The sequence below is a fragment of the Maylandia zebra genome, linkage group LG6 (assembly GCF_041146795.1).
Source record: "Maylandia zebra isolate NMK-2024a linkage group LG6, Mzebra_GT3a, whole genome shotgun sequence".
In the NCBI taxonomy this organism is placed as follows: domain Eukaryota; kingdom Metazoa; phylum Chordata; class Actinopteri; order Cichliformes; family Cichlidae; genus Maylandia; species Maylandia zebra.
Window position 1 is genome coordinate 22040510 of NC_135172.1, and position 122233 is coordinate 22162742.

General features: G+C 41.1%; 6 protein-coding genes across 9 annotated transcripts; 2 read left to right on the plus strand and 4 right to left on the minus strand.

The window, feature by feature from the left end:
• Nucleotides 1-4506: 4506 nt before the first annotated feature.
• Nucleotides 4507-29771, minus strand: mtap (methylthioadenosine phosphorylase). Its single transcript, XM_004549442.4, has 8 exons — nt 29649-29771; nt 26418-26504; nt 26205-26263; nt 25852-26019; nt 12324-12426; nt 10475-10714; nt 6100-6222; nt 4507-5574 (listed from the first exon to the last, which is right to left on the minus strand). Exons 1-8 carry the CDS (start codon nt 29727-29729, stop codon nt 5536-5538), a joined length of 900 nt encoding a protein of 299 aa, XP_004549499.2. The 5' UTR covers nt 29730-29771; the 3' UTR covers nt 4507-5535.
• Nucleotides 29772-31864: 2093 nt separating this feature from the next.
• toporsa (topoisomerase I binding, arginine/serine-rich a) lies at nt 31865-40007 on the minus strand. Its single transcript, XM_004549440.6, has 2 exons — nt 39171-40007; nt 31865-35054 (listed from the first exon to the last, which is right to left on the minus strand). The coding sequence occupies exon 2, from the start codon at nt 35049-35051 to the stop codon at nt 32652-32654; it is 2400 nt and encodes a 799-aa protein (XP_004549497.2). The 5' UTR covers nt 35052-35054; nt 39171-40007; the 3' UTR covers nt 31865-32651.
• Nucleotides 40008-40155: 148 nt separating this feature from the next.
• ndufb6 (NADH:ubiquinone oxidoreductase subunit B) lies at nt 40156-43230 on the minus strand. The gene is made up of 4 exons (XM_014413338.2): nt 42949-43230; nt 41220-41312; nt 40449-40493; nt 40156-40299 (listed from the first exon to the last, which is right to left on the minus strand). Exons 1-4 carry the CDS (start codon nt 43126-43128, stop codon nt 40234-40236), a joined length of 384 nt encoding a protein of 127 aa, XP_014268824.1. The 5' UTR covers nt 43129-43230; the 3' UTR covers nt 40156-40233.
• Nucleotides 43231-44564: 1334 nt separating this feature from the next.
• LOC101473017 (PRELI domain-containing protein 1, mitochondrial) lies at nt 44565-59607 on the plus strand. 3 transcript variants are annotated; one of them, XM_076884861.1, is made up of 7 exons: nt 44729-44892; nt 46170-46376; nt 47074-47299; nt 48123-48236; nt 49093-49171; nt 49958-49983; nt 56899-59607. In XM_076884861.1, the coding sequence occupies exons 2-7, from the start codon at nt 46285-46287 to the stop codon at nt 56932-56934; spliced, it is 573 nt and encodes a 190-aa protein (XP_076740976.1). In that variant the 5' UTR covers nt 44729-44892; nt 46170-46284; the 3' UTR covers nt 56935-59607. The 3 variants fall into 3 exon arrangements, with proteins under 3 accessions (XP_076740975.1, XP_076740976.1, XP_014268852.2); XM_076884860.1 differs by lacking the exons at nt 44729-44892; nt 49958-49983 and adding an exon at nt 44565-44588; XM_014413366.3 differs by lacking the exon at nt 49958-49983.
• Nucleotides 59608-61179: 1572 nt separating this feature from the next.
• Nucleotides 61180-83125, minus strand: mxd4 (MAX dimerization protein 4). Its single transcript, XM_004549447.3, has 6 exons — nt 82898-83125; nt 82148-82247; nt 78785-78814; nt 65827-65941; nt 63558-63720; nt 61180-63138 (listed from the first exon to the last, which is right to left on the minus strand). Exons 1-6 carry the CDS (start codon nt 82959-82961, stop codon nt 62978-62980), a joined length of 633 nt encoding a protein of 210 aa, XP_004549504.1. The 5' UTR covers nt 82962-83125; the 3' UTR covers nt 61180-62977.
• A 16954-nt stretch (nt 83126-100079) lies between these two features.
• Nucleotides 100080-120163, plus strand: LOC101474201 (uncharacterized). 2 transcript variants are annotated; one of them, XM_004549449.3, is made up of 8 exons: nt 100080-100179; nt 100379-100462; nt 100601-100800; nt 108730-108774; nt 109094-109132; nt 109809-109923; nt 111810-111971; nt 114215-120163. In XM_004549449.3, the coding sequence occupies exons 3-8, from the start codon at nt 100690-100692 to the stop codon at nt 115330-115332; spliced, it is 1590 nt and encodes a 529-aa protein (XP_004549506.1). In that variant the 5' UTR covers nt 100080-100179; nt 100379-100462; nt 100601-100689; the 3' UTR covers nt 115333-120163. The 2 variants fall into 2 exon arrangements, with proteins under 2 accessions (XP_004549506.1, XP_012774107.1); XM_012918653.3 differs by lacking the exons at nt 100080-100179; nt 100379-100462 and having other exon boundaries at nt 100480-100800.
• Nucleotides 120164-122233: the final 2070 nt, after the last annotated feature.

Below are 122233 nucleotides of genomic sequence, written 5' to 3' on the forward strand. Positions count from 1 at the left end.
CCAGATGTGGTAAAACTGGTTTAAAAATGAAGAAACACAGCATTGCAGTTTCACTATGACACCAGTTACCATTATGAAAAAAGCAAAGTTTAAACAATTACTTTTATCTGTTTTGGCTTAGATAATCAAATATATCAGACATAAGGAAACCATTAATTATACAGTTACTGCTGCTAGTCAATTACCATCGAGCTGTGGAACCTCAAGTCTCCTTTTCTCGGAGTATTGTCATCTATTTAATGTTATCTGAACACAGATTTCTACCCTAATGAAGATAATGTGATACTGAAAACTCTGGCACAGCTATAATATATAGATGGGTGAGACTGCTTAGTCATATTCTGTTTTTAATGCTCAAATGTGAACTGCACAAAGTAAGTCACAATATTGATTGGATATATTCACAGCCAGCTAGATTGATTTGCTTCTTAACATTACCATATTATAAATGGTCACCCTGAAAAAGCAGTAATTATGCAAAATGTCATTACTGCTTTATGTTGTAACTTTACATATAACTAGCAGCATAGTAGCAGTAATAAATTAACCTGCCCACTTTGTCACTAAATAGAAAATAGAAGTTTAAAAACTGCACTGGAGTAAAAACAGTAAAAAGTACAATATTTTTACACTGAAATGCTGTGAAAATATAAAGCAGCAGAACACTTACATTTAGCTAACTCGTAGACAAAATTATAAATAGGCCTTCCTCAAAGAGGATTCTACAGCACTACTTGATAAAAATGCAGCCTACCTAGTTACTTTAATCCGCTGCGTTTTTTAATTAAATCACGAAAAACTCCCAAACAATTCTGTTTAGTCGAGGTTTGTCACATTTGTCCGTAAAAGCTCATTTCCAGCATCCCCTCACAGTAAAAACCCGGTTAAGCACCGGGAGCAGGACGTGTTCTTTCAAACGAATTTTCTGAGGCGCATGCGCACAGTCGCACCACTGCAACGGCTCTGCAGTCACAGCTAGACGGTGACGTCACTCAATTCAAGCGATAGGCAAGCCCGGACACACACCGGTAGGCGATGAGCGGCGTTGCTGATTCGACCCAGGCAACCGGGGGATCCAAAAAAACTGTTGAGCCGGGGACGGTTGAAGACCACACCGTAGACCACACCAGCGAGGAGCCGGGACTATTCGACGGGTACCGTGTTGCGTTTAAGTGCCGTTTTTTGTTCCTCGTATAAGCATCACCGGGCTACCTGTCAGAGCAGCCTGACACGGAGCTTATCGCAGCAGGTTTTTATGGACGTGACAATGACTCTCCAGGATGAACTGACCACAGCCGCGGCGAAGGGAAACACGGCAGCGGTGGAGGCTCTTCTGGAGAGAGGGGCTCAAGTTAACGGGACGAACAGTTTTGGACGAACAGCTCTGCAGGTCAGTGCCGTCAGTAACAGCCCACTTTCTCCCACTTACACGGGTCTCATCAGGCGGGGTAACTCAAAGTTTCCAAATGGCAAACGCAGGCATAAATCCTTATTATTTCTATTATTTTTTTTTACAACTATTAGCTATTAGAGATTTATACATGTCAGTAATAATAATAATAATCATTAAGAAAGAAAGAAACGACGGGTCTGAAAGTGACGCGCTTTGTTGTGTTTATGGAAGTCGCGTATTTTTATTGAGGAAAAGCAACAATCCCGGATCCCTTTGGTTTATTGTAAAAGCTGTAACGGCATCAATAGTGAAATGAAACTATAATATTGTTTCTTGCCTTTGGATTGGCCTAAAAAACTAGGCTGCATTGCAATATATGTGGCACAAAAATACTTTAACAATATAAAGCATCATAATATATTTTTACGCATTCTTTATACACACACACATACATATACACACACACACATATATATATATATATATATATATATATATATATATATATATATATATATATATATTTGAATTCATGGCCCACATGTTGCGCTGATCGGTAGTGAAATGCCTCTTCAGTTGTTGCACTACAACAACTACAATAATCCATCTTATCTACATTCTTTGGAGCTTTTTAAAAAACCTGTCGCGTCAGTCACAGCAGGCCTGTTTTGGTTGGGTGTAGAAGACTCGGGTTCAAGTAAAATGAAAGTCAACACTAAAGTCAGCCGCATGATAATAAATACATGAATAAATAAACGCACAGGGTTAAGTGTCTGTGCAAATAGTGCAAAAATAATTAACTGGCGCTGTACTTGTGCTTAATGTGCGCCTATATTAGTGAGTGACGGTGGGCTTACATGAAATAGTTTTTGTGCTTCAGAGTAAAATAATCGGATTCAGTTAAATCTGTTAATATGATTCCCGGTCATGTTTTTTTTTTTTTTTGTGTGTGTGTGTGTGTGTAGGTAATGATGATGGGGAGCACGTCGGTGGCTCAGCTGTTACTCGAGCATGGAGCGAATTCCAACGTGGGGGACTCAAGCACCGGGGCAAGCCCGCTGCACGACGCTGCTCGGACGGGCTTTCTGGACACTGTGCACCTTTTAGTGCAGCACCACGCAGACCCACAGGCCAGGGACAAGTTAAACCGTCTGCCTGTCGATTTAGCCAGACAGCACGGCCATAGAGATGTTGTTGATTTCCTGGAGAGTCTGCAAAATCCCTAACGCTGTGATGTCTTATTTTTATTTTTTTAACTCCTTGCAGCCGGTTCTGAAGGTGGACTTTGCAGAGCAGGGGCCTAAAAAGGCCTTCAGCCGAAATTACACACTTGAAGTTTTGCTGTAAAATGCAGTATTGCTCTTTATTTATTCACTTTCGGTGTGTATCATTATTTTATTTCTAACGAAATTAGGGTTGTCGATGGGTCTATGTGTAAAAATGTAGGCCACATTTTCACACAACAACATCGCAACTTTTGTTAATTTAAGAATACGTTTTATGTTTTGTTTTATTTTTGGGGGGGGGTTTTCCAAGTGTTTATTTTCACTTTTTAAACATTTTTCCTTGTAAATATAATGTACAGTTTTACCCAATTATATTGTTTGCATATCAGATATTTAACTAAATAATACAAGAGATATTTTAGAAAGAAATTGGAAACTTTGCGAAGTTTGTGAACTTTTTTTTTTTTTTTTTTTTTAAATCCAGGATGCACACTACTGAGGTCTAATCTCATTATTACCTAATACTGATATTCTGCACCTTGATGTAAACTGTAACACTGGTTTGAGGGCTGGACTGCTGTAGGATGCGTACTGGAGAATTAAAAACAAATGGAAAATACATGAAATACGTAACTCTGAACTCAGTAGTTTAATTATCCCAAAGGAGCTTTTGAATAAATTAAACTTTTCTTAAATTGGGGTAGGATTACCGTAGACAAGTTTGTAACTGCTCCGTCCCGCTTCCTTTTCCAGCGTGTAAATTGACGGGTACGGAGTTGGAGGCAACCCGCTGCGCCTGTTCTTTGTTCACCTGCTTTACTTGTGTTGCTTATTTTAATTGCTCTATTTCAAACATGAAAATAAAAATACAACCAAGCGGTTCTGAGCCGATACAGACTGCATACAGCGCATGGTAAGGATTATTATCATGCCAGTATTTGTGCAAATGTTTATTTATTCAGTGAAGAACTGACGTTTACTGAGCTCGCCTAACGGTGCTTTAGTAGCGTTTTGGGTCAGAATTACTTTTATAGTGGTACATTACTGACTCCTCATTAAAAAATAAAAATCTGAAAAGATAAAGAAAATAATAAATTGTATAAGATAAGATAACCTTTATTAGTCCCACACGTGGGAAATTTGTTTTGTCACAGCAGGAAGTGGACAGTGCAAAAGTTATGACGCAAAAATTAGAATACAATAAGAATAAATACAGTACACAGCTGTACAGAATAGAATAAAATAATATACTATATACAGTAGAATAAAATAGAATAAAAATATACAATAAGATAAAAATAGAATACGAATGCTATATACAACTGAGTAAAAATACAATGATGCCAGAAAGGATTATTGCACTTAGTGTTATTGCACATGTGTGGATGTGTGTGTTTGTTCAGTTAAAGTCTTTGTTGTGGAGTCTGACAGCAGTGGGGAGGAAAGACCTGCGAAATCTCTCCGTCCCACACCGTGGGTGCCGCAGTCTCCCACTGAAGGAGCTGCTCAGTGCTGTCACAGCTATGTATAAAGCTATGTTAAACATGAGGATGGCTTAAGTTCACCAATAACCAAAGGTGTATTCTACAACATACAGAAATCCACTCCATAGTTCTAGTGTTTGCTGCTTTTAAATTGTCATAAACTGTAACAATAGTAAACCCTTTCAAATAAGATTTAATTCATCCTGTGTCGGACAAAAGTATCTTTAAGATTAAATCAGTGATTTCCAGCACACTCCTGTTTCAAGAGCAGCAAAAAAACAAAAAACAAAAACACCACAACCCTAAATTGTTCCCCTTAGGATATGAACACATGCCGCAAACCAACTGAGAAAATATTCACTGCAAGTCCAAGTAACTCAATTAACCACAAACTCAACTTGGATTAGTCAAAGTCTAACTTTTATTGAGACAAATTATTCATACTACAGAAAAACAGGCTGCTGAAGAAGAGGCTACTAAATATGCTGTGCAATGTACAGAGTAAGTTCAAGTTAAGAAAATCTAAACAAGAAAAATCTCAAATGACTACAATATGATGCAACATGACAAAATTCCCATTTCAATCCATGCTTTGGGGGGAGAAAAACACAAACAAAAAAAAAAAACAAAACAAAAAAAACAAAAAACAAAAAAAAACTGTCAGTATAGCAAATAATTTGGGTGTTTCCCCGCCACTACCACTGTTGGTACAGGTTTACTGCCGATTTGACAGCTTTTCACTGACTTGGTTACGGTATTTGCAGGTACAGAGCAGCATGCCATTCAAAATGAGATGTTTCTCTAGTCATTAAACCGTCATAAAGAGCAAATAAAAATGAAATGATTCCGTAAAGACCACAAGAGTGGCCAGATTGAAGTAACATGTAGACGTTCAGTCATTCTCATGCTGACAATAGATTCAAGCTCGAAGAGTAGAAGCTTAAATGCAACTAAGGCAGTAATATAGTCTTTGTGTGCTAAACTTGCAAAGCTTTAAAAATCATCTTCATATAACCAGAAACTAAGACACCAGTGGCTTACAACCAGCAAACACATACACAAATGTGTCCACAAAATACTGAATACTTAAAACCTTAGAATGTTTAGACCCAAATGTGGTAACTGTAACAAACATCCATTTCCTCAACTACAGCTAGAGTGGAAGGGCCCTCCCACCTAACACTGTGTGAGAGGAAAACATGCTCCAGACATAAATGAGTGATCTCTGAATCAGAGTCAAGAGTAAACACAAAACACTGAACATCCAACTAAATAAAGACCCCCCCAAAAAAAGTGGATTATTTAATGTGAGGCACTTTGTTGTGATTCACTGATGATGATTGGACGGGCAGGGTTGAGTTTGCAGTCGGTGTTTGACTCCGTGTGGGTGGTTGTCTGGTCTCTTTATCCTTTCTAGTAGTTTCCTCTGCGTTTAGTGCTTCGGTATCATTACTGAAGACTGAGCCATCGACTGGAAGAAAGAAAATGTTATTACCAAAGTGTGTCACTGACACAGAGTGAAGGAGCCTTTTCTATATTTAGGAAAAGTCGTTGTCAACATTGTCTTTAAGAAAGTACTCATTTTTCATCAAAAGTTAGCACTGTCATAAAAGAAAGTTTTGAAGAGAAAACTAAGGAAATTCAGGCAGTCTGTGCAAAAAACACTGGGATACAGAGTGTTTTTCAAAATTTTAATTAATACATGTTTATCATGGTGCAAGTACTGCAAGAGATCCAACATAGCACAATGTGTCCTATTGTCTGAGTGAGCCCCCCCTTTTAGAAAATCATCTTGTTAATAGGCTCCCCCCCCCAAAAAAAAAAAAAAAAAAAAAAAAAAAAAAAAAAAGCCATGCACCATCAGGTTTTGTTATTCTTTAGAAATGCTGAGAGAAATAAGTGAGATCAAAGTTCACGATAACCAGATAGAAAGCAAACAGACCCTCTTTCACAACTTGCAGAATGGAAATGAATCATCATAAAGCTGACGGCTTACTTTCAATGTATTTATTGTCTGAGCCCAGTCCATCTGACTAATCTGGGGTATTGCCGTTAACAGGATACTGCTAGCTTTGTTTGCATTCTCCTTCATCGTCTTCAGTACATTGTCAACACAGACCTAGGACGAGAAGAAGAAAAGAGAAAAAAAATGTATAGCAGCCATTTAAGAGGAATCACTTGCAATGGTGCAAATTTCACTTCCTTTAAAATGTCACAGCCACGCATTTCGAAAATAACCATCTTGGTGTGTATTTTTATTTTGTCTACTTTGAGTGAAGTAAACACTCCTCTGTGAACAATTCTTGAAAGCAGAGCATGATGTAAAGACAGGCACCATCTTGTAAAATCAGAGCTATTATGAATAGATTATGTATACACTTTAAAAGAACGACGGTGTGAACTCAGTCGCTAAGATGTAACACACATAATGTGGCCTCCTCTTTACTCAAGTCACAATTGCACAAAAACGCCAATAACCAGTTCAACATAATGGTGAATAAAATCCACTCAGCTGAAAAATGACACCACCCACTCCTCCCGTAAAAGGCCAGTGCGGTTAATGTAGATGTCCGCTTTCTCAAGAAAGATACACTTTCATATTCTACATGCAACAACACATAATTTCTTTTGCAGCTATGCATTACAGGTGTAATTTTTACCAATTTGAAAACAAAAACCGATGATCTTTAGTGTGAAAATACTTTCTGCATTACTAAGGTGGTGTGTGGCTATAATTTACAAGATTATTGTGAACAGTACTCAGTCCCCCAATGTGGAACCAGTTTAGTGCATTTCCACAAATGACTGGAAGTGATGCTAAAAAGCCGGCATCAGTAGGGCAACACAAAATTGCTGAGCTAAGAACCACCAAAACCAGAGTCGTGTGTGTGAGAAATTCACAAATGTCTGGCAAATGGAGCACATGCTTGTCTTCCCTGTAATGTTATCCTTTAAAAATAAATTGATAAAACCTTCAATCTGGCACCAAGGCACAACTGACTGCACCTTCACTGTGCTGGTGGAAAAAAGGTATGTGAATATGATCTTAATAGCACTGGTTTAGTAAAACCATATTTTAAAAAAAAAAAAAAAAAAAAAAAAAAAGAATTAAAACATTCATGTACGAGTGCAGCAGAAACAAAGCTACTGGACAACACTGAGAACAGTTGATTGTGAAAGTACCGGCTTAACCAAATCAGTCACGTCAGGACCTGTGAGTGAGTCACAGCAGTAGGTGGAAAAACAATATTTTGCTCTTTGCACCTGTACTGGGATTGCTGCGTACATTTTACAACCATCACCTGTGCTCTGAAATTTAGTGACTCATTACATGGTTCAGTTTCGAGCCTACTGAACCATGTATACGACACTAGCAATCACTTTACTCACGTGGCTAATGCAATACAATGGAGGAACTAAAAATCAAAACGGTGAAATAAGCAGTTATACCGCACAAACGTGGAGTTCTCATTCCCATATTCTTGTATAAATGCAGTGAAGTATTAGTTCATAATCCATTCTGAAATTCATTCAGCCACAACTACAGTGTACATTACAGTAAGTTGCACAACATTACTTCCATCCTGTGTACCTCCTGTAACCTTCATTAACCCTTCCCTTGAGTGCTTGTTTTTATGTCACACTCAATGATTAGGTTCATGTTTTTGTGGTATTTGTCAGGATGAAGACAGTGTAGCTGATGACTCAGTGTGACTCAACCTCCTCTGGCAGGGCTTCCACCGGAGACTGGCAAACAAGCCGACTGGTTGGAGAGGGACAAGGAGGAGGGGGGAGGGGGGGGGGGGGGGGGGGGGGGGGGAGGCCAGGAGGTAGTATCAAGCTGCGAGGGAGTGAGGGGGGGGGGGGGGGGGGCGGAAGGATGTGGCGAGCATTCTCTAACAGGAGGGGGAAGAGGTCAGCTGCAGGAACTCGGAAGTGGAGTTGTGAGTTGGGCTGGATCAGTTCTACATAAGCCGGCGCTCGCCCACACGCAGTAGATCAACTGCATAATCCAGAGCGCCTGACAGAGGCCAGGTCACTCGGAAGCCATAAGAAGCCACAGATACTTTTATCTACTTATGGAGCACAGATGTTAAAAACCTCTAACCCATCATTTATAGTGAGAGTGAACGATCTGGTTTAGAAACTCGTTGTGATACAGTAAACTTTAAAACTACAGCCACTACTTAAAATACACTGCTCAAAAAAAATGAAAGCAAATTTATTAGATTTCAGTGTGGGGGAAAAAAATAATACTGGACATCTATACTGATACGGACTGGGTAGTGTGTGAGGAATGAAAGGATGCCACATAATTTGGAAATGATCAATTTGAAAAGTATCAACCTACAGAGAGCTGAATTCAAAGGCATCCTGAAGATCAAAAGCAGCGGACTAGTCCATTTTGCTGACATTTCATTACTGTAATTCACACTGGTACTCAGTTTGGCCCCCACATGCTTGCCCAGCGATGTTGGACCATGCTCCTAATGGGACAATGGATGGTGTCTTGGGGGATCTCCCAGATCACTTGGCTCATGAACAGCCTGAAATGAAACACAACTGATGCCTAATGACAGCTAGGGTGACGCTCTCTAGCTAATCAGAGGCATTCACACCAGTATCCTGCTGGAGGTCACTTTGGAGCTCTGGCAGTTCTTGTCCTGTTCTTCCCTGCACAAATGAGCAGATACTGGTCCTTCTGATGGATTTGACTTTCTACAGCCCTGTTCAGCTCTCCTTGAGCAAACCTTCTGGCAATAGCACGCATCAATGTGCCATCCTGGAGTTGGCCCACCTGTGCAACCTCTTTAGGATCCAGATATCCAGGCCTCATGCTAGCCAAATGCAAAAACAATCAGAAAAGAGGAGGTTAAAAAAAAAAAAAAAAAAAAAAAATCAGTGGCCTTCACCTGTAAAACCATTCCCCTTTTAAGAGTTGTCTCACTGTTGTCCCTCTAGTGCACCTGTTAATTTCATTAATGCCAAAGCAGCTGAGACTGATAAACAGTGCCCTCTGCTACTTAACTGGCCATATCATTTTTTTTTATTTTTTTTTTTTACTTTAATTGAATCGAATGACTAAAATTAAATGGCTTAAAACTAACCCATTAACTCCAATTACAAAAAGGCAAGACTAATTTTGTTCCCAGAGCTGAACACTGCAGACGTGACAACATGTTTCTGTACGAAACGAGTGTTTATTGCTTTGGCATCATAAACATATCAGACTTTGTTATCTCAGAGGACTGGATATATCTGGGATATATATATTATCTGGGAGGACTGGATATAATTGCACTGAAATTATTTTAGTGCGCTATTTGACGCAAGAAGTGGACGTGCGTTTAAATTGTGTTGCACAAAAGCAACTGAGGGAACTCGTGACCTGGCCAAGGCTGACCTCGCACAGCTTGCCAAGATGGCCTTTGAATGAGCTTCTGAAGAGCACCATGGAGTTAAAAGGTTGTCATTGATTCTACCTGGTCGGCCAGCCAGCAGGAAAGTTCCCAGAGCTGATGTTGTGGTATAAGGCAGTTTTCTATTTGTTGGTAAATTTTGTTTTCCATTGTAAAGAAACAAAACCATGTCTGCAATGCGTAAAAAGATGTTATGATAAGCAATACTTAGCTTGCTAGTGTCGTCTTTGTTTTGTTTTTTAAATGTATCAACACAAGTCATCAGGGCATGTGCTGGATCAGGCTGAACAGGGTGACTGTCGTTTAGGAGGGTTTGAAAGGTAAACTCCAAAACAGTCTGCTGCGCTTGTTGACATTTAGTCACAGTATTATGAATCTACATACTTTGAGGTGCGATTTGTGTCTTTAAGCTTTGGCATAGGAGAATGATATGCATATTCCTTAATCTCCCAAAAATAAGTGTATTGTTAAGAAATTAATGTTAAAAAGTGATTTATTTTTTCAAAGCCAAAAAACAGAGAACTTCACCTGCAAACTCTGCTGATCACAGCTTAGCAAAGATAAAGTAAGGGAGCCAGTTTGAGGATCGCAGAACAAACATGATGATTAGGCTGCAAATAAATGATATAAATGCAACCTAATGCCATTAGCTTTATGCTACCCTTTTCTTAAAGTTGTGCAATTATCTTCAGGCCTAATATCAAAAAGCTTACACTTAAAATCAGTCATATTCATTCAGCTCTTAAATAATGCTCTTTAATTTCGTCGTGTAAAATTAAAATGTTTAGGTTGGCGTTTGTTGTGCAGTGGGCCAGGGAAGAGGCACGATGCACCGTTAACTGACCCACTTTAACAGGGCATCATCCACTGCCACTGACTCACACGACAAATAAAAGCTTGAAACATCAAAGTAATAAAAACGACAGTTAGGACCTCTGGCCCGCCACTCACTGCTTCCTCGTGCTCCTTCCAACAGTCATAGTCTGTTGCCATGGCAATGCTGGCATAGCACAAGCCAGCCTCCTTGGCGAGGACCGCCTCTGGCACGGTGGTCATATTGATGACGTCAGCACCCCACTGGCGGAACATCAGGCTCTCTGCCCGCGAAGAAAACCGAGGCCCCTCGATAGTCAGCATGGTCCCTCGCACATGACATTTGACCCCTAGACTCCGCGCCACCTCCACCAAAACCTGCAGGGAATATCACCGTCATTCTGGAATAAATCACTAACCCCCAAGGTCGGGTGGCAACTGCTTATCTGTATGCCGTTTCAGTCTACTGCAGATAAGCAGACATTCATTCTAAACACAGACGCTACCCCCATGAAAACACTGTCTCTGAAGGTCCATTATTTTTCTTGACCAGGAGAAGTTTTTCATGTCAATATTGGAAACTTAAAGACAATTATGGTTTTATTCAACCTGGTGCATTCTGTGGCCCGAAAACAAAACAACAAACAGTAGGTAACCAGCAATCAGACAGTAAAGCCTTTCCATCAGCACACAGCAGCAGATATCCCACGTTAGTCGAGGTTCCCATTTCTGGAAATGATGCGGGGTTAATATTTGTTAGAATGGTACGTTGGTTCAGTCGAGGGTGCTGCCACAGCAGAGCCCGCAGAGGACAGGACACACAACTCACCACCAAATTACCTGTATTACTTTCCCATCCAACAGGACATCGCTTAGACTTGGTGCTAGAGAGCTGGCAGGTTAAAGACCATTTAATGTCCAGTTTGACTGCATCGGATATTTGTGCTCTCATATGCACCTCAGTCATGTAACGTCTAGAAAAGCATCACAAAAAACCTCCTTTACGTTGTCAGACAAAAAGACCCACAGTGATGTGCACTTTATGCTATCAATACTTACACTGAATAAAAATAATCACTTTAGGAGAATTTAGTATACAGTGGTCCCTCGTTTATCGCGAGAGTTGCGTTCTAAAAATAACCTGCGATAGGTGAAATCCGCAAAGTAGTCAACTTTATTTTTTTTTTACAATTATTATAGATTTTAAGGCTGTAAAACCCCTCACTACACACTTTATACACTTTTCTCAGACAGGCATGAACACTCACATTTTCTCTTGTTTAAACACTCAAAGTTCAAACCTTCGTAGAAAAATAAGTCCAGCATTATAGAATGAAACCAAAGATCAGACCCTATTCTCAGGTCCAGAACATGGGAATAGAGCAGCCGCCAGAGAATTCAACATTAATGAATCAATGGTACGGAAGTAGAGGAAGCAATAACAATGAGATGAGTAAAGTTTGACTTATCTGACTGTTTTGTTTCGCTTAATGCGCCCTATAGTCCGGTGTACCTTATGGTCCGGAAAATATGGTAACTTCTACCTTCCTTTAGCATGTCCAGAAGTCCAACTTTTTGTGCGATGATTAGCATCTTCCTCTGCCTTTTGGGTGTTATCACGGGTGCTTTTGATGGTGCAAAACGTTTTGTCGACATTGTTGTGTTTGTTGGGGAGAAAACACACAGTGCAGCACTTCAGTCACACACTGCTAGCGATCGAAGATTTATGTAAATTTGACAAGCTGAACGCATTCTGTACTGTACAGGAGACACGGCATGAAGGAGATTGACTGACAATGGTCTACAGCTGATCAGGACTCAGAACACAATGCACTATTTTGAAAAGAAAAAAAAAAAATCTGCGAAACAGCGAGGCTCTCAAAAGGTGAACCGTGTTATAGCAAGGGACCACTGTACTGAGCAAAATTACATGTCAGTTACAAAATAACAAGTTTGACGTAGGACGTGTTTAGATTTATAGACTTACCTCTCTAGTTTTGTTGCAGAAAGGCTCAGCCATGGGGATATGACAGACACCTGGGGGACTGGTGGGCTGACCATCGTAGAGTGTTTGAGACCTCTTGGTTGTCCTACCAAACAAACAAAACAGAAAAAAGAAAAAAAAAGAAAAAAAAAAAAAAAAAAAAAAAAAAAAAAAAAAAGCAGATTTGTTTCAATGACAAAAATATAAAAACACTTAAAGATGTAAGATTAATAACTTTGTTTCTTTTTAATGAGTTTATCTGACCTAAAGTTGAGAAAAAGTGTGAAAAGATATGAGGAATAACTGCAGAAATACTGGGAATGGCCATCAAAATCATTCTAGACAACATGTCGACATGAATGAGGTACAGAAATCATTCATTTCATAATCAGGACTATTTGGCTCAGAAATCTGCAAATTTTTGTGGCATGACCAGTTTCACAGCAGTCAGGACTATAAACATCAACAGAATGGAAGAAGGTCTCAAGCTTCGCTATAACAACCGACCTAAAGTTTTCCCTTCTGCTGAGTCAGTGCTGTTGCAAGAGGCAAAGTGCCAGCCTGTGTCCCCATGGTTCTTCATGGCAATAGGTCAGGATTGCACAAAAGGCTGATTCACTTATCCAAGTGACCTGAAAACATCAGGATTTCTGTGCTCCATGTAGCCTCTTAGCTTCTTTTGTATAAAGGGAATTCTGTGTGGATGCAGTTTGGACAAAGCCATGTTCTTCAATGTAGAAGAAATTTACTTCATATTACTGATTTACCAAAGTAGCCACTGTTTGCCTTCATGGCCACTTTGCACTTGTCTTGTACAGCTTGCCAGAAGTGACTTTGTGCACATTCACATGATTTCCTTTTTAACTGTATTCAAAAGCATTAGCTGCATCATGCTGAGGTTCTGCTGGTATATACCAAACAGACCCATCTGACTACTTTAGTAATCCAAAAGGTGAAAGATTACGTAAGTGAAAGAATTGTGATGATACATTGATGGTGGCTTCAAGCAGTGGTCCTGCATTATACAGCAATACACTTGCAATGAAAGATACTGACCAAATAACCAATCAAAAAGGTATGCAGCATGAAATGACGCGCTCGTCAATGGGACACCAGCACTTGTTTTTAAAATAAAGAGGGGAATTCCAGCCATGCATCAAATCTGATGATTCACGTATCAGCACACACTCCACATTGCTTTGCCTCAGTGTGCTTTGCACCTTAAGAGAAATCTCATACTTGGAAAAAAAAAAAAAAACAAATCATGAAATGGAAGACAGAGTTGCCTCGGCTGCAGATCATTGGTTTTGTTTTCAACATGCATGACTAGAGCTAATGTCAGTGCTTCCCAAGATTTAAGTAGACGCATCAATTGTTCAGAGAAGGCTGTGTGACTGTTTTAACTGTTACACGGAATAATAAGGAAAGACATGTTTGGGACAAGGAACACAATGAATAGTGGAGACCTGTATGTTGGTCAAATAAGCCATAATGTTGTTTCTAACAAAATGCAGTTAAAGGTGAAATGTTGACATCTGCAAGAGTAGTTTTAGTTGAAGTGGGTGTGATTGTTCTTTGGGCTGTGCTGGTGACATTGCTGGCAATTCATTTCAGATCTCAACACTTCAATGAACAAGTGAATGAACACTTCCATCTCGTTACTACTTCAGCAGGACATTAGCATAAAACACACCTACAGCCTGTGTAAGAACTAAAGGAGGAGAATTAGAGTGCTACACCTGACGGATCCCAATAAAGGAGTGCTTAATAGGGATCCTGAGACTTGAGCCTAATTGGACCACAGAATAAATAAAAAGCAAGAAAAAATGCTGAGCATGAAAAGTCTCTTAAATGCTCCAGGTGATGGCCTTATGAAGCCGTTTGAGAGAAGAGTGTGTGCAGAGCTTTTATGATAGCAAAAATCTGACTTTCAAGCTATGCCAAAAACTCGTCCAGCCAAAGGTTCTGATACCCCAGCACAAACAAAGAAATATATGGTGTATACACAGAGGATTGCTGTGAGTTCTACATTGCAGAAACCAAAACACCATCAGCTTTGAAGAATGAGAGGAGAAGAAAAAAAAAAAAAAAAAAAAAAAAAAAAAAAACACACAAACAAACAAACAAAAAAAAAAAAAACCCACCCACCTTTACGCCTTCTAATACTCATTTTTTACTCTGTGCATAAATCCAGATGTGGCATTTAATAGTTGTAATGTCTTTTTATATACAGCTGACTCATGGCACAGCTTATTTGTTCCTCCCCCCCCCCCTTGGGGATTACCAAATCCTAAAATAATTATCTTAGAGATCCAAAATATGAATGCTACTGTCAGAAATCTTTTAAGCTGATGCCCAACCCCATCTCTTACTCATAACCCTGGCAGTGGAAGAATAAAAATCAGTGTTTGAAAAGAGCTCCAGAAATCTGTGTCTCAGTTTAAAACCATTAAACAATGATGTGCTGGATAAACAAGGAGATTAGTACAATGCACAAGGCTACAAAAAAAATCTAGTTATTATGGTCTGGTGTTTCATTACCATTTTTCACTTCACAATTGCCGTTGTAGAAAATGGCACACACACACCCTGTAATTATCAAACAGTATAATTACTTCAAAACTATACAAAGAATGTTGTTTGATCCCTTTTCTGGGTTCATCCTCAGGTTCAAACCAAAGTCCCTACTTGAGTCAGTTTGAACAGTGATAACAATCAGGTTCCAAAGCAATTTAACCAGTTACCCTGCACCTGAATATTTCCTGTACAAACATATCTGAAGTATAAGAATGGATGAAGGGTGTAGGGGCTCTCAAACAGGGTGAGGAGCTCAGTCCTTTGGGATAGTTCTCAGTAATGGGCTCCGAACCAATGTTCCCTCTAAGCTGCGCATGTGCGCAATTGCGCACTGCTGGCACGGTCTCTGCGCACAGAAAATGTGCGTTGCGCACAAAAAAAAAAAAAAAAAAAAAAAAAAAAATATCTCTAACCCGAATTGAAATTAAAATTAATACTTTAACAATTCTGTTTTGCAGTGTTAGTCAGTGAGTGACTGTCTGCGCCCGTATGGGATTAGAACGATGCCACCTTATCCCATAGTCCAGCCAATAATGCGATTTACATTCGTATATACGCAGCTAATCAGCGTCGTTGACAGGCTATGACAGCGTCCTTATGTGCCGACACCGGTGTTTTAGCTAACAAAGCGGCGTGGCTGATGTGAAGTGAAGCCACGTTAATGACAACGTGTACAACCATTGGAGATGTGAGCAGGACAGACGGAACAACTGACAGAAAAAGTGGATTTTTTTTTTTTTTAATAAATCGTGTTGATGGGCCACGTAAAACCAGAGTTATGATAAAAAAAAAAATATCTGCAATGTTTGGTTTCCTTGCTGAATACTATCGTTGTTTATATTTACTGCGGGAAGAAACTGTAAAAACGGCGTTTTATGAGAAAAATGCTTGAAAGCGCTCTCCGCCTGTGAGCAAAAACAAACTCCACCCCTCTCTCCCTTTCCTATTCGTCCAAAAAAGTACCATGTCGACCAATCAAAAAACTGATATGGCAACGTGACATCTAGTTGTTAAGAAACGGGGGGAAGTTTTAGGAGTGACGGCGGTGCTTTGAGATGTGAGACGTTTAGCGCAAATCTTATGTAGTTAGTGTGTAGTGTAGTTTTGTTGTGTGTGTCAGAACAATGAGGCGACTGCTGAATGTTACACGTGTTACAGCAGTGATACATCTTCTGTTGTCAGGCCTGCAGGTACCAGGCTGTTGTTCTCCTTTATCTCATAGTGGACAGAAATTATTTTTTGAAGTGGCACAAATAATTTGTGTGGCATCAGATGCAGAACAGCTGATTGTTCTGTAAATAGTTTGAAATGTTTATTTAAAACTGCCTTGGCTGCATTAAACCCCCCCCCCCCCCCCAAAAAAACAACAAAAAAAAAAAAAAACAACATAGCTGCAAAAATCTTTGTTTGCCAAACTGAGTAACCTTTTTGAAGTAGTAACTATATAATTAATTGCCCAGTATTGGTCATTATTAGGGATGGGTATTGATAAGATTTTCACGATTCCGATTCCATTTTCGATTCTGTTTAACGATTCAATTCTTTATCGAGTCTCTTATCGATTCTTATTTTTAAAAAAGGAGAACACTAAGGTCGATTAGCTTAGAACTTTGTTTTATATCTTCTCTTTGAACAAGATAGAAATTTAGGAGTAACATGGCGATCGTGGCTCAAGAGTTGGGAGTTCGCCTTGTAATCGGAAGGTTGGCAGCCTCGCCTCTGTCAGTGCGCCCCAGGGCAGCTGTGGCTACAATGTAGCTTGCCATCACTAGTGTGTGAATGTGTGTGTGGATGACTGGATATGTAAAGCGCTTTGGGGTCCTTAGGGACTAGTAAAACGCTATATAACTACAGTCCATTTACAAACCCAGCAGTGAGACCTTAAGAGATCCAGCCTACGGCTCTTCAATGGGGTGTCACAGGGTCCCCAGGAAAAAACATTGTAAATGTAAAATAAAATAAATATTCTTCTGTAGCAATAAAAAGTATAACATAAATTATTCTGTAGCAATTACACAAGAATATCCAGTAATGTCCCTGCCTACAATTAAACACATTCACTTACTGAAAATCGGGGGCATCTGCTGCGGCAGCCTTTTACCACAAACTTAGTCACTGCTCGGTGACATTCGTCTATCCTGGCCTGAAAGGAGACTGCAGCGAGAACTGCCAGCATCTGAGCCAGACTCTGTCTCTCTCATCATGGTCACCTAAATGCACAGTAATGGCAGGTTTTGTAATAAGGCAGATCGCGTTAACATAATATGCACTGTTAGTTGATTATTTACCTGCCGCATTAACGGGAGAGGACGTGCAAACGTTACCGCTGCTGCTGGGTTGAGATTCACGAGTCCGGAGCGGAATTAAAAACACGACATTCATTTAAGGTCATCGCGTGTTTTGTGAGCAAATGCTTTTGCATATTCGTAGTGTTTCCTCCCTTAAATGAAATATCTACTTTGCAAGTTGCCCTCAACTGGAATCGATAAGGGAATCGTTTGCAAAAATGGCAAACAATTCCAAGGAATTGAAACAGTGGGAACCGGGTTTCGATACCCATCCCTAGTCATTATATACTATATTTTGCAGACAGAGTTACAGGACTGTCTCCCAGACCACAGACTCATAATACAAGTCAGAGCTTTATAATATAAATAAAAAATAAAAAAATTAAGTTGTGTTTTCGAAATTGGATTAGTTATTTGTACTTCCAATAGTGTTAACATACTGCACAGGTGAATGACTAGAATTTTTTACATTTTCATTGTAAGGGGGCTAAAGCAGTTAATTAAAAGAAGTCTAACATAAATGTAAATGCTGCAATTTGATTATTTTAATAAACCATGTAACTTGGATGGATTAGATGCCGGCGCGACCACAGTGCACACGTCTGATGTCGTTCAGAGTGGTCCAAGGGACCGCTCAGGGAGTTTGTGTGTTCGCTCAGACACGTGAAAAATTAGAGGGAACATTGCTCCGAACCCATCAAGAGGAACCAGTTGAGATGGTTCAGGAATCTGACTAGGATGTTGCCTGGACGCCTCCTAGATGAGGCATTTAAGGCATTTCCAACTGGAAGGAGATTCCAGGGTACAGCCAGGAACAACTGAAGAGATTCCATCTGTTTATTAGCTCAGAAATGTCCGATGGATAGAGATGGATGAGGTGGCCAGACGGAGACAGGTCTGGACATTATTGCTTAGACTGACCCTGCAACCCAAACTCATAAGTGGCCAAAGAAGAACAAAAAAATAAATAAAGCAGTAAAGGGTAATTTTAATTTCTTCAGTCATGGCACCGATCTTGTGGCCCATTATTAGGTAATGGTGCCAATGTCGGCCATAATGCAACGGAATTGTTCATGTGGCTGGGAAATCCTGCAGTTAGTTGAAACAAAAACAAAAAAAGTTGTTTGGATCAGTGATGAAACACTTATTGTGCTGAAAACACTGAATCTACATGAACTACATAAACTTTTTTCCTGGATTATTGAGCGCGCATAAAGCAATATAAGACGAGCTGCATCCAAAAGCAAAAGCATTTGTTGTAAAGGCTAAACTTAGAACCTGACAGTCCGTAGATGCATTTTAAAAGTACAATTTAGCACAGTGTTAGCCATGATTAGAATCTGACAAAGTAAGCTCTTATAGTGACCATGTGGTTTGCACACAACAAATAAGCAGAGGTGATGGCATGAAGTAAAGCCTTCAGCAGCACAGCATGCTGTCACATGCTGTGGGACAAGTCTGTGCATGTCCCAACAAGCAACTTCCTCATTTCCGATAAACAGATCTTGTTTGTTCTTGATACTAGTAGTTTATCGACTTCAACAAAACAGGCAAACCCACATGCAAACTCACTCATGTTGAAATTCATAATAGAACACACTGACATAAATTAGGGAAGGCAGACTACAACTTACCTCAATTCAGCTAGATGCATGCCAACTCATGAGTCATAAGGAATCCTTTTTACACCTCTCAATGCACATATTGTGCCATTTAATAAAATCTCTGCTGTCAGCTAACTGAGAGAACAACACTCCCACAAGGTCGTGCTCTTGGTACGCTACAGCAGAAGTATGTGTGTATGCCTTGAGGTCAGAAACAGCTGACAAGCTATTTTTTCCCCCCTCCATGAAACAGAAAGAAATTATCAAGGTTTACCAGCAAGTGTGTTTAAGCAAGAACTCAGTCGCGTGCTACAGTTTTAACCACAGCCATACAATACCAGCGATCACTTGCAAGCCATAACCCTTTTATCTACGTCCCCCTGGTTTGTTTTGTCATATATCATCGTATCTCAATGCTTGTTCTCCCTCTGCTCTTTCCCTTCACCTGAAAAATAAATAAAATACTGTAGAACATGGCTGCCCCTTCCTCCCCACCGTCACCAAGTGCTTCCTAACCAGAGGCTGTTTTCTCTCTCAAGTAGGATTTTTTCCATACAATACAAAATAATGAGCATTAAAGATGAAGCTGCAAATTCTTGTGGATTTTGAGGGATAAAACAATACTAGACTCAGTTTTTTTTTTTTTTGTTTTAGAAAGTGGTTTGACACTAAATATCAAAGTGCATATATGAGTGTATTTATTTGCATGTTTACATCTATAAAATCCTCAAAATACTGGATCTTTATTAGTTTATTACTTGGAGATGATTTCTTTTAGTCAAGTATTTTCAGTGCACGGACAGAGACACTTAAAAAGAGTCATCCTTATGTCAACAAGGTTACTCTGAGTCACACTTTGACTCTGTTGACAAGAAGGAAACTGACAGGTTATAAACCAATTCAACCTGTTCCCATGAATATTTACTGCACATACCAGTCTGTCTTTAAAAAGCCAACGATCAGTGTTCAGTCACTTGTCCTGTTACTACCGGTAATTGTTGCACGGATACTAAACGTTCCTTTCAGTCTGTCTATAGATAGAGAGATCTCTCTATGATATATGATTCCATCTAAATTCTAGTGCCATCATCACATCAATTATTTCATACCTGTAGCTCCACCAGATGAAAATGGAGACTGCTTTTTATTTGCTCACTGCCAATTTTATGAATCATGCAACTAGAGCACAATGCGGTTCTCTTCCTCCACCTCCCACACGCTTTGTTAACTAAGGATGAATTAACTGAAGAACTATCACAAAAACCCATTTATATATTCTCCATCTCATTGACAAAGTTGGAAGCAGATGGAAATCAGCTTATTTTTGTTCTAAACTTGAGTTACAGTTAACATTGAGTCTATGGGGGACTGACTCACTTTTGGAGTCAAGGCCCATTCACACGGCAGCATCCGGCATTTGCTGTGCTAACCGCTAGCTGGAGCAAATTGCCCAAAATTTGTGTTGTACTTGCTGTTGCACTCCGCCAATTTTTTTGCACCCACTCCACATGTACTAGATGCGCTTCCCGGTCATTTTAAACCCTGCATCTCTCATTTATGAAGAAGAAAGCTTTGGCACTATCCCTACCGAGTCACTCTACAACACTGCTTTCCTCCTGAGCGCCCCACACACACACACACACACACACACACACACACACACACACACTAAAGTTTGTATCTCTGATATGCACAGAATGTTTTCGTTCATTGTGGGTCTGAACTTAGAGCAGGTGTGGGCTTAATGCCTAATCACCTAATCCAGCCCTAACTATATTCTTTATCAAAAAGGAAAAAAAAAAGAAGAAAAAAAAACACAAAGGTTTTAGGGCTAATCTTAAAAGGTAGAGAGGAAGTTTATGTCCTGAATCCAAACTAGGAGCTGGTTCCCCAGAAGAGAGGCCAGAAGGAGGATAAGACAGAAGTTGTAGTGTTTGATAGTCACACCCTGCTGGAACAACTAACTGATGCATTAGGTCCCCTTGGTAGCCATCTCTCGCCCACTGTTAGAAACTTTTGTGTTTTCCTGGACAGCTCTTTCAAACCCGAGAAACAGATCTCCTCTGTCGTTGGGAAAAAATAAATTAAAAAAAACAAAACAAAAAAAAAAAAAAAAACAACCCTGTTTCTACCAGCTGCGTCAGATATTTAAGACAAAGCCATACCTCCCTTCGTAGGAAAAAAGTTTATTCACGCTCTTATCACTTTCAAGTTAGACTACTGTAATTCCCTCTACTCGGGCCTCCCATCTTCCTCTATTCACCGGCTCCAGTTTAAAACGCAGCTGCACCTCTCCTAACTGGTACTAGAAATTATGCCCACATCACACCAGTTTTAGCCAACATACATTGGCTCCCTGTAGAATATTGTATAAATTTCAAAATTCTCTTGCTTACCTTTAAAATTTTAAACAATTTGGCTTCCAGTTATCTATGCGAATGCCTCCATTTGTATATCCCTAATAAGGCACTTGGATCTTCCAATTAAATGCTCCTGACGCAACCGAGGTCTTTGCTGTCGTAGCTCCCAGACTCTGGAATAACCTCCCTCCTTATATTCGTTCCTCTGAGTCCATCCAGTCTTTTAGATTGCGTCTTAAAACTTATTTTAGCCTGGCTTTTGATTCAAACTAGTATGTTATTTCGTGGCTAGTTATGTTTTTGTTTTTTTAATCCGTGTCGTTTCCTGCCCTCCTTTTAACTGTTTCTTTTTATTCTGTCTTATGCCATTGCTCTGACCGACTGTGAAGCACTTTGGTCAACTTTGTTGTATTATTATGTGCTATAGAAATAAATTTTGATTTGGTTTTGATTTTAAGCTCTGCCTCCCATTCTACTTTTAGAAACTCTTGGAACCACAAGTAAACCTGCAGTCTGAGAGCAAAGCGCTCTGCTGGGGTAAAACAGTACTACCTGATTATTCAAGAGCTTGTTTGTTTGGAATAGGACTTCAAATGTGTTTGTTTATTTTGTTATTTAAAAAGGGACAGTGCAGTTTAACATACATCAGTTTTGTACTTGAACTAACGCCCATAGGTTTATAGCTATTGCTAATTTTCAACAATTGTCCCTTGTTGGGCTTACAATCAAAATAGGTACATTTAGCAATAAAACATACATTTTTATAAAACCAAATTACATCATAAATACAATTACAATTAATAGACAATAATTTAAAATAAAATTAAAATCATTAGTTAAAATGACTACATCTCTGATTTCCCTTTAACCAAACTTTAACCTTCAATGTAAAGGATCTGATGTCTGTAATCAATTTGATTTCGGTTGGAAGTGTGTTCCACAGATGGCAAGCCTTTATGGAAAAAGCTGACTGACCGAATGTCGATCTGCAATATAATATCTTGCAGTTGCCGTTCACCTTGCTCCTAGTAATACAATTACCATCTTGTCTCTGGATGCATCTATTGAGACACTCTGGGGCCATCGTATTTATACATTTAAAAACTAATTTAAGAAAACAAATGATTAAAACTCTTAAAACTAAGTAGATTATATTTCTTTAAAATGTGACAGTGATGCCACCGAACAGATTTTTTTATCCATTATTTTTAAAGACTGGTTATATAAGGATACCACAGACTGAATTGTAGATGGTGCTGCTTGGGTCCAAACTGTCATACAATATGACAAATGAGAGAATGTCATGGAATGCATAAATAACTGAGCTGCTGAAGTGGGTATAGTGCCGAATTAACTTAAAACAATTCAGATTAGCCTTGACCGTCTTAGAAATCTTCTTTACATGTCAAATTTAAGATGTGAATCTAAAATTATTCCTAAAAACTTAAAATCTTTGACTTCCTTTATTTCTTCGTTCCCTAACTTGATTTTAAAATCATTAGATGAACTTCATTTCCTAATAGAACAAACAGTTTTTTGTTTTTAATTCAATACAAGATGATTTTGTTCCAGCCATTTTTGGACATCATTTAGATGTACCATTAAGGTGTCTGCTGCCTCGCCAGGTGACTTAGCTGGTACGTGTATAACTGCATCAAGTTGGCAGTTAGCTTTTGGACAACTGGCAGGCAAATCATTTATAAACAAACTAAATAGCAATGGGCCAAGAACACATCCTTGGGGAATACCCAGTCTGTTTTCCAACATGAACGACTTATCTTTATCAACCCTCACACACTGCTCTCTTTTGTGAAGATAGGACTCAAACCAATCAACTGCTTGCTTTGAAAAGTCAAATTTTATCAACTTGGAAAGAAGTATGTCATGGCTGACAGTGTCAAAAGCCTTTTTTAGGTCAAGGAACACTGCACCCACAACATTACCATTATCCTACTATTATTTGATTCTGGATTTAACAGGATGCCAATAAAGAAAAGCAATATGGGAGAAATGCGGTCTCCCTTTCTAGTCCCTGTCAATACTTATTCTGTGGCATTCTTGATCAACTGAAGGCTTTACAGAGAGTTTTTAGGACAACATGATAATCCTGAGTAATAATAGTAATAGGGCCGAGTACAATTACCTGAGTTTTACCTGGATTTAGATTTAGGAAATTAGAGGTCATCCAGGGCTTCACATCTCTTTAAATGGTGGGTGTCACCTGGCTTCATGAACAGATAAAGCTGGGTTGTCATATGCATAAATGAGACTGGTGCCTGAAATATCTGATACTATAAGAATGCACATTTGTGCTTATCATGAACGCCGGTGAACTCAAACAGGAAATTTCTTTAATGACAGTTATTAGTTTTGTTTAGGCAGTGATGGGGACAGTCAAACAGTCCATTTGAGAGGCTCCCCAGGTGCTTGTCACTGTGGTCTGCAGCACTACGAGGACAGCTTCCTGTGGTAGACTTTAATGCTTTCTATTGGAAAATTGGAACATTGTGCCGTAGGTGGCCACAGCTTAGTGTGGAGACTACAGACCAAGCCAAAACAGCAAACTTCATTAATATGTCGTTAGTCATGGTTAAACAAATATGAACTCTTTATTTATTTTAATGTAATCAACTGTCTATAGGTCAGAAGTTTTAAAATTTTGTCAAAAATCACTCTTTTGATAGTAAAACAACCCTCAGCATGGATCTGCAAAACATGTGTACCTTAGAAGCCTGTATACTCATAAGTATAGGTTATTAATAAATAATTAAAATCTTTCCAACATGCTTGCTGTAGTTGCATTTTCATTACAGTGATCCAATGTTTTTGTAGCATCAATGTAATTACAGAACTATTTTTTCTATTTTTTCTTAGTTTTTATAAATTATAAAACGGTGTTGTGAGGCAGAAGAAAAATATTTTTAGGGTTAGGCCAATTACCACCATGATGCCTATTTATGTGTGCAAATAAATCAAATTTGAAATAGTCTACTTTAATAAAAAAAAAAAAAAACAACAAAACAAACAAAGTGGTCCAATTGCTTTTAAAAAAAAAAAAAAGTGTAAATAAATACATAAGATTTTGAAAAAGACCAGTTTTAAAAGGCATCAGCACGAGCACTTGTAAATTCATTAGTTTCCTCAGTGACCTATTTTTGAATTTGGAAGCCATAGCAAGCATGAGTCAATTACAGCAGTGATACATAGAAATAAAAATATTTAAATATAACAATTGTTCATTTCCATCTCCATCAAGTTTTTGCCAAAGCAACAGGCAAAAACCTCAATAGTTGCTACAGAGCCACAGGCTTGAGAACCCTGAATGGGATACTGTGGATGTGGTTGAAATATAGCATGTTATGCACTTAATTTTGTTTTAAAAAAATACAAAAAAAATAAAAAATAAAAAAAACCACTTATCTCTCCCTCTCCCTCCTAACTGCAAGCTCTAAATTGAAGAAAAACAAATTCAAACACCACTCTCACCATGCTCTAATGCATTGGTGTCAAACTCTGGCCCGCAGGCCAAATTTGGCCCGCAGCCTCATTACATTTGGCCCACGAAGCCATACCAAATTACTATTAGAGCTGGCCTACTGGTATTATACAGCTAATATATATATTGTTTAGTATTAAGCTTTGCTGTTCCATATTCAGTTTTTCAGCTAAACTTGTTTGAGTCTATAAGAAAAGATTCATTCTTATATCTGGAGGAAGATTTTTTTTTTTTTTCAATAAATATTAACGTTAGCCCGCGACCTTGTTCCATTTTGAATTTTGGCCCACTGTGTATTTGAGTTTGACACCCCTGCTCTAATGTGAACGTTATAATGAAGACGATTGTAAGACTTGTGGCAGACTAGACTAACATTTAACTAGGCTTATCCAGTAACCTGGCCAATGTGTTAATGTGAATACAATGTAAACATGGTATTCCGCAACAGAATTCTGCAAGCATGAAGTTAATTTCATAATTAGAAAACCCAATCACAGGGATTACCAGTAGCAGTAATCCCTGCGATATGTGGGAGGATGCACAACAGACTCACAGGATAACCACTAATAATGACTTCTGACAGAGTCAGTCTAGATATAGGAACAAAAATAAACATTTAGCAAAAACTGGTCTGTCTATATACTCAAAAGACAAATCTGTTCTGCTAGTTTAGTTCAATCAGTACACAGAAACTATGAATGCGCTGTCACACCATATTAATCTTTTAGACTTCCTTGAGTTATTGCATTCACAAGATTTTCAGAAACTTCACATCTGACCTGGAGCTTGAGGTCACGAGGATTCAAACTCATCTGAGAGTTTTAGTAGATACACCTAGCCATGCAAGAATGCAAGTGTTGGGTTAAGAGTTTAATCTACATGTTTGATTGAAAGTCCTGAGTGTGGTGCAGAGCTCCTTTTTCATATTTGAATAGTAGAGGTCTTTGTTTATCTAAGAAAATAAAAAAATATCAAAACAATTTTCCCTATTCTTTTTTTGCCATCCCTGTACTGAACTGTTGATCAGCTCCACACTCTATACAGGAAGTGTTCATAGGAATTATCACCAGGTTTTTACTCCACCTACAAAAACGGGACACCGCCTACACTTAATGCTCTACTTTTCCTGAAAGATAACCTAGTTTCATGATGTGTCAGAAAACGTATGTCTGAATCTTAACCTACTAATGGACTCGCAGAACTAACCTGTCAATGAACTGATCTATGATGACAATATCTCCTGGCTGGATCTCCTCCCGGAGGGAGCCACAGGCAGTGGTAACCAGCAGATGTGTACAGCCTTCTTCTCTCAGGGCCCAAATGTTGGCTCGATAGTTGACATTGGATGGCATTATGGTGTGTTGTCTCCCGTGCCTATGAATAGCACAATTCAACATTTAATACGTGTAATTTAAAAAAAAAAAAAAAAAAAAATCTATCCACACACACATGAAATAACTAGTATGTGCAAATAATACAGTTGTCCACTAGATGGAGAAAAAGGAGAGGAAATTTTCACAATTGGGGAAAAAAAAAAAAAAAAAAAAGGAACACATTACCTTGCTAGGAGGACACAGTCCACATTTTTTATTTTCCCCAATATCAGGGCATCTGATGGCTGTTTAAAGGAGGACCAGGATAATTTATATATACACACAAACTTCATTGTCAAGGCAGTACAATATTTCACAAGTAAGACAGGGCATAACCCAAATAGAGTCTAATATTTATACTACTTCACCTGGAGCACGACTTCAAAAGATACAACTAACCTTCCCATATGGTGTTTCAACATAGCGCTCAGTTCTTCCCTCCAAGATATCTGGATCATCAAGACCTGAACCCCCGATTATTCCAATCTGAAAGATATGAGAACAGTTCATAACTTCAGTCTATAGAATGAATCTCTTGAAACACGTTTCTTAAAAGACGTTTCAAAATAAAAAAACAAAACCTCAAAGCAGCTAATTACATATTTACTATCATACATGTGAAGAATGGAAGTACAGAAGATATATTGGACAAAGGATGTTGAAAGGAAGACCACAGAATTGATGCAGTAAAAAAAAAAAAAAAAAAAAAAAAAGGAAAAAGAACAAAAAAACGAAAGAAAGGAGCCGCCAACAATAGTGCCAAATTTGCCATTTATTAAATGATTTAATTTATACTTAACCTTTCACTATATTTTAATAGGAGAAAAACTCCATCCAACAGCTTATTTCGTGGCTCATTTATAATTTTTGTCTAGAAAATGTTTAAATGTAAATAAGTGAAATATTTTAAGAATGTCACTAACTACTAGGGGTGCAACAATACTCGTATCGATATTGAACCGTTCGATACAGTGCTTTCGGTTCGATATGCATATGTATCGAACAATACAACATTTTTAATTTATTTTATCAACTTTCCTTCTGACGATGCTGTCTGTGTTGAGCGCTCAGTGGATCTGTGCTCGACAGTGCAGCCTAGGCGGAGTAGTCGAACGCAGATTCACCGAGCGCAGGGCAAGCGAGCAAGACAGAAGTTAAGCTCTTGTTGGAACATGGCAAGTTGAACCTCCCCCACCCTCATTCAGATCTGGCGTTTGGAACTATTTTGGTTTTCATGTGACGTATGACCCTGAAGGTAAGCGCGTCATGGACAAAAGTAAAACAGTATGTCGATGTGCCACGCAATGCTCAATTACATTAGTGGGAACTAGTGCGTTAGCGCAGTTTGCTCGTTAACGCGTTGACGTCGTCCAGCCTGACACACAGGGCGATCCGCGGTAGCTCGTTAACGGAGAACGAGCCGTGTTGTGGCGTTAACGTCATTTTGACGAGATTAACTCTGACAGCACTAGTGGGAACACAACGAATATGACTGCACATTTACTCCGACATCATCCTAGTGCAAAGACAAGTGGAAGCAGACAAAAACAACAAGCAGGCATGCTACAAACTTTACCCGAGTTATTTAGACAGCCGTTAGCACATGATTCTCCTTATGGGGACCTGATATGTTTAATATGCTGCTGAGAATATAGCCCAGAAGAAGCGTATAGTGTAGTGAACTGTACTTTTGAGTTAAAATATATATTTATAATTTTAATAAATGACAAATCAAAAAGGCATTAACCTTTTTGTATCGAAAAAAATATCGAACCGTGACACCAAAGTATTGAACCGAACCGTGTATCGTTGCACCCCTACTAACTACATAGTCCAAAACAATCATAGGGTTGACACAACATCCCTCTATCAGTTTCAACCAAGAACTGAATATACTTCACAACTGCTTAGCACACACCAGTACACTGTCATAGCTAGTGCAGCAACTCCTGCAGCATAAATACTATTGTTGCATATTTGGTGGCTGCTCTCTGGTCATAAAGGGATAGACATGGTCATTAACATTCCATAGTTTTAAGTCATTGTGGCAGTAAGGACAGACCTGACCACATATTCGCTCTTAAATACATGTTTATTCCGGTTGTCGTTTTCCTTAAAACACGCCCGCAGCTTTCCAGCTGCGTCCTACACACAACAACAACCAACTCTTCAGGTCCCGGCGCGTTTAATAGGGAGGCGTGATGAGCTGATTGAGCTCAGGTGTGTCTATCTGCCCCACAGCTGCGCCATGAACCAAGTATGTGACTCACTACCCTACAGGGCAAAACATACCTTGTCGTGACAACCAATAGCGGACAGTTAGATGTACCGCAAGACAAGGAGGGGGGAAACACCTGTTTCTGCTTGGATCATCTATCCATGGATGAAAAACAAAGATATGAAGAGAAACTCCATATTGTGCCTCAGCAGCTCTAGTTAAATCGTTGAAAGTGGCAATGCCTCTCCCAAAGCTCCAGTTCAGTGACATCTACTTGCAACTTGTAGAGAATTGATCACCTTACACTGCTGCCAGGATCTGTGGTTTCAAAGTATGAACAGCTACAGGCACGTTGATGGGTGTGTCCCAGTACCTCCGATTTCACTTGAAAACTACGGATACTCATGTAGATTGAGGTGTTTAAACGATGCTCAGTTAAGTACTAAGCGGGCCAAAGTGTGCCAAGAAAATATCCATCACATTACACCACCAGCAGCACCTGAATCCATGCTTTTGTTGTTTACACCACATTCTATCCTATCATCTGAATGCTGGAGCAAAAATCAATACGCAGACCAGGCAACGGTTCTCCAGTTCTCTATGGTTCATTTTGGTGAGCTTGTTCCCATCACCTCGAAGTAGATTGGTCTTTTTCCTCTGACCTGTAGCATTAACAAGGCACCTTTTCCCAGAGAAATGCTGCTCACTGGATAATTTCTCTTTCTCAGACAACTCTCTGTAAACTGTGGAGGAAAATCCCAGTAGACCAGCCTGTGTGGCACCAACACAATGTCACGTTCAAAGTCACTGAAATCCCCCCAATCTTCCATATTCTGGTGCTCAGCAGGTCATCTTGAACAGCCATCTGCATGGACTTGCTTCCATTTGATTGCTAATTACACATTTGTGTTAATGAGCAGTTGAAAAGCTGCTTGCACAAACACAGCAATCAATTTCATTCCCCACTTCATCTTTCTGATAAGAAGTGTAGTTATGCAACGTTTTAACATGCTTCTTGTACTGAGCTTTTATGACCTGCACAGTTTTACACATTTTTTGATACCCTGCTGACAGCTGTAACAGTACAGCAGCCGCGTGCACTTACTCTGGCCACGTGCCATACCAGCTGTACCTGACATAATCACTCTTTAGCTTCTTTTAACAGTACGACACCTTAACAGAAATCAGTACGTTAGCACCTGAATTTTAGCTTGTATTATTAAGGCAGGGAGCGTACTTTACAGACTTGTAAAGCTTTGCTAACACTGTGCTAACGGTTAAGGGCTTCTCCTGGCATACCTAACGGCGCCCCAGCAGCCTTTAAGTTACATTTTTCATGGATGTTTCTCCTCTGTCAAAGACAAACACACAGCATTCAATCACTAAAACGATATTAAAGTAAATGTTAATACCTTAATAGGTACAGCGGATGCCATAACGACAGTTTTCTTGCTGTTAACAGTAGAGCTAGACAAATTCTGGCTTTTATACATCCGAAAGGAAGCGGGACATCAAATTCCTCTTCCTGTTTGTTTGGGGGTTTTTTTCCAAAATAAAAGCAAAGCAACGTTTGATTATTTTTATGTATAAAACATCCCTGTTATAGTAATGTTTGTTCTGGTCATGATGTTTATATATTTAAATGCACAATTAAAAAGAAAACAAGTAATGAAGTAATCGTATGATTGTATTCAGCAAAACAATTTACATCTATATATGACCACGTCAAACGTCCAGTGCAACATTAAAGAAACAAGTCAGGTATATAATGAAAAGTTGGTATGCAAGATTTTGTTCACTGAGTATACAACCATTTAGTAAAATATTATTTCCTCGCTTAACTTTCATTTTGGTTTCATATTTACATATCTTATGGTTTACCAACAGTTGCCGTCCTGTGAAAAACTAAGCACACCCTTACTGTTTCCATACGAATTAAGAGAGTAAGTAGCAGCCAGGTATTGCTAATCAAACGCAGTTGATTAACAAGTAGGCACTCGTCAGCAAATATGAGCGCCTCTGTTTTTGGTAGTTTGCTGGTCTGGACCATTCAGGCGTATGTTAAAAAAGTCCCAGTCTTCATAGGAGTGAACGTCAAAGGCTACACCCAAGCTCAGAACATGCAGTGCTCGGAGAGATTATTTTAACTTCCTAAGACCTTCCATGGCATGCATTTTTAATTTCTCTTTGATATTTGGGCATACTGAGACCTGGTGAATGTAAAAACAAAGAATTACCTGATTTTTTTTTTCTAAGAAAAATGAGAGCCATATATGAGGATATTCGTTTAAATTTTCGATAGAACAGTAGCAGTATAATGTCCTTGTAAGTGAATATCAGGGCCTTGTAGAGCAAAATTGAGTATTTTGGTCTAAATAACCCAAAATGTGATGTCCACATATGTGGACGCCAGGTCCTATGAGGTTAAAAAATCATCTACTTTTCTACAGGGACTACACTACACACTTAACTGCCATGTTAAAAGTTAAAGTTCATCAAGAGTAAAATTGGAAAAGGGATGAACAAGTATGGTTTGTTTGGAAGGGTTACCAGGAAAAAGCTTATTCTCTCTAAACCAAACATTTTAGCATAGTTTAGGTTTGCAACTTTAAAAAACACAACTTCTGAAACAACGTTTTTTGGACAGATGAGACCAAAGGGGAGATGTCTGACCATAATAATGTACAGTGACCTGTGTCGTGAAATCAAACATGGCATATGAGCACAAACACCTCATACCAAGTGTCAGTGGGGTGATGTAGGGGGTAATGATTTGGGCTTGTTCTGCAGCCACAGGACCTGGGCGCCTTGTAGTCATTGAGTTGACCATGAACTCCTCTGTTTACCAAAGTATTCTCAAGTCAAATGTGACCCCATCTGTCCAACATTTAAAGCCTGGATGAAATTTTGTTGTGAAGCAAGCCAGTGAGAACAGCAGCAAATCTACAACAGAATGGCTGGAAAAGAAAAGAATCAAGGTGTGCAAATTCCAGACCTCAACCTGACTGAAACGCTGTGGCAGACCACTAAGACACCAGTGTATAAATGAATGCATGCAAACCTCAAGGAACAAAGTGTGGGTCAAAATGATGAAGTCACACAGAAACATTACTCATTAGGTATGCTTAATATTTCCCATGACGGGAGAGTCCTGTGAAATTTTCCTTTTCACACAACTAAAAATACAAATAAACATGAATAACAAGCACCTGACAGAAATGCATAAAATAGTGTCCTGGATAAACTGTGATTTTAGAATGGTATTTATCCAACATTAGACGGTATAGTCACTATGTAAAGTAAGCTTGACTGCATAAACTAAAGTGTCATCAACAAATATATTCAATATTAACTAATGAGATGTTATCACAAAATCAAATGGTTTTATGAAGTGTTACAGTGTTACTACATATGGCAATATAGTGATGCCATAGCATCTGATAAAGAAACACAAGAAACTTCAGGGGAACAATGATGTACCTGTGTGCCAGCTCTCATTGTTGAACTCCTGATTGTGTGGGAGGAGTTTGCAGACAAACAGAGATCTCATCTATTACATAGTAGGACAATTCAGTTCACCAGAATATTGTAGTCCACTCCATTTGAAGCTTGAGATGTAATATGGGGATTTTGTGTTTGAATACTTTATTTCTGTTTTGCATTATTATTTTACAACCCTTTAAAATAACACATACCTTAAGTACCTTCATAAAGGTTTTAATTGTTATCATTTTCTGTGGTTTACTGCATGTTTTCAGATTCATTACAAACATTTCACCACCAATTTTTTTTTCTATAAATTGAATGTACTTTTACGTACATTCTCCATTCACATCTTGGATCTGCCCTGTTTTATACTGTTTGCTTGAGTTTGAAGCTATAACGTAATACAGTAAAAAAAGGGGGGAAATACTGTGACTGGTAATTATGCTCTTTTTCTCTGACACACAATGAATCTTTACAATTTATTTAGAAATAAAATTCAATACAAATGAAGTTATTTTGAAATCAAAACATTATATTCTTTTGTCTCCAGATTATAGCCGACTGATGGCAGCACAAATTGTAATCAGCATTAACCCTGAGAGACCCTCAGCACATAATACAGAGTAAGAACTGACTCTTAAAAAACAAAAAACCAACAACAACAACAAAAAGACGACACTTCCAATATTATTCCATTTGTCTTACACATAGTAGCACATAACAGATATAAAAGCATTGTTTTAAATCAGGCCATGGAGGTCTAAAAAGGTCATCTTTCTCATTGTGCATACATCATACCATCAGTTTGTCAGTGTCCAATGTAATATCACTATAGCACACATGTGATATGTGCTTTCACCCTACTGAACACTGTTGTGATTTAAAAAAAAAATGGTGGCAGCAGCTGAGGGTAAAAATCTGATATAGGATTACAACAGTGTATCTGCAGGGGTAGTGTCTACTGTGTCATCTGTCCTATCGTCTGCGGGCTTATCATTATTAGCATTAGTGGCCTGAGTGATACTGTCATTAGCAAATGAATCGCTGTCACTATCAATGGTAATGATAGTGGGTGAACGCTTCTCTGTGCGTTCGCTGCTCTTGTGCCTTTTGCTTTTCTTCTTGTGTTTCTTCTTTTTCTTATGGTGACGCCTGCCCCGCTCATGTGCCTTTTCCTCATTGAGGAGCTCCACACTGAGACTCCTGCTGGTCTTTCTAGACTTCTCTTTGGATTTTTTACGGTGCTTCTCTTTGCTTTTTTTCTTGTGTTTTCTTAATGCAGAGGAGTCACCATCTGCATGGGAGTTAAACGCTGTGGTACTGGAGGGGTCCTCTAAATGTCTTTTTTTGTACTTCCTCTTCCCACCAGGCTTGTCATAATGAGATTTCCTTCTGGCAGAAGGGGAGCGGCTGCTGGAATAAGTCCTGGATCGAGAGCGCCTCCTGTACCGTCTCCGTAAATCCTTGTCGCGGCTACTGGAGCGAGAGCGGAAACCTGAGCATCTGCGGCTGCTGTAATAGTACGAGTGCCTTTGTGTGTAATGGAGCCCGCTATCGTTTCTCTCTTGGCTGTAATGGCTATATGACTGGTAGGTGTAATCACTGTCCCTTTTATATCTGTCACACCTGGAGTAGTCTCTGCCATTTGAATAAGAATAACTTTTTTCAGTGGAATAAGTGCTCACACTGCTGTGGGAGATCACCGGGCTTCTGCTAGAGTGCCTCCGCTCTTTACTTCTTGACCTCCTCCTCCTATAGTGTCTGTCCTTTGATTTGTGCCTCTCCTTAGATCTCTCTTTGCTGTCAAATCTTCTACCCTGACCTTTTCTGTCTGACTTCTTATACGTCTTGCTTGATCTTTCTTTTGAACTTGAGTGGTGACGATCATCTGTGTCTACATTTTCTGATAGTCCAGCCCCACTACGATCACTGCTATGTAGAGTTGCAGGACTGCTACTGGTGAATCGAATGTGTTGAGGCTGAAGAGGCACTTCTTGAGTATCGTCAGCAGACCACTCAGAGTCAGAGGAAAGCTGAACCACCTGAGGAGTCCGATCTGCTGTTGGTTTAACAAAACCCACAATGACACAGTCATCACTGTCAGAGGATACACAGTCTTCATTATTGCGTTTGCCCTGAGTCAGGTCTGTTTGGTTATGAGGACTCATTTGCTGTGGTGACGCAAACTCTTGCGTCTCTTCTTCCAAACTACTGTCAGAGTCTGAGTCCAAGACTGACAGATGCTCTGTCCTGCCCTGCTCTGCTGTCGTAGAATACGACGGCCCAGGTGTCTCATCATCCCACAACGAGAGGCTCAAAGCAGATGTGGAGTCATCTGGGTTGTTCAACCCTGTAGAGTTGTCTTCATCCTCTGAGATAGCGATTATTGATGAGTTGGAGCTGCTGTCTTCATTTGAGGAAGGCGCCGGACAGTCGTAGACAGCGTGCTGATCATATGCCTCCATGTTGAAGGGGGACTTTGCGAAGCTGATGAACTCGTGCATAAAATGCTCTGCGTGACTGTGGAGGTAGTGCCTGAGCTCTTCCTGAATAGCTCCGTCTTCCATGTTATATCGTGTAATGTGTGACATGATGATATGTTGAACCATGTTGCCCAAAGAGCCATGGGTTCCATATAGCACATTCAGCTCTCTTTTCAACCAGGGGATCAGTCTGTGAAGGCAGGCTGGATTTCTTCTGTAAAACTCCGCTGAGGTGTCTCGGGAGCGGCCACCATCCTGAACATTTCGAACCCTCACCCCCCGTCGGTACAGCTCCCGTCTAAAGTTGATAATTTCTTGCTCTCGGACACTGGCCACCGCCCTGCCTTCCCTTGCAGCTCTCCTCTGGGTTGCCAGCCTCATCATCATGCGCCGCATGTAACGGTCTGGCCGCTGTTGGGAAGAATTTGTTGGGCCTTCAGATATTATACCAATGTCAGGAGCCAGAGACATCCTTCCTCTCAACTGTCGATGGGCTGCGGTGAGAGTTGTGCGGTATCTAAACCGCACTCCCTGAAAATAACCAAAAGAGCCATTGTCCACTGGCTGCAGGTCATAAGTCTTGAAGTCTTGCTCTGATTTTATACTGTGATAAATTGAATTAAACTGCTGTTTACACAGCGGACACTCTGCTTTGTTCTTGGACCACTCGAGAATGCAGCGGAAGCAGAACCTGTGCAAGCAGCGGTCAAGGCGGGAAATGTTGCTGAATGTGTCCAAGCAGATGGGGCACTTGGAGTCGGGTGACACCTCTGCAGATTTTGTTTCGGAGGACCTTTTTCTGCCATTTTTTTGGCTCAGTTGCAGGGCGAGCTTGACTGCTGACATGATCTGACATGATAACAAAAACACGTTGAAAATGAAAAATAGTTAAATACATTTACCCAAAAAAGGCATTCATGGAGCTCTAAACTTTACTAGTTTGACTTTATAATAAACACTGTTAGAGGACAAGAATGTAACTTTTATGCACTTGATTACACTGTGACTTATACAGATGTTATTGAGTGGCTCACTTTACATTATACATTGATAACATTTTCTGACACTGTGCGACTTCACTTGGTTTCTGTCAGGTTCAACATTGAAAACATTAAAGTTACAAATATATCTTCACACATATTGTAAACACCTTTTTTCAGCAGCCACAGGTGTTAGCAATGCCACTAATGAAGCTTCTGTTCTAGTCAGGCCAAAGCCTTAATCGATGTGATCAGTAACATCTGTGTTTACCTGCGGTGTTGGGGTAAAAATGGCTGCACTGAAAAAAGTTTTTTCAACATACAATTGTTAGCCACTTACGATGTCCCTAATCTTCACTTTTTCACAATATTGTCATTCATTTACATGTTTTAGAGATACCGTATTTTCACGACCATAAGGCGCACTTAAAAGTCTTAGATTTTCTTCAAAAAGTGCGGCGCGCCCTATAGCGTTGTAAGGAGGACGTAGTAGAGAACACCATGAGAACGTTAAAGGGTGAAGTGTGGGCATTGATCGTATATACCGGGACAATCGCACATACCTGTATAAAAGAACAGGTATGTGCATTATGCAGGACATCGTTGTTTTAACAACCCTGAAAATGGCAAAGAGACACGCTTACGAAGCACAGTTTAAACTGAAGGCCATCAGCTACGCGGAGGAACATGGAAATCGAGCAGCGGTGAGAGAATTTAAGATTAACGAATCGATGGTTCGCAAATGGAGGAAGCTGGAAAACAAGCTCCGGCAGGTCAAGAAAACGCAGCTGAGTTTCCGCGGACATAAGGCGAGGTGGCCCGAGTTGGAGGAAAGACTCGAGCGGTGGATCATCGAGCAAAGAGCGAGCGGGAGAAGCGTTTCGACGGTCACCATTCAGCTAAAAGCAGTTTCACTAGCTGAAGAGATGAACATTGAACATTTCCAAGGAGGTCCGTCTTGGTGCTTTCGTTTTATGAAACGGTGCCATTTTTCCATCCGGACCAGGACTACGGTAGCGCAGCAACTTCCAGCGGATTACCGGTATAAGGAAAAGCTGGCCATCTTCCGCTCCTACTGCAGCAAACACATCGGCGACAAAAAACATCCAGCCCAGCCACATCACAAACATGGACGAGGTCCCGCTCACTTTTGACATCCCGGTGAGTCACACTGTGGAGAAGAAGGGGACCAGCACGGTAGCGATACGCACAACGGGGTATGAAAAGTCTTCTTTTACTGTTGTGCTTGGCTGCCATGCTAATGGACAGAAACTGCCGCCTATGGTGATTTTTAAGCGAAAGACTTTGCCTAAAGAGAAGTTTCCAGCAGGAATCATCATTAAGGCAAATGAAAAGGGCTGGATGGATGAGGAAATGATGAAAGAGTGGCTGAGGGAGGTGTATGTAAGGAGACCAGGTGGTTTTTTCCACGCGTCACCATCGCTGTTGATCTGTGACTCTATGCGTGCCCATCTCACAGCCGATGTGAAAAAACTTGTGAAGCAAATGAACTGTGAGCTTGCTGTCATTCCGGGAGGCCTGACAAAGGAACTCCAACCGCTGGGCATCGGTGTGAACCGCCCGTTCAAAGTAAGGCTGCGAGCGGCCTGGGAGCGATGGATGACCGGTGGAGACCACAGTTTCACTAAGAGTGGAAGGCAGCGCCGGGCGAGTTACGCCACAATTTGCCAATGGATTGTAGATGCTTGGGCTAACATGTCTGCTGGCACTGTTGTTCGAGCTTTCGCAAAAGCCGGCATCGTTTCCGAGGAGCCGCACGGCACGGAAAGGGACTCTGACGGTGAAGACAGTGAACCTGGCATGTTTGATGGAGATTTAGCGCAGCTGTTCAATTCAGACACAGAGGATGAGGACTTCGATGGGTTTGATTGATGATAAAAATGTGAGTACCAAACTTTGTTTTGCTCCTGCTTTATTTTTAAATACGCACACTTGTATGCTTGTGTGTTGATGATGATGACGATTATTGGTAATAAAAATGTGAGTACCAAACTCAGTTTTGCTCCTGCTTTATTTTTAAATATGCACACTTGTATGCTTGTGTGTTGTTGATGATGACGATTACCGACAATAGAAATGTGAGTAAGGTACCGAATTCAGGTTTGCTCCCGCTTTATTTTTAAATACGCATACGGTACTTGTATGCGCCCTATGGTCCAGTGCGCCTTATGTGTGTGTTAAATACAGTAAGGGCACACATAACTGAGACTGCGCCTTTTAGCACAGTGCGCCTTATGGTCGTGAAAATACGGTAAAAGAGGTGGGGTGTTGTACTGGTCAGCATTATTTGTTTTCTCCTGTTCTATACGGTGTGGGACGGAGAGATTTCGCAGGTCTTTCCTCCCCACTGCTGTCAGACTCCATAATAAAGACTTTAACTGATCAAGCACACACATCCATACATATGCAATAATACTAAGTGCAATAATCCTTTCTGTCATCGTTGTATTTTTACTCAGTTGTATATAGTATTTGTATTCTATTTTTATCTTATTGTATATTTATTTTATTTTATTCTACTGTATATAGTATTTTATTTTATTCTATTCTGTACAGTTGTGTACTGTATTTATTCTTATTGTATTCTAATTTTTGCCTCATAACTTTTGCACTGTCCACTTCCTGCTGTGACAAAACAAATTTCCCACGTGTGGGACTAATAAAGGTTATCTTATCTTATCTTATCCTCACATTGGCTAAAACGAACATTACAAAACACCACATGCATGTCTTCATTAAATGTAGTACAGAAACACTTAACTGCGGCCTCAATAACAAACTAATTGTGTTTTACATCTGTAATTCAGCTGTAAGTCATCATAGACCAGAACCCCCTACAAAGCAGGTGCTGAAGATTATCCATGTAACTTCAGGGCTAAATCTGGGTTTTCTGTACTATGAAAGCAGTTCACTTCTTTACCAGGGGAACATTGCTATAGTAACTTATACTGCAGACCTAACCAGTTCCAGAGCAAGATCAGAGATCACCTCCTCCTGACCAATCAATTCTCCAGAAAATAGTGTCATTATTTCTGGAGGACTATTCCAATTCAAACTCTGGTGCATGAAAAGTGGTGGGTCTACAATGTTAAAAGCATGTAAAGCATTTGTCTTTCCCTGATGACCATCACTAATAAATAATATAAATATCTCGCTATGGCGAGATACTCCTGTGGGGTCGTGAGGGGAAGAGTACACGATAAGGTTACTGTTTGTCTATTAATGAATTTGACTTAAGATAAGAACACCACCCACACAACTTTTTCTGCTTTATGTTCTGTAATATTCATTTTGTTGCCTATCATACAACATATACACACATGACGATGGCACATCTGTGGCAGGCTCATGTCTGAGCACTGATATACTGGTAGGGCTACATGTTATTATATTATACTAAAACGTTGGTTAAAAAAAACACTACAAACAACAGGAATGGGTGCTTGCTTGAGGATAACATGGCGAGCGATATTGTTAACAGTAATATTATTACAATTAGCCATTCGGAACAACTATTTATGAGCTACATGAGCGATAAAATACATATTACACAGCCCCTAAATGTCTTTCTTGGCCATCGATAATCTCGACAGACATGTCACAGAATAAAATCTATACACCGGAATGCCCCCAATAACCGTTTTCCCACTTTGTTTCTGTTTATCATTTTGTTAGCATAGCAACTACAACACTTGTGTTTCCTTTTGGAGAAGTTGAATAATATCTAGACACTGTAACTTAAAAATCGTCTTTAAGAGCTGTTACATATATAGTAACAAGCCCCTGGGGTATATGAAATGTTACATAAACACCAACGTGACTTAGCAAAACATAGTGTGCTCAAACAGTAGTTTGAGCACACATTGACCAGGTTAGCTCAAGTTAGCAGGCTAGCTACGGACGTTACAAAGCTTGGAACTCCGTGGCTACTCGGGACGTTCGAGAAAAGTTAAGTAATAATTACCTCTGAATCCTTCAGACAGCCACGAATGCGGTGACACCTGATTACTTCTCCCCTTATTGTGGAAACACATTAATTTCTATATGGCCATCAGTCCTGAAGCGGCTGTTGACAGAACTATGAACCCCCTTTTCTTCCATAACAGACCGTGAATTCAATGAGGAACTTCCGCTAACTTCCTTCACAATAAAAGTTCAATTTTCAGGCTTCGGGGGGGATGGGGAAATTAGCGCCCTTCACAATAATATCAAGCGCTATCGTCATATTTACAATTATATTCTTAGTGCCCTTTGCCTGTCAGCAAACCTATGCAAAAACATTTCGGAGAAGGATGACTTTCTTTAAAACTCATGCCATAAGTGCAGTAGATACACTTATGGATTAGATGCACTTATGGCGTGAATTTAGAAATCCTAGGTATCTTATTCTTCTTGAGTTATTGCATTCACATGATTTTCAGAAAACTTCACATGTGATCTTTAAGTTGAGGTCGAGGTTTTAAGTAAATACGCTTTTGGTATAAATTTGAAAATCCCAGGTGACATCTTTGTCACATTATCATGGTCACAAGGTTTTTTTTAAAAGGCATCTTTCAAGTGTTCATCTGCACATGGCCATGTTTGCAAAAATGAACTCTGATCGACTGACTGCACAATTAAAAAAAACAAAAAAAAAAAACAATTCTACTAAAACCGTCCAAAGACATGCAACTTGTGGGAATAGGTTGATTGGATAATCCAAATTGCCACTAGGTGTGAATGTGCAAGTGAATATGAGTGCGAATGGTTGTCTGTCCCTGTGTGTTGACCCTGCAACAGACTGGTGTCCTTTCCAGGGTGTACCCCGCCTCTCGCCCTATGACAGCTGGGATAGGCTCCAGCGCCCCCCCGCGACCCTGAAAAGGATAAGCGGAAGCCAATGGATGGATGGATGGAATTCTACTAAAACACTATCACTAATTTATTCTGTTAAGTCAAGCTCACACTCATAACTTTTGAGTATTTTAATCACATATACAGAATTTTTTACAAGAGAAACTCAAGGAAAAAGCTGAACTATTTCCTCTTCAATGATGGCCGTGGGTCTCTGGGAGATCTGGAACAACTTCACCCGTCTCCAGGATCGTGTCACCCTAAGCACAAAAAAAGTATTAGTTATGGTAAAACAAGGTAACATTCAGTTACATTTATACAAATATATGAAGAATAAATGGGGTATTATGTGAGAAACAAAAAAAAGTTAACTGTTGGAAGTAATAAATAATAAATGGGTCACACTTACTGGGAACAGCTTGGGTTTCAACTCCACAATGCCATACGGCCTTTGCTGTAGGGAACAATGACACGGAATTTTAATATGCTACCCATTCTGATCGAATCAGTCACATGATCTCCATCTACAAACGAAATTCAAGGTGCAGGGTTCTCTAGTTTGGCCAAGAATAAGTTAATACTGCATGTCTGTAACTTAAAACTCTTTCTTTTAGTTGCCTTGTGAAGTTATTCTCTAAGCTAAGTTGTACACAAGTACAGGATGTCATTATAGAGTTGTTTTTTTTCGTGGGCGATCGTGGCTCAAGAGTTGGGAGTTCGCCTTGTAATCGGAAGGTTGCCGGTTCAAGCCCCGGCTCCAACAGTCTCGGTCGTTGTGTCCTTGGGCAAGACACTTCACCCGCTGCCTACTGGTGGTGGTCAGAGGGCCCGGTGGCGCCAGTGTCTGGCAGCCTCGCCTCTGTCAGTGCGCCCCAGGGTGGCTGTGGCTACAATGTAGCTTGCCATCACCAGTGTGTGAATGTGTGTGTGAATGGGTGGATGACTGGATATGTAAAGTGCTTTGGGGTCCTTAGGGACTAGTAAAGCGCTATATAAATACAGGCCATTTACCATTTCTTCTTTCAAGTTACCTGGGTTTGTTTGCATACTATCAAACAAATTAAATACAATTTTAAAAAAAAATAGCTATCTTCTTGAACTTCATATTATGGCTCTATCATCCATCTCCTGTATTTAAAGGCTTAGATATAAATAAAAATGATCAAATGTGGAAACTTACAGCAACATGGTATTTCACGTAGTAGTGAACAATCCAAGCGGGTATCAGCAGCCGTGTTAATGTGAAAACTCCACCTCTGTACGCTTTGTAGGTCTGCAAGGACAAACAAATATCAGTAAAGAGAAGAACATACAGAATCATAATGTTTACAGGGACTGAGTTTGTTCTTTTACTAAAGACGTGGAATATGTGATATACGGTTTAGATAAAGGGCCTAAAGATTTTCAGTGTTCTACAGATTATGAAGACCGCAGCTCCACCCCCAACATCTTATCTCCAATATATCCACTAAGCCACACTCTGCACACGCCCAAACCATCTGAACCTCTCCAAACTGATTAACCTGAGTTGTTTCTATAATTTAATCTGATCTTATCTTGCCCATTCACCTTCACCATCTTTACTTCTAGCATCTTCACCATTACACCCGCTTTCCTCTCATTCACACACACATTTATTCTGTCTTGCTTGACTTTCTTTTCTTTTCTGTGTAAAGTTCTCTGCAGTGACTACCCTTGTATCAACATTTTCTAAAAGCTAGGGATGCACAGATTTGGATGGCCAGCTCTGTTCTAGGATGCCCTCTGGACCCAGTGGAGGTGGTGAGTGACAGGAGAACGGCGGCTAAGCTGTCATCCCTGATGGACAACATCTCCCACCCCATGCAGCAGACTGTGACAGCACTGAGCAGCTCCTTCAGTGGGAGACTGCGGCACCCACGGTGTGGGACGGAGAGATTTCGCAGGTCTTTCCTCCCCACTGCTGTCAGACTCCATAATAAAGACTTTAACTGATCAAGCACACACATCCATACATATGCAATAATACTAAGTGCAATAATCCTTTCTGTCATCGTTGTATTTTTACTCAGTTGTATATAGTATTTGTATTTGTATTCTATTTTTATCTTATTGTATATTTATTTTATTCTACTGTATATAGTATTTTATTTTATTCTATTCTGTACAGTTGTGTACTGTATTTATTCTTATTGTATTCTAATTTTTGCTTCATAACTTTTGCACTGTCCACTTCCTGCTGTGACAAAACAAATTTCCCACGTGTGGGACTAATAAAGGTTATCTTATCTTATCTTATTTATTCTCCTTTATTCCGCTATGTCTTATGGCCTTCGTCAGGGTCATAACAATGCATAATACACAACATTTTTAATAGCATAGGTATGGATTAGTCACTTTTAAAATGTTGTCTGTAAACTTATTGGTGAGTCAATCAAACCATAATTTTTCTCCAGCATTAAACTATAGTGCATATTTTAAACTAAGTAGGTATTGTTGAAGCAACAGATTTTACTGACACCATGCTTAAAAATTACAATTTGAGCATTAATTTTTTATGTTTGTTTGTTTGTTGTTGCTATTCTGTGGCAAGGAAACAAAGAATCCATTACAAAAAATACATTTTAGAGTATTTTCTGCTTAGTTGAGGCAGTTTAGTTCTTGTATCTACTAAAGATAATCCAAGGAAAACCTTAGATTGTGTCACTGACATAGAACAACATCACAATATAAGCTGTAGTAGATGCGGTCTGTGTGTGTGTGGCATGAAGCCTGCAAAGTAAACGCGGCCAACCACGTTAGCAGTAAACAGCTACCCTGGCCCTTGTCCTTAATGAAACGCTACTAGTAGCAGATAAACCGCTCGGTTTGATTCCAGCTGTAAATGTCATTATTAGCGGTCGTCGGATCAGCTGTGTACGAGAACTCACGTAAACCCTCCACAGGCTCTTGGGCTCCAGAAAACCAGCCCAGAACTTGGCGACAGGGCCAGGCGGTTTAGCTTGTACCACGGGTTCCCTCGGACTGAGCTCCTGGTCCTTCAGCCACTGCCTCCGGAGCTTCGTTATCTGCTCGAAACGGAGCTTTTGGTCTGGTGTGTACCCAGACATCTCTTATTTACTAATATTCAACCTCGAAAGATCTACAATGACACCATGGAGGACACTTCCCTCTGCAGGAAAGTGCACCGACGAAGAAGAAGAGTCGGAAATGGGACACATATCGTTCTGTGGTGTATTATAGCGCGCCACCTGCTGCATGAACTGGTTACTGGAGGACCAATGACAGTAGTGAAACAAAATGTTGCACTCAGCTCTAAGCGGAACAAAAGCGGGCTCACACAATAGCAATATATACCGAAATCAGGAATAGATGATAAATTCACAGTATAAATAAAAAACAAATTTTAAATGTGTGTGGTGGATACTACAAAGACACAGGTGTTTTCTCATGTTTGTTACCTTTGGGTTGGGCCAGCAGAGTCACAGTCTCCAGGAAGAAGTCCCTCAGTCTGGTGGTTCTGCTCTGCAGCCACTTTCCCAAAGGGAGGGAGACAAACGGTGTGTGTGCTGGGTGAGTAGTGTCTTTTAAGCTTCAGGAGGCTCTTTCCAGCATCTGCTTATGTACATGTCTGTAGTTGTTGGGAGGCTGCTGCCAGGAGCCCTTTGAGGATCGTTCTTATCTCCATGATCATCTCCTTTGTTTTCCTGACACTGATGCAGAGACTGTAATCCCTGCACCAGCTCTTCTGTCACATTACATCCTCCTTGCAAATATCTGTGAATAGTTTGATCCAGAAATTGGTTTTGTGGGTGACAAAAGCCTCAAAGTGACCAGAATAGAATGAAAACCTGAATTAATGAGATTTTCATCAATAATTTAAATGTCTGGTACTGTCATGTCTGTGGTTCATCCTGCCCACTAGATGGCAAAATAAAACACAAGACTGACGTGAAGCCTCAGCGGGCCTTTTAAAGGGACAGTGTCTTGATTAGGCTACTCCACAGTTCATGTGAGCATTAAAAAAACAATGATTTCTAAAAGTCTGGTTTGCAAACTGGGATGTGAGTTTGAGCAGAGAGAGCTCAACAACACCACAGCCACGTGAAAAAGAAAGTTATCACAGGACTCTCTGCAGCCCTGTAAATAAAAAACCCAAGTGCACTCTTACTGCTTCCATAGGAATTAAGAGAGTAAAGTAGCAGCCAGGTGCTCCTGATGCAATGCATTCACTGATCATCAGCAAGTGTAACATCTCCATAAAAGCAGAAGCTTTGGCAATTTGTTGGTCTGGGACAAATTCAAGGAGTGTGAAATGATATAATGGGCAACCATACATATCCTACTGCAGGGTGGTCTCATAGTGACGTTTAGTGAACAACTGTAAAAACTGTTCACTGGCTTCATCTTCTCACTGTTTTTCTAGAATTAAATAAGTGTCTTTACTACATTGTAACGGATGCAGCTAATGTTTATTTTAGCTGACTGTTTAAATTAGAACACCAGCAGGCAAGAATAGGCACGATGGGAATCTAAATACAAGTATTTCATGAGTACTTTTATGAAAACTGTAGGTTCCTCGTTAAATATATATATATTTTAAAGGTTCAAAATTCGGGACTAGCCATCAGGTCTTTGTATCACACAGCAGTCTCCAATGCGTGAAAAGAGAAATGTTTGTGAGAGCTTTTACTTTAAAACGACAACCGGAAGTGGCTTTACAGTAAAACGGTCCGACCTACGACTCGGAGCTGGCTGACCGGGTTCATATGACACTATGAATATAACTAGCTAACATCAGTTAGTTTGTTGGCTTTAGGCTCAACAAACAACTAATATTTATTAGCCTAGCATTAAAGTAGCAGCAACTACAGGTAAGCTTGCTTATACTATTTCCGGAATGTTTCACATTTCGGTTAGTGGCCATTTAACGGAACGGGAGGCTACCGAAACTTGAAGTGCGGTATTATTGCTGTAAACCTCCTGTCAAACTCTGAACTCAGTTAACATTAAGCTGTGAAATAACCGGTCTTTTACTTAAGCTCAGTATAACATTTAGAGGTAAATCACTTGAATTATGTGGTTAATTAAGTGGTTTCTGGAAGCTAACTTGATAGCTCTTAGCTGTCCAGCAAACCAACGGTACCGATAACCAGCCAACCATATGTCAAGGTGACGTGCGTATATTACGTAAGGACTTACGTCATGTTGAGCTATGAAAATGTGAAAAGTCAATAAAAGATAACAAATGGTGGTTTCAAAAATGTTTTATTGGTGCTGTAATTGAAAAAAAAATGGATATTTGGGGGACCCATTGAAGTCTATACAACAAAATCGAAAAACATAAAGTCACCGGCCACTTTATTAGATACACCTGTTCACATTGTTTTAGCTAATCGACTGATCACATCGCAGCAGCTCGGTGCATTTAGGCCGGCAGGTATGCTCCAGATGACCTGCTGGAGTTTAAGGTGATTTCAATGTGGCGTTGTTGTTGGTACCAGGCGGACTGCTCTAAGCATTCAGAAACTGCTGATCTACTGGGATTTTCCTGCACAGCCATCTCTAGGGTTTATAGAGAATAAGCCCAAAAAAAGAGAGAAAATATCCAGTGAGCTGGTTGCAGGTCTGAATGATTGTCAGAGAACATTCAACTGATGGGAAGGCAATAGCAGCTCAAATGAACACTGGTTACAATCATGATATGCGAAAGAGCCAACACTACATCAAGCTCTGAAGCAGCAGAACAAGCTGTTACTCCTATCACCTGAGAACAGGAAACTGAGGCCACAATTCACACATGCTTCCTGAAATTGGACAATAGAAGCTTGTAAAAATGCTGCCTGGTCTGATTAGTCTCTATTTCTGAGACATTAAGATGGTAGGATCAGAGGTTTTGTGTAAATGACATGAAAGCGTGGATCCATCCTGCTTTTTATTAATGGTGCAGACTGTTGAAGTTGTAATAGTGTTTGAGATACTTTCTTGGCACACTTTGGGCCCCTTATTACCAACTGACCATCGTTTACATGCCACAGCCTATCTGACTATTGGTGCTGACCATGTCCATCCCACCCAGCAGTAAAATACTCTTTATTCAGCATTTTTATCCGCGTAACCTTTTTACTCATTGTTCCCTTCACTTTTGCAGGATCACCACAGACTGTGGATGGAGTCAGCACCAAACTTTTCACTGATTTGTATAATCACAGCGAGGGACCTCAGGGTTTGGGATTCACACCGTCCTGCACACCATCAAAAAAAAAATGGTCAAGTATTTCTGTAGCAGCACCGACATCAGGAGTACATGGGACCATGTTGTCTCTGCTTTCTGGCAGAGGTACCCAAACCCATTCAGGTACTCCAGCATTCTCATAATCAGTATTTTATCAAAGGTGCTCATTAGAAAACACTAGCAGCATGCCTTCAGATGTCAGTCCTCCTTCAGCCGTCACATGGAGAGCCATAAAATTTGCTACTAAAAATTAAGGTGCCAAAAAAACGAGTCCTTTTTGACTTTGGGATTACCATTGCTGGCTTTTACTTTTAGTGAACATTTGAATGCTGTGTGATATCTTTTAAATGCTTTCTATTTCCCCTGATCTCCTCACTAGTTGGAAAGTAGGAATTACATTAACTTTGCTGAACTGTGGTTTAGAAAATGTAAATAATTATGTAGTGCAATGTTTTAGTGTATTGTTTAATCATTCTTCAAAACTAGGCAGTCGTGCAGGTGATGCCTGTATATTGTTTCAATTTTGGAGGCTCGCAAGCAAAAATACGCTTGTCAGTCTTGAGTGAGATTGAGAACTGAGACAGTGTATCAGAGAAGCAAAACTAAGTTTGGCTGATCGAGGTGGGCAGGTGGTTTATGTGCTTCTTGTTTTTTTTATGCCTGACTTAGACGACATCAGAATATTTTACTTGCATATATTTTTCTTCTTTCTTTTGGTGTATATTATGATGGTGCACTCTTTGAACGTACACTAGAAACAGATGAGAAGCCTCACAGTAACCCTGTAGGTGATGTGGCTGTGTGTTTTTGTGTCACCCAGCACCCATGTTCTCACGGAGGACGTCGTGTACCGGGAGGTAACAGCAGACCACCGGCTCCTCTCCAGACGGCTTCTAATGAAGACCAATCGATTGCCTCGCTGGGCGGAGCGGCTCTTCCCCGCCGGCATGTCTCGCTCTGTGTACATCATCGAGGACTCCATCGTGGACCCAGTGAACAAGAGCCTGACCACCTACACCTGGAACCTCAACCACACAACTCTCATGGTGAGGCTTTGTGTTGTTGTTGTTTTTTTCCTGCCGTCTACTTGTTGAGCTGTTTCAGAGAGATTCTAATCAACACGCAGCCAGTTTCCTGTGTTATGCCTTTTTCCTGATGGGTTTTAATCATCATTGCCTTTGTGATCTTGTGTGGTGGAGAGAAATTAAAATTTTCACTTGACTCTGCTTGTTTTTCTGCTGAAGTTGCTGTGAAAGTAGGTATGTGTTGTTTGTGTTTTGTTTTTTTACATGTGAAACTGTGTAGGACTTCTGTCAAAGCTGTCATCTTGCTGCCATGATATAAGGAAAGTAATGTGGTCTGACATCACATCACTGTTGTGGTTACAGGTGTTGTAGAGTACTGTGGGTTGCCAGAGTCTGGCACAGACAATAACAGGAATAAAGAAATCAGTTCACACAAGGACAGAGGTCCTTATTTCGCACACGCATTTATACACACAACTAAATGTTATATTTTTATGATCTTTTCTTAAAACTTTAATGAAAACTGCACTACGTTACAACATACTTGATGATGCTTGTGTTTTTAATTTGCTGCAGTCTGAAACATGATGGCTTCATGGGAAAATATGGAAAACATTTTGAGACATGGTAGTTCTGTGCAGTTGTTGAGACAAAAACAGTTCTTCAAATCCTTCAAAGGCTTTTGCAGAAAGAAAGATCGTCTTTAGTGAAGTTACGTCTCCAGAAATCTTGTTGCCAAGACCACGAGTTACTTAAAATCCTGAAATGATGACTTCCATAGTAAATCTGTTGAGTTGCATCTTAGTTTATTATAACCTGCTGTCACTTTTCTTTCCCAATCAAGTCTGTTGAGGAGCGTTGTGTTTTCCAAGGCTCAGTGGAGCATCCAGCGACCACACAGCTGAAACGTGAGGCGTGGATATCCTCGAGCATTTATGGCTTCTCCAAACCCATTCAGGTACAGACAGACCCCAGCCAAAACCACTGTATATAAATGTGCCTGAGACCTGCATTCACTCTCATTGCCAGCAGAGGGCAACTCATGTAGCTGCAAGCAGACCTCTGTGAGGAAACAATCAGACTTCTTATTTGATTTAGGAGCTCAAAGTAAGCACTATCCTCCTACATTTTTGGACTTGGTTGCTAAATTCAAATCATGATGTTCCTTTTTAAAAGAAGTTATGATCCCGTGTTTAGTAAACTAAACAGAATAAAGATTTATTGTGCCGTTTTCTTAGTTTCTTAGTAAGAGCAACTGTTTGCGCTAACCATCTATAAATGTCTAACGTGCTAAATCTGCAAATTCAAAAAAAATAATCCACAAACCACACAGCGATGTCATGGTTGCTTCTCCCAACTTTTATATACAGTCTGTACTCTGGCTTTCCTTTGTGTGATAGACACAAGACGGTAAATGAATTCTTTTCTTTCAGTAAGAGCCCATCTGCCCTTTAGGTAAGTTAGATGTCAGTCAGCACAGGAATGATATGAGTACTCTTAGAAGCATTTATTCGTCTGCTTTCATCTACTCTACGGCGGTTCAGATAGAATAGATGCAATTCTTTTCATTCTAGAGGCCGATGTCCTGAATTTTCAGATCTTTACTTTAGCGCTCATGCTAAAATAAAGTAGTGGGAGAAGTGAAATTACAGCAAAAAAACAAAACAAAAAATAAGTCTACTAAATTGGAATCATTAAATATGGAAGATGCCAGGCTTGTTTGGATATCCCCAGAGACTTGCAGTGACAAGACGGTGTTGTTTCCCAGACAATCTCCCCTGTGTAAAGCCATTTCCTGTTCTGTCTTCTCACAGGAGTTTGGTTTGGCTCGCTTCAAGAGCAACCAGGTGAAGGCCATGAAGGGGCTGGAATACGCGCTGTCCAACCTGCAGGGTATGTACACTTCATGTGTGTTCCAGCTGAAACAGGGCAGAGAGCAGGAGGAAAAGCAGAGGAAAACAAAACAGCTTATTTTTAACTGTTGCCATTTCTGGAAGGGGGGAAAACTTAAACAGGAAATGGAGCTTTCTTTTCGCCCCAGAAACACAGGACTGCTGTCATAACAACCTGAAGGGGCTCACCCCTGCCACTCTGGACTCAACACTAAACTTCCCAGCATCCTGAAAATACATAATTGACAAATAGCCTGAAGAAATCTTACTCCTCCACGTGCCATGTGATAAAAGGCGGGGGGATGTGAAACCATGACAGCTACAGTCACAAATGGCACAATTTCCTAATTTAGGTTTGGACAGAAATAATTTAGGTAGTCAGTGTTGCATAAAGAGAGTTTAACAGAGTAAATCATAATGAGGGATGTATGAAGAGATGTATTAAAGAAACAACAACACTTAGAGATGAACCATCTGCAGATGAGTCACTTTTTCTAGTGTTGATTTATCAGTTTCTCATATTGGGTAGGGTTTAGTTTAAAATAATAGGACACCAGCTAAACCTGAAAATGTTCACATTTGAGGGATTTTTTTTAAAAGTACTGTAAGTCTGCGCACTACGAATAACCTCAAATAATTTGTACATTAAGTGTGGAAAGTCAAATTTAACCCCAAAGAATAAGATAATATTTACATTGTTCCAAACTGTGTGTTGTGCTGATGCAGCGTACGTGTGTCTTGATTGTGTGATTCCGTCCTGTTGCCACTTTTGTTGATGCCACTACAGGAATCGGCATCAGGCTGAGCGTCATGGTAAGTGTGCTAGGACTGAGGCATCCATCTGCCATCCCAGGCGTTGCCCGGGGGTTGTCACATGTTGCTGCACAGAGTAGACAGCGTAGCTGAGGCAGTAACTTTTTACCCTGTCTGAGCAACAGTGATCTAAATAGTAGTTTAGAGTATAGAAGTAGATGTGTTGTTTAGTTGATTCTGATGTGATTCTTATTTTAAAACGAATTAAATACGGTTGTGATGTTTTGAGTCATCATCAACCACTGAAGGAATTTCATCAAATTTGGCAAACCTTCATGTAGAGAAGATCACACTCACTGGACTCTTTGTTAGGCAGGCCTGTTCAGATGCTTGTTAATGCAAATATCTAATCAGCCAATCACGTGGAAGCAGCTGGGTGCCATTTAGGTATTTAGACCCAGTCAAGATAACCTGCTTAAATTCAAGCTGTGCATCATTATGAGGAGGAATTTAAGTGACTTTACATGTGCCGTGGTTGAGGGTGCCAGATGGGCCGGTCTGGGTATTTCAGTAACTGCTGATCTGCTGAGATTTTCGCAACCATTTCTACGTTTACAGAGAATGAAAAGGAGAAAATGTCCAGTGAGCTGCAGTTTTGCCTTGTTGGAGCCATAGGATCTGATAGGAAGGCGACAGTAACTCAAATTGTCTCTCATTAGAATAGAATAGAATAGCCTTTATTGTCATTGTACAGGGTTAGGGGTTATGTACAACGAAATTGGAGTGCCACTCCCTTGGTGCAAGTTTCAATAATAAATATAAATGTAAAATATAAAAAGTACAAAAAAACAATCGTAAGTACTCAAACAATAGTATGTACAATATATACAGCATAGCAGCATTAATATAATGACAGTATGAATAGCAGCATAATATAATGACAGTGACGGTATGGAATAGGTTCAATTGTTTTTGTGCTTATTTACTACGGTGGTAGCTCTGGGAAAGAAGCTATCCCTGAATCTGTTTGTCCTGGTTTTATGTGACCTGTACCGTCGGCCTGACGGTAATAGTTCAAACAGTTGGTTGCTGGGGTGAGAGTGGTCCTTGATGATATTGCCAGCTCTGCTGAGGTACCGAGAGTTTGCAGTGACCTCCAGGCTGGGCAGAGAGCAGCCAGTGATCTTCTGGGCTGTGTTGATGACCCTCTGCAGTACTTTCCTGTCCGCAGCTGAGCACCCTGCATACCATGTTGTTATGCCATTACAACCAGAGAAGGCACAAGACCATCTTTGAATGTACAACCTTGAAGCAGATAGATTACAGCAGCAGAAGACCACAGCAGGTGCAATCTGTCAGCTAAGAACAGGAAACTCAGGCTACAATTTACACAAGCTCACCAAAATTGGACAATAGAATTTGATGTAAACAACACAATGTATCCTTTGGGTCACTTCATACCAACTGTATAAGCTTACACTTCGTCTACATGTTTGGAAGAGAAGTGTAAGCTTGGGGCAGAGGGAAGGTTTTTCAGCCTTATCTTCCCATATGGAAAAGAAATAGTAAAAACTTATATGATTTACTCATGAAAGTGGCCACTTTCTCATTACTTTCATATATTTTTTTTAGTAAGTATCCAAAACATACAAGTTTCATACAAGACAGATACAAACTTTATAAGATTTATATATATCTTTTCCATATGGGTTAAGCAAGAATCAATGTGAGCAGAGCGTTTATGAGAGCATTTTTAAGCACTGTTGCTCAGTCTTTGTTTGTACACGCACACCTTCAAAATAACGGCCCAGAGGCATTACCGAAACGGCTACAGAGTGGCAAAACTCACTTTTAGAAGGATTTCAGCATATGTTGTATTCTGGTGGTAAACACAATGATGAATTCGATTTTCTTAGTCAAAAAGGTTTGTCCTTACCTCGTTCATTTGTTAGGGAAATTGTCAGTGTAAAGGAGAAATCTATGGTTATGTGTTAGTTTGCTATTTAAGAGCACATACAGAGAGATGGACTGATGAGGGTGTGTTCAGAGGTCGTCAGGTCCTGAGATGTCTAAATGTAAACAGCCGTATTTGTTTCATAACATAATGAATGAAAATCACCTGAAATGCCACAGCACAGAAACAGACCGGAAGGTTATTTCCCACCCGTGTTTGTAGTCTGCAAGGACTCTTTAACGTTCAGGCAGTGTGGGTAAACCCAGACGACGGGAATGCTGAAATATTTCTGACATTTTGATCGCACACAGGGGTGGATTTTTTTTTTTTATTAACATGGTTTCAGCAATGCTGGCAGCTAGATAAATAAGTTAAAAATTTATTAATTAATTTAAAAAAATGAACTAATGAAATGAAAATAAATAACTTTAAAAAATACAAAATAGTCAAAGGCGCTTGCAAAGAAAAGCGTCTGGACTTCTTTAAGTTGCTTGAAGACGTTTCACCTCTCATCCGAGAAGCTTCTTCAGTTCTAAGGTCAAATGGTGGAGAGTCCCAGAAATAAACCTAGTGGGAGTGACCCCCCACAGAGGGACAAGAGGACCCCCTGATGATCCTCTAATCGCCTGAGCCAAGGTGGGAAACTGGGCGTGGGTCCCAATCAGCCAGAGTTTCGGGTGTGTTCATTGTGAAACCTGGCCCCACCTTATCATGCGAATTCCTGAGGTCAGATGGCCCAGGATGTGAGTGGGCGTTAAGGCGTCTGGGAAGGGATCTCAAAACTGGATTATAGATGGCAGAGAGTTGGTGTCGTAAACCCCCGCCTCTGTTCAAAGATGGTCGCTCACAGTGGACATAGATGGCTTCTTTCACTCCTCTTTCAAACCATCTGTCCTCTCTGTCCAAAATGTAAACATTGGCATCCTCGAAAGAGTGTCCTTTATCCTTAAGATGCAGATGGACTGCTGAGTCTTGTCCTGTGGAGGTGGCTCTTCTGTGTTGTGCCATGCGCTTGTGAAGTGGCTGTTTGGTCTCTCCAATGTAGAGGTCTGAGCATTCCTCGCTGCACTGTACAGCATACACCACATTGTTAAGTTTGTGTTTAGGCGTTTTGTCTTTCGGGTGAACCAGTTTCTGTCTGAGCGTGTTGCTGGGTCTGAAATACACCGGGATGTCATGCTTGGAGAAAACTCTCCTGAGTTTCTCTGATACACCGGCTACATAGGGGATGACAATGTTGTTGCGTCTGTCCTTCTTATCCTCCCTCTCTGGTGTCTGGTCTTCTTTTCTGTGCCTCTTTGCTGACTTTAAGAACGCCCATTTAGGATAGCCGCACGTTTTGAGTGCTTCCTTTACATGTGTGTGTTCCTTCTTTTTCCCTTCAGGCTTAGAGGGAACATGTTCTGCCCGGTGGTGTAGGGTCCTAATTACTCCAAGTTTGTGTTCCAAAGGGTGATGGGAGTCAAAGAGGAGGTACTGGTCCGTGTGTGTGGGCTTCCGGTAAACTTCGATGTTGAGTTTGCCGTTCTCTTCAATGTGCACAGCGCATTCCAGGAAAGGCAGACAGTTGTCCTTTGTGTCTTCCCTGGTGAACTTGATGTTTTTATCCACAGCGTTGATGTGCACAGTGAAGGATTCCACTTCTTGTGTCTTGATTTTGACCCAGGTGTCGTCCACATATCTGTACCAGTGGCTGGGTACTCTTCCTTTGAAAGAGCCAAGAGCCTTCCTTTCCACTTCCTCCATGTAAAGGTTGGCTACAATAGGTGACACGGGGGAGCCCATGGCACAGCCATGTTTTTGTCTGTAAAAGCCTTCGTTGTATTTGAAATATGTAGTGGTGAGGCAGAGGTCTAACAGTGTGCAGATCTGATCGGGTGTGAAGTTGGTCCTGTCCTCCAAGGAGCTGTCTTCTTGTAATCGTTTTCTGACAGTCTCCACGGCCTCCGTGGTGGGTATGCAAGTGAAGAGAGAGACTACATCAAAGGACACCATGGTTTCATCTGGATCCACGGTAAGTTTCTGGACCTTGTCGGTGAAGTCGGTGGAGTTCTTGATGTGGTGTGGGGTGTTCCCCACGAGAGGAGCAAGGATGGTAGCAAGGTGTTTAGCAATGTTATAAGTGGCTGAGTTTATGCTACTGACTATGGGTCTGAGTGGGACAGCTTCCTTGTGGATCTTAGGAAGTCCATAGATGCAGGGTATGGCATCCCCTGGGTAAAGGCGGTGATATGTAAGGCGGTCAATAATTTTGTCCTTTTCAAAGTCTTGAAGGCAAGCTATAACTTTCTTTTTGTAGCTGCTTGTGGGGTCTTGCTTTAAGGCTTCGTAGGTATTGTTGTCACTGAGGAGAGTAGTGATCTTTGTATGGTAATCTGTAGTGTTTAGGACCACGGTGCATCTTCCCTTATCAGCTGGTAAAACAGTGATGTTGTGGTCTTTGCTCAGGGAAGCGACGGCCTTCTTTTCCTGTATTGTGAGGTTGGATGGAGGGACTTTGGCACTGGAGAGCGTGGCTGAGACTTTCATCCTGATTTGCTCTGCTTCTGTCTGTGATAATTTATTAATCCGTATGGCAGATTCTGTGGCTGTGATGAGGTCCACTATGGGCAACTGTTGTGGAGAAATGGCAAAATTGAGTCCTTTGGCTAATACTTTCTTTTCAAGTTCAGTGAGAATCCTGTCTGAAAAGTTCTTAACCCATTTCTCCTGACTGGCATCAGGTGTGTTTTCTTCTCTGGGTTGTGTAGGTTCAGGATGAACTTTGACTCCCATCACCCTTTGGAACACAAACTTGGAGTAATTAGGACCCTACACCACCGGGCAGAACATGTTCCCTCTAAGCCTGAAGGAAAAAAGAAGGAACACACACATGTAAAGGAAGCACTCAAAACGTGCGGCTATCCTAAATGGGCGTTCTTAAAGTCAGCAAAGAGGCACAGAAAAGAAGACCAGACACCAGCGAGGGAGGATAAGAAGGACAGACGCAACAACATTGTCATCCCCTATGTAGCCGGTGTATCAGAGAAACTCAGGAGAGTTTTCTCCAAGCATGACATCCCAGTGTATTTCAGACCCAGCAACACGCTCAGACAGAAACTGGTTCACCCGAAAGACAAAACGCCAAAACACAGACTTAACAATGTGGTGTATGCTGTACAGTGCAGCGAGGAATGCTCAGACCTCTACATTGGAGAGATCAAACAGCCACTTCACAAGCGCATGGCACAACACAGAGGAGCCACCTCCACAGGACAAGACTCAGCAATCCATCTGCATCTTAAGGATAAAGGACACTCCTTCAAGGATGCCAATGTTCACATTTTGGACAGAGAGGACAGATGGTTTGAAAGAGGAGTGAAAGAAGCCATCTATGTCCACTGTGAGCGACCATCTTTGAACAGAGGCGGGGGTTTACGACACCAACTCTCTGCCATCTATAATCCAGTTTTGAGATCCCTTCCCAGACGCCTTAACGCCCACTCACATCCTGGGCCATCTGACTTCAGGAATTCGCATGATAAGGTGGGGCCAGGTTTCACAATGAACACACCCGAAACTCTGGCTGATTGGGACCCACACCCAGTTTCCCACCTTGGCTCAGGCGATTAGAGGATCATCAGGGGGTCCTTTTGTCCCTCTGTGGGGGGTCACTCCCACTAGGTTTATTTCTGGGACTCTCCACCATTTGACCTTAGAACTGAAGAAGCTTCTCGGATGAGAGGTGAAACATCTTCAAGCAACTTAAAGAAGTCCAGACGCTTTTCTTTGCAAGCGCCTTTGACTACGATGACCTGGATGACTGAGAACCTTCACAGACAAAATACAAAATAATACTTTTTTTTTTTTTTTTTTTTTTTTCCGCCTGTCCCATTTGGCTCTTTAGCCATCAGAATTGTTGTCTGAAGGATTTACTTTACCTATTGGATCATCATGGCCTTGCCATATTGGTCCATTTGATTGACCTTTATTATAATTATGCATTTATTTGATTTGATCCAAGATACAATCTTGGGATACAAAACATGTTTTCTTAGACAGTTGGCATGCGAGTATCTGAAAGTACCACACGTCTCCAGAAGTTCATATCTTTGCTGATATGAATTTTACTATAGTTTGCTGATTGGATTTTTTTTCTTTTTAATATTGCTTACTACATTTAAATCCAATAAGCAATTTTTGCTTTGTTTAAAAAATGCTGCCTTGAAAAAACGTGAGAGACTTTTGTTTTTGACCGTAAGGAGTCCCTCCCCGCTGTTATTGTCAGCGTTCAGACACACAAAGAGCCCTTTCCCTTTGACAGCGCTAACGCACACTCGCACTTCATATCTACGTCTCGGTTTAAAAAAATAAAAGTGCAGAATTGAAGGAAATGTATCTCCTTATCATCTCGTGTTTGAGTGGGGGGGGATCACTGTGTCTTTTTGTGACTCAGGTTGTTGTTCTCACACGAGGTTGTGGGGTTCATAGTCAGGGCAGACACAAATAGACTGTGCAGCCCCTGGCGCTAAATCCAGTATGAGGCTGTTCCTGACAGCATACAGATGAGGAGAGTGCAGACTTATTCAGTGAAGCCTTTTTAGAAAGGTCCTTGTTGATATGTATTTATTTTTTGTATGTGTCACCTTACCTTTCCTTACCTTTAATGACTGTTAGAGGAAAGTCACAATTGTGATCATTAGGTCTGACTTAGTAACAGCGCTGAACTGAGTGAGCACTGTCTGGTAAAAGTTAACAAGTGCACGGAGAGGAGCTCACTTTATCTTCACTGTAGTAAAAGTATTCTCTTTGATTTTTGAAGGCGTGTGTTTCTGTGTGCTTGTTTCCTGTGGGTGGCTCCGAAAACAACAACAAGAACAAAAAAAGGCAGCACACTTCTCAAGCTACTAAATCATGAAAGTCACGAGAAAATCGGCCACAGAAGTGTCTGTGAGCATCCTGATCTCAGCAAGGATCTCGCAGTGTTGCTGATGCCTGTCGTCCTCGTTCTCTCCCGCCTCACCCTCGCTCTCTTCCCACAGGAGAGGCGCCCCAGCGGCTGCTCAGGGACACAGTGAAGGACGCGTCAGAAAAGGCCAAAGAAGCAGCCAAGACGCTGGCTTCAGCTGCTGCCGTCCCACAGAAACCCCGGCAGTTTATCTGAAAGCACTGTGTGTTTGTGTGTCTGTGTGTGTGTGTGTGTGTGGACTCGGCATGATTGCCTTTGATCATCTCGATCATCTTGAAGTTTTGCTGTATGCTCGCTGTTTACGATTTCTCTTAATAAGAAACAGTCTGACTCCTCTGTCGGGTTACCTCTGCTGACAAATCTGCTGTCAAAGACGATTATAAACATCGTTATTATCAGCACATATGCTTTCTTCTCATTGGCTCTTTCAAGTTTATTATATTTATTAACATATCATTTATTATTGAGCTCCAGCTAAAAGCTCAAATTAGACCAAATCACGATCACGTGACTTTGTAATTTTAATTTAACTTCATCGGTTAGTTATCAGAGCTGTAGTTGAATGCTTAACTGTACTTAAATGCTTTACGGTTCATTTTTTCAGGTTTGACACTGCAATAAACTGCAGAGAATATCTGTTACAGGTGTCAGCACACAGCGTCTGCTGTAATATCGTTCTTATGTTTGGAAAGCATATATGTTTCTGCCAGCAGGTCTGTACTGATGCATGGATAATCACAAGAAAATTTAAAGCTTTAGTAAAATCTTCTTTACTGTTGAAGTTTATTTTATTGTAAACCAGGGGTGTCAAACTCTTTGTTGTGGCAGCATAGAGAGTAATTTTATCTTAAGTTGGTCGGACCAGTGAAACTACAGTACTGCCTAATAAAGTCTTAAAAACACACTGCCAGTTGTTTGCCCTTTAGATTCAGCGTAAAGAAGTTTAACTACGCGCTTAAACGATGATGTGTTATGAACATGAAGTGCAATTTTAAATATATCTGTTGTTCTGCATTATGAAAAACAAGGACGGCTGTTTGGCTTTCACGTTAAGGAATAATAGCATAAATTAACAGAAAAAGGGTCTTTTTGTTCTGTAATATAACAGAATTTTTTTTTCTGGATGAAATGAAATGAATAAATAAGAGATCTTTACTGTTAATTTTATAGAATAATTTTATTATTTTTGTTTAGGTGTATTATGCTATGCTGTGCGTGATGTTTTTGTCAGTAATAATAAAATAATAAAACTGACAAATGCAGTGAAATGTCAAAAATGTAAGTTTTTCTTCTAAACCCATCTGCTGGGCCGGATTGGACACTTTTGGTGGGCCGGTTCTGGCCCCCGGGCTGTATGTTTGACACCCCTGTTGTAAACTGTTGGAATCGACTGGATTTGTTTTTTCGCTCCAACATTTTATTTATCATTAAAAATTATTCATGTGATGTATTTTTAAGAAGTCTTTAGGGTTTTGTGCTGTAAGATGTCCATAAATCTCTGGACTTTCAGTTTAATAGCTAGACATGTTTTGAAGCTCGTCAGTGTTAAGCTGAGATTTAATAAAAGTTTGACGAGTTATTTGTCGAATTAATTGCGCCTGTTTGTTGACGCCGTCACCCAATGTCTCTTCGCTGTCACGCTGACAAAAGATGAACTCTGAACTTTAAACATCCCCCCCAATATTCCAGTTTCACAGCTGCGTAAACCAAACAGGAAACCCCGAAACTTTTCAACGTCTTTACCTACATTTTCTTTCAGCTTTGTTCAGCTGTAGGTCGTCAGTTTTTAATCTGCTACCTTCCCCCGAAAAGCACTGATGACACCAGCACACACGGCTTTCTGTATAAAACATTTTAATTATATTACAATGAGAGAATACACAATACCTTAAAGTGTTTGCTAAAGCATAGCCAGCACCAGGTACTCGTGTACGCACGCTCACACGCACAAAAAAAAAATGGAACTTATACATCTTCTGAATTACACATCTGCTTAAAAGCAACATATTCACAGGTCTCTGGCACAGAACTCCCCCCTCAGCCCAAACAAACCCCCTCATCATCTCCCCCTCAACTAAATCCAAGCCAGTTCAGCCTCTAGCTTCTATGTGGGTACAAAGAAAAAAAGGAACCATAACGTTGTAGGACAAAACAATTAAGGAGAAAATACAAAATAAAAGGCTGAAGTGCAGAAAGCAGGAAGCCTAAAGCCTACAGGTAGTTAAAGCTATCGTATTAATCATTAAAAAGATTCAAAAGTGACTCTTTATTTGGCAGGAATAAGATTTCATGGAAGTCATTCTGTGGGTTTGTAGAAGCACCTTTAAAGCAGCAGCAGGCTAAGGGACAGAAAGACGTGTTTCTCACTTCATCTGTGTGCACGTGAGCTGCAGACGCCCCCCATACTCCGTCATGCCCACCACCCTCTTTCTTCTCCGCCTGCTGACACCCACCCAAAAAACAAACTTTTGTGCTCTTAGAAATCTCTGTGCAACAGCAGCATGAAAGCAATAACATCAAATCTTTTCTTGTGTACTTGTTATGACTTTTTGTTTTTTAAAATAAAATCCCACTTTGATGTTGATGAACATTCCCACCCCAGCACAACCCCACTCTCCTCTGTGTCTTGCCGTTAACCGTTTGCTTCTTCTGTCACGAGAAGGGAAGTGGAACAAGATGGGGAACTTCGTTGTTTTTTTTTTTAAAGTTAGGGCAACTGATTCAACAGTGTTCATTAAGTGGTACAATCTCTTTAAAGAACCCTCCCACCCCCCAAGGCACATCATTAAAAGATTTTCCCATAAACACGATCCATCCAACATTCAAGCAAAATGTCTGCATGTCCAATCAGCTGCTCATACACTACACTGAGTGAAAATATATGTATGTGTTTTTAAAATCTCTAATCTCATATCTATCCCCCCCCCCCCCCCCCCCTCCCCAACCGCCTCATCGTCCCGCTCCCTCCCTCTTTTTGTCTTCTGCTTCTTTTTATGTCAATTATCGCTGTGGGAGGTTCTGTGCGAGAGAATATGCCATTTAGTAATGGTTTACTCAGTTGTTCATTTGACTGACAAACTGAAAAAAGGACATTTTTTGCTACAAACAGTCATGTACAAAGTCTTTGACATGAATGTAAACTCGATGATTAAAAAAACCCCAAAACAAACAGCTGTTTTTTCCTCATCTATAGTTACTCTTTTCCCCTCCTGCAGAATATGGAGAGAGTGCAGATAGGAGGTAAAAATTAAAAAATATATATAAGAGTTGGTCACCAAAAAAAAACAAAAACAAAAAAACAATGCACCACAGAGTCAAGAGCAAAAACCACCTGCTTGTCTTTAAAAACCCTGCGCCCCGCCCGCCCCACCCTCCCTCAGAAAGCACAAGATGGTAATATTGCTGTGTCTCAAGAGGTCCCCTGATCGATGGGTAACACTTTGTTTGGGACGCACCACCGGGAGCTCGGAGGATAACACCGTTAAGCTGCCATTGATTGGATTATTCTGTTTTTTTATCGCTCCTCTCCCAGTGGCTCCCACCGAACAAACAAGTCAACATACAACAATAATAAAATGACAAAAAAATCAAAATAAAGATAAACACGCTTCAAGCCCAGAAGTTTTTAACCCCTTCGGTGACCATTCGGGGCGACTGGAAGCTGCCATGGGAGTTCACCAGTGTGTGTGTGTGTGTGTGTGTTTGTTTTTTATCTCCATGACAGAGGCGGCGCTGGCAGACGGGCGGGCAGCGAGAGGGCGGAGGAGTGCCTGGACAGGGTGTAGTACAACAGCGGCTTCAGTAGGAACTGAGATAAAGGGGGAGGTGGGGGGGATAATTTTTACTCATTTATGAGGTCTTCTCTCTTCACGCGGCCCTCACGCATGGAAGTGTCTCACGTTGAAATTAAAAAAAGGCCCCGCCAGAGGAGGAGGAGGGAGGGATGCAAGCGAGAGGGGGAGAGGACAGGGGGGAGCGTGACCTGAGTAAGGGCCAAAGAGGAGGAGGATGAGGGAGGTCGAAGGCTCACCAAGGCACAGAATGACAGCAGGAGAGTCACCCAAAGGGAGAGGGGCCAGTCTATCAGCTCCCCTGCTCCCACTCTCCCTTCATCAAGCCTGGCCTCCTGTCTGTCTGGCTGTCACTCATATTTTTATATATATTTATATATATATATTTTTTTATATATAGATAAGATAGATATACTCACTCTTTTTTGTCTTTTCATTACAAGAGAACATTTAGGAAAATATAATACAAAATTTAATACAAGAAATATAGACTACACTAGCTAAACTCACTTTCAGTGACGAGTAGATTCTGTATGCAAGTATTTTTCTTTTTCGTTCGAGTCTTTTGTAGTTCTTTTCTTTTTTTTTTTGGGTGGGGTCAGATCCGTCTCAATGGCCTGCCCCTTTTTGTGTCTGTGTGTTTTTTTTTCTTTTTCTTTTTAAAGTGCCAAGCTCTAAAGGACTGCCAGAGACCGGGGCTAAGGATTATTAAACGGTCAGAGAGCGACAGAAGCGCCTCGTTCGTCAACAGTGACTAATGTGCATAAGTTACAGACGGGTTAGAGAACAAGGTTCACCTACATCGGTGTTCAGCCGTGCCCAAAGCTTCGCAAATAAGCCACAGATCAGCCGAGGGGATAAGGAAAGTGATTAGTTTGCTAGGTTAGATAAAAACGAGTGCCTCTAAAATGAACAAATCACTACAAGCTTGCCCTCCCTCCCCTCCCGGGTGTTTACAGCTTTGACTTGTTAATCGATTTAAACAAATATTTAAAATACCACCGACTTCTGACCGAGAAGGCGACAAGAGCTGCAGAGAAATGCGAGATCTAGGTAGATGGTGACGCGCTCACAGAGAAGCATCCGTTAGTGAAGGAGATGCAGGTCTGTTAATGGTGAGCGACAAATCCCCATCTAGAAATAAAAAAAGAAAAATAGAAAAAAAAAAGTCTCCCATAGAACCTCATGGTCTGCCAGAATCGATTAAACACTCAGAGGAAGCACCCGCCTCATGTATTTATTGCTACATCAATTAGCTACTGAGAAGGAAACAAGATTTGAGTCAAATGTAAGGAGTAGAGTTTTAGTTTTGAGGAAACTCCTTTTTTTTTCTCATTGTTTGACATAGTAGTCCATCCACACCATAGGGTGGTATAGTGTAGTGGTCAGTAGTGTGGAGTAGTGGTTAGGCAACCCAACCAGAGGGGAGACACGAGGGTTTCTACAGTATCTGTACATCTATTTACATTCTTCCTGCTCTGCTGCAGCTCTCGAACCTTCTCAGGTGGTCTGTGGACACATTTTCAGCATGTGTGCAGAGTTGAGTCAGTAAGAAGTTTGGACATTTAAGGGCAAGCTTAATTCACCGTTTTGTGGAGAGTTCGATGTGGTGGATAAACTTCTCGCAAGTGCACAGTGACTGTGAAGGTATCAGAGTCGTGCTTTGTTTGTTCGATGCGCACGAAAAGTGAAGCAAAATGCTTCCCATACTGGGTACGCTCGGGCGGTGGCAGCGGTTTGAGAACATCCTGCCACCGCCTCCAAATGAGAAACTCTAAAGGTTTCGTCATTTTTCACCAATCAGATGTTTCAAGGAAAGGACAGGACACCTCCTGCACAATCCTGTTGTGTAAAAGGGAAGAATCTGTATGATGAAAATGACTACCGAGGTTCCCAATGTTGCATATACTGCAGAACAAACCAAACTGCTTCATCTGTTATATCACAAACTGTGTGTGGTATTACTGCCACCTGATAATAACTCTCTCCTTTTACTTTTCTCGAACCAATTAACAGGTCAAAGCTGCGCACCTGACCACAGAACCCAGATTAAAAACTACAAGCTCTGCTCTGCGCTGTTTGGGTGGTAAAAAGGGCAGGTGTGTAAGGAGGGGGCGGGGTCAGGCAGGATACAGTATGGTGAGGTAGGATCAGTGGTCAGAGAAGGGAGGAAAAGTCAGCAAGTCTTAAGTGTGGACAGAATAGGCTCGGGGGTACTGCCATCGTGGTCTTGTGTAGGTGGTGTAGGTAGTGGGCGGCGTAGGTGAACACAAAAGGGGGAGAGTGGGAGGGAGGGGGATGAGGTGAGGGAAGCGTGGATGGGTGTGGAAGCTGGTCGACAGATGGATGTCCGCCATGGGTCTAACAGTGGTGTGGCTGCAGTCTGTGGGAATGTGTGCCCGTGTAGCTGTTGTCACTGGAGCTGCTCTGGAGGCTGTACTGGTCCTCCTCCTCGCCGTCGCTGATGCTGTCCACGCTGTCTGCCTCAACAGGCGTGAACTCCATGCCCTCGATGTCCACCTCTGTACACAAGAAGGAAAAAAATACACAATGTTTTGGGGGGTTTTAGTGTTGCTAGAAACTGATCAAGAGAGAAGAAACTGTTTATTTCCACACAACCAGTACGTGGGCATATTTATTAGGAAGCCTGCTGTGCCTGGAGATTAAACCCAGATTTAGGCAGCCATTACCTCCGCACAAACAGCCAGATCTTTGTGCCCCAGCAGATAATCCCTTACAATGACAAACAACTGCATGTGTGTTACCTCGTTCAGGAATATCAAACATACCTCAACAGTTCAAACTAAGCACTACAGAGACATCTGAGGCACAAAGAACCGGCTCATGGAGAGCGTTTACAGTGTACTCTAATAATACGGCGCGCAATCCATGTCTAAGTGCAATCCAGAAAGGTGTGATTGGCTCTTTAAGGACAGCCTACCTTGCTCTGAGTCGGTGGAGATGGTGGAGCCCATGCTATCGGTGCGAATGCGCTCCACAGATCCGGACACGGAGAGCTGCTCCAGGCGGCGTTTGAGGTAGCGGTGCTCTCTCTGAAGCTGCTCCTTCACATTTAAAGCCTTCCTGTCCTGCTCTTCCAGCTTCTGCACACAAAGCACACACAAAAATGCCGAAAAATTAACGACCATGCTCACCGGATTGGACCACCTCGCCGTTTTTGCTCTGCCTTTAAAGTATGCAACTGAAGTGAAGACCTCTAGTATACATATTTTCTTCCTTAGCATACTTAAGACTGGTTTAAAGGTGTCTGTTCTGCAGACATGGATTTTTTTCATCTGCAACCTCAGTCCATGCCTGTGCAGGGTTCTAGTAATTGCCTTCTCTTTACTGCACACCACATAATACACATGGTTAAACCCACAATCCAGACCAAAAAAGCTTCCTCTGCAGTAAAAGACAACACTTCTTCCTAGTGTGACAACCACAGTATTTTCCTATTGTATCACTGCTGCAGGGTGAAGTATTACTTTAGCTGAAACATGAATATTAGTTCTTGTTTTTGATCTCATCAAGTTAACAAAAAAAATGAAACCAGATTTATCTTCTATCTGCTTTAAATCAGATCTCTGTCAAAGTTACAACACGACCTTGAATTTCAACATTTTATTGGGGAAGTAGCCAAATGACTGTGTGAGGTTCACGGGTTTGAAACTAAAAATAAACTTGAACTCAAAGTCAAATTTTGACTCAGAGTGGGGTTCGATTTTTTTTTTGTGCCCTTATTTGTATATGAAGGTTTTCAGTGGTGAATCAAAGCGAACTCGCGTAAGAAGAAACGGTCGCAATGCCGAGAATTAGCGCAGGTCGTCTGAGCAGAGAGGACATGCTTAGTAAACAGGAAATGAAGGGTTAAAACTCGCTACGTCTGGATTTTCCACCAACCACACTGTTGCTGCTTGTAAACAGCAAGATCAGTGCGGCGTGTCCTAAAGTCTACTTATGGTTGGTCTTCTACAGCACGGGTAGAAGCACTGCTGCTACTTTTTTTAAGCTCCGCTCACTAGTTGCTGCTGCAGAGCATTTTTTAGCACGTCACTTGGTGTCTGTGAAGTGAAACAGTTTAATGAACCATGGAGGAAAAGTTGGCAAAGCCAAATATTAAATACACAATCTAAACATCAGCCACAAAGTCTCCCACATATTTTACTTTGAAGGCTCTGTGTTAAGATTTTTTTTTTCTTCTTCTTTTTTGTTTGATTTTTATTTTCATTGAGCACCGATCCATCCTGATTGAACAATTAGAAAACAACGACACACTTAAAGTGCAGAAAAAAATTACTTAGAGGAAACAGGAGAAGTAGAGCATGAAGCTGGTACAGAGAAGATTTTTAGATTACTCTGTTTGCTTAGTCTAGAGGTTCTCATGCTTCTTCTGGTATGACCCCATTTCCAAAAGCAAAAAAAAAAAAAGAAAAAGTTAAGTCCTCTCACTTGGATCTAATTTTTAATTTAATTTTTCTTCTCTTGGGTGTTCACACCCATGCACAGTGGCTCGGTGCCCCTCCAGGGGGGTCCTCCCCACAGAGGAGCGTCAATAGTTTATTCAGAAAATAAAATATAAGGAAAAAATTCACTCATCATACTGCGAAAGAGTATTAGGGCCGCATTGTGTTATTTTAAGAGTACCCTCTACCAAATGCCTTGTGAGTTAATGAAATTACACTCGAATCAGTTTTAGTAACAAGGAAATGATTTCTCTTTTGGCACTTAAACACAGTGTGGTGACAAATATAAGAATGTTGAACAGATGGTGCAGAAAGCTGCTTCTGGTCAGAAAGAAAAAGCCTCAAAAAATTTCAAAGAGCTGGTCGGATTCATGCAAAATGAAATAGCTGACAATGGACAGATGAGAGGATGCCGATGGTTACACCCTCGTGCGGTACGGAGGGGATATGCTGTGTCACAACACACAATAAGACAGCTGATGTTTGATGTTGTTTCACTAACTCATGTACACAAGGCGTTTTACAGAGCAGCCCTGGCAGTTTGTTTGACTTGAAATGACAACTTCAATCTCCACTTTTTGACTATAATCTTAAAAAGAACGACATATTTTTCTTAAAGTGGCCCTAACACTCCATCAGATAAATGCTTGGTGAAAACATTAAAATGTATGCGTCGCTTAAATCCAGCATGCGATGTGCCACGTGAACACTTGAATGATTCATAAGGTTTGTGCATTTTAGTACCTTGATGTGCATCTTGGCCCTTTTTAGCAAGCTCAGAGTGGTGTGTCTCGTGCTGTCTGGACCCAAAGGCACCAGCTTCTTCAACTGCTCCAAGTAGAGCCGTAGTTTGGCACGTCTGCAAGCACACAAGCAAACACAGAAGTGAGTCAGCACACATCCACCGGCAGAAAGTGAGAAAGAACCTCCACAAAACCTCATGCACACACAAAAATCGGTGTGTGCATGAGAAGCACACACCGATTTTTCTTTTTTCCTTTTTACATGTCCTGCTCTCGCGAGCGAATGTTGCGCGATCGTGGCCTGACGCTCTTTTGCACGCTTGGTTTCACTTTGACTCTGGGCTTGACCGTGAGACATTTTCAAAGGGTTGAGGGGTTCAGAGGATCTGTGGTTAGTCATGTTCAAAGCTCCTCATCCACAACAAAGCGCAGGCTGTGCTGTACTTGTGCAAAATTGACACAGATAGTCTTACATTTACTGTCACTGCTGTGCGTAATGATCTGAGACGAGCTACGTCAAACAGTGATTAGTGAACTAATCAAGAGTTCACGAGCAACTGCAAATATTATAATAAAAATAGTGAGATATACTGTGTTAATGATTAGATTGTTAGAAATCCAGCCACGGTTTATCCATCTTCTTCTTGTAAGCTAACATGTGACACACACACACACACTTTTGGGATTTTCATGTATGCACTTTTCATTTATGAGGTGATTATTCATTCCCCAAACCTGCTCACAATTTTCTGAACACATGTGCACACACTCACTAGCGTATGGGCAGAGTGCCAGTGTGCTACACGCTGACCTAAATATCACTGTGCATAGTATAGTAGTCCCCATACTTTCCAGCACAGCTGTCTGACCGACATTTTCCAAACCTCGTGTGCGCAAAATGGCAAACCCACCGTACGCTAAAACTGAGAAAACGTGCAAAAGAAGAGACAAAAATTAGTCACCAATCAAAATGGCAGCTGTGATAAGGTCGCAGAGCGAAACTGTGAACCCTGCATCCCTGCCAAAGCCCTGCAGGCCAACAACCCTGCCCTGGATCCTCGAGTAAACAGCGTCATTTGGATGTTTATATGAGAGACAGTGAAGACAGAGTTACATTTTTTATGGATACTGTATGTTATTTAAGAGAAGATCCTATCAGCAAGATCCCCTCTCTGACTTTGCTCCATTCAGACTTGTTCAAAAAGGCCTTTGAATCCTCCATTAGTCAAGCTAGTCCATGAACTGTTTCATTCTTCTGAGCTAGCCTTCCCTCCACCACCACCACTACTGCCTTTCTCCTGTTCCTTTGAGGAACTCTGACTATATGGTAAACAAACTCCAACAACACAAGGTCTCCACCAGCCATTGCCGCAGCTTAGATAAACCTAATCAGAGAAATGAGGCTCTCTTTGAGTCCACGGTTAGTGTGCAATCATACACAATCTTTACACACTCTGTGTTTTTTTCTCCCCAGCTCTTTTTCAGGAAGGGCGTCACCTTCATTTTTATGCAAAATGAGACCATCTCAGTAGCCACGTCTGTTTCACTTAGACCTCGACCAGAGACATCTTGTGGGCAATAAATCTGACCAGTCTCACTTCATGCACAGTATCGATTTTGATGGATTTGATTGCACAATTATTAAGAAAATAATCTTAAAAACAGAAAGATATGGCTTTAATAAACAACGTGTCATCTCTCTACAGGTGCACGTAGGTGTGTGAAAGGGTCATGTGAAAGTGCTCTCAGTCTTTTATTACCTCCTCTCCCAGGAGGCAAGTCCGCCTAACCCCCCATCCGCTGAACCCCTTCAACTCTCTGCTCCACCCTGCCAACACTAACACACCCTCATCCCACTGGAAAACAAGTGTCTTCTGAGGACAGGGGTGGGGGCCACCTCCAGCTTACCCCATTCGAGCCACATGAAGCGCTTGGTCTGCAGCCAGGGGAAGCAGGCAGGGAGGAGCAGGAGTTCTGCAGCGGGGTCCGAGTATGTGGATGACTTTCTCTCTGGTTTGAAAAAAGGACCCTTTCAGTGCAGTGTGCTCAGCTGCACTAGGCAGCGCTCCATACGCATCATCCAAAGGGTAACTTGAGCCAATGGGCAACCATCTTGCACTTCACCCTGCCCCCACTGCTCTCTCATAGCGAAAAACAAAAAACAAAAACAAGGCGTTTCCCTGAATACTCTGCCCGACTACCCACCTCAAGAAAACTCTTTTTCCGTGTTTTTTCACCAGTGTTATTCACCTCAGGCCCTTCATGTATCCTGGCCTCATATTTTACCTGCCACGCAGAAGAGAGAAGTGTGCCCTGGTGCCCTTTGACCACATAAGAAACAAATGAGCAAAGAGTTAAACGCACAAACTCGCCACCAAAGGGAGAAGACCACACCCATGTTTTCTGCAGCTGCAAAAAAGATAAAAAAATAAAGTGAAATGCTGCCGGGACCAAAATGAAAATATTATTTTGCTAGGGTTGGCTGATTCGCCAAATATGTGGGCTAACAGCTTCTTGGAAAGGGTCTTACATGTAACATTTTTTCGCTTTGTTATGCCGGATTAGTTGCCTTCCCCCAGGATGGGGGACAGAATCGGCTCGGGAAAGACTCAAATATAGCCCACTGGACAGGTTTAGAAAACCTCAAGGAGGCCCCTCCCCTTTTGCCATCCAAGTGTCAGAACACTTTTAATATATACCCAACTTTAATAGCTAAAAATGAGTAAGAAGAATTTGCAGGCCAGAGACAAAATATTTGTTTCCAGAAGCTCTCTGGCTTACAAAGGTTGTGCTTTCAAAATTTGAGTCGATCTTGGTTCAGTCCACACCTGCTATCAAGCAATAATGGGTCAGTCTTTAAGAAGCTTTGGTTTTTATTTTTTCTGCATTCATATGCAATGACTGGTGGAGACCGGTGTCTGTCGGCTGCACCTAAAAAGTTCGTCGTTGCCCCCCTGTGAAGAATTCTTCTCAAATGTGATCTCTGCGGTTAAAGAAAAAAACGTATCTTAGCAGATCTTCAGTTCATGAAACTGGTGAACAAAAACCCACTTGTTCACTATTTCAGATGAGAAGATTGATACTGCTCTGATATCTGAATACTAACTATGAAGGTGAAACCAGCATATGGTTAGCCTAGCATTACACAAAGGTTAAAATGAGGGGAAACACCTAGCTTTTCCCACACCATCCCCACTAGTTAACCTTACAGTAACAAAAGTGTGCACTCTGCCCCGGCCGAGAAGAATCAGGCGCTTAGCTGCATATAATTAAGAGAATTAAACCTGGCACGTGTGTCCCTGAAAGCTCCCTCGCATTAGCAGCAGCAGCAGGGGTTCTCCCGCCACGAGAAATTTTTCTTCAGGAGCACACAGCTGTTTCGGAGCGGGGTTTAGGACCCCCTCTCACACAGGTTTGTTATTACTTAAAAAAGCCCCGGTCACGCAGTGTTTATCAGATTGCCTAAAACCGCTGTGCAAAGCATTGCACGAGGTGAACGCATATGCTATGTTAATGATGGGAAGCAGACTGCCCCCATCACCGGGCCACATGGTTGTGAATCACTGCAAATTTTCCAATTTGTCTGGTATGAAAATAGGATAGCCTTTGATTTGGGGTTGAGGCAGATTTTGTTTGAAAGGATTGGAGCTTCGTTATACAACAATATCAATATTTGCAAGAGGTCTCCTTTTGTTTGTTTGTTTATAAAAGTTTGCAAATAAAAACTGCTAAAAATGCTAAATCAGACTGCCCCATACTCCTGCCTGCAGTTGAGGATTTAATAGTGAATCTGGTTGATCAACTTGTTTTCTGCCCAGAAATCACCACCTGACTGTTCTCATGTGCTGCCACCACGGGATGATTGTGTCTGATCTCTGGCCTTCCCTCCCCCTCCATCTTTTTTCTCCATCAGCAGCTCAGAGCCAAAACAAAGCACAGACTACGCCGGGGAGGTGAAAAAAAAAAAACGAACTTTTGCTCAGAAAGCTGCACACTGCTGAAACTGGAACAAGCCAAACCGCTGACTTGCGCTCCAAGGTTGTCGGGTACAGATCAGGCCATTCTCACAGACCTCCTCACACTCTGGGCCTTGGAAGGAAAACAATATATCTTGTTTTCCAGCTCAAGTGCATCTGTGGCAGGCTGGGTGTGCACGTTAGGGGTATTGATGTATTGTGCACCAGAGGAAAAAGGTTGCAGTGACCATTTGTGCAGTGTTTTCGCACACACACACTTTCCTGGTGGACACAGTGTCCCTCAGGAGGCTCCATCGGCACACAAAGGGCCTGAGAAGGCGAGCTAGTGCAAACAACAGACCTTCACCCCTCGCTCACTGTACTGTTTAATGAGCTCACTGCAGCCCAGCACATTCCTCCACCCATATGCACAGGGCTGAGTGGATTGTCTGGCACAGGGCCAGGCCTACTAAACAGAGGTCAAAGGTCATCAGAAGCCATGATACAATGCTAGCTCTCAGTGCTAGAGCTGCCCCAGTACCCAGAAGCAGAAAATGCAACAACTATGCCTGTTTGTTTATTTTCCTTTTGAGCTGAGCCCACAAGACATCAAGATGAAGAAGAGTTTCTGATCAGCTCAGCTTTAAGCAGGCACAGAACTGCAGTCATTCAATCTCAAGACGCATATGAGAGGATACAAAAACTGTGTTCTTGAGGAATTGTTATTCTTATAGTTTTATTCGTTATTCTTACAGCAAAGCTTAAAAAACAAGGCTAAGACCATGTATTTTACCATAGCTGTACATGCACATGCTTGTGGACTTCCTACTGATATTTTGTACTTGTCCACTTCAGGTTTTACCTCCAAATAACCTGCAGTAGTTAGTTTGGGTTATCATGTGATTACATTTGTTTTTAAATAAGTTTCTTTAACCTGAAGGTTTGCTTTAAACCCATGTGACTCTCTGACTGCTTGTTTGACTATATGACATAACCGCAGACTGCATATAAAAGATGGACACAGGCACCGTGATGTCATACATTCAAGTCACATTTTAAAGCCACTTTTAACCTTTTGGTTGTTTGTGTTTTTTCCCCCAGATCCAGAAGTGCTAAGTATCACACAGACTCTGAAACCCGGTAGTAAGTACAATTAACCACAGCAGAGCTTGTTATTAGTCAGAAAACAGCACCATAAACACGGTCGAGAGCGAATTTGCAGCCAAGCATGAACAGCCTAGTCACCATAAACTTGACATTGAAAACGACCACGCCCCCTTTTATTGCATAAAAAATGTACTACCTGTACAGTTACCATCCATGCAGCCATAGAAACCAAAACTATTTTTTGTTGTTAGCTATAAACATGGCAATTTCTGCTACAGGTTTATATCAGGCTGAATATATCTTCAGGAGTGAGAGAGCAGGGAAGTTGAGACCCTGCCCAGTGGCCTGCCGACAGAAACACAAGACACACCCAGCCTTTATTAGTCTCACTGTCACCCTGCAGGTCAGCCCCGTAAGCGTTCCCATTTAACAGCGATCTCACGGAAAACAAGACGGCAGAAAAATAAGACACGCTCATGTGAAACTGACAGAGTGGTTCACCACGCTGCCCACGCCAGTGAGAAGAAAGGCACGCACCGAGGCGCAGGGAGACACAAGAAGTCTTTATCTCGCTCATATGAAATGTCAGTCGTCTGGGACGAGTTATGTTTGTTTTCTGTCATCGGGGACGCCACACCCACACGCCCACTGTGTGCAGTGACAACTCTGTAAGGTGAGACAGACGGATACAAGTCCCCCATAAACACATTCTCCTGACGGCAGGAACATGGAGCTCGCTCTCACATGACTCTGCTCTCACACGCGAGGAGCAAACAGAAACCTGAAAACACACACACGATTGCAGCAAAGCAGGCAGAGGGAGGTTACTTCACTTATCGGTGAATTACTCTAAAGGAAAAGCTCAGCATGCTTTTCTGGTGATTAAACAACAGGAAAGAGTAGAAGCAGTGTGTTGCTCACTCACTGTAGTACAATTTCCACAAAACAAACTGGAATTTCCACGGGGCATGCTTGGGAATGCCAAGTAATTAGATTCATTTGATTGTTTTCGTGTACTCAAACAATCCCCCCTGTGCGAGCGAGGATCATTACAAAATCCCTTTCTCAGCACAGCCAGCTTACTGCGGTGTTAACAGAGAAACAGATGTCAAACAGATTTTAAAGGGGAGAGCGTGCGAGCGAAACAGAGATGGCGGAGGCTTAAAAATAGAGGAAGGTTTTTTCTCTGCACATCCCATTTCAATGCCAACGTCAGATGACAGACCTGGACATTAATTGCCTTTCCCTGCGTGCCATGAAAAGTACATCTCGCAAATCTTGGGACAGACTAGCAGAGACAAGTTCAGCAAGCACCATAAACACGTTCCCCTGACATGGGGCGCTCTGGTTTTATAATGGTCCTTGTCAATGATTAACATGCAGGAATCTAGTGGCATGAGAGAGGATTCCTGGCTCCATGTTGACTGTAAAAGTTGGAGTTGTTTACATCTGAAGGAGGGTTTTAGAGCAGTGGGGTGGGGTCCTGCATGAAGGTATGGGCCTGCCTACGAAAAAATCCAGAGGGGTCAGGAAAAGAGGAAAGAAGAGATTTCCACTACCTTCCACTTTTACGCTGTTTCTCCAAGTAGCTGATTTAGAGCTCGCTTACCAAAAGGTTTAAAACTACTGCTGGACAAAAGTGCAAAACCAGAATGCCTGCAGCTGTAATCTTGCCTATCAGTGCATAATCATACAAACATTCACTTGGGGCTCACTTGTGCCAAAAAAGCAGACAGCGCTGAATGCGAAGCATTCTAGTAATACTCGGCCTGCTAGTTCTGTGACCCCACCTGCCATCCATCTTCAAACTTTCCCCATAAGCCGCTTCTCTTATTTAACTCTGCATTCCAGTGTATGTGTGTATGCTCCGCTGACCTGAATTTCAGGGTGCCTGGCTGACACACATAACAGCCACGTCCTACACTGCCTCAAGTTCCTCCCTTCAGCAACACTCAAGAATGTCTTTGTCTCCTCCTTCTCCACCTCCTCCTCAGCCATGGCCGAACCATGAATGGTTCAGTCATCGCACTTCTGTGTCTAGTTGCGTCTTTCTTTAATTGCTCTCTTTTTCCTATCCTGGAAACCCCAAAGCTATTCACACACCTTGTTAAAGTGCATCCTACACTGCTGTTTTTTTATGAGCACCGACTGTTTTGTGCCAACGAGCCGAGTTTACTGCGGAGAACACAGTAACACCTGAGCTGGAACGAGAACATTCTTTTGTAAATGTAGGTCTGCGGTGGCCTGAAATATTTGCATTACGTGTAAAGATACCCCCCGTGCCTCACCCACCCGCCAGAGCAGATCGTCCACGGGCTTTACAAAAAACCGGGTTTGATGAACTTCTTAAAGCTGGGTGACCTCAGGGTGGAGAAAATTCCACATGGGAGCACTGCTGCTGACGTCCAGCTGTGGCCTGTTTGTTACCCTTTAGTCACACACAGCTCAGCTACAAACCCAGATTGTCCCATGCCTGGATAAGTAAACACACACACACACGTTTGGACAAACCTTTTCTTTTACACGCCAACATGGCCACATGTATTAGGACAAAGCATCAGCTAACCCAAACTTTACTCTCTTTACCTATGTTCTTCCAGGTAACGACGCAAACTAATAAGGACTACGTTTGTTACATTTTGATTGTAAGTTGACAGATATATAAGATTTTTTTTAAGTTGAGTCATCCAACAGGATTTAGTGCCATAAGACAAAAATCCACTATGGAATTTTTAATCCAAGACAGAACTAGACCTCCTACGCCTTGTTTAGGCTCTAAAAAGTCAAATGTTGCCACTGGCTTATTTTTAGCGTACACACATACGTCTGAGGAGTAGTCCCCAGCAGTTGTGTATTCCTTTACCTCTAAGCTGACTGTTGAAGCTGGGAGTGGCGTAACTCCCAAGTTGATTGCGTTTCAGCATTCGTAGTAGCGGTCGGAAAAGCGAGGAAAAACTGGATTTGTTTTTGCTCATACATAAAGTAGAGCCATTCATGCATCTCAAGCGACATAATGCAATCCCTGTTTTTTTAAAAACACTGCTGTAGCACGTTGGTGGACAGAGCCCCGTCACTGCTCAGTGCATGCTTTTTTGAGCGTGTCGCAAACACTTAACAGTGCGTTTGTGACACTTGCAGACAGTTTACATTTTTACTACTGTTTACATGCTCTGTCGACATCTTGGATTGTGATGTCATTGGTGGGGCTTTTCTGACTTTCCCAGTTGACAATTCCAACTTGGAAGTCGTGATTTCTGATTTCCCACTTCAAATGGAGCGCACCATTAGATCAGAGAGAGAACTGCAGGATGAGGCCTGTCAAAGTTCAAACTAAGCCTCTTCTCCCCCTCCAGTCTTTGCTTGTCTAGATTTTATTTTTATTCCCACTGCATCTTTAACTCAACCCAGATTGTTCTGTTTCGTCTGCAGACAGTTTTTTTGTGTGTGTGTTTTTTTACACTTTTCAGTTTTATGTCACTTTAAAAATGTCACCTTGAATTTTTTACACAATTTTAAAATCAAAACCATCAACTACAATAATGGAAAAATAATTTCCGGCCTTTAAACTATTCCAGATAATAAAAGAAAAACTTAGTTATCCATATAGTCGACTATATGTAGTTGACTCTTTCAGCACTGGCTGATTCAATCTCATGACAAATAACAACATCCTTGCTCTACAGGTTCTGTAATTAGACATCATTAACTACAATGATTCCTCCATGATGCCAACAAAAAGGGGAATTTAACTGGCATTGTGACAGCAGGGAACTAAAGTGCACATGCAGTCACATGTGAGGACGTCACACCAAAACCAAAACTGGAAGGAAAAAATGAAAACTTTCCAAACTTTAATTACGTAGCAGCCCCTGAGAGGCAAACATGACATTTAACTTCAAAATAAAAAATAAGCAAAACAAGCAGGATATACAGCAGCCCTTAAAAGCAGCGTTGCACATTTACAGGATAAACATAGGTATAAAATCGAAGACACGACAAGGATTTATACCTCAAAACAGGAGAAATGGGAACAGATGAGTTTTGTCACTAAGAAAAAAAGAGTGAGAAGGAAGAGAGCCCTGCCCCTCCTTCTCTTCCTCGCTGCCTCAAGTTTCTGCTGACTCAGGGGCTTTTAGTAGGGCCGAAAAGGAGAGCGAGAATAAGGAGAAGGAAGAGGGAAAAAAAGACAGATAACAGAAAAGACAGATGTGGACTCTGGAAAGTGGGGGTGGGGCAAAGAAAAGATGTCAAGGAGGTGAAGTAACAGGGCCGTGGATGGGCATCCCTCCCACCAGCACGCTGCCGTAACTCAAAGAGGTGCTGCCCGGCCGGCATAGACACACATAAGTGTGCTTCACTCGAGGAAAAAAGGACCTGCTCACTGCCAAAAAAAAGTGATTCATTCACAGCTGGGAGTAGAAGAAACATGGAGAGTAAATTTAATTAGAGAGAAGACTAGACCATGACAAATGGAGGGCTTGCTCCCGTGTCCATGAAGTGCATGTAAATTTAAAGCAGAGTTCAATGGGTGCTCCACAGTTGCTGCACATTGTCTGCAGTGTGATACAGAGCGTAGTGTAAGAGGATACTGTTTGTCGAAATCAGCCTGCAAACTCGTGAGCTTCGCTACGATCTCGAAAAACTGAAACCAAGAGCACCTGAGAGCCAAAATGGGTGGGGATAAAAATAGAACTCTAAATATTTCTCTTTTCTTTTTCGATCGAGGCAGGCATGGCAAACATACCAGACAGCTTAGATTATGCAGACTGGACTTGGGCTTCCTGTAAACAGGTGATATGTGGGAAAGTAAAACATCTAGTTTCGTAATTTCTTGGCGTTGCTTGAAAAGGAAACTTGAGCTGTCATAAGCGTGATCAAAAGCGGTTAAAGTCAGAAATGGGAAGGAAGCAATGCTCGTGGAGAACAAACACACTGCACTTAAGTTTCACATAGACTCTGAGCTGATGCTCTGCAGGTCTGACGAGGGAAGGAAAAAAAAAACAAAAAGCAGCACAGTCATTCAAGAGATGGTCTATAGAGAGCTGTCACAGCTAAAAATCAGGCTGCAGCAGATAAGTGTCAGGACAGCCGACTCTGTGGGACTCCACATCCACGAAGCAGCTGACTGACTCTGATAATGGGACACAAATATATGCAGGGTGTCTCCGGAGCAGCTGCCAGAGACACCTAGCATGCACGAGGTCAGCGAACGGTACCCAGAGAGCCAAAAAGTTCCAACTTAATCAGCTTCATATAACAGCAGCAATGAATAGTTGATTAATCATTTAGCTGATTATTCAGCAAATGTACCGATTAGCCACACCGTTTCAGTCTTGGCTGCATGTGGAAAGTTTGGTATCTTTGTTGACAAACAGTTCTAAAAAATAATTTTAAAGTAATCAATAAATAAATAAAAAACAATAAAAAAGTAATAACCAAACAAAAAAAATCTTAAAAGATGAAAACCACCTTCCAAACTTGTTTGACATCAGGTCTTTCCCAATTTCAATCAACATTTTCCAGTTTTATCTCCTTTATTTTAACATCTGTTGTTAATGAAACAAAATAATTTCATATTTTTTTGTCAACTGCTCAAAGTTAAAAACTGCATACTAAAGTGTTCCCTTATTTAATAAAATCTGGTTAGAGGACATTCTCATGCAAGAAAACGTGATTTTGGTACTATTACATGCGATGCCTTTCGGCCTCTAAGGAGACGTTCATCCGCCACCTTATCTACCTCGTGAATGTATAGTACAAGGATTGCTCTGTGCAGCAGCGGGGGAAACAAAAACAACACACGAAGAAACAAAGACAGTGAGTCAGGGCTCAAACAGCAGCCACCTCCCTGGAGTCGCGTCCAAGGGCGTGTGGGAGGTACAGATTTCTGAGGCGATACTGCAGATCAAACAGGGCTGATGCTTTAAGCAGATACCCCTGAACTGGTCATACATTCATTAAACTGGTTGAACAGGACACCTAAAGACTTTTGGTTTTCTTATGAATCAGAAGTTAAAAATTCTTTTGTTGAGCATGTCTGTTAAAGCTCTTCTCTTTATATCTTTAAGCTACAAATCAAATGTGAGAAGCTCGTCAGAAAGGTTCATTGCAAGTTTCATATACTAGGTAATCTGACTCTGAGGCCAGCAGCTGAATATTCAAGGCTTCATATATCTAGGATAAGGCGTCTTAGTCCATCTGTCGGTGTGGAAGAGGAAGTCTTAAAAATTCAAAAATAAATTTGCGCATGAACAATGTAAAATGCTAAATCTTCATTGGATGATAGCTACTGGTTATCAGATATAGACTTTCCGTGTGACTGCAACAAAAGCCTGATCACGATTGATAACGTGGTCAAGTGGCATGCCAGATTCTTGATAGTCATACGCAAATGTCCGTTTACAAGTTTGAGGAAAACATTCTTCAAGTTGCTCATTTTGTGCCGCCATTAGCTTTAAAAAGAAAATCAAAAGGTACTTGAGCAAAAATTGCCTCATTTTAGAAGCTCAGAAGTCTCTTTTTTTGTCAGTTATAAAAAACTATTAGTAGTTTCAATGTTGCGTATTAGTCACACGACGGTCGCTAGTACAACAGACATGGCTGTGCCAAAAGGCAGAGTCTGAGCCTTGTTAACACCTGTATAGTGGCTGACCATGTAATTTGTGGCCACGCTTTCAGACGGGGGTTTGACTCAGGGTGGACCACGTGGCAAAACCTTGTGACCATGCAGCCCTGTCATTTCAAATAAGAGGGTGGAGATGTTTCCACACAAACGGGCATGGTGAATGCAAAAACAGGAAAAAACACAAGGCATGAAATTATACAGAATAACTCCTCGCTTGTCACAGGTGATGATGCAATGTGACGGCGTGTTTGAACGCAACTTTATTCTTCAAAGGGCTTCTTCTTCTTTTCCTTCCATCATGGAATCAGTGACATGTCTGTCATGAAAACTCCACTTTTTCAGAAACTCGTGGCTGCGGTGATGACAAAGGAAGTGAGTAAACCCTTTACTGGCACCCACTTTTGTCAGTTTGACTGGACGTCACAGGCGCTTGGTAACCAGCCACACCCATCGTCGGACATGAGGTAACTCCTGTGTCTCAACACCTGCAGTGTAATCAGCCGGGGCCTTCCTGTGCCTCGCAGGTCAGGGAGGAATATGTCCGGGCTTGTTTTTCCCTCTGCCACGCACATCCATTACTCACTCCCGGCCATGTGACAGGCCTTCATCGTGGGTGACAGCATGTGTCATGCTCGCTCACACACGCAAACACTCACACACCCTTTTCAGCCACTGCTCACATGCTGATAGTCACATCAGCTGTTTTCTTATTCCTGTCTGCAAGGCAATTTTTAAAGAATCTACTCTGAAGCAGCAAGGCCTTTTTGATATCAAAGAGACGTTTGCTTCCTGACAAGAAACTCTAAAGCTGTGAAGTAAAAAAACACAAACCCCACACACACAAGCAAACCATGAGCTGCGATTCTGTGCCTCCAGGAAGGAGAAAAAGCCCAATTTCAGTGCTGAATGATAGGTGAAGTCCAGATTTACTGCTTTTCTTTTCAAAGTGTCAGTCTGGGCAGGATTATAACCCAAGATTCTTCCTTACAAGGACACGAGTTTCATCCGTGAAACGGAGACAGCGTGAAGGTGCTCTTTGAAATCAGGTTATTATCTGTTTTTCAGGCACAAGAATTAACAGATTAAATCTTTGGCTCTTTGAAGACGACCTCTGATCTGATCTGTCGTACTAGTGTTTCTGATTTGGAGAAAATACCTGAAAGCCCCCATGAAGCTCTTCAATTACTACCTATGTCAGGAACTAAAAGACACACGCACTCAACACACAATCAAACACGGGCAAGGTCGAGGGGGGTCAGATGTCATCTTACCTGTGTTTCTCCAGCTCATTGTGCGATGATCTGAAATGACAAAGATGACTGTCAGGGCAGGAATACTACACTACTACTACTAAAATACTACAAAAAAATCATCTGACATGACATCAGATTCTGTATAATAGTGAGAGGCTTAGTTAGTACACGTTTTGATCAGAGAGCAAGGCAGATGAAAGCAATTTGGGCAAATATGTTAAGTAACAGATCTGAGAAACAATCAGAAAAATGTGTGTCAAGAGATCAAAGAGAAGCCTAGATTCATCTCTATGTTCTTGCTCTTCTGCCTTCCGGTGGCTGTAGGCCTTAAGCATTTGAATGCTGCTGTACTATAAGAAATAAATGCAGTATTTTAATGCTTAAAACAGGACAAATTTGTTGTCTATGGATACCAGTCAGGTGGATCAAGGGCACAGACATGCAAAGACTGGGAAATGTATGATAAACGACTTCTAAAATCTTTTCCCATTTCTGTGGGACATCTGTCAGAGAGCACGCACACGAGGGCAAAAATGGCCCTGAGAGAGAGAGCTGTATCTGTGACACAGCCTGCCTGCCCCCCTCTACACATATACAAACAGCATCCACGCACCACTGCCCCCGCCGCGGCTGCTCAGCGTGGACACGGGATGAAAACACTCTCAGACGTCTGGAGGCCCGGACGCCACAGAATTCATCAGTGTGTGGGCTATTCCGAGGAGAACCCCTATTATGACACGCAGCCAGAAGCGGCGAGGGCACTGCGGTCCATCTGAAACAGGCCCTCTGTTCATGAGACCGTCATGGATACCACGGCAATAAAAACAAAAACAGCAACAACAAAAGGGACAGACTGACAACAAGCCTTTTCACATTTTCCACTGTTTGAGGCGCCCTTGTGCTCGCGAAGCACTGGTTCCCACAGCTGTGTGCCACAACGCCGTCCTGCGCACCAAAACGGGTTACAGCTGACCGTGCGACTGCTATAATGTGGCGTCTGCACAAAATCATCCCGAAAGACAACACAGGATGTTGGGCGGCTGATCTTAGAAGCCGACAAAGAGCCATCGTGGAGGAAGTTGTGCTCTTCAAACCTGCACAAATCAGGGAAATGTCCCAGTCAAAGCACAGGGCACGACCAGGAAATCATTCCGAGGAAGAGAATGTTCACAGACCTGTAACTACAGCAGGTTAGCCCACACCTTTACATGTTATGTAAAACCACAGGATGGCATGAGGAGGACTTTTACATGTCATAAAATCATCCTCTAACAATCAGAGGCATTTAAAATAAGCCTTTTATCACTTTTTTATGAGCTACGAATGGCCAAAAGGCAAGCTGGGAGGACTCAAAAAGTTTTCCTACATTCAAATCAAGGAATTAGAGGAGGAAAACGAAGTCAGCTGACCTAAATTTTCACATATGGTGTGACAGAGCGATGAAGCAGGGTAATAACAGCCTTTAAGTAAACGCTTTAACACACATTATCCGTGTTAGGTTGCAGATGTAACATTAAACATTACTGCTTTGTTCTGATTTTATAACTAGGAGCCTGCATCAGCTCCTGTCTACACTTAAAGAAAAAAAAAAGAAGCTGAGGGCGAGTGTAAAAAGGGAAACGGCGTAACGGGGGTGGGGGATGTGCCCCAAGCTCTGTCACGAGAAAAAAGTATGGAAACGCAGGCCTGGCTGCATGAAGCCCAGCGAGTGGTCTGGTGTTTGTCATATATGCTTGCGTAGATGCCCGCCTTATTCAGGCGCCGCACCCACCTGCCACATCCACACCACACCCCTTCACTCGATCACACGGGTGTACACAAAATATAATGCACGTTAACTTGTGGATTAGAGGAATGTGGAAGGTGCTGCTTTCACATTTCTGCCAAACGAGTGCAAGTATCACTTTCATATCAGAACACCCACACGTTGTAAACAGGAGTGGAAGTTAACAGAGACAATGGGAATGGAGCCACACTAAAAGTCTGATACCCATGTCCGAAATGCGTGCAAAAACACTTTTGTTATTTTGTTTATTTAATGCTGTTTTATTCATTTCTGTGCCAGTTAAATCAAAATATTATTAAGTATCATCTGCAATTATTTGAAGCCTTTTCGCTCTTCATCTTAAGGGGTTTATCTACAGAGCTATCTTTTCAGCAGTCACCTGACACAAAACTGGCGTGACACGGAGGACAAAAAACAGCAACTGGCGTCAGCAATCGCCACCTTATTTGCTGATTCCGATGCTCTGTGTCACCCTTCGTAATGACACTACTTTCTAGCGTACATCTACGTGCACTGTCGTAACCATCAGACTCACTGCCGAGCCATTTCCACACTTTGCTTCCCTAAACTATTATTAGCCAATGCTTTTTTCCCTTCTTTTTTTATCTTTCACTTTATTAAATCAGATCGTAATGTGTTAATCTTCTAAGGAACGGAACTAGATTGACACAATCATTTCAACAATAGCCTGTTTACTGTAAATGAGACCGAAGGGCAACCAAATTTGCATGTAGCCTAGAAAGCAAGTTTCTCCATGCCTGGTGGGGATGGGGAAAAAAAGCTGAACACTAAATGGATCCAGCCTCTGAAATGTGAGGATTTCCTGCTTTTCTTTGTCACATGGCCTACTTTTAGTTGAAAGTTTGGATGGTTTTATTTTTGCTTTTAGAAAGCAAACATAAGCCTGCACGGGTGTTTTAACTTCATAGGTCACACATTACACAGCCACACATTAATTGCCATGATTGTTTTTAAATGACCTTTAATCTGCCAATGGCACTGGTCTGAGAAGAAGAAGCAGACAAACCGAAACTGAAAGCTATGCCGTGCACTTATGTAATATATTTCGCTTTAACTTCTTACACAGCTGCACAATAAAGGGGTTAAACTCGGTGGGAGCAACTCAATCCTCCAGACAACACCAGTAATGAACTCTGGGTGTGCTGGGCTGAGGTTCCCTTTCCTTTCCAAATATCAATTTACTTCCATCAGAAGCACGAAAGCTTAAACGCAACAACCACATAAAAAAAAGACAAACACATACACACATTTGTTTAAAAGCTTCACACAGTTCCAGAGGTTGGATGCAACTGTGTGAGACAAGGTGCAGAAACGAAAGGTTACGGGCGTATGCGGTGTTTTCTCTCCTCTCAGAGATAGGTGCGAGTGAAACAGAACAGTGAGAGCAGCAGGCTTGACAGTGTACGCGTGGCACTGTTTACTGGAGAGCCCAAAACAGAGAGCCCAGCCCAGGCAGCAGACAGGAGAGTGAGACAGCGTGTGTGTGTGAGAGAGAGAGAGTGAGTGTGTGTTTTTATAAGCTGGCATGAAGTCAGAAATAAAGCTGGGGGGAAGGGAGAAAGGATTATATTTACCTATTATTCTGAGTTTTTTTGGAAATTGGCGAGGCTTTCGTTTTCTTTCGGGAAAACTCGGCGCTGTACGGTAAAACCGAGGCATACCCGTGCTCTGCTTCTGTAAACACAGAAAGCAAAATGAGTGTTACATTTAAGCTTGGTCTGCAAGGACGGCAAAGCAAATAAACAAAAACAATTACAATCATCCTAATAATAATAGATGACAGTGAGTCATTTTGGAGAAATAGTTGAGACGTGAAATATCAACCGGGGACTCAATTAAAGAGGAACAACACGTAATAAATCATTAATAAGATCGATTAAAGTGCAGTCTTTTTTCTTTCTTTTTTAGCACCGAGGTCTATATTATGATATAGCCACCGCTGCATAACGAGTTCTGTCCTATATTTTCAATGTCAGGCTTGTTTACTCATTTTCTTACATCCAAATCCAAAGGAAAAACACTCGATTGCAACAACACACATTCGGAAATGATACTAACATATTTTAGAAAAAATGACACACTATAAATTAAACATTTACACCTATCACTGTCTAGCATACAGACTCCCAGAGTGCAGCTTGCACCCATCGCCTGGTCTATGTCCCATTGTCTGTAAAGTGACATCATACCTGCACTATGGCAGTGCACGTCAAAACGTAACAAATTATTTAAAAAAAATGAAGTTAGTTGCCGTCCCAATCCCCATTTACGACATAATTACTGGCTTAGAAATGCTGACAACTTGTCTGTTTAGCTTGAAATACCTCTGTCTCTTCTTTCCAAGTACTCTGCAGCTTCCAGCAGAATTAACAAGGAATTAAGCTCCATCTTGTTGTTGTCTCGTTATTTAAAAAAATAGAAACTACTTAGTCATAAAGTCATAAAATGAATGGAATGAAAACGTTAAAAAAATGTTTCAGAGCGGTATGTATGCGCAGCTACGTTCACTTCTGAGTCTTTGGTGACTCCAAACTACATATCAACAGCAGCTAACCTAAACTCACTGAAATGACTGATGGAAGCGCTGGCCAATAGGAAAACCGTATAGGCAAACGTTTGGCATTCGTCTCAACCAATAATTCGGCGGAAACTATAAGATCCGACTCTATTGGCTGAGCGCAGTTAAAGCGAGCAGGGACATGCCCTAGCAACAAGCCTGAGCTGTCCGCCTTCTCAGTACATGATAGGGTTGAGGCGGGAAAATAGCCCTCTGATTGGCTGGAAGGAAGTCTTGGGCGTGTGCTACGGTTGAACTTGGGATGTTGTTTTGGTTGCCAAATTTAATGACTTCTCAAAAAGTATGCTTTTGGTCTTGGACTTTAGCGTAAACTGCCCCCTCCGGTCTGTTAGTCAACAAGGTCTATTTTTTTGTCTTCCGTTAAATATACGTCAGCAATTTCACGTATGCGTGTGTGACATGAGAAAATTTTTCAGTATTCGTGTTCATTTCCTGCCCAAGTCATTGTGAAAGTCTTTTATGAGTCTGCAGAAAGTATGCAGGCTTTACTGATGCAAAAGATATGAGATGAACTACTTTTCTTGTCTGGTATTTTGAGGAAAATAAAGATAGTTCCTTTGAAATTCTCTCAACTCGTTTTTACAAAGCAGTTTTAAAAAAGCAAAGCATCCACCTTGAGGTTTAAAAAAAGTCTCTGGTTTTGTCCAGTCCAAGTCCTAATAAACCCAAGTCCTCAAAATAAAATAACATAAAATAAAACTCACCTAATTTAGTGCCGTTAAAATACCCCCCCCCCCCCCCCTTTTTTTTTTTTCTAAAACTTTAAGGTCATGATTCATCACTCCAATTGTGTGACTCCAATTTTTCTAGTTTTATCTCTGATAGCAGCTTTTTCTGTCTGCAACACCTTTAATTTCATCTGCAAAAGTGCATCAGAAGCGAAGCCCAGTGTTTATTAATTTTCAGCTGTGTAGGCTTGCAGCTGAACTTTGGGTGTTGCAATTGCTGGAGCAATAAGGGGGATGCCTGCAGATGCTTCGCATGGCTGGCAGTTTATGTTTCTAGCAGTCAGATATTAGATTGTTGGGAGTGCTTTCTGAAGAAATACCATTGAGGGGGAAGTGACTTTCAGTGTGGATGATGAGGAAAAGGTACTTGTTGTACTTTATTGATACTATGTGTTTCACAGGGTCTTTGTGGTGCTTAAACTGCAGGCAGTATATCATGAATTGCAAGATTTAATACAATACACATTAAGTCTGTGACAGTCAGCAAGTTTACAAGTGCGATGTGCAAAGAAAAAAAAAGAGTACAGCTAAAATGTGTGAAGCTGTGTACGGGTGCCACAAGCAGCCAAACCAACTCAAATTGAAATATATGTAATATCTACCATCTTTATAAAAACACACAGAAAACAGGCTAAATCTTGAATATCATCTTTATAAGCATTATATTAACCGTACTGTCACTGCTATCAGCTGGAGAATTTTCAGTCCACTTAAAACTGTGCACGTTGTTCAGGATGCGGGTGATTTTAGATCGTTTGACATTTTGAAAAAAAAAATTGGTTTCAGAATTTGGCTCAGTCATCTCAAGCCATGCAGAAACCACAGTCAGGTGCGAATCAAGTTGTATATGAATTGATGGACATCCAAAGCTTTTATTTCCTGTGTTTTGCATGACTTAATATTGAGTGTCAGCTTGAACTCTTGTTTTCGCTTAATAATGCTCCAAAATAAACAAATGCATTGAGAAATGTAATAGACAGGATTGCACGAATGCTTTCCATGCTTTGTTTTTCCTTTTAATACACATTTATGAGGCATGCCTACTTGTCAGTAAACAGATTTCTCCTCCCATGCACACAGATCAGAAAAAAGGAATTATTTGCTTTTTTTTTTATCTGCGTTTCCTTTGAATTTAGACAATACCAAGGAGGACTGAGAATATGTGTGCTCGAAGAGCACAGTAAACAGAGACGAAATTAGCCTTGCGGCATTTGGGTACAGTCATAGTGAGAATATAACCCATCACACATAGAATGCAAGTGTTTCACATCTGCTCAGTTGCTGCATTTTCTCCGGCCAGGCCTGATGCTGCGTTTGGACTACATCTCATGACTATTCCTTGGGTAATTACAGAGACGTTAGGCAACTTGAACGCTTCTTATCATGGGCCCACATGTACATTTGATGCACTGTGCCACTGAAACCTGCATAATCTTGTAGCTGGTTTCTGATCGCAGAAGGCCACAGGCTTATGGAGACACAGTGGGTGTGTTTGCCTCCTCTGGGTTTTGTTGTATGAGCATTTGTTTGACCTCAGAGGGAGGTCAGCACTATAAAACAAATGCCTACAAGTAAACTGACCTTGATCCTGCAAAGATCCTTTATGCAAGCATGCATTCATCATCTTGTGCATGTTATCACTTCTGTTTCCTCTCTTAGTCGAGTGCTCTTAAGTAGAAAGATGTGGCTTTTGGGCTGCTGTAATTATTCAGTGGCATAGTTTGACAACCCATTCGGTTCCAGTGGAAAATTCAGCCAAAACATGTTTCACAAAGAAGTTAGCATGGTTGGCAGAATATAAAATGTGTGCTTAGAATTTTAAATTATTTTAGTTTAAAAATAATACCGGAAACACTTGTCATGTAGACATCTGCAGAGTATTTTTACAGACATAAACTAGACATTAAAAAGAAATGCAGCGTGGCCAAATCAGACACCAGGCTCACACATTTTATACACCTGAACCTAAATTTCAAAAGTGGTGACTGGTCAACCTCTCAAGCGTTCATTACAGTGCAGAAGTCCAACAATCCCTTTGCATCATATGAGAGGAAATAGCCTTTGTCCCTCCTGCTGCATACGCCTATTTATAGACTTATCATCTGCATGCTCTATGATCACAGCGGCCCAGGCCTTGCATTGCTCATTGCTTCAGGCCTGTCATACAAATGACAATTCTCTCCACTTGCTCTTTCTTTCCAACCCCCTCATCCATCATTCCATCATAGTCAAATGCCTCAACGCTATAGCCCCATCTGGCCTCAGACCAATGGCATTTGTGCTGCAAATTAATAGCACTGAACTGTGAATAAGAGCATTATGACTATTTGTGAAATTTAGGTCATACTGAGGAAGAGACTTTATTTTTGGCCTTTTTAATAGTGGTTGCTTTAAACTAATGTTGGGGGGGGGGTTAATTACTGAATGTTGTTAATGTAAGAATATGATCAGAAACTGTATATGCCAGTATTTTGTTTTGTTTTTTTAATCAAACTATGAGCTTCTTCATTTTGGGCTTTGAAGTTGTTTCTCTTCTCCTTGTTTGCTGGAGTATTATTTTTACTAGTACAGAACTGATTGGCTTGGTTGTGCTGTTATGAAACTGATATACTTAATTTTCTCAGCGTGAATAAGATGAACAAATAAACATATGAAAACTGGGGAAAATAGGGGTGCTAAAAATTGCCCATTTTAGCCTGTTGCTAGGCCTGCACAATTAAACTTTAGTGGATATAAATGAGATGCTACTCTCATGAACTGAAAACTGACATAATGCTTTTATAAGGTGTCACAGGTGCATAAATGCTAAAAACAGGTATTTGCAAGTCGCTAAGTTTTTTCTAGGTTACATTGTCACAACATAATGTCTGATATAGATAAGAACCCTCAGAAGCCTGAGGATATATCTGTGTGCCTAGTTTGGTAGCTCAGCTCACAATCATCTAGGAGGAGTTCATGGGCAAAGAAACAAACACAGGCATTTTGTGTACTATAGTAAGATAATTATGCGACACCAAGACCCAAATCTGCAGAAACCTTCCACATACAGTTATCAAAAACCAAAAGCGAAGGCTTAACTGTGATGACAAGAAATCAAAGAAGGTGAAGATTCAGTGAAATGAAAATGCAAGGTTTCATTTTTAATCAACATTTTCCATTTTTAGTCACCAGTGACAAACAAAATATCGAAAACACTTTTTTTAAGCAACCAGCATCAAAGTGATAATCCCCTAATCACAGCGATGTTCACAGGAAACAGCCTAAAACGCCTCCATTAAGTGACTGAATTTGGGGTTACTGCTTTTTTTTTCTTTTACATGACACTTCTAAGCTAGTCTCACAACACTTACAGTTGTGCCCATGAGTCATAAAGATGTTTTCAATAATTAATAATCTGAAGCAGCGGAGGCAGCAAACAGCAAAGACGTGGCAAGAAATGACAAGACATGTCAATTTTATTTACTTGGTTATCATTTGATCTTTAATTTTAAATATGTTCCAGGACGGTGTTATTTCAGTAAATACATATATGTCTAATTTAATGCCCAAAAAGTTTTAGCTCAAATGAGGTGGGGGGTTGGTAATAAAACACCTCTATCTTAGCTTTACCAGCCCTGCAGCCAGGCTGCAGTGTACTCATGGGGCTTCAGTGCGATTGTAAATCAGGAACGCTAATGAGCGACAAGGGGAGAGGGATTTGCAGACTTAGGGAGTTGTTTATCTTGTTGACACTGATTGTTTACGGGCTACCTTCCTTCCGTCTCATCCCTCCACCCATCTTCCCCAACATCCTCTGGGCCAACGTTCCTCAGTGTGGTCTGCGTTCTGCCATTTTTGCACCACGAAGTAAAACTCAAGCCGTAAAGACGATTTCAAGAGTGCACAGAGTTAAAGCTGATATCTAAAAATTCAGTGTTCGTGCTCATGCATGTAGGTGATTTCTTTTTTCACTATGAGCAAGCTCTGATTGGTCTTGAGCAACACCTCATATTCACATGACTGAAAAAGTACTAACGCCTCATGTGACTTCACACTTGCTATTGAAAATTAACCACTCGGTATTAGCGTGATGCAGCGCACCACAGGTTTTGTGTAGTAGACGCTGACACAAACAGTCTTAGTCAATGAAATTACATGTTCCTTCGTCTATCCTGATGCATTTTCCTGTGTGTCATAGGTGTTGATGCAGTAAAGAAATGCCAATGAATTAACTGTCTGGAAATGTTCCTGAGGGCGAGGTGGGGTGTGTCCACAACAGGCAATAAGTCTGTCCAACTACTGTACTGCAAGCCACACATCAGATTGCATCATGTAATATTATTTACTTATTTATTGTAAATGGCCTGTATTTGTATAGCACTTCACTAGTCCCTAAGGACCCCAAAGCGGTTTACACATCCAGTCATCCACACACACGTGATGGCAAGCTACATTGTAGCCACAGCCACCCTGGGATGCACTGACAGAGGTGAGGCTGCTGGACACTGGCGCCACCGGGCCCTCTGACCACCACCAGTAGGCAAAGGGTGAAGTGTCTTGCCCAAGGACACAACGACCGAGACTGTCCAAACCAGGGCTCGAACCGGCAACCTTCCGATTACAAGGCAAACTCCCAACTCTTGAGCCACGATCACCACCACAATATTGTATTTATCAGTGTTTAATTAGAACTGTTAAAAAGTGCTAAAAAAAAAAGGTGAAAATAAGTTTTCTATTTTAACATTTTACTGTAAAGGCGAACAAATGCTTATGAGAAGGTGCGCTGAGAAATGTTGCATCACATTGTTTTGCTTTTAAAAGGAAGGACGCTGTCATGGTGAAGCTTGCAGTTTGTCGCACAACAAAACCTCTGAGCTCGAGTCTCATCTCGGCCCCGACTAAAAGCCTTTGATGTTGGCAGGCTTCAAACCATCAGATGTCTTTCTTTCAGTCAGACTCTCTCAGATGTGTCGGGCAGTCCCAGACACAAAATGCCACTACTCGTCACTCCCTTTATTTCTGTTCAAAGTGGTGTGTTGGTTTTGCCTTTTGTCTCTCAGCCCTCTCTCCAGGTCGAGACAAGGTCACGCGACTCAGCTCCTATCACCGTGAAGTTGTTTGACGTCCTCCCAGGTCATATTCTGTGTGTGGGTGCAATCTACATGCTCTATACTATTAATCGGCCACACCGCTCTTCTGTAAATGGGATCTACTGTGTATCCATTCTTTTCGTTATCTAACTGAATTTCTTTAAGACATTTCCCTTCCACAATCATGCAACATTTGTGGTGAGTGATCTCTTCTTACCAAGCGTTTCTGATGACTTGAGAAGGTCATCATTTTTTTCTGTTTTGTAAGGTCAGTATTCGCTTTGGCAGCACTGCAGTCCGAGCGCACAGTGAATGTGCTAGGTGTCACGTCTCTTTGAACAACGTCTGTGCTAATCTCAGCATGAGACTGATATGATGTACACATGCTCACAGATTGGATACCTTCAGGGCCTATATGGCTTAAAAACATGTTCTTAACAGATGATGAAACAGCTTTGGAACTTCTGAAGTGATTTGTGCCTTGGTCCTTTAAAAAAAAAAAAGGGGGTGGATTTTATTATTTTGGAGGTGACTGCTCTTTAGGTCCTCTGTTAGTGATTTTGTTGAATGCACTGGGTTTATTTGTGCACACTGAGGCTACAAAAAATAATTTTTTTCCTCCCATGTCCCTTCATACAGCATGCCCAGCTTTCTCCATCTGTGCAGCTCCTCCCACAGAGCTGACGGCTGTCCACACAACGAGAGGCTGAAAGGTGACAAACTGTTCGGCTATCCTTTGCTGTTCCAAATCTTGTGGTCCAACCCCTTTTCTTGTGGAACTAGCGGTGGACTCTGGACAATATTCTGTGTCTGGCTCTTCTCATTTGGACTCCCTCCCAGTTCCTGGGTTCCTCTGCCTACCTTGCATGTGGTAGAGCGACTGTCACATCCTCCTTCCCCTCCTGGGCACTGTGCTGTCCTGACAGCACCATGTTGCTGTGGCATATGTCCTCCATGCGTCCTCCACGATCTCATGCAGTGTTAAAACCTGAGTGCGTGGCACTGCTGCATTCATAATATGCCATGTAGGATGTAAATCATTATAGATTTTCTGCTTGATTCACTTTTATTAAATATTTATGTTCATGCTGGAGTGGTTTAGTAGTGGGGGGGGGGGGGTGTCCCACCAGGCGGAAACACAGACAACAGCACGACCCATACAGCTACAGAAAGTCAAGGAAGCCTGGAGGGGGGCAGGCCTAAATAAAACAACCATATCGGTGACCATGGCAACTGGCGAACTTAAGCTAATTCATACACTCAAACAGCGGGCTCCAACAGCAAACATCCTCCCTATAAATATGCAAACCAGGCCGATCTTCTCCTGTGGGTGGGCAGCATAGACATATGGTGACAGACCACCCACCAGTGGATGTGATTTTCTCCTCATGATGGCTGAATATCAGCAAATGAAAGCACTCTGTTTCTGAAACAAAAAGAAAAACCGAGGCTCATGTCTCACAGTTCAGAAGCGAGTTTGACATTCTGCCGAGGTTCCCTGTCAGGATGTCTGGATTTGCAGATCCCTACTGTGCCATTGCGTCTAACCTCTGGACTTGTTGTGACTTGTGACTGTGCACTTCCGTGTATTCACTGGAAGTGAGACACCCAGCCCCTGTAGGCTTGAAAGGCTGCTTTGAAGTTTGTAGTTTTTGATTGTAGAAAACATCAACATCAATCAGCCTGAGAGTGAAATACTTGAGTACTTAGACCTTCTTAACTATTAAGGTTAGTTTTTTCCTGCATGTGTAGCAGCTAACCTATGAAAGCGTCACCATCAATCAGGAAAAGCTTGCTTTGTCAGAAATGTAAAAAAAAATGAATAAACCCACCAACAACTGTAACTGTAACTCTCAAATGGACAGTGCATCTCATTTATTTTAGCTGAACAGAGGCCAGAAGTAAATCCACACACGCATTTGTAGTTTAATGGGAAGCACCTATTTATGTTTTCAAATTTTATGCTAATTCCACATTCATGCAGAGCTGGAAAAGGTAAAAATAAATTTCCCAACTGGGAAAACACCCTTGCAAGTCAGGGCAACCATTCAGAAACTATGGAAATTTCAGACTTTTAGGCACCTGACTTGCAAAGTAATATTTTACTGGAAACACCTGCCGACGTGTTCTTTAAAAAGAGACTCGTATTCATGTTGTTTCCACAATCCAACTCAAGGTCAGATGAACACACAGTGGTCTACAGAACAATTTCCTAATGCGGAAATTAGGACCATCCCAGGAGCATGTGACAACAGCGTCGGGGCTCTACATCTCGCTCACTTGCACGAGAGTTTCCAAATAGTAAGCAGAAACATCTTTAACCACTTCTGCACTGTAATTTACTTTTTACTATTCCTGCTAAATGATGCCATGACCCAGAACAAATATCACATAGTGCACAAATGGGGGACACCATATATTTTGGTTGAAGGATCAGTTTCTCAGCTGGGCTCTGCCAATCTTTAAAAAATGCACACGTGCCGTGCGAGTAATGAGTTGTGTGTGTGTCAGTGTGCGTCCGTACTTTTGTTACTGACATGCCCTTCTTAAGCTTTTCATTAGCTAGCTCACAAGTGTTCAAAAGGGCGTGGCAGGGACAATTGTCAGAGACAGCACGCCGCTGTGATGACTATCACTCGAGGTCATACATACCGTACAACTTGAGCTTCTGTGACTGATTGCATCTGAGCCTTTGTATATGCTCTTTGTTTGCTTGCACGCACATTTGCTTTGTTGAGTTTGCTACATGTAAATGTATGTGTTTGGGTGTCTGCATGCATTTATTTTTTTCCCCATTTGACATGTTGGGCACGCAGCTGCAAGGTACAGGGTTTGGCTCATATCCGGTGCTCAGACAGCACTAGAAGGAGGGTTGTTTCATAGTTTGGATGTGCAAGGAGTGATGTCGTTTTTCCCTGCGCTCCTCCCACACTAGTGTATTTAGGGGTTTTAAACATGAATTTCTAACAGGCAAAAGGTAATTATTGTATATATAGACAGGCACTGGTAATAAGGGCTGTTCTGGTGGGGCATCCAGGGCTGATCAAGACATGCCAGTACTGGTGTCATTTACAGACACCCCCCCCCACCCTCATTCCCAGTTATTTCATGCTACACATTAGTTACAGCATAAGGAGGGAAACACATTCTGCAGTTGAGCAATGGTTTCATTCAAACACAATAGACAGAACCACAGACATGCCAGACTATTTTAAGGGCTCAGAGGAAAGAGAAAAAAAAAGGGGGGGGGGGGGGGGGATCAAGGAACTACCATTTATGAACAAAAGAGCGACAAATTAAACATGCTTATTGTTTCTGCATGCATATAGGACAGCACTACCTGACTAGATTTGTTTACATGTCATTGTAGATGAGCTGACCAAAGCCAAAGTGGCTGATTCATCCCCCCCCCCCCCCCCCCATCTCTAGGGGGGTGAAAGTAGAATGAAGTTTAGGAGTTTCAGAGCAGAGGGTGTTCAAAGACAGCAAAGCTTTTCTCTGCACCGTTTCTCTGCAATGGCCTCAGTGGAGAAAATGGCCCACAAACACACAGCTGTTTCTAATCGGTAACTCAGCACCGATGGCTGACCTACATTCTGGTGCTTGCACATCTTTGAACCCGTGGCCCTGCCAGACTCAGCCATGGGGGGAAGGTAGAGGGAGAAAAACAAGAGGGGGGAGACACTGGAGTTAAGAGGGGTAAAAGAAACAGGAGTGAGAGAGAGGCAGAATTCAGCTATAGGTTTAACAGGTTGCATGGCATGTCAGACACCAGACTTGTGTAAGCACTTTCAAATCTTTTCATTGCTGCTCCAAGTATATGTGCACATCTTTGGACACATGCTCATATATGCTCATAGAAACTGACGGAGTTTCTCTGAATCGCAGAAAAAGAGAGAGAGTGAGAGAGTCAGTGGAATTGGGTTTGTTGTATTGGAGAAAAAAAAGAGAGGAAAGAAGGGAAGAGGGGGGGGGGGGGGCGTTGTGCAGCAAAAAGGCTGCAAAAACAAAAACCGTTAACTTTAACATTTACACACACTCTGCTTTGGAGAGAGGAAGGAACTGGAAGTGGGTCACTGTGTCTCAGGACTCCAGAAGAGAGGAAAAAAGAAAAATAGAGAGCAGGGGAGAAGAGAAAACTGAGAGACAGAGAGAGTCAGTGGAGGCCAGCTAAGAATCCAAAGGACTCAAATGTGCAGCAACAAATCCACACAAGGAGCAGAAAGAGGGCAAAACCAGATAAAACATGACTCAAGCAATGTGGTAAGAAAAAACAACACAAAAGCTAAAAATAAAAAGGTGTTTGCAAAAGTATTTCTCACAAGCATTTCTTTCACATTGTGGCACTCAAAGCAGGTGTGGCATAAAAAAAATGAGTGCAAGTGGAAAAGAGGCTTCATGTTACAGTATCACACAGTTCTTTTTTATGCATACCATATTGACAGTTTCTCACCAGAAAACAGTTTGTTCTTGTCCCCAGAAACTGCAGCGATGCAGGCTGCAGATGCTTGTGTGCTGCAGCAGCGTGGTGCCTATCAAAGTGTGGCTGCAGTAGTTGGACTGTAATTAGTCAGCCCTCCACTGTCAGCAAAAAAAAAAAGAAGAAAAAAAAAGCATTCACATGGGGAAAGCAGACACATTGCAGACATGCACTAGGAACTGGCTTTTCTACTTGTGTGAAGTTTCCTCTGCTAACTGGGTTACAGGAGTCAGTAGGGTGTCCGAGTTTGGTTCACTTGTTGTGCTCCTGTTATGCTCGTATGGTCCTCTGGGTTCCTCTTGTTTTGGAGCCAGGCTGAAACAAAAGCCTTGTGTCAGCAGCAGAAGCGGCACTAAACACTGAAAGTCACCACGGTCCTGCAGAGGGAGGGGTGGCGGAGGAACTGCATTAATATGGGGGAACCTTGTTTGTTGTTTATTCTTGTTTTTTTTTAAAACTCAACTATTTCATTTTGTGGTTTTCCCCCTTATTATCTGACCCCAATGTTTTACTTCCCCTCAAATCGGATTTTGCAGAATAATCTATATACATCTATTTCTAGTCCTGTCCCAGGCCAAAGATGACCTTTCTGTGACTGTGATCCTCGTTTCACTTTGATCTGTTTTTCTCTTGCTCGACTGAACAGACAAGTGTTCTTTACATCACCGATGTGCACACAATTACAAGTAAACTCAAATTTAAAACAAGTGTTAATGCCAAATGAAGTATAAACTGAAACCCATATTACTGCTCACACTGTACGTATGTACATTTGTTGCTGTCGTATTAACATGATCAAAACCTCCATGGCTGAGGTACAGAAGCAAAACGCCATGAGCTTATTTCATGATGTAGGTGGCTCAGTAGGTTATCTTTTTAAGCCTGCAGCAAACAAAACTAATTCAGTGGATTATGATACGTTGCTCTGCTATGCAGCTGCACACTTCAGACTGCAGAGGTAACCCGATCAAGTCTTCTCATATGATGTTTTGGTTGTCTCACTCAACACTACGACAATCATGTTTGATAGCATGCCCCTTGTATGTGTATGTGTCAAGGTGTCTACTACCCTCATTAAGTTAACTATGGTTGAATTACCAGGACTTGTCATGGAGCTCTGTCTGGCCTGTGGTTCCACTGTGTATGTGTGTGTGCATGCATGCATGTGTGTATGTGCATGCGCTCAAGGAGGTGTCTGTCAGTTCAATCTACTGTCAACGAGAGGAACAGAGTACGAGTATGAGTGCTAAACAGCCTGTCAGTCACATGCCCCCCCCCCCCTGTTTGTTCCAGCATTAGAGAGAGATGAATCATGTTTTCCCTCAGACTGCCTACAATTAAACAATAATTTCATCAGAAAATACAAAGAAAGTGGCGTGGAGAAAAATCTAATGTTTCAGGGAAGCATTTGCCCCAAACAGCTCCTCAATTCACAGCACCAAGGTGTGGCCTTTTCAAGAAACAGTCATTTCAACTCTCAAATCTCAAAGAAATACAATACTGCAAACCGAATGTCAATGACAATGAGAGTGTAAAAGCCCTCAATCCCATTGTGTGTGTGCGTGTGTGAATATTGACCAGTATTGAGTTTTTGTATGTTGGTGAAGGGTTGTGCTGCTGCAGAACATAATGACAAATGTTTGCTCCCGGATTAGAGTTGTGATCCTTTACAAACATCAGAGGAACACTTTTCTGTGTGTGTCTCTGTGTAGTTGTTTGACAGCTGAAGTATATTAGCACAGGCACAGCTGATTTACAGTGGCTCTAATAACACACTGCCATCATACTTCAAACAAAGAGCCCAAAGACGCTGATCCAGTGACTCTTGTGTTTCTTAACCAGGGACAGCTGGAGGAGGATCTTTCAAAGGCCTCATGCTAAATGTCATGTATCACCACCAACCGACTGATGAGACAAGAAATTAGAAATTGCCCAAGGGCTGCTTGTAGAAACAGCAAATAAATTTTAAAGTGCCTTAATGTATTGAGTCTTGCAATTGATATAAAATGAATTAAGCATTGAGAAATTCTTCAATCTTAAAATCAGAGCAGGCAACAAAACAAAACTGTCAAATCTGGATACAGACCAAATCCATACAGAAACTACATCATTAAAACCACCTGCCTATTGTTGTCTTGGTCCTCCTCATGCTGCCATCCATGCAATGGTCTCTGGCACTATGACGTCAGCCTTCCATCTTTTGGGTGCTGTGGCTTTGTGTTACATGGACTTTAGTTCACTTACAAAAACCCTTACGATTTGTTCCAAAAGAGTGTTTTACATAAACAAATTCATTGATTAACATGTCTAGGAGGGCTTTGGAAATAGACAGCCATACACTATGATCACTATAATAAGAATATAGTTGAGTGTCCTACGTGCAGCTCAGTGTTTTGGTGATTAACAAGAAGGTCCTGGGGTGAATCCACTGGCCAGCTGAGGCCTTTCTGTGTGGAGTTTGCATGCTCACCTCATGTGTCTCTAAGTTCTCTCCTGGTACTCTGGCTTTCTCCCACAGTCCAAAGGAATGCATGTTTGGTTAATTTTGTTTTTCTAAATTGGCCGTGGGTGTAACTATGAGCATGTAGGTTCTTCTTAGACAAATTTTAAGGGGCATGAACACATAGCCATCGTTTGTGCACAGGACTGAGCTTCGACCTTTGCAAGTGACCTCTCCACCGAGCCGAATGAAGATTTAAATTGAGCGCAGTGGGTTGACAGTTCTGTCTGCTATCAGGCAAACACTGGATTAGTTATTTTCTCCAATATATTCACTTAAAAGTTTATTAAATTTTTTAAACTCTGACTGGTCCTTTAAAATATACCATACCAGACAATAGATCAAATAAAAGATATCTCAAAGTCAATAAATCCCCTTCAGATCAGCTGATTTGAAATATATCAATCTAGGACTATGCCACACAATATTCATGGCGCATTTAAAAATCACCAAAAAAAAAAGAGGCTGCTGACTCAAACAGAGACAATCAATTTGATGTTACAGTGCTGAATTTTATCAATGATTTTAATCTGCAGAGCTCTCATTAGACGTCTGAGTGAATTAAGAACCTGTGGTTTTTGCATGCTTTAAAATAGCAGGTCAAACTCAGGGAAACAACAGGGCCTTTAGAAACCAGTAAAGCATCGCAAGGACACCTGTGGGTTAGTAGCTTTCTCAAAAGTCAAGCATATGCATACGATTAAAGGAGATTGCATGAAGAAAAAAAGGCAAACAAAGTTAAAATTTGTCATGCAGTGCTCCTTCACTACTTGGAAATATGGCTGATACTAATGCTAAGCGTATGGAATTTCGCTCTCCCCTTCAGGGGCCCATCAGGGACCCACTGTGCACTGTGCTGTCATTTACAGTGGCATTTTTAAATGTCACATGACCACGAGACACAGGATGTGAATTGACAGTGTGGTGTGTGCAGACAGATGCATGCTGTTTTTGCAGTGCTAGACCACTTTGCATTTCCTGGCATTAGCAAATTATTAAGCTTTGGTGACGTCTTCCTTTGGGCTTTCTGTTGGAGATTTATAGAGAAAGGGGAAGTTACACCACTTGTGCCTTTTCCCGGTCTGTTGTCTGCCGTGACACCGGTGCTGAGCCCTACGAGCACCTAGCGTTTGATAGGTTTAAAAATGACAGCACGCATAGCTACAGGAAACGGTCTTCACAGTAATATAATCGTTTTATTGATAACTGTGTCAAAGTCTGCAATATGAACTCAAGTTTAGTCTCCATCTGCGCTTAATCACAGACATAAGCTGTCCTTTTATTGTATTATTATCCTATTTGCTTTACACGTCTGTGGAACTACAATTGATTCAGATATAAGATGGGTGAAAATCTATATTTATTTTTTTATATTTCATATCTGAATCGTTTAAAAAGGAATGCTGCTTTCATAGAAATTAAGAGTCAAATGCACTTGATTAACTTACAATCAGCAAGTGTGACTACCTTTGTAATAGCAAAGGTTTTGACAGTCTGCTGGTCTGGACCATTCAGGTGCCAAAATATTCTCAGGAGTGGACGTCCAAGCAAAGGTTTGATCGTGCTATGCTCAGAGAAACTCCAGAAAACCCCCGATGTGATATCTCAGACTCTTAACATTTACCATGCTAGCTGAGGCCTGTAAAGTTCATGACAGCACAATTAGAAAAAGACTGAACAGTTTCTAGAAGAAAGCCATTTCTCTCTACAAAAGAACATGGCAGCATGTCTTAGGTTTGCAAAGTTGCATCTTCTAGAAATCTTGATCAGTGTCCTTTGGACATAATGCACAGCTCCATGTTTGGTGAAAAAGCAAACAAAGCATATGAGCACAAACATATCATGTCATCTATTAAGCATGGCGGTGGAAGGGTGATGATTTGGGCTTCCTGGAAAACAGAAAACAAGTAACTCTTAAATTATGCCTGTAGAAAAATGATTTGCTGGATCTGGATGCCAGCCTTATTCTGACATATATGCATGTATGTTGCTTTGTGCAGTACCTACTTCCCCTCTCAGAATTTAAAGAGAAAACACTCTGACGTGAGACTGCGAGGAAGAAGAGGAAGACATGTGCTGCATGGTCACGTCTCAGACAGTTAGCGTGAAATTTATGTAACCTGGAAATTTCATGAGCTACAGAGAAGTTACAAAGCAATTAGCCAGAGTAATTATTACATAGAACACCAACCTCACTGTGGAAATACACAAAATATGAAATTAGTTTCATTTTGAGTTTCCTCTAAATCATATTGCACAGTTTGACTCACAAATCAGTCGAGGGATGTAAAAGTTTACAATGAAGTGTGCGAATTCTAAACAGAAACTGGACCGTTTCTTGTATGCAAAAGCATATTGTTTTTTTATGCGTGTGTGTATGTGTGCGTGTGGGCATTCATGTGCATAAAATGGAGTGGAGGAAGTGTATTTTTGTCACAAACAAGTTGACCAATCGTCTTCTCTTTAGTGCTCTGTAAATTACAGTAAACCTGGGTCCAGTGCCACAGTTGAGCTGGTATGAGGCGACAGTATAAAAAGAAGGAAGGAAAGAAATTATTTGTCTTGGCTCGTGTGTGTGGAGCTGCAAACATTTTCAAACTTTGCATACTCACCAAAACTGAGAAATGTTAAAGTTCATTTGTGACACCATCTCAACACGTGTGCCTTTACAAATAAAGTAGATAACACACCCTTATAATGAGTGCAACCTATAATCCATGCTAATTAACTGGGTTTACCTTAGAAAGATGAATCAAAACCAGTGTGTAAGCTCTAAAATGTGCATTACACAGTGAGGGATTTCAACCACAGGTGTGAAACGTGGAGAAAACTATAGGTGTGGCAACAAAAGCAGCTTAGAGAGTCTTTTTTTAACCTTTTGTTTCAAGGGTTTTAAACACACCTACTGAAGAGAACATAAGGAGAGGCTGTGCGTCACAATGAATAAGAGACAAAAAAAGACTAAATGACTTCCTTAACTACAAATGTATACATCTGTAACTACCCTCGTTTTGCTCACTTTGAGCTTAAGTGTTGTTTTCCACAACAGGTCATTGAACCCTGAAGGGGGGGGAAAAAAGCCTCCAAAAGCAAAAGCATGTTGTCTGCTGCCCTCTTGTGGTGGACTGCTGGCTATGTTTCTACCCACGTTGGGTCTGGCAGCACAGTTAATGAAAGGATTTGGAATTTGGGTTTTAGGACAGAATACGCATTAAGTCATACAAACCAATAGAAAAACAAAACAAAAATGCTGACAAATGCGATAAAAACAATTAGATGATTTCTATTTAACAATTTTGGTCACTTTTCCTCACAACCACTGACACCAAAAACGGGTGGATGCAACAACAAATTAATTGAAACACTGCCTAAGCAGTGAAAATAGTAACAACTTGGACAAAGTTACCATGTAACAAACCAAAGGCGTAACGTCTGACTGATGGAGGAGCCAAAGTGTAGTTAAGCTAACGTGAACACGCCTAATCCCCTGACCTCTGACTTTGGTTGTCAGTGAAGACATTACAATAACAAAAAGGCATAAATTCCATATCTGAAATTCATTTTCAAAAGACAGCATATAACAAATTCAGTATTGATCCTTTCAGCGCTTCAAAGAAAGTAAAGTTCAAAAATATTTGATTCAATTGTTGAACTTTACTGGAAAAATTGCAATTTTTTCCAATTGTTCTGGCCTTTTGTATTCAGCTAATTTCAAGCTTTCCATGTTCATTCTTCTTCTTCTATCTATTGCTTGTACAGTTTCCATGCTGCTCCACTTCAAGGCTAAAGCTGTACACAGATATCTGCTTCGGGGCCTAGAACTGACTTGTTACGCCCCTGTAACAAACACAGCATAAACGAACAACAACATAAAGCACAACAATTTTTAAATTTACTTACTTTACGTGGTTGCCTGCGCGCGCGCATACCTGAAAAAACAACAACATTAAAATTAATAAATAAATCGATCTATCAATCAGTGTCACCGTCCTTCAGCAGCGGTCGTTTCCGCTCGTGCTGCACGCCAGCAGCCTCCTCGTGGCAACAGGGGGCATTCTGATTGGCTGGGACTTAACAAGCAATTTAGCCTTAGGAGGCCGTCACAGCTTTTTGCGGCTAATAATTACAGTATCGAAGCAGTTCCGTTGTAAATAAACGTTCCGAAATGTTGCGATGCATGCAGTTTATTTGGAAGTTATATTATTAAATAATGTCAAATAGAACTGAAAACTTAACTCGCATCTGATACAGGTAGGTGTGCTGCAAAAGTTTTACAAAAGTTGAGCTCTTAAGAACATTATTTTCATAATTTCAATACTAATTTGTTAATATTTATATAAACTAAGTAGATTCAGACATTTATTTTGCCTCAGCAAAAAAACATACCCGGGCAAAGCTCTTATATTTTTGCCACTATTTATTTCGTTGTGGTTATATTTGTGTTTAATAGAGCAACACCGTGTGGACCGTGAAAGCAGCCTCTCTGAGGCTGTTGCTGGGAGCTCCGGCCAATCAAAGCATACAGCGCTCCCGTGTAAGTACTGTGGTGGCTGGGGGGAAAAAAGCATGACATCATGCTCGGCTCCGTCCGTCTCTACGAGTGAAACATCTTCCTTCTACTACAGCAAACAACAGGAGCCGACTGAGCCGTCTGTGTTGTGAATTTGCGCAGGTCCAGCCGTAAAATACACCGAGAGAGCGGCCCCAGTACACCGGAGCGTGCAGCGGAGGCGGGGAGGGGCATCAGCCCGTTTGGGGGGAATGGCGGATGGGGATGCTGTCTTGTCTGTGGAATGGGACAGTGGTGATGAGGGTTTAGCCATGGATCCAGAGAAAACGCTGACTTTCTGCCACGGGCTGCAGACTATGGAGGTAATGCACTGCACAGCTTTACATTTGATGCGCACGCAGCTGTCAGCAGCTGTTCTGCAGAGCAACATGCTTCCCTCGGCCTGTGGGGTTGTTGACAAACAGCAGTGACCTCGGCATATTATTATTATTTTTATTTCGTCACCTTTTGGTCATTACATCTGTGACATACACGAGACAGCACGTGTATTTGTGCACCACTGCAGTCAGTCAGCTTAGGTCTCTGTTTTATTTTATATTTAATTATTTTTAACATTGGGAAGGCTGTCTGTAAGTCTGTGGCCAATGCAAAATATCTGTAAGTTTGACTTGTAGACGTGGTCGTGTACAACGAATATCTTAGACATAACAGGATTGGTGTGCAAATCCTTTAAGAAAAAGCAAAGATTCTTGGTTTATATTAATTTAAACTTAGACACTAAATTAATGAATTTTTGGTTATGATTTGCCGTATTTCAGTTTTAGATTGTAGTTTTCAAGACTTGTGGACAAGTAAAAATTCCTTGTTTAGCAATGTGGCTTAAAAACCTGCAAATGGACAAACAAGAGCTTTTTAATGCAAGACACCTTGTGAATCTTGGCTGTTAAGAAGAAGAACATTATTCTACTGAACTGGGGAAGTGGTTTCTTCAATGACTGTGTTGTTCTCTGCTTTGAGTGTGTTGTCTGAAAGTATTCAGTGAATACAACTCCAGTTCTAAATGAATTGGGAGACTGTGTAAAATGCAGATCTTATAATCCTATATTTTATTTGCAGTCGAACATATAAAACACATCAGATGTTTAAACTGAGACATTTTACTTTATCATGAAAAAATTTAGCTGAATTGAATTTAAGAATTTAAGACAGCAGCACATTTCAAAGCGGAAATGTGGGTAGCAAAAAGCTGGAAAAGTATGTGGTGCTAAAAAAGAAAGCTGGAAGAAAATTTTCCAAATAATTTGGTTAAATGGAAACAGATCAGTAACATCATAGGGTATAAAAAGAGCATCTTAGGGAGGCAGGGAGAGGTTCACCAGTAATGCAGAAAGCTGTCTACAAGTTGCAGAACTATTTCAGAATAATGTTCTTCAATGTAAAATTGGAAAGACTTTGAATATCTCATCATATACAATCCATAATATCATCAAGACTGTGAAAATCTGGAGAAATCTCTGTGTGCATTGAACAAGGCCAAAAAGCTCACGATCTTCCAGCCCTCAAGTGGATCTGCATTTAAAAACAGGAATGATTCTGTCATGGAAATCACAGCAGGGGCTCATGAACACTTCCAGAAATCATGGTGAACACAATTCACCATGCCATGCACAAAGGCACGTTAAAACTCTATCAAGCAAAAACAAAGCCAGACGGGAACATTATCCAGAAAGTCCATCTTTCTCTGGACCAAAGCTCTTTGACTGTGGTGTATTTAAAAAAAAGCTTTTCTGTGGTCAGAGAAATTAACGTTTTAGACTTGTTTTTGGAAAACAAGGACACCACGTCTTCCGTACTAAAGATGAAAAGGAGCATCCAGCTTGTTATCAGTGCTCAGTTCAAAGGTCAGCATCGCTGATGGCATGCACCTGTCGACGTGGCAGTTTTCACATCTGGAAAGACTCGCTCAGTGCTGAAAGAGTTTAGCATTAATGGTGGAGCAACATGTGCTCCCATCCAGAAGATGCCTTTTTCAGAGAAGGCCTTCCATATTTCAACAAGACAACGCTAAACTGCATCTATGACATAGCATGGCTTCCAAATCAAAGAGTTCAGATGCTGAACTGGCCTGCCTGCAGTACAATTTTATGAGATTTGCAATCATTGATTCTATTTTTATTTAAGTTTTACTCAACATCCCAACTTTTTTTTTTTTACAATTAAGCTTTTACATAGCTTGATCTTACTTTAATAAAAAGACTCACAAGAGCTGCTTTTATTTATTTATAGTCAATTACTCATCGTAATATGCAAACTGTTGATGTTGTTAAGATTTTAAAAATCCATCCGTTGCAGTGACCCTTAGGGAAACGAGGGAAAGTACCGTACCTGCTATGCCGTTGAGTGTGTGAGTGTCTTGAGTTGAGTGTCTTGCAACTCCATGGAAACATAAAAGTGTGTCTTTGACCTCTGGCTGGATATGATTTTAAATGTCATTGTTGCTTCTCCCACACATTGCGGTTCCATGATATGGATAAGTTTCCCCCTCTCTACCAGCCGCTGAGTTTCTCACAGGCAGGTCGTAACGTTGTTTTGTTTGCTAGTCTTCTGATTAATTGTTGATTGCTGTTGTTACTCTGTGTGGTTTATTTCACAGGCAGATTAATTGGGTGTCTCTGTTCGGTTGATAAATAGGGCTCCATTTAGGTTGTTTGTATTTGTGATGGTTGACATTGTGAGTAATTATTTACTGTAGCATTGCAGTGACTCTCAAACTGCTGAGGCATGGATAACTAAGGGAAATGAAAGTGAATGAATATGGCTTTTTGAGGGTAAAATAAAGAAGCTTTGCTGATGCTGTTGCATTGACTTTTTAACTAAAATTCAGCTTGGTCATGAGAAAATATAAAGTGTGGAGCATTTTAAGGCTCTGAAGTGGAATGTGCTAGAGAAAGGTCTGAATACTAGAGTGTTTTACACAATGGTTATTTTGGGCTTCCAGTTGCTGATAATTATTTCCTTAGGCAGGGTCACAAGAGGTCAGTCTGAGGAGGTCATTTACCAGAGACACTCAGTGGTGCCTACTGAGCATACATGCAGGAGTGTAGCGACTCAGCGTCTGTCTGCAGACAAATAATCGTTTTTCTGTATTTGTGAATAATAGGTCTCACTGTGACTCTGTGGACTCCAAAAGCTTTATAACTGGCTTTGTACCCTTTCCAGGCTCTGTTTAAGTGATTTCTTGATTCAACAGGTCCACCATTAATCAGGCCAGAGTGTGGCAAGTAAAACTGAACTCATATGGTCAATGTGGTTCATTCATGATTTAACAAGGGGGGGCAATTACTTTTTCACATAGAGCCAGGTAGGTTTGGACAAATCATGATTTAAAAACATCTGAAACATGTAAGTGTAATAAATATGGAGGGAAAAAAGAAATCAGGAAAGGTGCAAATACTTTTCACAGCACTTTACCTGCACTATTTCAGAGAGGGAAAAACTGTGCAGTACACATGAATGAGTTGTGTTTGTATAAATGTGTCCTGTTGTCGTATTGGACGGTGGTTTCACATGTTGACCTGTTTTGTTGCACTCTGTCCTCCTTGGTTGGCCTTGTTGCAGTAAATATTTGTGTATAACACTTGAGCCTCCTCAGTGTTCTTCCTGCTCGAGGAACTTGGTCTGTTTACATTTTAAACATTGGGGAACTGGTTGACTTTGCTAAGAAAAGCTTTGAAAGTAAAATGATGCCATTTGCACATAATTTTTTTTTTTTTTTTTGTTTATTTGTTTGTTTTTTACTATTCTTTTGGGGGGTTTTGTAAGCAAAGTTATGGAGACTTGTCAGGACCCTTGGGTGGAAATCATTTGTGGTTAGTCTGCGGTATCTGAGGAAGCCTGAATGACTTCTCATCACACTTGTATGCATATCCTGTGCCGTGTGGTGGGCTTACCTCTCAGGAAGCACATAGGAACTCAACCTGATGGTATTTATGACAGAACATTTCCTGTCTTGACTCTTTATGTTTTCCATCAGTATAGGCCAAGTCCCCAGAGGTTGTTACATTTGACACTGGTATTTGCAACGGTAGGTAACATAACCCAATATTTATCAGTTCACAGAAGAATCTCTACTGTATTTGTCCAGAATTCATTTTAAAATCTTTCTTTTTAAAAAACAAAATCCTGTTAGGCCTTATTATATCTTTAAACGCCATAGTGTCATAATATCCTAAGAGAGTACTTTGTTCTCAAGCTGTAGGCTTACTTTTGATTCCTTGAGTTTCTAAAAGCAGAATGGGAGGCAGAGCCTTCAGCTCCCAGTTTGTTGAGGGTCATCTCATTACCACATCCAATCTTCTAGTTAACCTCCAAAGGCGTAAGCCTAAATTATAAAAGAGAGCTGAAAGAGAAGGGACAAACAACATATCCAACTACTGCATGTCAGAAACTATTATCTGCTGCCTCTTTGTTTATTGCCTTGTTTATCATTTGTGGTTCCCCTATACTTCCCTTCATTTTCCTTAGTACTTCCTCTTATATCCATGTGGTAGATGGCTGCCCCTCATTGAGGCTGCTTCTGCTGGAGATTTCATCCTGTTAAAACAGCAGTTCTTCTTTCCCACTGTCACCAAATGCTTGCTTACAATGGATTGTGTGAGGATTAGGGTTCTCTTACTAACAATATAGGGGCTTTAATTTATAATATACAGCACCCTGAGACAACTGTTACTGTAAACTGGTGCTGGATAGCTAAAACTGAAATCAAAAATGGAATTGATATTGATATTTGGAGGGAAAGATTTTGCCTGGTTGGTACATCAAGATTAGAATCCAGGAATTGTTTTTATGGAAATTTTAACATTTTGTATCTATCTAATAGACTTTGATTTGTTCATGGAAATGGGGAGTCATCTTCACACACTAAGGTTAATTATGGAGTTCCACTTGGTTCTGTGCAAGGTCCAATTCTGTTTACATTATGCATGCTTCCTTTAGGCAGTATCATTCGAGGGCATAGCATATACTTTCACTGTTATGCAGATGACATCCAGCTTTATCTATCCATGAAGCTAGATGACAAATGCCAAATACTGTATCAAAGACAATGAGGCCCTAATTTCCTGCTTCTAAAGTCAGTCATTGTACTTGGTACTAGAAATCTTAGAAACATGGTGTCTAACCAGATGCTTACTCTGGATGGCCTCCAGGAACACTAAGGACTCTTGGGGTTTATTCATTTATTTTTTCACCAGGATATGCCTTTCAAAACGCATCTTAAACAAATATGTAGGACTGCTTTCTTGCATTTCCACAACATCTCTAAAATGAGAAACATCCTGTCTCAGAGTGACACTGAAACACTAGATTAGAGCTGGGCGATATAAGATTTTTTCATATCACGATATGTTTTTTTCATTTCAGGCGATAACGATATCTATCACGATATAAGCCAAATAACTATATTTGTAAGATTTAAATGTGCCGTTGCTCACAAGTAAAATGTGAAATAATCAGCAGCTTGTTTTTATTTAAATATTTATTTCCCATAATAAGTTCAACAGGGTAGATGTACTTAAGGAACATGAGACTTTTTCAGATAAATAAAGGCAAATATTGCAAACTACACAAAAGGCAGCCGCTAAAGCGTTTAAGTTTCAAAATAGAACAAACGAAACAGACTAAATTGTCAATTCCACTTAGAAACAAATATTAATTCTAAAAATAAATCTTAGTTTGTTTTACAGAAGAACAGACAAAATTGACTAACTTTTGTCAATATCAAATAAACTGAGCACTAAAAGGAAATTCTCAATCTCTCCTTGTTGTATAGCTGAGCTTTTCAAACAGTTTTAACAGTTACTTTAGTCTGACAAAAGCCGAATGACGAATTAGCGCTTCCAGTCAGAGATTGAGCATGCACCGCTTTATTGTATTTCCAGACTTGCTTTCGGCACATTTACAGTGCGCGCTACTCTGTTTTTTGTCAGACTTGAAATAGTCGAAATACCTTCACACTACGGAACTTCTATGGCCCTTCTGTTCGACAATCTCTCCAGCATTGGAACCATCATCTGTTTTCTCTTCGGTAACCTTCGGTCACGCTCTCGGTTGATTTTTCTCTAGTCGGCACACTCATTTCCTCCATTACCCGGGCGGCACGGTGGCTGGCTGCTTCAAACAAATACACATGTGCGGCTTGGCACTTGTGCTGTACGTAACAAGTCACGTGACGTGACGCTGCGGCTGTGATTGGTTCGGCTCTGCGCTACTTAATTTGGATTGGCTGTTGTTCTTTTTTTTTCTTTTTTTTCTTTTTTTTTAAAGAGGACAAGAGAGACGAGGCCTGTCGCAATAGTTTAACTTTTCCTCGATAGAAAAGTTAATTTCGCAATACATATCGTTATCGTTCTATCGCCCAGCTCTACACTAGATCATGCATTTAATACTTCTAGGCTGGACTATTGTAATGCATTGTTATTATCAGGTTGCCCTTAACTCACTGAAAAGCCTTCATCCATCCATTCCCTTCCGCTTATCCTTTTCAGGGTCGCGGGAGCCTATCCCAGCTGTCATAGGGTGAGACGTGGGGTTCACCCTGGACAGGTTGCCAGTCTGTGGCAGGGCTAACACACAGAGACAGACAACCATTCACGCTGGGCAATTTGGATTAATCAATTAACCGATCCCCACAAACTGCATGTCTTTGGACTGTGGGAGGAAGCCAGAGAACCTGGAGGGAACCCACGCAAACATGGGGAGAGCATGCAAGCTCCACACAGAAAGACCCCGGCCTCATGGTGGAGTTGAACTCAGGACCTTCTTGCTGTGCGGCAACAGCGCTAACCACCGTGCCACCCTGAAAAGCCTTTGGTTTATCCAAAATACTACAGCAAATCTACTGACAGAGACTAGAAAAAGGAAGCATATTAGTTTCTCTTTAGTGGCTCCCTCTTGACTGCAGGCTTACTTGTAGTTCCTAGCATATTTAAAAGTATAATGGGAGGCAGAGCCTTCAGCCTTCAGGCTTCTCTTCTGTGGAACTAGCTCCCAGTTTGGATTCAGGAGACGGACACCCTCTTTAATTTTAAAATTAGGCTTAAAACTTCCCAGTTTGATAAAGTATATAGTTAGGGCTGGATCGGGTGACCCTGAATCCTCCTTTAGTTATGCTGCAACGAGCCAAGGCTGCTGGAGGGCTTCCCATAAGATTCCTATCTGAACTGTTTCTTTTCCGCCTATCTTTTTTCACCTACTCACACTCACACTGTTTATACAGCACTCTACATTTACTTTGGATTAATCATTAGTTATTAATAATCTCTGGCTCTTTTCCACAGTGTGTCTTTTCTCCTGTATCCCTCCCGTCACCCCCAGGAAGAAACGTTGTTTCAGGTTTCTTCCTGAAACAACGTTTTTCCCGCTGTTGTGATTTGGTGTAATATAAATAAAATTGAATTGAAAAGCAGTTTTCTATAAAAGCATCTCAAGGAAAGCGGTTGTAATCATATACACATATTTCTATCTACAACCGCACCAGTTTCTGATGAGAAAAATGTGAGTTATGTATCCTTTCCTGTGTCTGCTATAATGCCAGGTACTTATTTGGAGCCTGTCTGCCCTTGTCAGGTGTCAGGTCCACTAATGTCACATAATGTTTTGTGATGCAATGTTAATTGCCCTGTGGATGCATCAGGTGTTACAAGTGGATACTATACAGTACTGCAGAGTTGTGTGCCACATATTATACTAAATAACAGTAAACACAAGTGTCTCTTGGCTAAATACGCTTCACTGTCAGAGAAGCATGTGGAGTTGGATTATTCATGAACGTTTAGGTCACTGACATGAATAGAGAGCAGAGGTGATTCTCTTACTCAGAATAGTTGCACAGATATGTGCGCATTGTACACACACAAAGTATGCAGACTGTGATCAGCACTGTTTCAATCATAATATGAGTGAAGCTGAGCTTTGAGAATAGACGTGGGGTACTTTTCTGATGTTTTATGACTCTAACAGTTAACTAACAGATTAATGAGTAATGAAAATAATTGGTAGTTACAGGCATGTATTTGAAACGGGGAGCGCACAGGGAACGGTTGTATGAGCGACCTTCCCTTCTTTCTTCTTGAAAAGTCAGTAGTAGCCACCGGCTTAATACTGGAAAATGGGTCTTTAGTGGCCAACTTTATATGCTTGAATTACTGTAATAACAACACATCATATCTTTTGTTTTCCCTTTACTTTTTTAAGCTCCATTTTAACTGTTTTCTCTCTCTGCCTTTTACTAGATGACTATGTCCCTGCAAGGGCTGGATGTAACCGAAGAAGCTACGGTAGGGAGTTCAACCTTTAACCACAACTAAATATTGTCCACATGGGTAAAAAGGCCTCAGAGCCTTTTCCTCAGTGGTTGCTATAGTAATGCATAATTATTTGTTAGCACTTGGGTCTTGTGTGGTAACTATGCACATGACAGATTTAGCAACCTCTCCTCAGTGCTTTATTAGTATGGTTTATGGCTTTGCTCAAGTGTCTGAGCTCATTGAGGTTGTTATAATGTAAAAGCTTTGAAATTTGATGGCTTTTTATGATGTGCACATTTTTAATGTTTGGGTTTTCACTTGCTTTAGTTTCTTCCCTTTCTCACTATAGGTGCCTGTGAAACAGATCGAAATGAGCACAATCAATAAGGTGGGAGGCTTTTTAAAACATTTTTTAAAATACTTTTTTACCCGCAGCTGCCATTAAATATGCACTCATATAAAAAGTAAGATTACAGATGCAATAACTGTTTATTTCATTGTTAACAGAAAAGTATCAGAGATTTAATATGAAATATAAAATAATACTTTTCACCTGATGATGCTTTTGATAACTATTTTTTATTTCTAGGGTTTCAGGTACACATAAAAGTGTGTGTGTATCAGTAGTTTAAAGTTTGGTTAGACTTACTGTGTGCTTCATTAACAAACAACAGAAACACACAACTAATAAATGGTTAACTTCATGATCCATCTGTGAACACCAAAACCAAAATAGACGTAAAAAGAGAGAAAGAGAGAGAGGGGACATCATCTACAAATTAAGCAAATGTTGCTTTGTAATTGGAGTGGGGGAAGAAATTGATAGAGCATAGGAATACCAGATGTGTTATCTATACAGGCAAGCTAAATAGATTTACTGTAATTTTACTATTTTGTCAGTAAGGCTGCTTTTTTTTTTTTTTTTTTTTCTGATCAGAGTTTCCACAGTGGATTTTGGATTTTGGACATCTTGGCGGTGCAACGATTAGCACTGGGCTCCAGTTTAGACCTTCCTACAATATTTCCACTGTGGTTACATTGCGATGTGGTGTTTTATCTATTAGATGGCGAGGCATCCAAAGTACTGTCCTGGAGTGAACAACAGTCCAGGTTACCTGTGTGAAACGGGACATTGCTGCGGGGAGACGGGCTGCTGCACCTACTACTATGAACTCTGGTGTGAGTCAACTGACCGCTTCTTCTCTGCTGTGCTACTGAGGAAAGGGTTCTGATTTAATGGCTGTTTATCGTTCATTACTCAGACCTGCTGGGAAACATTCAAGGTGTCCTATTATGCTTACCTGCAGCTCTAAAGTCCTGGTCTCATAATCTACTAATGTTGTTGCCTCTGCCAAGGAGGTGATGTTTTTTATAGCCTTTGGTAGCTGTCATTCTTCCTGTCTGTAAACGTGGTACATTAAAAAGCTTCGAATGAATTCTGATAAAACATCGTAGGCGTGTAGAGTGCGGTCATGTTAACAATCCATTAAAATTTGGCTTACATTCAATTCAGTTTTATTTATGTAACACCAAATCACAACAACATGACCCTATTATTATAATCATAATCATAATAATAATAATAATAATAATAATCATAATCATCATAATCATAATAAACACTCAGACAACCCCAGATGACCAAGCACTTGGTGACAGTTCAAAGGAAAAACTCCCTTTTAACAGGAAGAACCAGAAGAAATCTCTGGTTTCTTTTAATAGACCCATTAAAGCACTACTTTCGATGTCAACTTAATGATTTAATGGTCGAAAACTGACAAAAAACATTCTAACCTAGAAACTATGATGCTTACAAATTAGATGTGTACTGCAAAAACATAGGAAATACCACATTGTCACATTTGACCTCTACTTTAACCTCCTAGGACCTGGCGTCCACATATGTGGTCATCACATTTTGGGTTCTCTAGACCAAAATACAAAATTTTGCTCTACAAGGGCCTGATTTCCACTTACGAGGACATTATACTACCTCTGTTCTATCTAAATTTAAAGCAAATATCCTCATATGTGGATCTCATTTCTCTCAGAAACAAAAATCAGGTAAAAAAAAAAGAAATCTGGTAATTCTTTGTTTTTACATTAATCAGGTCCCAATCAGCCCAAATGGCAAAGAGAATTTAAAAATGCATGCCATGAAAGAGTTCGGGTCTTAGGAGGTTAAATTCAGTAGATTGATCTGAAGGCTAAAGTGTTTTTATTGACAGCATATGGACATATAGGGAACGATATATGGAGATTTTAAATATTATGTTACTTTGGACCGCTGACCTCTCCTTTAAATTCAAACAAAGGTCAAATTTCAAAAATTTAAATTTTGTTAATATTGGCAACCTGTAGGAGATGATACTGTTATGTTCGGATTCAAAATCTCACATTACAGTTTGCATCCAGATTTTATGTCATATTTGACCTCTGACCTCACTTTGATGTTACACATCTTCCTTTCTTGGTGGAGGTTTGCGCTCTTGGAGTGTTTCTAGTTCTTACATGGTTCAGTTTAAAATAATCCTTAATGTTTACGTTCAGTAAGGAAGATCTGTAATCTATCATCTGTCGTCTTGGGGGTTCGGCTGCTTTCTGGTCTTTACATTGCTACCACTTTCCCAACCCTCAGTCTTCATCTTCGCAACCACCCTGGGTGTTCCTGTCCTAAATCCTATCGCTGCTGGGATTCCCCGCTGCCGTGATAGGTCGTCAGAGTCTAGTCACATTCCTCCATAAATCGTGTTCAGTTCTTCCTTATCTCTCCTTATTGAAATGTGCCTTGGTGCGGTGCTTTTATGTGTCCTTCCCCCGTCTTTAAGACAGCTGCTTTAGGATTGGCTCGCTTGCACAAACAGAAAATTTGAATAGTGTGTGCGCTGGGCTGTTGGTTACCTGATGCGCCTGAAAGCTCAATGAGTCCTTTGATAAAAAAGCAAAACTTGTGTGAAAGCCGAGTAAATCTGAGATGAAATTCAGCTAACAGACCTGAAGGTTACGTTTCCTTTGTTTGTTTGTTTTCTTTATCTCGATGGCCACTCATTTCCTGTTTTCTACAGGGTTCTGGCTCTTGTGGACGGTGCTCATCCTCTTCAGCTGTTTCTGTGCTTACCGCCACCGCCGGGCCAAGCTGAGAATTCAACAGCAGCAGAGGCAAAGAGAAATCAATCTGATCGCTTACAACGGCGCTTGCAACTACCCTTCATCAATGCTGGACCTCAGTATGTTTGCTTCATTTTAAATCGCACATGCTGTAGCTTTTGAATACTAAATTAATCAGTTCCACAGACTTTGCATGCGTTATGATTTCCTTGCACCACTTTTTCTGAGGAAATAGAAATATGCCTACATTTAGATACTTCAAAATAAGTCTGTTAACAGGCATCATATGGAAGTAATAAAGCAGTAAATGTAAGCGTGTTTTGTTAAATGAACTGTTTTGTGGAGTTTTTAATTGAGGAAAGAGGCTCATGCTTGTAATGTAACAGCGAGTAAAAATCTTCATATAGAAGCTTTTGGTGTGCACATCAGTCTGTTTGCAACTCACCAGTGTGTGATGCAGCGCAAAAGCCAGCCAAAGGCACAGACAGAACTCAGAGCAAAGATGCATTTGAGGACATGTTTGTTATCTAAATTCTATTATCGGCAAACATCTCTCAAGTCTACCGCAGATTTACTCCATTAGTGATGCTTTCCGTCTTTTGCCTGTGGTGAAAAACTGTGTGGACTGTGATCGATTGACAGCTTCTTGTAAACCTAGTGAAACCTATTTGCATTGTTATTAAACCGTGATCACGCAAAGAATGGACACAGTTAAAAATTACGTTAATCTAGAAGTTTTGACATTTTAGGAAACAAAGTTAAAGGTTATCATTTTGGATGGTCTTTCACATGCTGCGTCATATACGTCCAACTATTCCAGAAGTGGTAAACAAACACCAGATGTAGCACAAGGTTTCATACTTAACTAAAATGTTTTTGCACAGCTAGTTTTAGTTAACTACAATAAAAATAAAAACTAGACTTTTGGAAGGAAAAGAATTAACCAATTTTGTGAACTAAAACAAAATAAAAATGGAGAGCAAACATCCTGAGTTTTAGTATCTGTTAAAAGATGTTATTGCAGCTTGCCTGAGGAGGCTTTGATGGACATGTATTAGAAAATACAAAACTTTGATAACTGATGTAGCAACAGAAATGAAACACAGGAGCTAGAAAACTTTCAAGGGAAACATGAGGTACAGCAGACAATAAGGAAGACTGAACTATTTATAAACTGTGAGTTAATTAGGGAAGTGAAAGACGGCTGGAGAACAAGCACTGCTGAAAGTAATAGGAAAAAAGTTGTTTCTTGAGTCTTGATGTGACTAACTATGGAAGGAAAATAGAAATACAGTGGTGCTATAACACGGTTCACCTTTCGCGGCCTTGCTGTTTCACAGATTTTTTTGTGTGCAATTTTGCATGCTTTTTTTATTTTATTTATTTTTTTACAGTTTTCACAATAAAGCTCAAGATCCTGTTGAGACTTTTCAAAATAAACTGAATCACGTGAAAGAGCAGATTATTTACGGATGACAAGTAAAAAAGAGCCATCAGGTGCTAAAAAATAAACCTTAGACTCAAAAGTTAGAACAGGCTTTTCCCTGCAGCATGTCGTGTAATAAATACTCACAAAGAAAACAGCGGCCGTTACAACTTGCGTCTAAAAATGTATCGTTTCATGCATCGGTTAAAACACTCGACTCCAGCTACATGACGCGCAGCTGGAAACACTTCCGGCAAGTCGAGATTCACAGAATTTACAGAAAATGTTACATTTTTGTGATTTATATCGTTATCGGGACGATAAAATTCTTATATCGGGATATGAGATTTTGGTCATATCGCACAACCCTATAGTGAGGGGGTTTTACAGCCTTAAAACATCTATAATGTAAAAAATAAAGTTAGCTACTTCGTGGATTTCACCTATCGTGGGTTATTTTTAGAACGTAACTCCCGCAATAAACGAGGGACCACTGTGACCCAAAGGAAAACGACTTACAACAGAGATAAGAACCTAAAACACAAAAACTAAAAGACTTCAGGAGAACAAGAATAAAGTAAAGCCAGAGATCACTCTATAGAATAGTAAAGAATTCAAACCCAAAACTTGAAAAATATAGACATCACATGCTAGAATAGCAGAAACACCTTCAGACAGAAATTGGGAAGGAAAAATTCACAGATTCTAAAAATAACACAAAACCAAAGGAGCGTGACGCCAGCAGGTTCACACTCATACCCATCTCACCGTGAAGCTCCCTCTCCGCCCTGGCATGTGGGAGGAGTAAGCTTTGACTACAAATGAGCTTGCCACACCACACCAATGAGGCATAACCCCATGAGAAAGCTAACTGACATGTAACACTAGTCTGCGTACCCGGAGCTGAAGCCTAAAAGTGTGTTTCTTTCGTCACAGGTTTTCTGGCTTCCTTCAAGTTGCCCTCTTACGAGGAGGTTGTTGCGCAGCCCAGCACCCCTCCCCCTCCTTACAGCTCCATCTTTGCACTGCAGGGAGGTGCCACAGTAGGTCCTAGCTCCTCTTACCCCCATCATCACCACCACCGTCACCCCTGCCCTCCCTACTTGGGCCCCGGCCCCAGCGGTCTGACCTCCTCACAGAGCTCTGATAACTACACCAGCTGCTCCTGTGAGTCTTGCTCCCTCACCTCCCCATCCAGCACCTCCTTCTCTGTCCAGGTGACGGATGAGACGTATGACAGCAGCCACATGTCCACGCCCAGTGAAGCAGGAGGAGATTTGGCCGTGGTGCCAAGGGTCGGGGTCCCCTTCACGCTGATGCCATCGCCACCCTCGCAGGTTCCACCTGATGTTATACCTACTGTCACTCCAGATGTCATTCCGGTGCAGAGATGTTCCTCTAACGGTAGTGAAGGAGTCTCGCCTCCATCTCATCCACTTACTCTCACTTTGCACTCCCGTCCTTCACACTCCTCTCGCCTTCCGCTCTCTCCCCTCTCGCTGCTATCTTCAATTCCCGCTGGTCAAGTCCACCCTCTCGTTCCATCGGACCCACTCGAAGCCATGGCTCTTCAGAGAGCGAAAGAAGAGACGTCACCTCATGATCCAAAAACCAGGCCCCTGCACTCAGCTCCTAAGCAGGCTCTCCTCTTATCAAACGTGGCTGTCTCTGTGCACTGCGGCGGCAAGGAGGAGCAAAAAAGGGAAAAAGAAGAAGAAGAGGAGGACGACGACGAAGACGAGGATGAGGAGGACCATTTCCGGCATCGACGGCTGACGGGTGACTCGGGTATTGAGGTGTGCCGCTGCCATGTGAAAAGAGGGCAACAAGAGGATGAGGAACCAAAGAAGGGGCGCTTCGATAAGGGAGGGAAAGATGTCGTGAAGGAAGGGGAGAAGGTGCTGCAGGACGGCGTGGACTGTTCCCAGCAAAAGAAGGTCGCCGCACAGTCGTCCAGCACGGACGACTGCGCGGAGCAGCGCGGCCATGTCTCTTCGCCTTCTAGCGTCATCATTAACAGAAACGAGGCTATCATCACTGTGGAGTCCCTGTAAGTAAACAGCCATGGAAGGAAGGAAAAGTGGGATAGCATGTGTAACCGGATGAGTGACGAATTAAAGGAAAAAAAGAAAGCGATCGGTCTTAGGGAAGATTTGAGCTATCAGAACAGATTCACTGCATCTTAGTGTTGGTTCTACAAATCTCTGTAAATCTACTGAAGGGATGGCACACTATTTTTTTTGTCCTTTTTTCTTTAAAAAAAAAAGGGGCATTTGGATGATGGTTGTAGAAAGTCTCCAAAATCTTCCATTAGTGTATAACTGAGCTGAGATCAGGTGACTGCACAGGCATTAGCAAAATTATTGACATGATTTTCATACTCATCCAACCACCCTGTGACCTCTGATGGACCGCCCTGTGGATGGGGACAACCCTGGAAGACTACTACGTTAATAAGACGAGTGAACTATACCAACAGCTTCTGGGTTTTCCTTTAATTTGTCATCCGCCTGTCGATGAAGACTTAAGAAGTGAAAAATGTGATCACTGAAGAAAAGTCTTGGAGAGCTTACAGAAATGTCTGCAAGCCATCAGATCGGATGAGTAACATTTTTAGGAGGGGGTCTCTGTATTTTATTTTGGGATCCCCAGACCTCAAAGTTCTTGTGATTTATAAGAGATGATTTGGGTTTGTTGTGGAGTACGAGGTGTTCTTTTCTTAAAATGCAAATGGCTCAAAATCCTAAAAATAATTCCACTTTCTGCATCCTTTTCTTGCTAGAGCCACTATGATAAAATGTTTGTCAGTGTTTCTCTGTACGAAGCATCGAAGCAGCATTTTTAGCTCTGAAATGGAGCTCGCATCACCGGCTGCCAGCCTGTGGATATAAAATATTCTGACTTTTGTCAAATCCACACATTTTAACATAAAATATTGGTCATCTTTTTAGGCATTTAAACATTGAAAGACCTTTTCTTTTTTTTATTGGAGCCCACTTCCCTTATCATAGATAGATTGATTCAGTGGGTCAGTGTTTTATACCTTGTGTCTTATGTTGCCTCCTTCTTAAAGATTTTTTTAAAAAGGGGGGCGGGTACAAACTTTAATTAAATGTGCAGGTGGCAAAGCTTTACTATGATATTGTAGTTATACATTATAGTTTCAGACTGTTACATCAGTATACTGTATACTTAGCCAGCTGTTTGTCTTTGGGTTCAGTGCAGTTTTAACGTGCTCCTGCCTTTTGCAAGGCAATATCACTCTGAATCCTCGTGTTGAGTTTTTTACTAGGCGCACACTTTAAGCCTAAACTGATAATGAATGTAAAAGGTTATGCATTGCAACAAAAAAACGCACTCAAAGCTGTTTTTTGAGGATTTTTTTATAGCATGATGCTCGACTGAAAGCTTTTTGTTTGTTTGTTTGTTTGTTTGTTTTTAACAAAAAGAAAAAAAATAACAGAGTTATGCCAGCGTGGCAATCCAGTCTGTAGGCGTGTGCTTCGAGAAGTCACTTTGGAAAGACGTGCCCATCGTGATGACTGTTTGTGTCGAGTGATGCTTGTTAAATATCAAAGGTGTAAATGTACGATGGAAGCATCTGAAGTCACAGAACAGAATCTCCTTTATTTTAAATACTGCTGTGGCAAAACGGGATTTCGCAGAGTCAGACTGTTTTTCTCTAAATGCCTCCTGGTTGATGACTAGTTGACATCCAGAGCAAGGCCAAGGATTACATTAGCCTGCCATGCTCACCTGGCGGGGGATAGCACATACGTTCTCTCTCGTAGTTATCTGTCAGTACAACAATGTGCTCAAAAATAAACGGAGAGCGTCTCACAACACAATTTGTACATGTTTGTCTTGCCGTAGTTGTTATTATGAGACAAGGGTCTCAGTAGTTCGCTGACTGGAGGCCACTTTTTTCGTGTCCCTAGTTGTTTAATGCCTAAGGGCAAAGCTTTTAACTCTTAGTAGTGTGGAGAGAAATCTAATTTAGCACAGTTCACTCCTAAAAAAGAACAAGTCACATTTGCTCTTTTGAACATTCAGATGTGAGTTTGCATGGAAGTTTGAGTGGCAGTTTGCTTTCTGATGATCTCTTGATGATCATCTTCAAAGCACCTCTGCAGTGACTCGCTGATGGCCTGACAGAGATGGTTCATCCTCTGGACATACTGGCAAAAAAGCCTTTTTGGAGCCTTGCGTTTCTTCTCATTTTCATTAGTTTTAGGTAATGTGTGTCGTTGATCAGTGGTGCCTAGTTGAAAAAGTATTTTTCTGTTAGGAATCCGTAGTTTCCCAGCTAATCTGAGCGTGTGCGTGCGTGTGTGTGTGGATTAGGAATAGCTGTAAATCGAATGGCGAAAATATTTTCTAAGAGTACTTAGCAGTCTCTTTTTAAAATGCTCATATTACATGTGAGACTTGCAAAAATAGTATTTAGCAATAGTATTCACACTTTTTTTTCCTTATTCTGGTTTATGCTGGCTGACAGGAAATGAGATGAACTGAAATGACATTTACCTCTTTATGACTCATATGCTAGCTGTGCTGGGCAAAGGCCCTCGATTGTACAAACACAGCAGTTTTTAAAAAAAATGCCTTTGGCGTAAGTGCAAGCTTATATTATCGGGTTGTATTTTAAAGCCCCAGTGTGTGTCTTGCATGTTACTGACCTTAAACTTTAGTGTTTTGTATTGATTTTTTTTTAAGCTCATCTGACTGAAGGTTCAGTGCGCTTACGCCATAGCGAGGCATCCGTCGTCCGTTTGTCCCACCGCAATTCACAAGAATCCATACTCCTCCCAGAGTACTGGTCAGATTTTAATGAAACACAGTGATCACCTGATGTGTCTTCACCCACACTGTGCTCAAGGTCAAGGCTGTACAAGTCATTTTTACAAGAATCGCTTCTCCTCCTGGAGTATTGGTCTGTCTTTAGTGAAGCAAGGCTAGATAATCCTGGATACGACTGTTTGTGAGCCTCCTTGACTTCTCCCTCGACTTTAATTATCATTCATTTGTGCAAAAGAGCCGCACAGCTTTCTTTCTGTACTTCACACATTACAACAACCTTTGAACTGTGATGGATCATGAAGCAAATGAGCTGTAATGTCACTGACGCTTTGGTTAGTGAGTGCTTAGTTTTTTTACATTTTATTGTAGATTTTAATTAGGATAATTGTCTTAAGGGGCATCATTCTGTTTTAAATTTTACACTTAGAAAAGAGGCCAAAAAATACCATTTTTATATGGCGTCCTCTTGATATTAGTTTAGAAAGTATCCATCCACTTTCTTCCGCTTATCCAGTTCAGGGTCATGGAGGCTTAGCTGGAGCCTTTGCCAGCTGCCATAGAGCAGAGGTGGGGTACACTCTGGACACGTTGCCAGTCTCATATTCATATGAATGGGCAATTTACAATGCTTGGAGTCTGAGAGTAAGCCAGAAAGAACAGGGAAAACATGCAGACTCCCAGAAACACTTCATGGATTTGAACCCAAGACCTTCTTGCTGTGAGGCAACAGGTTCAACCACTGCACTACTGGCATAGAAGCTATTAACAAAAACACAAAGTTAGCGTGTGGATCTATCGGATACTAGCTGAGGTGGTTCAGGCATCCGATTAGAATGCCTCCTGGGTGAGATTTCCTGGGCATGCCCCCGTGGAAAGAGGCCCCGGGGTAGGCCCAGGCCACGCCGGAGACACTACGTCCCTCAGCACTGCCTGGGAATGCCTCGGTGCTTTCCCCGAATGAGCTGAAGGAGGTGGCTGGGGAGAGGGAGGTTTGGGATTCCCTTTTGATCCAGCCCCAGATGAGCTGGTGGAAAGCGGATGGATGGATGGATGTTTAATTTCTATGACTGAACCTGAACAAGATGGTGAAACATAGGAGTCACACACTGGGGTTTATTGTATCCCGACTCCTGCTTTCATTTGACGTCAGTGTAAATAGAAGCGGTTTGATTTGTCTCGCCTTGTCAGAAGCCAATTTGTGTGGAGAAATATGCCCCAGATTTTACCTTTGTTACCACTCTTTGGCCAAGGCCTGATATAAGACTGTTACCTCGCTCGAGTTTTGACTGTAAAGGACTGTTCTCTCCTTCTGAAGATAGTATCTACTATATATTTGTACTGATTTTATTTTGTAATGCCAAAAGTTAAAGAATTGAATAAAAATACAAAAAAAAAACCAAACCTCACATTGGTACAGCCGTTGAACCATTTTGCCAGAAAACAAAAAACAAAACATCCAATCCTTTTGATTCAGGATAACTCAAGACTGTCTCCTTCTACTCCTGCAGCTACGAGACAGCAGCATATATAGCAGTATGTATATGTGACTGTACATGGAATAGTTCCGATTAATATTACTACAACATGTGGTGTACTTTGAAGGTATCTTTGTGCAATTCTACCTGCGGCTCTTCAGCGTGTCGTACGTATGTGTGAGAGAGTAACCGTGCCGTTTTCTTGTTAAAAATCACTGTCGCTTATTGTGAGGATAATGTTGAGTATAATGTTAACATAATAACTGTCGATTTAAAAAAAAAAAGCCAAAACTTTTTCGTGTCATCATGGATATCAAGTTGATTTTGTATCTTGGTGTAAAGCAGATTCAGAGGTTTCCGATGCATACTGAGTGAGATGTTCTCACGTTTGTTGTGTCTGTTTGGTTGCACACCATCATGTTTTTTTGCTTTGTTTGTTTGGGGGGTTTTTTTTGTTTTGTTTTTTGTTTTTTAGAAGGTGGGGTTGTATTTAGATTTCTTCCATCTCACTGATCATCACTGAGATTCTGCGATATTGGACGCAGACGTCTGCTTAACTCTATTGAACAGAAAACTGTGGATTTTGTGTCAAAATAAATGTGCTACCAAATACATGTGTGTACTTCTGCTTCACATTATACGCGCCTGTAGTTCTCACATATTCTGCTGTGAAATACACCCGATCTGCCGCCTGACTAATCTCCTACTCGTGAGTATCTGTCGCCGTGAATGACTCAGAATAAATCCGGCAGTCAGCTCTGACTCTGAGAGGTTTTTGACTTTTCCGAAGTTTGATATCTGTGTCCTTGCCTTGCTGGCAATGCAACAGTGATGATCACAGCACAAAGTATAAGAGGCTGAGAAGTGATCCTCTATACTCTAATCAGCCACTTTATTAGGTACACCTTGCTAGTACTGAGTTAGACCTATTTCAAACTTCACATTTGCTTTAATTCTTTATGGCAAAGGTTTAATGAGGTTTGGTGTATTATGCATTCAAAAATGAGTGGTTGTTTTAGTTACCTTTTTCTTTTCTACCTGCTCAAAGCCGGCCACTCTCGGCCACTCTCCTCTAACAACTGTAATCAGCAAGAACTGCCTCTTACTGGACATTTTCTCTTTTTCAGACCATTCTCTGTAAACCCTAGATATGGTTGTGAAAATCCCAGCAGATTAGCAGTTTCTGATATACTCAGCTGTCTGACACCAACAATAATACCACATTAAAATACACTTAAATCACATTTCTTCCTCATTCTAATGCTCAGTTTGAATTCCACCAGGTCAACTTGACCATATTATTTCAACCTTTTTTCTTTAAGGAAGAAAGAGAGCCTATTCGACCTGTCATAGGATCAAAGGCAGGATATGAACGGGTCGTCAGTCTGTCACAGGGCTAAAACATCTCTATGTTTGTGCTCACATTCACACCTCTGGACAGTTTAGAATCTCTAGTTAACCTAATCTTAACCTAATCTTTCTTCCTCCCGCAGTCCAAGTACCTGGAGAGAATCCAATTAGAAAGGCCCCTATTAATAAGCAAGCAGCTGTACCCAATGAAGTGGCCAATGCGTGTATTTTCTCACTTATACAAGTTTTGAGCTTACGTGTTACCTTTGAAAAGGGACACGTCTCCAGTGCTGAGCTTCACTTCACTGCCCTGACTCAAAACAACAATAATACTCTTATTTCACAAACTCACACACACTCAGAGTAACCGAATCGCTCAAATCTGCTGTCACAATCTATAGTCATACATTCCTAAGTTAATATGCATTTAATAAAATGCCTACAGCATCAAGTGAAGAAAACATGGATAAACCGGTTCATCGATGGCATGATGGTATCAGTGTGTACCACCCACATTCAACGACACGTGGAGGTGGACCCACTATCACCGTGGGGGGAAAGAAAATGAAGAAAATATGCACCGTGATCCAACATTTGGCTAAGCCAGTGAGTAAACAGGCAGGCCATTACAGTGAAAGAATAGTGTGACAGTGACAAATACTACGGGCCCATGTGATCAAACATACTTTAACGCCACCTAGCGGTGAGATTTCAGATGACATAAAAAGGTGTTCAAATGTGGATTATCACGTTTTATCTATTTATAGCAAGTTGATCAATGTACAGTAAGGAGTCACAGAGCAACTTGCATGTAATCAGATACAGACCAGGGCTGCATAAAGCCTCAAAATCAACAAATATAAATAAAAGTATTAATTGTAACACTAGTAAAATTCACAAGGATTGTAACAGTAGAAGCAAAAGAAGCTAGAACAAGGCTGATCCAAATATCTGCACCACTAACATCTGTTCTCCAATCATTCAGTGGCCCCTGCAGTAATGTGACTGAAGAGTCTGCATTTCAAAGAAAACTACTTTAGGTACTCATATCAGGGACAAACAGGCACTGTGCGATGGACGGTTTCTTTAAAATCTTTATTGGTCTTAAATAATTAAATATATGTGTAACAACAAAAAGATGAGTAAGCCTATATATAAAAGGATATAGCGCATCAAAAGGCAAGTAAACACACACAAACTACCCCATAGCCCTACTTTAAAAGTATAATAATTAAAACAAAACCGATCATTCATGCATAAAAAAAACCCTGACGTAACCTCTCTAACCATTCTGATGAAACTCTGCTGGGCGGTAATCCTGTTGAATAGA

Coding starts and splice junctions, on each gene's coding strand:
- mtap (XM_004549442.4), bottom strand. CDS start 29,729: ATGTATAAAAGCCAGAATTTGTCTAGCTCTACTGTTAACAGCAAGAAA. Junction 26,020..26,204: donor GACTGTGTCCTCCTAGCAAG/GTAATGTGTTCC, acceptor TGCTATTCATAG/GCACGGGAGACAACACACCA. Junction 12,427..25,851: donor ATAGATCAGTTCATTGACAG/GTTAGTTCTGCG, acceptor TTTGTTTGGTAG/GACAACCAAGAGGTCTCAAA.
- toporsa (XM_004549440.6), bottom strand. CDS start 35,051: ATGTCAGCAGTCAAGCTCGCCCTGCAACTGAGCCAAAAAAATGGCAGA.
- ndufb6 (XM_014413338.2), bottom strand. CDS start 43,128: ATGTCTGGGTACACACCAGACCAAAAGCTCCGTTTCGAGCAGATAACG. Junction 40,494..41,219: donor ACGTGAAATACCATGTTGCT/GTAAGTTTCCAC, acceptor TGTTCCCTACAG/CAAAGGCCGTATGGCATTGT. Junction 40,300..40,448: donor TGAAACCCAAGCTGTTCCCA/GTAAGTGTGACC, acceptor TTTTGTGCTTAG/GGTGACACGATCCTGGAGAC.
- LOC101473017 (XM_076884860.1), top strand. CDS start 46,285: ATGGTCAAGTATTTCTGTAGCAGCACCGACATCAGGAGTACATGGGAC. Junction 47,300..48,122: donor TCAACCACACAACTCTCATG/GTGAGGCTTTGT, acceptor TTCCCAATCAAG/TCTGTTGAGGAGCGTTGTGT. Junction 49,172..56,898: donor CGCGCTGTCCAACCTGCAGG/GTATGTACACTT, acceptor CTCTTCCCACAG/GAGAGGCGCCCCAGCGGCTG.
- mxd4 (XM_004549447.3), bottom strand. CDS start 82,961: ATGGAGCTTAATTCCTTGTTAATTCTGCTGGAAGCTGCAGAGTACTTG. Junction 65,942..78,784: donor AATGAGCTGGAGAAACACAG/GTAAGATGACAT, acceptor GTGTGCTTGCAG/ACGTGCCAAACTACGGCTCT. Junction 63,721..65,826: donor GGGCCAAGATGCACATCAAG/GTACTAAAATGC, acceptor CTTTGTGTGCAG/AAGCTGGAAGAGCAGGACAG.
- LOC101474201 (XM_004549449.3), top strand. CDS start 100,690: ATGGCGGATGGGGATGCTGTCTTGTCTGTGGAATGGGACAGTGGTGAT. Junction 109,924..111,809: donor CTACTACTATGAACTCTGGT/GTGAGTCAACTG, acceptor TGTTTTCTACAG/GGTTCTGGCTCTTGTGGACG. Junction 111,972..114,214: donor TTCATCAATGCTGGACCTCA/GTATGTTTGCTT, acceptor CTTTCGTCACAG/GTTTTCTGGCTTCCTTCAAG.